This window comes from Cannabis sativa, chromosome 9 (genome assembly GCF_029168945.1).
Source record: "Cannabis sativa cultivar Pink pepper isolate KNU-18-1 chromosome 9, ASM2916894v1, whole genome shotgun sequence".
NCBI classification, from domain to species: Eukaryota; Viridiplantae; Streptophyta; class Magnoliopsida; order Rosales; family Cannabaceae; genus Cannabis; species Cannabis sativa.
In genome coordinates, this window is record NC_083609.1 from 4,827,504 (window position 1) to 4,966,968 (window position 139,465).

Sequence of the window (139,465 nt, forward strand, 5' to 3'; positions counted from 1 at the left end):
TGTTAAACAAATAATAATAATAAGAAATAAGAAATTAATTCAGCAGCAATATTAAGACTTTTATTATAGTGTTTTTCTTATTTGTTTTTCTTTTTACATGCATGATGCATTTCATAAATAATAATCAATATTACAAGGGAAGTGGGAAATATTTGACTTTTATTTTATTTTATTTATTTATTATTTTTTTTTGACAAAAAGACAATTTTGCATAGACATTTTACTCTTACCTTGTTATCATAAATTAATTGCCTAGTTAAAACACGTGCCCTTACTCCTACACTCACAATTTATTAGTTTGGTAGTCTAATGAATTTTTGTATTATTAATTATTATTGCACTTAATACTACTAAAAAATGATTTTTTTTTTTTGTTATTAAGTTGGTTTATCTATGGTTAATAGAAATATGCCATTTGGGATTGGAATTACAGCTAAATCATGTGCTTTAATTTTGTAATGATGTGTATATTTTAGCATTTAATTTATTTATTTATTTATTTTTGAAAAATAATTTCAAAGAACACGACCAAAGAACATGAAACTCAAATGGATTGAGAGCTTGGGAGATTCATTAATAAATGACATTAGCTAGGATATAGTTTTTGATACAAATTGAATATAATTTACACCACAGACTGTGCTAGCAACAACTATAAAACAAATTTAGTAAGAGAATAACCAGTTACTACATTAACAATTTTGGAGCAATGACTAAAACACACAACATTGAAATTAATGTTTACATAAAGCTTTAATGTAATCTAGAATTATCCAAAAATAAATCTAACACTAAAGAATTATTAAGTTTATGAAGCAAGCTTTTGCAATCAGATTCGAACTGAATATTATGTATGCCAAAAGTGAGACATTGCATGCCCATTTCGAATAGCAAGGGCTTCAGCCTACTCTGATGGGAGAACACTGTCGACCTTCCAAGCTGCCAACGCGACTGCCTCCCCATCTGAGCCACGAACCACCATTCCTAGACCACAAGAACCTCCAACGGAGTCAATGGTTGCGTCTGAGTTGACTTTGAGCACATTGTGAGCAGGGGAAGCAAATGAGGAGGAGAACCAACATTGAGAGGAGCAGGTAGCTCAGGATTATGAAAATAATTTCACTGGTTATCATATTAGGCCTTGAGGAAATCAGTCGCTCATGGACCAACTAACTCCCGTAGGATGATGATTTTATCATGTACTTGCTTGTTTCTTCGATACTAAATACGCCACTAAGTGATTAAAACCGATTCAATTTCATGTTGAGGAAGTTGTTGTACGTACAATACTGTAAATGAAACCATGAATATCACTAACAATGACAGACGAGTCACCAAGCTTAAAAGTGCACAATTTTCAAATTGAAACAAGATTGTTACAATCCCAAAGAGCATAGTGGGTAGTTTCCAAATCACTAAAGCAGAGGCCATGATTATGAAGATTAATCATGGTAAGAATCCACTTAGATGATAATCTTCAAATAAAATTTTTTACTTTCAAGGGCATTTTAAAAAATATTGAATATTGGATTTGGATTATTTAGTTTTATATTTTAGTTAACTCAATCAATTATTAGAAAAAAAATGAATTGAGCATAATAGTGTTTGGTGTATTAAATTGAGCATTATAGTGTTGATGATCTCTTAATTTAAATGGCTAATGGCATGGTCCCCAATCCATGGTTGTTGTCGAGTCAATATTTATAGGATCTGTTTGGCATGTAGAAATTGGATTAAATTAAATTAAATAATTTTACTAGTTCAGTGTTTGGCAATAATAAAGAACTGGATAATTAATCTAGCTAATTCTATATATGTGAGATTATTTATCTCAAGTACTGTGGGATAAATAATCACTCCTGGTAGGATTTTTTTTTTTAATTTTGTAAATAAATTTTATATTTAAAAAGAATTTAAAGTGAAGAATAAAAAATTTATTTACAGATTTACCATCAAAATTTTATTTATCAAAATTAGTGTAAACATATAATATTGAGTTATCATAGATAGTCTATTAAAATTTTAAAATGATATTAATTAAAAAATAAATATTTGCATCTAAGAAATATATTATAGTACTTTATAGGACATTTCTTTAATAATACTCCTCAAAATATAAATTTTAACGTAGTTCTTCCATCTTATTTTATTTAATTTTATCGTGAAAGGAGTAACGCGGTAGATAGTAGTTGATAAATAAATATAAATTAAGTACATTTTATCATTTTTATTACTTTAATAATTAAGACTAAAAATACAAATTTAAATTATTATAAAAAAGAAAAACTCTTTTATTCTATTATTTATTTACGTAAAAAGTATTTAATTTGTAATTATATATCAATTATCATCCACCTTTCACTCATTTCACAATAAAATTGAATAAAATGTGATGAAAGGACTATGTTATTGTAAAGAAAATATTTTGAAGGGCATTATTAACGAGTTATATACTGTAGGGGGCACAACTTAGTAGTGTAAAAAGTTTAAAGGGTAAAAATATTAATTATTCTTGGAGTTAATAACATTTTGGACTATGTATTTTGCAAACATTACCAATTGGACAATCTGTTGTATAAAATGAGAAATTAAACCCTATATTTTCTAAACTGATACATTTCGATAATTTTATTTTTTAAGTATAATTTTTTATTTTTCTAGCACAAATAAATAGAGAAAATGTACTTAATTTTATCATAACAACTCTAGATCGGGTTATTAACTTTTATTTTGACAAAAAATCGGTTCAATGTATTTTTTTGAACTATTTTTAAAAAATACAGAATTCAATTTTTTATTAAATAAAATAAAAAGTTCAATTAATAACTTTTACAAAAATATACAATTTAAAATATTATTTACAATTATTTTTTATTATTTTAGTGTAAGTATATATTATTTTTAAAGACAGCACAAATATACAAATGCTGACCAAAATGTATTTATATTTTATACTATAGCACGAGCTAATTAGTCTAAACTCAGTTGCAAAGTCAATTCAATAAGGCTAGGAGAGTAAGAGATTCACTCAATTTTTTTTAAGAAAAAAATAAAGGGATATTAGACTATATTTTTTTAGTAAAAATCTGGTATTTTGAAAAATACAAATCATTAAAGAAAACGATCAACTTGTCTGATTACTAGATATTACAATTAAATATTTAATAATTAAATTTACTAATCATTTATAAAGCTTAATAATAATGTTAAGATACCTAATAAAAATGTTAATAAAATATAGTTGGAGGAATTGGCAAAGCATTGCCTTCAAATTATAATAATACTTTTCATTACGAAAATTTGACTAGTTAATGGTATGAAATGAAATCTTAAATTTCATTAAAGACCAATCCAAAAGTAACACATCCTTAGTCAATTATAATAATAATTAGAGCATTGCTATTAGACACCAGTAGTGCATAGCACCTTCTCGACATGTCGTGTTGTGATTGGCTAGCGATACTCTCTAAAAGCTATTGTATTAAATTATATAGGACTCGATACTTAGTTAAACTAATAATAATATTGACACATAGAAGGGTATTAGACACAACTAGTGCTCTATAGCATTTCTCTAATAATTAATTAGAAAAAGTTTGGCTGGTTAAACTAAAAACTGCTTTGGAAAACTGGTCAATCTACAATAAGAAGAAATTTCAGTCACTAAAAGTAGGAGACCTTTTTGAAAGAAAAGTATTTGGTTTGGTTGGTACCATTCAGTACATATTTGCTAATTTTACTGAAACCCATTTTTGAAAAGCTAAAGAAGAAAACAAAAGAAGAAGAAGAAGAAGAATATTATTATTATTGTATTGTGTTTTTGTTCTCACTCAACTCAAGTAGTTTACTAGTCAGTTAGGGTGAGCTCTAATTAGTCATATTTGGACACCCAAAAAATTTCCAGATGCCGTACTAAAACAATCTCTGAATAAACAATAGCATAAGTATCATGATTATGATTAGTCAACCATATCTACTAAGATAACATTAAAATTTAAACAATAATAATAATGATGAGAAAAAATAGATGTAATAAGCCTTGTATTTTGTACATAAATTTATAGGATTGAATTGAAGCCATCTTTTCATGTTTGTTGAGTGAAGTTTGGTCATGTGGGGGGTAGACTTTAACATTACGCCATCTTTTGTTATTGTTCTAATTTATTGAGCCTTTTTTATTTATTTTTTTGAATCCACTTTATTGGAAAATTAAGAGAGACCAACACAAAAGGGAATAGATCTCTTCAAAACAATATATATATATATTTTTTTTTCAAAGTGAGCAAACTTAACGATTTAAGATACCGATTCAAAGGGATATTATTGACCAATTTGATACAATTATGTTGTAAGAAAAAATAATTGTAACTTAGGTGTACTAGTGTATTGTGAAGAAAAATAGTTCTAGTTGAACTATAAATTGTTGAGATTCTAATTATAGTAATGATAATATTATAATTTAGTTTATTATAATCATAAATATATATAAATTTATAATTTAGAGATGCACATAGACTCCATTAGAGGTATTTTAATATGCTAAACCAATAATTGCAGTTTGGAAAAGTTATAAACTATTCACATTTTTTAGTGTACAACGCAATCCTACTTAATGTAACAATATAGGAAATGGGTTGGGTCAGATTGAATGGGTTGAGATGAATATTTTAGGCTTTAATATTTAGGGATTTTTCATAAATATATGGTCTCTTTCGAGGTGTTCCATTATTTGAAAAGGAAGAGAATATGTAAGAGGATTTATGACTCTTAAGCTTAATATGAGCAAGGCTTATGATAGAATCGAATGACCATTTTTGGAGGCCATGCTCTGTAAGATGGGTTTCTTGAAACACTGGATCCGTTTAATCATGGTGCCAAGTATAAGATTATTGTCTAGTTTTCTTAAATTATCTTGGCATGTTTTTAGGATACACAAAAAAAAAAAATATTAATTGAAAGATATACATCTTCCTTCTTGTGTTGGTATCTCTTAATTTTCCAATAAAGTAGATCCTAAAAAAATAAATAAAAAAGGATCAATAAAAGGGAATGACGTCGAGCTACTATGCAAGACTTTGCAAGTGGAGCATAAGCTATTCTACTTTGATCTAAAAGAGAATCCTTGAGGTCGATATCTCAAGAATCCTAAGAAAACTTTCGTCACTTGTTCCACCATCATTGTTCTTTTCTCTCTGATATCTTCTGGTTTCTAAATCTCTTCAATTACTATGTCAATTTTGACGATTAGATGTCTTCAACAAGGACTTGGTTCTGATCGTGTTCCCATAGAAAAAGACGACGACAGAGGAAATAGAGCAACTAACGATTTCAAAATTGTCGAATGTACGGACAAAAAGGAAAAAAGGTATAAATATAATTGGACAAAAAAAAATATGGGAATATAAAAATATAAAATATATTATTTTAAATGAGTTTTTACACCACATACTGAAATTTATAATTTTTTTTACATTTTTTACTGTGGGGCAATTTTTTTTTTCGTGTAAGTTTAATACTGTATACTGTATTAAGTTTTTATAGTTGTTCTATGGTTATTTTTTAGTTGTTTCACTGTTGTTTTAATTGTTCTGTTTTCTTGTTTTATGATTGTTTTATAAAAGACAGTATTTTTGCAAAAAAAAATTCATGTGACAATAAAATTATAAACTTTTACTCAAAATTCAATATTTTATAAAATTCCCTATTTTAAACCATAAAAATATAAATATTTGTAAAAGCTCACAACCTAAATGGATTAAAAAAATACCATAAAAAAGTAAAGTCTTTAAATCTTCTCATACTTCGTGTAATTTCTTTTTAATACTTATGTTACAAATATGATCAAATGATTTAACCTAGTGCATAAAAAACATACATAATCCATAATTAGTATAAATATTCCAAATAGTGTTGTAAATACGGGTTGGGTTTTTTGACACGGCACGAGCCCGAAAGACACGAGCACGACTACGCACGAAAAAATACAGGCTTGGACACAACACGATACGATACTACAAATTATCACGACATGACACGAAAAATATATCCTTAAGCATGATACGCATGAGAAGCACGAAAGGCACAACACGTAAGCACGAATAGACTAGCCTGAAAAGTATGACACGCGAAAAGCTCAAAAAGCACGATACGGCATACAAAAAATCTTATAATTTATTAATAATAATTATAAGATATGTATTTATCGATTATAAATAAGTTAAAATAATAATAAAACTTAAATGTAATACTAAATATTATAATTCTATAATTAAAATTATTAAAATATAAAATATTAAAATTTAATTTATTTATAGAATGTGATACAAAAATTAAGTATTTATAAGTAAATATTCAAATTCTAATCACAATTTTTTTATATGATTATCACTATTTACATTGTTAAAAAGTTATAAAATATACATATATATATATACTTTAGTAATTGTTAAAAAAAAAATATGAAAAGTAAAGCACGAATTTAAGTTCGAATATGAAAATAGGTGGGCCTGTTTAAGAAAACAGGCTGATACAAGCAAAGCACAACACAAATCCGAGCATGGCATGAAAATACTGGACCTACGAGTCGTGTCGGGCCTACCCTTTAAAAATGTTGGCACGACACAACACGCCCCATATTTTTTATGACACAGCACAACACAATCTGTTTTTTGAAAAGCACGAATAAATATAAATCGAGCCATTACAACATACACGATTTTACAATACTAATCCCAAACATGCCCAATTTGCTCCAAGAAAGGGATATAATGTGTTTTTGGAGGTATGAAGAAACATAAAGTTCACGGTGGTATTCGGTAGAAATTTGCTTTCAATTAGATCCTCTCTTGCTTTTGCAATTGTCGTAGTGTTTGAACATTGAACAGATTTGTATCAAGAATAGATCAAGATCATTGAAGGAGGTAGAATGCCCAATCATGGATATATGTGTATTTATTGTGTAATTAATATTTAAAGGTTTTTTCATTATTACACTTTAAAACAGTTTTTTTTACATTTTTACAAAATTCTACATAGAAATCCATATTGCAACGCAACCTAAATCGCAACAAAAAATCGTATAGAAATCCATATTGCAACGCAACCTAAATCGCAACAAAAAATCGTATAACAACTCACATAAAAACCACTAGAGAAACCACTTTAAAAGTCCAAGGATGTCAATAGGAGCTTGATTGTGATATTGATTATGTGATGCTAATAATGTAATAAATCTAACATGTACTTCATCCACTCATATTAATTTTGAGATTGATAATGCAATTACAAAGTCATAGCAGATCTAAAATTTTGCTGAAACTAGCTATGCACATGCATTAAGTTCCAATTATTTCTTGTTGATATTAAAAAAAAAAACAAGGGCCAAAGTTTGCATATTGTAACTACACTAGCAAATCTAAAATAAAAAAATTTCTTGAAGTTTTTGAAGGAAACATCTATTTCTCTATTCACATTCATCTAGTTCTACAGTCTAAACTGATGCAGCCAACCCCAAATCATTGGTCTCATCTCTAAATAAATTAGCCACAATATGATTTACATCCTCCAAACCAACTCCAATACAGAGAGGATTGGCTACACTTCTAACAGATTCATCAGCAGCCCTGTTAACAACTCTAACATTAGGACCAGATTTGCATTTGCCCATGCATTTGCACCCCACAACAGCTCCCTCAGCGCCCATCACTCTCTCGAATTCTTCGACTAAAGCTGCACTTCCTGACTTCTTGCACTTATTCCCCATGCAAACCTCCACCACCTTCCCAATACTGCCACAGCTACTAGTGCTTGGCCTGCCAAGTTCGCTTACGCCTTTGCGAATCAAAGCATCGGTTGAATTTGTAGTTACTGAACTCGAAAGGGATAACAGCAGTTTCAGTGAGTCTTCAGGCATTGGTGGCAAGTCATTATCTTGGACTAGCTGAGAAATAGGTTCATTCCTCAGTTGGTTCATGTCAACCACCTCATCACATTCGCTGTCACTTGATGATGATGATGATGATGATTCACTATCCATCATGCTTGCCATTCGTTCAGCTTTTAGCTTGGCTTTCACTTCTTTCCTCTTTCTCTTCAATTCCTTCTCCTCTGCTTTTAGCTGTTCAAGTTGGGTAAGCAATCCATTTGCAGCTTCCTGCAAATTGAGCATAAAACTCATCATCAGCCTCTAACCAATTTACTTCAATCTAAACCCAATAAAGTGTTGAATTGCTAATCTGAAGTAGTATAATCAAACATACATTATTCTATATCTGAATTATATGAATCACCAATAAATTGTCTTAATTAACTAAGCAATTTACTTCAATCTAAACCCAAATAAAGTGTTCAATTCCTAATTAAGTCAATAATATATACAATAAATCAATAAAACAGGACAATTTCAAGAGAAGATTAAAAATCAATAACATAGATAGTCATACCGAAATCAAGTTGTTCTGAACTTGATGATCCATATCAGAAGAAGCGTTGAAGTTGTTGGAGATGGACAACGCCTCAAGCAAGTTCAATTTCTTCTCAATGGTTCGTACACCATAGCCCTTTTCCTTAACCTTGTCCTTCTTATCCTTCTTCTTCTTCTTCTTCTCACCACCACCACACCTAATTGTAGCTTTGGAATAATACTCCAAATGACCCAAATCGCAAAACCCACTCTTTAAAACCGAGGGAGTGCTTCTGAGTCCGAACGAAACTCCAGAAACTCGATGATCCGGAACCCTAACCGACGGATTGGAGGATTGAACGGCGGTAGTAGCAACGCCGGAAAAGCAAGACACGCGTCGAGGAAGGAACCCGGAAACCTCCATTGAAATTGCTGATTCTGCTTGAAACCCTAGAAAACGGAAAGAATTTGATGGAGTTTTGTGGAGAAGACAATGAATTCTACTCCGTTTCAAATTAGGAAAGTCGAAGAAGAAAAGAATTCCTTGGAAGCAATCATATTTTAAACACTTATCTTTCATTTCATGTCAAAAAAAAAATATATATATTTTAAACACTTATGACACGTGGCTTATTTTGGTTGGTTGATTAGTGGCGCGTGATGACGTGGACCTCGCTTTTGTTGATATCTGGAGGGAACGTGACCGTTATCAGTTTCCCACACTTTTTCTTTAGATTCCACACGAATTCGCTCGATCTGCGTCGTCGGATCATATCTACGGTGATGTTGCAAATCCAAGTGGCGCCATGTGTACATCCACGTGGGCAACATTAGTTAATTATTTTCTTCTACTTTTTTTTTAAAGGAAATGGAGATAATTCATTAACATGCACAAAGCTTAATAAGTTTTTCAACATATAAAAAGAGAGGCACACAAAATTAAGCAACAAAATTTATAAGAAGCCCCTCCCACCAAATACGAAACTCATTTAAAATAAGTGTCTTCTTTGCAAGAGAATAGGCAATGGTATTCGGTTGGTCTGTAATTTTGAGGTTTTAGTTTGTAAATTTGGATTTCCAGTAAGGGAATTCTAAGGTTTTTCGATTTACGTATTTTGATATTTTTAAGTTATTTTCATCGTGTTTATCGATAGGAAAAGTTTAGATTTTAAATTTAATTACCAATTAATGTGTTTAGGTAATGTTTACTGAGATTTTTAAAAACTAAATTTAATAAATATTAAGCTAAAAAAAGTATGATTAAGAAGAAAATAAGACACATTTTTACGAGGTTGAGCATTAATGCGTTTTAGTCCACAAGTTACTGTTATTAAGCTCTTGGCTATGGTGTATACATGATATTTCTCGTTTTTGGACACTAGAAATTCTAATCCTTTGCATGAGGGATAATATCATATTTATAGTCAAATTGTTGATGGGCTGGACTAATCCAAACACACTAGGGTACTTTTTGGTACAAAAGACCCACTAACAGAGTAAAATACAATGTAATTTGAGTTATTGGATCGAGTAGGTGAGACCCAATTTGGATTGAGCTGCCTTTTGTACATGGTCGTACCGTTGACAATGACAAGTTGGTGAGCCATCGTGGGGAATAATGAATGTCAGAATAGTGGGTGTTCGTCCAAAAAGGTGATTTCCTTTTTGCTGTGAGTCTTTCCAAGGTCTAACACAAGGGGACAAACCACCTGATTTCTCAGGATCCTGTCAGAGGAGTGCCATGTGGGTCGACTTTTGGGACAGTAAGTGATTCGGATGCCCCTTTGTATTCTGTTTTCCCGATGGCCCCTGAGGTTATTCTTCTTGAGTTAACACCGTTTTTTCTGTTAAGTGTTGATTGTTGATATGAGACTCGATGTCTTAATTTGTTATTGAAAAGTGATCATGAAACCGGACCCATCCTTGACGGATAGGCCGGGCAGTTGACCTATGGACTTAGTAAATGGGCCTTTGTAATGGCCGGTGTGCTAGCTATCTAGAAACACATAGTAGGTAACATTTATCTTTGTTATTGCTAATGTGAGTTAGGCTATCGACCACCGAATTTTATTCCACTCGGATCGGCTACCACAGTCATTTGAATATACAGGTAAGAAAACTGAATGATGTACCATGTCCTATGATATGAAATTACCATATAAGTGATATAATTTTTATTTTATAAATTCGTTGTAGGATATATTTATATATAGTTGTCTAATTAGACAACAATGGATAACTGGTTATCTTAATAGGTAACAAACGATAATTGGTTATCTTAATATTGCCTCATTAAGCAACAATTACATGATTTAATGTTAATATATTATTTGGTGAATATAGTGAATTGTTTAACATATGTGAATATTAATTTGTAAATTGATAATGAGTTTATTGCTATCTTATGATTATATCGAATTATTTAGATTGCTTCTATATGCATTGTTTGAGTATTCTAATGCTTTTTTTGCTGAGTTTTTGTGACTCACGTGTGCTCTATAGTGCATGTATGAGTGAGAGTAATTCTGTTTAACCATGAGTTGAAGAGCAAGGCAACTGGTGTCTATGGGTTTGAGTTAGTAGTTGGGAATCGATTTTCAAGCCTCTGCTGTGTCCAAATCAATATTTTATTAAAACATTTTTTATGTAAATAAAAGTATTTGATTTTAAATGGGGATCCTCAGTAATAGAGTTATAAAGTTAATGTTTTAAATAAATGTATAATTTATTTGCATTAACTATCAAATTTTAAATTAAACACATTTTAATAATCTAAAGTTGGGCTTAGTATTATACATTTGTTTATGAAAGCACATGTGACGTTCCTAGAAGTTAGGCCTTTACAATTTGGTATCATAGTCTTGACTTAGGCAGAAGTGTGGTTGACAAGGACATCGGACCCCCAAAGAGGGGTGATTACGACAGTCAAAGTCCCACATCGTCTGAAGAAAGGTCAAATGTAATAATTATGTGACTGTATAAGTATGAGACTGCATAGTTGAAGAGAACTTAAATGGGTTAATAAGTACACTTATATCAACAAGGTACATCTTGTTTATGGTATCCCATCACTTGAGAACTTTAAAATTAAGTGTGTTTCACTTTGAGTAATTTTAGAAAGGGTAATCTCTTGTGAAGTTTTCTTGAAGAGCGTGCGAGTGAGAACAAAGAAAAACACTCATATTAGTTTGTAGGCAAATCGTCATTCTAAAAAGTAACTAAAGTGACACGATATTTAATTGTATCAATGACATTATAACATTTCGTAGTGTTATTTAAGATGATGCCTATCACTAATTTTTTCAAACGAAAGGGTTTTTCTTGCTAGGGATATTAGAAATTTATTATATGTCGTTTCAAGTGTATTTCTAGCACATATACAATGTTTTTGCAACAATAGTACTAATCTTTGACTAATGAAACATGTATTTATGATTGATAATGAGCTTACATAGTTGGTGGATATTCCAGCGCATGTATCTTGACCATTGTAGTTGATGACTATATTAATAGAAGAAATAAAACCTATCTTGTAAGTTGTTGGGAGGAATCATAATATTTGACAGTTCCAACTAAAGAAAGGGCTTCTTTAAGTGCTTGAAGTAGATGGTCTGGATGTTCCTCTATATGAGCACCACCTTGTTGAGATTGCATTCTACTTAAGATTCTCCCAACAATCTGAACAAAGCTGTGGACATTGTAACTCAAATCTAAGCATATTAATAGGAAAATGAAAGCAATAAGATCAAACCGACCTTTCGTGCATAGCCGCCATAAGCAACACCAGCAACAACTGAAGGTTGCATAGAGTTAGGTGGTCCAGCCTCATTCATGTTTTCATCACTTGAGTTATCTTGAAAGAAAACAAGATAAGATAGTCAGATAAACAGTAATCTTCAATGTGAAAGAAGTAAAGGAAAATCAGAAGGATAATCTAATCATACCAAAAAGAGACGACGGTTTTTGAAAAAGTCCAGCTTTTTTTAATCCATCAACTGTGTGAGCATTAGTGCCCCCTGCCAACTGAAGGAAACCTGCAAAATGCCAAGGAAACGATGCAATAGCTGCGAGCAGGACTAGAGTTAAATCTCGAGAAAACATAGGAGAATTTCACTCAAACCGCTAGGCCTTTCTGAGGTAGCAGCCATGCGAAGAGCAAATGCAATTGTTTCCCTTGTGGCGCCTCGACCAATATCTCCACTCATTGGGCGGCCATCCAACTGCAATTCACATCACCATATAGCTAAATAGATAGATTTTCAAATAAGCTATTTTTGGTTGCGTTTCGAGTAATAGTACTATGTTCCAAGCAGTTGAGGACGCACTTGCCACAGATTCGGGCAATGTAGATGTGGCTCCATAATAGAATACATTGTATTCATTGAAGCTATGGTTGTCTCCCCAATATCAGGCAAGCTAACCTGAAAAAAGAAGAAGAATAACCAAACTTGATGAGTGTTAAAGTCCCTATGAACAATTACATTTAACCAAACAAGGATAGTTTTACACTCACCGCAACTAGTTTGAGAAATCTGATTGAATCTTCCAAACCATCCCAGAGTTCTTTAAATGGAGAGGTCTGCCTACAGAGAGGTAAGCACAAAAGTTTTCATAATAAACCCAACAAAAGTACATAAATAACATCATACATACACACCCTCAATAAATCATACCTTCCACTGGTATGTATCTCCAAAGCATCAACATCATCTCTTTTAATTAGTTCAGCAGTTGCAGCAACATCCCTTATATATGTAACAGCACCTTATACAGAATGTGTAAACTCATTACAATTTCATGCATTATATTATGCTAGAATTCTATGTATTGTAGGGAACTATGGCAAAGTAATATAACAATTACTTATTTTATCATATGGACAAACTGGAATGCAACGGCCACATCCATAACATCTTTCGGTTAGAACTCCACCCTGTATGTTTGATCATAAATCTTAAAAGGGGCATTCAAGATGAGTATTTTCTATAATGAAAACAATTATTTAGGTGCAGAAAACCTTGAATCCGACATGAGCATTCGTGCCTTGGGATTGTTGTGATGTTTTTCTATCTTCCAATGATATTGCATTAGCAGGACAAACCTTCTCACAAGGTTTGGAACAGTCAACAGGGCAATCCTCCGGATCAAATTCTGTTAACATGGCAGATTGCAAATAACTTGAGCTCTAAATAAAATCAATCAACTACTTTATTCAAAACCTGGCTCTTTCATAGGTAACATCCAAAAATTCATGCTGGAAAATACCAATATGAACACAGCTAAATATTATTACACTCTTACCAGCCTTACGAAAATGAAGATCTTCATCATCATTAACACTAATCATCACCCAAGGTTTTCTAAGAGGAACAATCTTTCTAGCTACTTCAATTCCTTCATTCACAGCACTCACAACTGATGCATCAGCAGCACAATCTATACAATCAACTGCAACAACAGAATGATTTATATCATTTCTTCACTATCCAAAAAAAAAACACACACACACACATATATGATGTTCATATTATGTACTCACCTCCAGCAAGAGTGTAAACAAGAGAAAGATTTCTGATATCAACCACATCCTAGAGAAAGATACAGAAAAAGTTAGAAACTTTAAAGCAATAGAAAACATAATTGGAGCTTTTTGTCAAATGGGTTGTAGGCATTATAGTTATATAGTTAGTACCTCAAAGCTTGCACCACAAATGAGCTTGACCCAGTTTCCATTTTGGAGGGATTCATGTGGAGAAGACGTAATTGAAGGAATTCCAATAGTCTTGACCAGGTGTTGTACATTTTTTAGAGCTAAGTACTTGCTCTTGAGGCCTAGTCTCACTGAATCAAAAAAAAAAAAAAAAGATTAGGAAAAGGTTGAACAAAAGAGAGTAAAAATAAGAAGAAAAAGTATAGAATAGTAATATAGCTTAAGTATACGTTGTTGTTGAGCTAAGATTGAGGTATTGCAGATAAAGTTTAACGCCATAACTGGCTGGGGATATGAAATACAGATATTAATATTTTTTTTTTCTTTGTGAGTAGATAAATCATACAATTTATTATATTTTGTCAAAATATATATTTGGTACCACTTTTTTTTTTTTTTTTGAATAATGATTAATTGCAAAAATTTTGAGTGTATAATACTATAATTATATAAGGTATTATTTTTTTTTTAAGAAAATTATATTTTTACGTTTAATAATTTTTTTTTTATGTTTTTACGGTTTCTCGTAAAAATAACACAAAAACAACAAAAAAAATTACATAAAGATAACATAAAAATAACATCTAAATAACATCAAAACAACAACAAAAAATAACATACAGATAACAAAAAATTAACATGAATACAACATAAAAAAATCGTATTTGGTGTAAATAAAATTAAAAAATGCGTAAAAAATATTTAAAATTTCTTAAAACCGTATTTTTGTAATTTTTTTTATTATTTTTATGTATTTATAAAATTATCCCAATTTTGAGCATGTTTCACATTGCTTTCTGTTTTTTATTTTTAAAATTATGTTTTAAAAAACTGAATAAAAAAATAATATTTAAAAATTTTAAAATACAAGTCACTTTTAATTAATATTTTTTGAAAATAGTTTCATTTTTATTTTATTTTTTAAAAAATACTACAATATTTTGAGACCCTAATATAAACAAGACTCAATTCAAACTTGAATCCCGGCCCTAGACCCAGAAGTGGACCCCAGCCTTCGGCTCTCGGCTCTCTACCCAGACCGGACCCCTGACCCACTCACAAACCTGAACATGGTCCTCAGCCCCGGTTTCAGAATAAGACTCCGGACTCGCACCCGAACACCGAACGTAAACTCAAACCCAAATCTCGATCCCGATCACGAAACTTGGACCCCAATCCCCGTTCCAGACTCAGACCTAACCTTGATGAGAGAGAAAGTGATGAAAGAAAAAGTGGTGAGATAGAAAATAAGGAGAGAGAGAGTAATGAGAGAGAAAATAATTTGAGAAATGATGAGAGAGAGAGATGATAGAGAAAATAATGTGAAGTAATGATGAGAAAAATATTATGAGATAAAGGGAAGAAAAAATATTAAAAAAGTGAATTGTTTTTTAAAATAAAAAATAATATTTTTTTGTTCTTAAAATTCTTATTTATTGTAACATTATTTTTTGAATCTATTTTAAAAAAAACATGGTAAAATGCACTTAATCAATTAAAGATCGATAATTAATTAAAAAATTTAATCGTAATAATTAATACAATACATTGCTTAATCCAAACATAGTGTTATTTATTATTTAATACAATACGACATTAATACAGCGTACCAAACGAGCCCTAGCAATATTTACCTTATTCCAATTACTTCATTTATTTATGACTCAATTTATGTTTTCCTTCACTACAAATATTTGACTCAATTTCAATCGAGAGATATTTTTTTTTTAAAAAAAAAAAAAAACCCTTTTAACTCTAGTTTATATCTGGATAACATTGATAAACCTGTGATGGTCCCTCTCATAAAACCCTTGAACTTGAAGGAGTCCCCTAAATAAACGGTAATAATGGATGGTAGAACTATCTATCTATATCCTCTCCCATTTTTACTTCTTTACTTATATTATATAAATAAACTAAATAAAATAAGGATATTTTAGATTTTAGTCTCTACAAAACCGTTGGTCTCTAACTACCTCGTATCCTAACGTCCTTTAGATTCTTAAAACAACAAACTTAGATTGACTCACATTTCTCAAAAAAAATAAAATAAATAAATAATAATAATATACCCAACAAACACAAACATGTCATCTTCATCCTCTGCAATCCTACCTTCTGTTACAGATAATTATTCAAAATGTACCCAATATTCTTAATTCAATTATTATTCTACATGGAAAAATCTTTGTTTTCCTTCCTTTTCTTCTCTGTTTTCCTCTGCTTTTTTTCTTTAGATATGAAACCATTATTATCCCTTGTGATTATTGTTCTGTCTTCTGTTTCAGATGATTCCAAATGGATTCAATATCTCTAACTGAGACCTTGGATGGAAAATCCATTTCCATTGTTCATTTTTTAGTTAATAAAAGAAATAGAGAAACATTTTCCCTTCTTCTTTCTCTGTTTTTCTCTGTTTTCCTCTGTTTTCTTCCCTTTTAGATATGAACTCCAATACCAATACCATATATTGTGTTGTGTTCTTCCTCTTCTTCTTATCTTTGGCATTTGTTGAAACCAAAAACTTGGAATCAGAATCGTCTGTGGTGTCCGAATCTTATGTCCTTTCGTGTGGAGCTCAGATCGAAAGCACAGATATTAATGGTAGAAAATGGATACCGGATTCAAAATTGGTAACACCTTCGGGTGTTTCAATAAACGGTACAGCAATGCACCAAGACCCTTCTCTACCATCTCAAGTTCCTTACATGACAGCAAGAATTTTCACCTCAGAAGCCGCGTACAACTTCAACGTTCAACCGAAGAAACGCCTCTGGATAAGGCTTCATTTCTATCCATCTTCTTACAATGATCTCAATCCAAATGATGCATTTTTCTCTGTCATTGCAAATGGTTTTACTCTCCTCAACAATTTCAGTGCCTCAATTACAGCTGAAGCTTTAACACAAGCCTATATAATCAAAGAGTTCTCATTTCTTCCTGTCCTTAATGGCAACCTCTCAATCAGCTTCAAACCCTCTCCACAGAAAAATGGCTCATTTGCTTTTGTCAATGGAATTGAGGTAATTCCCATGCCAGACATATTTGAGCCTGCAAACCTGGTTGGATCCGAACAAGGCCAAACAATCGATGTTCGGTCTTCGTTGGTTCAAACTATGTATAGGCTTAATGTTGGTGGACAGTACATTCCAACAACAAGTGACTCAGGTCTTAGCCGTACATGGTATGATGATTCACCTTACATGTTTGGATCAGCCTATGGAATAACCTCAGAAGCTGGTAAGAGCCTTAGTATTGATTATCCACCTAATATGCCTGAGTACATTGCTCCAAGGAGTGTGTATAGATCAGCTAGAACAATGGGAAATAGTTCAGAAACAAATCAAAACTACAATCTCACTTGGACTTTTGAAGTTGATGCATATTTCACCTATGTTGTTAGGTTCCATTTCTGTGAGATTGAGCAAACAAAGATCAATGAGAGAGTATTTGATATATTTCTCAACAACCAAACAGCTCAACCTTCTGTGGATGTGATTGCTTGGGCTGGATCAAGAGGAGTTCCTGTGTATAGAGATTATGCTATTTATGTCAATGACAGCAGAATTGGTTGTGCAAAATTATGGGTTGCCCTGCATCCAACTGTGTCATCAAAACCCGAAAATCTGGATGCAATTCTTAATGGCTTAGAGATTTTCAAGGTAAATGACACACATGGGAACTTAGCAGGGCCTAATCCAGTGCCTTCTGAGATGCGCCAAGAGGATGAGGTAGAGGTTGACACCAATTCACCTCCATTGGGATTACGCTACGAGGCTATTGGCGGTATTGCTGGTGGTGTTGCTGGTGCTGCTGCTGGTTTCGCCGTTGTTTCATCTGTATGCTTTCTTGTGTACCACCATAAGAGAACAAAAGATAAAAGAATGGATTCTGGACCTGCTAATTGGCTGCCAATCTATGGAAGTTCGTACTCATCAACTTTCACCAGTAAGAGTACTAATAATAGCAGCCCTCTTTCTAATCTAGCAAGTCTTTGTAGACACTTTTCGCTTGCTGAGATTAGACAAGGTTCAAAGAATTTTGATGAGTCACGAGTTATTGGGGTTGGAGGATTTGGAAAAGTTTATAAAGGGACTATAGATGGAGTGATCAAAGTTGCAATTAAAAGATCAAATCCAACTTCTTCACAAGGATTCATGGAGTTCCAAACCGAAATCGAATTGCTTTCAAAGCTGAGGCACAAGCATTTAGTTTCCTTGATTGGTTTTTGTGCTGAAGCAGGTGAGATGATTCTTGTTTATGATTACATGTCTAATGGGACTCTAAGGGAACACTTGTTTAAGAGTGAAAATCCTCCATTACCATGGCAAAAGAGGTTGGAGATTTGTATTGGTGCAGCAAAAGGATTGCATTACCTTCATACTGGTGTCAATTACACTATCATTCATAGAGATGTAAAGACTACAAACATTTTGTTGGATGAAAATTGGGAAGCAAAAGTTTCTGATTTTGGGTTATCAAAACAAGGTCTTAGTATCAATAATACTCACATTAGTACAGTGGTCAAAGGTAGCTTTGGATATTTGGATCCTGAATACTTTCGCAGGCAAAAAATAACCGAAAAATCAGATGTTTACTCCTTTGGTGTTGTTCTTTTTGAAGTGTTATGTGCCAGGCCAGCTCTTGATGATAGTTTGCCAAAGGAACAAGTCAATCTTGCAGATTGGGTTATGTACTGCCAAAAGAGAGGAACTTTAGAAGAAATCGTCGATCCAAATCTTAAAGGCTCGATGAACATCGAGTGTTTCAAGAAGTTTGCTGAGACAGCTGAGAAGTGTTTGAGTGATCATAGTGTGGATCGTCCTTCAATGGGTGATGTTCTATGGAACCTTGAGTATGCACTTCAATTGAATATAAATCCTGAGGCTGCAAGAGCTTTTGTAGAAAGAAATGTGAGTAATAGTGATTCTTCTATAATAAACATTGAGGAAGAGGTGAATAAAGAGAGCCCAGCTGCCCAGATAACTAATGATTTACACACTATTCCAGTTTTTTCACAGCTTGTCAATCCAAGAGGAAGATAATGCTTGAATTTTTGTTAGTTTTTTCTTTTTGATTTCTGTTTATAGGAACTTTTGTATAGTTGGTTGTAAAATATGATACCTTTTTCAATGTCCTCACATTGAAAGGAAAATCAGAAACTTGCTGCATATAATTGTCAATTGTAAATAAATGGTTAATAAATAAAACCAAAATTCAAAAGGTGTCATTGAAAGTTATGGATCTTTCTTATCAAAAAAAATTTAAAATCATCAATTTTGCATGTGCATGGTCATAACATGACATTTTCCAAATCTAATGTTACTGACAATTTTGTTCACCACAGTTTCTAACTCAAGACAAAATAAAGAAAATGGAACTTATATCTCTTTGACCTATAGAGTCAAAGGTCAAAGAGAAAATTTACAACATAATCACAGAAAATAGGTAGATGAAAATATATCACACCATTGGCAAAGGAAGAAGATGACAATGATTCTCAAAACTTGGGATTTTATTCACTCATCTGTTGAATTTGTGGGAAATTTTAACTCAGCAAAGCTTGACAGACCTTAATGAAAGAGGGTACATGAAAGAGTTAGAGTAAGTGAATCTGATAATCTGGCTGTTTTTCAAAGGCTTTCCACCATTAACTAAGCAATCATCATAGGAGAGCCTCTTGAACATCATTGGGCTAATTATTCTTGCTGAGGCAAACCAACCACAATGGAGATGAATATTTGAAGGAGCACATCCACAAACACAAGTGTTGACTATTTGTACTATGAATTGTGGGATTCCAGGTGTTGTATCTCTGCTCTGAGATATGCTTATGTCTCTGCTTGTACAACTACCTGATTTAAGATCATAGAACAAAAAGTTAAAACACAATTATGAAAATGGCCAAAACAAAAAGAACTTGTCATGATGTGTTTTACCCTGAACCAAAAGCTTTCTATGGTTTGAGTGGGCCTGCTCAAATTTCTTTGCTGTTGTCTGGTTGTTATCATCAAGAAATGAATGCAAAGAACTTTCTGTAAAAAGAAGACAAAAGGAAATTAAGATTATCAGAGAAGAAGTGAAAAGGAAAGGAAAGGTTAAGAAAGAAAGAAAGAAACCTTCTAGTAATGACATTGTACTGCCAGAATGTGTCCCATGATTGCAGAATATAATCATAAGCATAATGAAGTAGAGAAAACACAGAAGAAGAGAATAGCTCATGATGGGATTCTTTTTTTTTTGGTCAAGTTAGAAGGAGAAATTGTAAGGCATGGGGGATCTTTTGGTTTCTTATGTATAACTTGTTTGGCTCTTTCCTAGTTACTTGGTGGATTTTTTCTTCTTTTTTTTTTTTTGGTAGGGTTGGGTGAACTCCCAACTGATTGTTTTATACAAGAATGGTTAATGTTCCCTCCACAAGACTAAGTAAGTACAAAATAAGACAGTTCAAAGAAAAGGTTTAGAAAAGAGGACCACATCAGCTAGGTAAGTTTCAATCTTGACAGTCTTCTTTTTTTATCTTGTTTCACTGTTTTGTTCCTTATTACTTATCAAAAAATTTGAATTGACAAAAAATCAAACAGTTGGCATTCAATATCAACACCCCAAATGTCTCAAAAGCTTTTCTTTTTCCATGACTAAATAAACAAATGGGTAAATTGGTAATTCAATTCAAGTCTATATATCTTTCCTCCTCTACCATTTTTACTATAAAAACATACAACTCTACACTTGACAATGAATCACATACATGAAAATGGAAACCAAACAAGAAAATTGTATGTACCCTTTTTAGCAGTATTGTTGAAAGTGGAAAATAATAAGATGTTGGTCAAAAAAGCATATACCTTTCACTTCATTTTCTTTTTCCACACGCTCAACAGGTCAACTTCACCTCATTCTCTCATCTTAAACTCAATTTCCCATCTCTCTCTTACTACCCCATTGGTCAGAAAACCTTTTAGAACTCAACTTAGCCAATAAAAGAAACACCTTGTAGAGTATGAACAATATAAACTTCTATTTTGGCCCAAGCCTAATAGTAATAGTCTGTAATCTATACATACTCATCAATTTCATTCTCATACATGATGCACACCACATATCATATCTATACATATATATTATGTACATCATGTATCATCATCACCATAATAAATAAGATTGAATTTTCTTCACACTAGCTAGTAGCTATGTGGGTTCACACGTGTGATAAGATAGCTAGTACTGAAATTTTGAAAGGTGTCTCAAAAACACTTTCTTTTTTTTTTTCTTTGTTTCATAAATTTGGAGGGAACAATGTCCAAGACAACAGAATAAAAGGTACCCACCCCAACCCAACATCTCTATTTCTCTCTCTTTTCTTTTCTTTGGTCTATTATTATTGATGGTCTTTAAGGAGCACCAGAAACGAAAAACAAAAGCTTAATTACACATAAATTGAAGCACCCACCACCACTAGACTAGAGTACAACCAACCAAAGCAGGCTTCAACTTAACTTATTAATTATTATCTTTTAATTCAGAAAATATACAAACATTATTACTATTATTTATTAGTTATATTGTCTGCAATTAAATTAAGCATACATATATAGTACCAGTAGTGTCTAGCATCTTCTTATATGTTAATATCGCAATTGGTCCAATTAAGTATCTAATCTCGTATAATTTAATATAATAATTTTTAAAGAATATCGCTAGCCAGTGACGGACCCAGAAATTTTTCTTTGTGGGGGCTTTTTATTATTAAAAAATATTTATACATATATTATAATTATTTTTACTAGATTTATTTAATTTTGTGGGAACTTTTCTACTATTTTAGTCTATAATTATCAAATTAAAAAAAAAATTAACTTTTTAAAATGTAATATTTTTGTTAGTGCATTAAAACAATTGGGTCTGTCCCTATCGTTAGCCAATCGCAACACATATCGAGAAAGTGCTAAGTACCACCGATACCTAATAGCAATGTTCTACTCTATATATCTAAGCTAAAAATGGCTGCAATGAATGCATTTAATGTTGTGCAATTTATAGCAATCTAAGAGTGTTTAGGGTTCTCAGCTAGTCTTTGTAGATAGGAGAGAGTCATGTGATGGAGTTTAAGTGTGCTGCAGAGACACATGTCATACATGGGATTCTTCTTAGTTTCTTGGAATGTTTTAAAACTAGTGGTCTTCAAGATGGGAGTAGTTCTCTAAGGGCCCTCACCTCAAGAGGTCTCTTGGTCTTTTATTGTTTAAAGATTTTCTTTAAAAAAATATATTAATCCATAAGGCTTCCAAGAAAATTTTACTAGAAAAACCATTCAAAAAAATTATTTCAATATGATTTTATTTCTCAAATAAAATACTAATTTAAAATTACGCATATAATTTTATAACTTTAATTTAAAATTATTACATTTAATTATTTAATTTTTTTTAATTTAAATATTTAAAAAGTAAAAAGTGAAATAGGTTGAATGTATTTCTTTAAAAAAAAAAAAAGGCTAAACTCTTTTATTTTTTTTTATAAGAAGTTATTTACTCAAAAAAAATCAAACCAGAATCAAAAAACAAAGTCAAGCTCCCCCAAAAAATAAACAATCTCAAACTTGAATAGAAAAACTCATACTTAATTCTTTTAGTTATAAAAAAATAATTTAATATCATTTAAAAATAATTAATTATTTAAAAATTTATTATACAAAAAGAAAATTCTAATTTATGTAAAAAGAAGTGTAATTTTTATAAAAAAGAAAAATCATTGTAAATATTATAATTAAATGGCTTAACTGTTAAAATAATTATAGTATGGATTTATATAAAAATTATTTATAATTATTAATTGTTAAAAGATGTCTTGTTAAATATTTAATTAATTATTTAAAAACAATAATTAATTATAATTAATTAATTAAAAAAAGAAATTTTACCTATTGATAACATATTATTATAGATAAAAAAAATATAATTATAGTTACAATATAAATATAACTATAATCACTCATATAATATATCCATTCTATATAAAGTGTGCCTATATAACAGAATTCTTGGTTTATGAGAAATTCATGGGTGACGTTTTATTTATATTAAAAATAAAATAGTTTATGAGAAATCATGGGTCACTTTTTATTTATATATGATAAAATAAAAATAAAATAAATCCCATTAAATAAAAAAAATAGGGTTCTAGATTTTCTTTAATTACCGTATTTCTAACCCTATTTGATTATTTATGTCTCTTTTATAAATGATATTTGATTAAAGTTAAGATTATAAGATTAATTCAAATTATTGTTCATATATTGATTAATCTCATTAATCAAAAATAATTTAATATATGAACCCTATTTGATTAAATCACTTTAATCAATATATGAACAATAATTTGAATTAATCTTATAATTTTAACTTGTTAATTCAATTAATAATTATTTGTCACGTAATTATTAAGTCTTTTTCTTTTAAATTTCTTTTTATTGATAATGCTAATTTATTCATATTTTGATTTTTATAATTTTTGTGTTCAGGCCATTAAGGTAGTGTTTTACTTGGGGATCTAACGAGTTTCACCCCTTCGCTAATGGCCTCTAAGAGTTCAAATTCCAGTAGTGTATAAATCTTCAATTTGTTCTATTTCTTATATTAACTGAAATTTTGCTACTTTTTTTTTTTTAATTTACAACTTTATTGTTTATATCTTATTATGAAATTTCATGAAAATTTGAGTTTCTTTGAAATATACAATTAATGAGCATTATTTTTTTTTTTTATCATAGTGTGTTTCCATGGCTGAATACCTCAATAATCTCTATCATTTGATATCAAATATAATAAAATTATCATGATGTATACATTATGGTTATTTAATGAGTAATTAGTGTGTTGAAATTATCAAGTTGATATTTAGAATTGTTTATAATTGAATTGTTTCTTTGTCAAAATTAATATTAAGTATATTTATATGTTTATAGGTTTATCTATTTTGTCTTAGATCAATCATGCTCATATAGTAAAAAAATCATACTCATATAGACATGTTATTTTCATTTTCTAATTTAGATCTTCTTAGTCATTATTTAGTTCACTTAAACATTTTCCAATTATGGTAACTGAAGTTTTGTTTCTTTTAGGTATTCTATTACAAAGATCTGTATTACATGTATTATTTATTTTTGACTATGAGGAGGTACGTGGATTTCTTTATTGGGAAACATATAGCGTGATAAATTATTGTTCATGTATTGAATAATCATTTTTGATTAATGGGATTCATATATATAACTGTGTATATTAGATTCTTTATTCAAATAATTATTTTTTATTTTTACGTGATTATTTATTGTTCATATATCTAGAACCCTATTTGATTAAAGTTAAGATTATAAGGTTAATTAATTTGTGAATTCTTACTATACACATAATAATTATAATCTCACTTAATAATTAATAATATTTTTTCTTTAATTTTTAATTGTATCATTTTCAAATAACATAGAGAAAAACTAACATAAAATTTAATATACGTGCCTCGCACGTAGTTTTTTGTTAGTATTTATACATACTCGTATCAAAAGTAATTATTGAAGAGCTTTATGAATAATTAGGATAGATTGGTTGATAATTATAATTGTTGTAAAATGTACGTATGCAAGATGCAACAAGCATGACGTATTGGGTATATCTTTAATTATACAAATAATACACTAATTAATAAATATATAAATTATTTATTATATGTTAGCTTTATAACCACACAAGTTGAAGTCTTTAATTATTATTGATCTTTATCTTTTCTTTTCTTTTCTATTTTTTTGGCCATTGCGCCATAATATCCATTGCAATCCACTTATACTCTCACTATATATATACATAAAATATGATATGACCATAATATTAATGGTTCTATTTACGGTTTACCCAATAATAAACTTATTTAGTTTGAGGGGCTAATTTACCTAAAGTAAATATAAACCAACGTGCCCTTACAAATTAACAACCTCATTTAACACATGGAACGAAATGGCATAATATTAAAATAATGTGCATGATCAAGAATTACAATTGAAATATAAGTAATTAAAATTAGGAAAATTTAACTTAACATGCTTAAATGTAAAATATAATCTTTTAATATACCACTCAAATAGAAATAAAGTATGTATACTTTTAATGTATTTTTCTCTCAACAATACTTTTATAATTTAAAAAAACCTCTCTCTTTAACTCTCTCAACATATATTTTTCTCTCAACAATACTTTTATACTTTTACAAACCCCGCTATCGTTTTCTTTTACTCTCTCTCTCTCTCTCTCTCTCTCTCTCTCTCTCTCTCTCTCTCTCTCTCTCTCTCTCTCTCTCTCTCTCTCTCTCTCTCTCTCTCTCTCTCTCTCTCTCTCTCTCCATTCCAAAAGCTCCGAAATTCACAAGGAAGAGGAGATAAATCAAAAGCTTATCCCTTTTCAATGGAAGAGGAGATAAATCAAGATTGTGAGAACACAAGGATAAGAGATTTTATGTGAAAACCATTCATGGGTGAGCATGGTGGTGTATATTATGTGATTTACTATATTTTATATGATAGTAATATATATGATATATATGAGTTATATATATGTGACATATATGGGATTATGTGTTTGTATCATATTAATATATATAGTAGTATATAATATGATATTTAAATTTATATCATGTTATTATATGTATATATGAGATATATAATATATAGCATGAATATGAGTTATGTGTATTATATATATGATGAGATATAATATAATATACATATATATTACGAGATTAAATATGTAAAAACTACTTATTTTCTATGTATTTATATGAGATATTATATATATTATATATTATGTGTATATAATATATATCATGCATGTATATTAAAGTGTATATATGTTATATATGTGTGAGGTATGTAACATATATAGTTGTGTAATTAATATATATATTATGTGTATATGATATGTATATTATAGTATATATGTTATATATATGAGATATGTAACATATATATTTGTAAATTTAATATTGACATTATGTGTATGTTACATATAAGATGTTGATTAGTAACATACATATTATATTAATGTATGAGTTATATAGTATGATAATAATGTTGATAGTAATATAATAGTGTTTATTACTATTGATGTGAAAATTATTATCATCTATTTTGTGAATAAAGAATAGATTTGAATTCTTATTCAATTTGGTGGTGAACATCTCACTTTATGAGATAATAAAAGATGGATTTTGAGAAGTTACATCTTTTATTGGATTATAAGAGATAATCATCTCATATTATGAGATAAGGAAAAGTGGACTATGAGAGTTACACTTTTATTGGACTTGCATTGTGATCATAAGCAAGAACAAATGGATCAAAAGTGGATCCAAACTTATGAAATGAGCCATAAATTGGAAGAGCAATTTTGGACTCAAAATAAAATGAATCAATGTGGATTCAAAAATAGTGAAAAGATAACAAAATTGGAGAAGCAATTTTGAATCTTAAATAATCAAAGTGGTGAACAAAATTGATGAGAATTTTGTTAACCTTGGTATAATTTTGGGATAATCTCAATGAGGAGATAACCTTAAAATTATGAGTAAAAATAATCACATTATTTTGTAAGTGGTGATGTGAGTTTGATATTTTAGTTTTGTTAAGAAAACTAAAAATGTCAAATGGTATCTTTAAAGTGGCCTTTAAGAGTCATTTGAAGAGGAAAATACACAAAAGTGATATTTTATATACACTTTATGGTAAAAATGTGGGGGTGAGCCACAAATTTAATCAAAATGTGTTGAGACATTATTGATTAATTTATTTGATTTTGAATTCAAATTCTAAATCAAATTTGGCTATGTGCATATGTAAAATTTTGACATATTTTGGTGTCAAAATTTAGTGAAAATAATTTCAAGAAGGAAATTAATTAAAAGAGTTATAGAGACAAAGTGGTCTTCTATATTTTAAAATCAAGATATTATCTTGATAATTCAAATGTGAAAGTGTGGGGGTGCACACTCCAATATGAGAATTTGAGACATGCTTGATGTCTTAAAATAAAGTGCAATTTAGACATGTTTGGTGTCTAAATTAGTGTTTAATATTGATATGTTTGGTATCAAAATTATTGAGAATTTGAGTTGTGTGAAAATTAATCTTTTATGATTGAATTTTCAAAGCTTAAGTACTTAAGGAGAAAAGTGGTCACAAAGTGAACACTATATTTTTTGGCATGCATGATTCACATGGAATCAATAGTGAGAGGTTATAACAAATCGCTTAATCTCCGTACAAGATTAAAGCATGAATTTTCGAGGGATGGGACCTAAACTCCCTTAGCGTTTTGCTCATTGATGGTAACCTATCTTAACACTAGTAAAAATCTAGTCTTAAGTTCAATAGGTAATAACAAGTCAATAGAGTGAATGTGGTACTCAATTGTCCCATCTATGGATGAGTACATGTTGTAAAATTGAGGGTTAAAACCAAAAGGTTTTTTAATGGAGCTTAAGCTTAAGAAAACTCACTTAAGCTTAAGAAGTGTCTAACGAGTGGTGAGATACTAAAACTCCACCTATATGGACTAGAGGTGGTGCCGCCTCTTATGAGAATCGGGAGTATTCTCTAGAGAGTCTATGAATTGGAATTTTGCACATGGCCATTAACGGTGCAAGAGCGAGACACGCGGTCTCAAGTGAGCATTAGCGAGGGTGTGTGTGTTATCACCGGTTTGTACTAAAGAAATAGTGGTTCAATGCTACGGCAACCAAAATTTCATCAAACTTTGTGGTAACTACACTAAGGTAAAATTCAAGTCGAAAGACATTTTACCTAATTCACCTAAGCAAGACTTCTTTAAAAGTGTGTATTTATTCAATCAAAGTGGGAGAATGTTATATTTTGATATAATATTTTGATTGATTAAATAAATGTTACAAGTGTGTTACAAGTGTGTCACACATTTTAATCTAGTGGGGGATTGTTATATTATTTTTAATATAATAATATGTAGATTAAAATGTAGTAATATATATTATTATGTGAATAATATGTATTAGGTGTTTGGTAAATAAATTGTGTAACATATAATTTATTTAACCTAAAATTGTAACCTACACTTTATAACATGGAGAAGAGTTACAAAGTTAATTGCTTTTGTAACTTCTTTTGGTTGATCATAATATTGTGTAATAAAAGAGATGTTACACAATTTGATGATAGGATTCAAATGGTTTGAAATATAGTTGTTACAAACTATATTAATGCTCATTATATGAGAGAAATGAGATGGTGAGTTTGAATTCTAAGTGTGATCACCTAAACACTATATAAAGGAGTCTAATGTGCTCATTTGAGGGAGATGAAGTTTTCTATCAAAAAAAGCACATTGCTAGAAAACCCTAAGGCTTGATAATTCCCAAAGCTATTTCCTAGAGAGTTCCCTTAAGTGCTTAGAGATAGGGGGAAATAAGCTTTTGGACAAAGGTGTAATACCTTGTTCAAGTCATGGTGATCCTCACTAATCTACACTCAAGGTTGTGAGTGAGTGTTTATACATATATATTATTCTCTTATTATATACACATATTTTATATTACATGTGTTCTTATCTTCTTCTATATTTCTTATATATAATATATATAGTGTATATATATTGTATATTATGTTGTTGTAACATTTATTTAATCTCTTTGTTGGTCCTTGTATTGTATTACAATAGAGTTGTAATATTTTGATTTTCTTCCATTGTTATAAAATCTCTAACATCAACCACTCCAAAACCCCTAAAATTCACGAGCTCAACAACTCTGAAACCCCCAAAATCCACAAGCTCAACCATCCTGAAACCCCCAAAATCGCTAAAGCTCTCAACCCATAACTTGTTTTATGTATTTTTTTTTTCTGGTTTTCACGATGTCGCTAAACATCGTTAAATGTCGTTAAATCGCTAAATTACATCGCTAAAATGTCGCTAAAACACATAAAGTTTTAGCAATGTGATTTGCATTTTTTAGTTTCATATCACTATACATCGCTAGAATCAACTAAACATCACTAAACTTCATCCCTAACCTCAGACTTGGTCTATCATTATAAATACACCACTAAATATAGCAAAATATTGCAAAAAACTGGAAAAAAAAATGCAGAAAATAAGTGATGGGTTGAGAACTCCAACTATGGGTGGGAATTTCGGGAGGTTTCGGGGTGGTTGAGCTCGTGGATTTTGGATATTTCTCGCCCCATCCCTACTTATTCCTCATCGGGGATGGGGCGGGGAATCCCCTAATGGGGGCGGGGACAGGCCGGGGAATCCCCTAATAGAAAAATAGTTTATAATAAAAAAATTAATATACAAAAATATTAAACTACATAAAAATTAAAATATTACACATTAATTATTATTCAATAAACTAATTACTATCCAAAACACAACTTAAAAATACTAATATACTAAAAAAACTACAAACATAAATTATAAATTATAAAATATTACTAGAAATATAAAATAAAATACTAAACGGGTCCCTGTCGGTGCGGGGAGTGTGATCCCCGTCCTCGTCCTGTTTAATATTAGGGGACAAAAAATTATCCCCATCTCCACCTCGTTCCTCATTTAGGCGGAGAATTCCCACCCCATAAGGAGCAGGTCCCCGTGAAGCTCCATTCCCATGGAGAAAATATGCATCCCTAGTTTTTAAGTAAACTTAATATTTTTATTAAGTTTTTTAATAATTTTAATATAATTTTGAAAATTAATTTTTCAATTAAAATTTTGTATTGATCAAAATTCAAGAAATAAAAATATTAATTTAAACGGTAAAAAAAAAAACAAAACTCAATAGTAAGAATATAATTATAATTATATAATTGTTATATTTCAAGAAAAATTTCTAACAAGGCTTATATTTTAAGGGAAAAATTAAGTACCGTCGAAAATTCAGGGTACTAATTATTCTTATTATTATGAAAAGGGAATGCATGATAATTTGAATCTTAAAATTTCAAAAGAGAATTACAAAAAATAATAAATAACACAACACAAGACAAGAGAGGATGAGGAAGCAAAGCAAGAGAAGTAGACAAGACAAGAGTATTGAGATGAGCTCATGCCAAATTTGTAGCAACATGTGACAGTGCCCAGCAGAGCGCATGCATATACAAATTTATATGTTGTTGTACTATCATGCACCTCCATACACTGCTTTCTTCTTATCCCGACCACAACAGTATTCACCATACCAAAATTGTCTCCCCTGCAACAAACCCACTTTAGTCAATATTCACTCTATTATTTACTTTAATTTAATTTTCATTTATTAGTTGATAATGCTTCTGGTCAGCTCAAAATAATGAATGTTTAACAGTTAAGCATGCTTTTTCTGTCACATCCCCTTATTATGCTTTCCTTATTTCATTGAAGAGATAATAATAATAATAAGATTGAAGAATGTGTCTCTCGACTTTAATAAACTTGTAAATATACATTACTTGAATTACTAATGTCTGTCCTTATATTGTTTATGCTTTTACAGATTGTAAGGAAAGATAATAATATATTCAGACTTACAAAGGTTTCAACTTTCTGGGTTTGAGGCTCAATGGGATCAAAGCTTTCATAATCTTCTTCTTGGATATTTTTGCTATAGAAATTATTTTTTGTTTCCAACAGAAAGTCCACCTTGCTAGGGTCTAAAAAGCATATCCAATTGAAACCACTGTCATTTTGTTCATCATCCATGTAATCACAGCCATTCTTCTCAAGGATTCTTAGGGTGTGCTACATTGGTCTTTAGTCTAACAACTTTAATTTCTTCTTTAAAATGTCAAGTATGGATTGCTTGGTCTTTGGCATAAACATTAGAATACTTAATTGTGGTTGCTCACTTGCTGGAAATAGAGGTTGCGAATTTCCTCGGCTCGAACTGAATTTTCTTGATCTTCCTCTTCAAATGCTGCCCATGTCATCCATGTGATGAAACTCTGAGAATTTATATTTAGAGAGGATCTAAATAATATACGAGCTGCAGATAGGTTACCAATTCTTTGTTCTAGGACTCCCCAAGCCTACAGCAGAGTAAATAGACAATGAGAACATAGAATCATACCTATCATCTATTCCTACATTTCGTGAGAATGGAGGAGATCAAAGTTTCACTCAATAATATAGTAGGTACCTGTAGGCATCGAGCAGCAGTATCGCTAGACGAGTTAATCGACAGGGCCTTTTGGTATAACTCCCTTGCTGTGGCAATGTTTCCTTCTTTCCATTCCATCCATCCCCATGCCTAAAAGATATCATATCTTCTCAGAGATACAGTTTCTTCCAAATTCAAATGTTATGATATATATGATTAGTAAGCCTTTGCAATATGAAAATCTTACCATCCATACTGGTTGGTGACTTGGATCTATTTCAGATGCTCTCCTGAACAAAACTCGAGCAAAATTGGCAGTTGAGTGTTTATATTCTAATAAAGCAAGAGACTGAAGTAGAACAGGATCCCTTGGATTAAGTTCATGACCTATCTTTAAAAGCTTTCTTCCCTTATCAACATTTCCAACATTGGCTTCAAAAACTCCCCATACATGCCATGCAAACCTGTTCTTGGGACTTGACTGAATAGCTTTCTACATTACGAAAGAAACAATTTAATCAATTATAACATTCCAGATCAAAGTTCCAACACAATCCTTGAGCTGTTTACTAGATGCAAATGAAATAGTCACCTCAAAGAGTTGTCTAGCAGCTCGGTTATTTTTCTGCTGCATCTCCATTTGTGCCCATGCCTGTTTCATAGGCAAATGAGAAAAATATCAATCATTAAGATTCACTCATAAAGTTACTTTGGCTAAGAGAAGAATCCACCAAGACTCACCAGCCAACTGCCACAGCTTCTGGGATTACACTTGGTGGCCTGCCCGAACAAATACCGAGCCTGCTCGATACGATTAGCCTTAACTTCTAGCAATGCAAGAGTTTGGTAAACATACTCATTCCCTCCACAAAATTTAAGAGCTCTAGCTAGAATACACCTTGCTTTCCTGATATTCCCTTGCTTCAGCTCAAGATCTGCCCAACCATGCCAAGCAGCAATGTGTCTCTTGTCCACAACAGTTGCAGCCTCAAACAATTCTCTTGCTCTCCTTATATTTCCCAAGGTTTTCTCCAAAACAGCCCAGCACTGTTGGAGATGATCATATCATTGTCAAAATTGAACCAAAGAACTAAATTTTTAGCTAAAAATAACTCAAACATGACAACACTGATTATGCTTGTCAAAAATGAGCAAACAATGCTAGATTTTCATTATAATCAATTTGATCAAATAACATAATAACAAGATTTTTTGATTGTGAAACCATGAAGATACGGTCAAACTAACCCGCCAGATAAAGGGATTCTTTCCATGAGTAGCTTGAGAACCTTTCTCATAAACAAGTCGAGCTTCCATAGTCTTTGATTGTTTGATTAAAGTCTTCCCCAAAACCACATAAGCTCTCCCATCTTCTGGCCAATAAAATATACACTGTTTTCTCATTCTCAATCATAATCAAACCCCAAAACTACTTAATGTACAGAGCAAAACAACATAGCAAAAGATCAAACCTTTTGAAGAATCTCCTCAGCTTCTGCAAATCTGTTACTCCTGATCAAAACCTTAGCCTTATACAAAGCTTGGGAGGATGACCCAGATTTAACTGTGATTTTCGGAGTTCCCGCGTTAATCATTGCCCTCAAGTTCAAACTATCTTCGTCTCCGGCCGAGACCGCCGATTCCGGCCGGCGAGCCACCAGAACACTTTCCGGAGAAGATACGTGGTGCTGCCTCTTCGGAGCCCTCTCGTTAGTGAAAAAAACGGTGGTGGTGGAATGTGCGGAAGAGCAATGCGGGATAAGGTGGAGAGTGGATTTGGAGAGGTGGATAGGGTTTTGAGAACTGGAAAAGAGAATAGGATTAGGGTTTGAAGAAGAAGAAGGAAGAAGCTGCATGCTTGTGGTGTGTCTGTTAATGGAGCTGAGCTTGAATTGAACTGTTTCAAAGAGAGAACATGAACACTGCAAAAAAAATGAAAGAAGAAGAAGATAGGTATGTTATTTTACTATCGTGCCCTTCTCGGATTTTATTTCTACTGACGTGGAGATATATTATTGGTTGAATATATAAATGTGAGACACTTTATCCATACGATTATGATGTATAAATTATTTTTATTTTATGATAATGTAAGATTTATCCCAAGAATTATTACCAATTTTATGCCTTCTGGTTTTTTTGGGGATAATTTCATAAATGCACAAAAACAACAAAAATACAGTTTCACGGAATTTTAAACATTTTTACGATTTTTTTGATTTTATTTACATAAAATACGGTCTTTTATGTTGAAATTTTGTTCATTTGTTGTTAATTTTTTGTTATTTGTATGTTATTTTTTGTTGTTTTTTTGTTGTTATTTTCATGTTACTTTTATGTTGTTTTTTTGTTGATTTTTTGTTGTTTTCGTGTTATTTTTTAGAAAACCGTAAAAATGTAAAAAAACATTCTTTGAACGTAAATATATAAATATTTTACAAAAAATTGTGTCTTATGTAATTATTCCATTTTTTTTTATGGTTAAAAAATCACTTGAACTATTCCTAAAATTGAATTATGCTCTTTTTGTGTTACACTCCTAGAATTAGACCACTCATATCAATTTTTCTACTCTATTAATTATTATATTTTTATTAAAATTTTATTTTTTTTTATTTTACCTTACATATTTACATTACATCATATATCAATTTCTCTACATTTTATCTATATCATTTAAAAACTATTTATTTTAATATATTTTAGTTATTTCAAAAATAAATATAATAATATTACACACACATACATTCTAACAAAATTTGAAAAACATAATATAATATTTATACCTCAATAATATAAATAGTACTTCTTTATATGTAGCTAACCACTATTCATAAACTACATATTTGAGATATAATAGTTGGAGCACAATTCTTTACCATTTCTTACCTCTTAGCTAAAATTTATAAGGCTAATTAGGATTTTTGTCTCCTGAACTTTGACATGTACCAAATCATGTTCCTTGAACTTTTAAGGTCATTGAAAATGCCCCCTGAACTATTGAGATTGTTGGATTTAAGGACTTTTTTCTAATTTTAGTAAAAAAGTCTAACATGGATGAAAGTTCAGGGGGCATAATTTAGTGCATGTCAAAGTTCGAAGGGCATGATTTGGTAGATATCAAAGTCTGGGGAACATGGTTTAGTACATAAACAATCATTGAAATAGTAAAATTGAATAAAATTAGACAAAAGTCCTTAAATCCAACAGTCTCAATAGTTCAGGGGGCATTTTCAATGGCCTTAAAAGTTCAGGGGGCATGATTTGATACATGTCAAAATTCAGGGAAAAAAATCCTAATTAGTCAATTTATAACTATTAACTATATTGCCTCTTCTATTATGAGTGATATAGCTATAAAAATCATATTAAGCGATGATGTTGCATTACATGTATGAATAAAATTAAACATTAATTTTAAGTTTCAAATTAAATTATTAAAATCAAAATAATTTAAAATTAGCAAACCAATCAATAAATTATTTAATTAAATTATAACGTTAATTTTGCATGCTAGCATAATTCAGTAAAAGAAATAGTAAATTTTTAACACGCACAAAAACTTAAAGGATATGATTTAGAAATTTTAATAGTTCAAGCCTTCAGGAGTATAAATCTTATGAGGATAAATCTTATTTATTCTATTTTTATTACTAAGACTATTATAATAAATTATAAGATGTTGGTTTATGTAGTATAATATACATTTTTTGATTTTTTTCTTCCTGTTATATTATTTATAATAATATAATATATAGATTAAATATGTGTAATAAACTAATAATATGTAACATATGACTATATTAGTTGTCATCTTTTTGTAACATTTGGGGAGTTGTTACTATGAGTAACCTCCACCATTATCACCAACATTAAGAGTGTAAAAGATGTTACACACCTTTATTTGAAATTCTTAATGCTATAGGAGTTATGGTGTGTGTAAGAGTTACATTTGAGTCCATAACATCTATAGGGTTTATGAGTTTGAATTTCAAATGGTGATATCCTAAACACTATATAAAGAGGTCTAAGGTGCTCATTTTAGAGATGAAGAAGTTTTCTATCAAGAAAGCACTTTGCTAGAAAACCCTAAGGCTTGATAATTCCCAAAGTTATTTCCTAGAGAGTTCCCTTAGTGCTTAGAGATAGGGGGAAATAAGCTTTTGGACAAAGGTGTAATACCTTGTTCAAGTCATGGTGATCCCCACTAATCTACACTCAAGGTTGTGAGTGAGTGTATATATATTATTCTCTTGTTATATATATACATATTTTATATTACATGTGTTCTTATCTTCTTCTACATTTTTTATATATAATATATATAGTGTATATATATTGTATATTATCTTGTTGTAACATTTATTTAATCTCTTTGTTGGTCCTTGTATTGTATTACAATGAGTTGTAATATCTTGATTTTCTTCCATTGTTATAAAATCTCTAACAATCAAAAGCTTATTTCTTTTCAATGGAAGAGGAGATAAATCAAGATTGTGAGAATACAAGGATAAGAGTTTTGATGTGAAAACCATTCATGGGTAAGCATGGTGGTATATAATGTGATTTACTATTTTATATGATAGTAATATATATGATATATATGTGACATATATGTGATCATGTGATTATATCATATTAATATATATAGTAGTATATAATATGATATTTGAATTTATATCATGTTATTTTATGTATATATGTGAGATATATACTATATAACATGTATATATATGAGTAATATATATTATATATATGTAGAGCATGTGATATAATATATATTAGTGAGATTAAATATGTAGAAATAATTATTTTTATGTATTTATATGAGACATGCATACATAATATATGTTATATATGTGTATATAATATATATCATGTATATTAATGTGTATATATATGTTATATATGTGTGAGATATGTAACATATATAGTTGTGTAATTAATGTATATATTATGTGTAAATGATATATATGTATATTATAGTATATATGTTATATATATGAGATATGTAATATATATATTGTGAATTTAATATTGATCTCATGTGTATGTTACACATAAGATGTTGATTAGTAACATACATTTTATATTAATATATGAGTTACATAACATGATAATAATGTTGATATAATAAAATAGTGTTTATTATTATTGTGATAATTATTATCATTTATTTTGTGAATGAAGAATATTTTGAATTTTTATTCAATTTGGTGGTGAACATCTCACTTTATGAGATAATAAAAGATGGCTTTTGAGAAGTTACATCTTTTATTGGATTATAAGAGATGATCATCTCATATTATGAAAAGTGAACTATATGAGAGTTACACTTATGAGAATTGTCTTGTCATAGCAAGAACAAATGGATTAAAAGTGGATCCAAACTTGTGAAATGAGCTATAAATTGGAAGAGCAATTTTGGACTCAAAATAAAGTGAATCAATGTGGATTCAAAAATAGTGAAAAGATAACAAAATTGGAGAAGCAATTTTGAATCTTAAATGATCAAAGTTGTGAACAAAATTGATGAGAATTTTGTTAACTTTGGTATAATTTTGGGCTAATCTCAATAAGGAGATAACCTTAAAATTATGAGTAAAAATAATCACATTATTTTATGAGTAGTAATGTGAGTTTAATATTTTAGTTTTGTTGAGAAAACTAAAAATGTCAAATGGTATTTTTAAAGTGACCTTAAAAAGTCATTTCAAGGAAATACACAAAACTGATATTTTATATACACTTTATGCTAGAAATGTGGGGGTGAGTCACAAATTTAATCAAAATGTGTTGAGACATTGTTGATTAATTTATTTGATTTTGAATTCAAATTCTAAATCAAGTTTGGCTATGTGCATAAGTAAAAATATTGACATATTTGGTGTCAAAGTCTTGGTAAAAATAATTTCAAGAAGGAAATTAATTTTTTTTTTAAAAAAAATTATAGAGACAAAGTGGTCTTTTATATTTTAAAATCAAGATATTGTCTTGATAATGAAATGTGAAAATGTGGGGGTGCATACTCCAATATGAGAAAGGTTAGACATATTTGGTGTCTAAATTAGTGTATTTTTGATATGCTTGGTATCAAAATTATTGAGAATTTGAGTTGTGTGAAAATTAATCTTTTATGATTGAATTTTCAAAGCTTAAGTACTTAAGGAGAAAAGTGGTCACAAAGTGAACACTATATTTTGGCATGCATGATTCACATGGAATCAATAGTGAGAGGTTATAACAAATCGCTTAATCTCCGTACAAGATTAAAGCAAGAATTTTCGAGGGATGGGACCTAAACTCCCTTAGCGTTTTGCTCATTGATGGTAACCTATCTTAACACTAGTAAAAATCTAGTCTTAAGTTCAATAGGTAATAACAAGTCAATAGAGTGAATGTGGTACTCAATTGTCCCATCTATGGATGAGTACATGTTGTAAAATTGAGGGTTAAAACCAAAAGGTTTTTTAATGGAGCTTAAGCTTAAGAAAACTCACTTAAGCTTAAGAAGTGTCTAACGAGTGGTGAGACACTAAAACTCCACCTATATGGGCTAGAGGTGGTGCCGCCTCTTATGAGAATTGGGAGTTATTCTCTAGAGAGTCCATGAATTGGAATTTTGCACATGGCCATTAACGGTGCAAGAGCGAGACATGCGGTCTCAAGTGAGCATTAGCGAGGGTGTGTGTGTTATCACCGGTCTGTATTAAAGGAATAATGGTTCAATGCTACGGCAACCAAAATTTCATCAAACTTTGTGATAACTACACTAAGGTAAAATTCAAGTCGAAAGACATTTTACCTAATGCACCTAAGCAAGATTTCTTTAGAAGTGTGTATTTAGTCAATCAGAGTGGGGGAATGTTATATTTTGATATAATATTTTTGATTGATTAAATAAATGTTACAAGTTTTTGTTACTAAAGATATAATATTTAATCTAGTGGGGGATTGTTATATTATTTATAATAATATAATATATAGATTAAATATGTGTAATAAACTAATAATATGTAACATATGACTATATTAGTTGTCATCTTTTTGTAACATTTGGGGAGTTGTTACTATGAGTAACCTCCACCATTATCACCAACATTAAGAGTGTAAAAGATGTTACACACCTTTATTTGAAATTCTTAATGCTATAGGAGTTATGGTGTGTGTAAGAGTTACATTTGAGTCCATAACATCTATAGGGTTTATGAGTTTGAATTTCAAATGGTGATATCCTAAACACTATATAAAGAGGTCTAAGGTGCTCATTTTAGAGATGAAGAAGTTTTCTATCAAGAAAGCACTTTGCTAGAAAACCCTAAGGCTTGATAATTCCCAAAGTTATTTCCTAGAGAGTTCCCTTAGTGCTTAGAGATAGGGGGAAATAAGCTTTTGGACAAAGGTGTAATACCTTGTTCAAGTCATGGTGATCCCCACTAATCTACACTCAAGGTTGTGAGTGAGTGTATATATATTATTCTCTTGTTATATATATACATATTTTATATTACATGTGTTCTTATCTTCTTCTACATTTTTTATATATAATATATATAGTGTATATATATTGTATATTATCTTGTTGTAACATTTATTTAATCTCTTTGTTGGTCCTTGTATTGTATTACAATGAGTTGTAATATCTTGATTTTCTTCCATTGTTATAAAATCTACTACTAAATAATGTTTGGGAAATTTTATTTACACCCCAAAATTTTCTAAAGGCACCCCATTTTAATAATTTTTATTTTATATAAAATTTATATCTTTAATTGTACTAGATTTTTTTAACTTTTTTTTTCCAATTCATATTCTTAAAAAATATACTTATCAAACAAAAATAAATTATATTTTAAATATTATGAGGAAAAAATTAAAATAAAAAATTATATGAAATTTTCTTAGAAAAAATTAAAAAGAAATATACATGAGTTAGAAAAAATTATGAAAATAAAATCAAAATAAGTATTGAAATTAACATGAAATAATGTGAGAAATTTTTTTTAAAAAAATATTAAGAGTAATTTTTAAAAATTATTTAAGTTTATATTTTTTTTAATAATGGGGTGTACTTATCATTTTGTGGGGTGTAAATAGAACTCCCCATAATGTTTTTCTTAATTTATTAAAAATAATTTTACACTTTATTTCTTCTTCTCTCCCTATTTCTTTCATAATAAATTTATGTTTTGGTGAAAGAAAGTAGTTGATAATGAAAGGCTTCAAAAAGCTCATACTAAAAAATCCACTGTTTTGTATGAAAAGAATGAGAGAAAGGAGGGAGATGCAAAATAGGACAACTTCTTCATCCAAATGTACATTACAAACCAATGAAGGAACAAAAAAAGTCACAAAATAAAGTATATTAAATATCCTAATTATCCTTTATAAAAAAATATATATTAATTTTAATATATTTCTTTTCATTCTTTAAATTTATTTTTATTATCAAATATGAAGAAGAATTGTTATTGTCTTCATCGTGATAGATTATCCTTCATTCTTATAAATAAAAATTTTACTCTCAAACTATGACATTTATAGGATTTTATCTTCTGAATTATTTATTTTTGCAAAAATTTCTCCTTCAACTTTGGTTATAAATTATAATTATAAATTTGCACCTTCAGTTACACTTTATTCATTTTTGTAAAAAAATTATTGTTGTAAGAATGATTAAGGGTTAGTCTACTATAATTCAAGAGTCCACACAAAAAATAATTACATAAATATCACTCTAATAATGAGATTGGATATCTATAATTTTAGAGTTAATTTTTGAATATTTAAACTTAGTATTTCCAATTAGGGATGGAGACAACCATCAATTAGGTGGGGGTCAAAATGCAATTTTATTTTTTTTGTAAAAAAAAAAAATAAGTATAACAATATGAAATTGTATATAATTATATGAAATTATATATAATTTTATCAAAAAAAAAAAATTTTAAAAAAATGGGACGGGACAAGACCCCCTTTCAGTTGCACTTGGCTCTGTCCCTAGTTCCAACAAGCTTAAATTAGTTAAATAGACTCTCTTATTATAATTAATAATTATACGTGTAATTTGTAGCTACATCAATAAATTATCTCAAAATAAATAAGTGAAATAAAAAAAAAAAATTGGTAATTATTTCCATGATTTTTGAGGGTAATTTTTATTAAAAAGGTAATAATAATTTAGTAGACAAAACTCTACATATGTCATAGTTTAAGTTTAAGAGTTAAAAATGGTTGTATTTTCTCTACTTCTCACCAAATAGTGTAAGGCTTCTTACCACCTCCGACCACTTATATAGAAAGGTTAAAATAAATTCTTAATCTACTTTTTCTTATAAAGAATGGAACAATGTATTATTTTAGTACAATTATCCATTATTCAAAAAATAAAAATAAACTAAAATATTAAACAATAAATGTTTAGCTAATTTCCTATTTTATTCATTGCTTGTCAATATCTCCACTAGAATTAATGGGTCATATTTGTCCACTCAATAATTGTTGATATTTAAAGTGTATTAAACACTTGGACTAGTCATTTCTTTCTGTACTCGAATAAGTATTTGTTCTTTCATATTACCATGTTCATTCTAAGAGCAAACAATTTGTCATAATGGGTGTTATAATAGAATCAAAATACTTTCTATAATGTTTGGTTTGCTTTAGAATAATACAATGAGATCACAATGTAATATAATGACTACTTGATTCAACAAAAGAGATATTAAGATATCATATGATATGACCATTAAACAACAAAAGATAGCATGTGAATCCCAATGAGTAGATGAATGAATATATATATTTTGGCACAATAATGTTTTCATGTCATCACGTGTAATAATCAAAGGAAGAGAATATTTGTACGTGATGACATTACATTAGCCACCCAACCGAAGCTTCTTCATTATTAAAGGTCAATTATAGGACTTTGATAAGTATGTATGTACAATTGTACATGTAATGCTCAAATTCCTAAAGTTTCTAATATAATAACAGTGAAGAGTTCATTACTCTGCAAAAGATCAAAAAAGAATACAAGAGAATAAAAAACAAATTATGGCCACAGAACAGTAAAAGATTTAAGTGAAATTTAACCCAATGTTGTATTATATCAAAAACCAAGATGTGGAACCTTTTAACTAAAACATCCATATCAAACCTACTCAAAATATATCCTACCCCCATTGCCCCCACTGGAAAATACAAAACAAAATTAGCAGTAAAATTAGAAAAAATAAAGAGAGAATGAGATGCATGATCACATGGGAGATCAAAGATCAAGAAGTAAAAACAATGCATTGTGACACACAGGAAACAACAGAGTGGCACTGGGAAAACTTTACACTAGCTCGGTTCGGATTTTAGATCTCACGTTTAAGAGTGACATCAATGATTCCTACATTAGATTTAGGCTGATAATGCTCGTCAGTATCCACCTCTTCGATTTCCTGGGATGGCAGTAAAAATAGAAAATTTGTTATACCTTAGATGCAAGCCTATAATGTCGGCGACTAACATAGAAATAATCCGCAATCAATAATTCCGTACCTGGACCACATCCTCACCCTTGATGACTCGTCCAAACACAAGTATCTTATCGTTTAAATCTGGTATTGGTGCAGTTGTGATAAAAAGCTCAAATCCCTTGCCATCGTGCTTATTCTTTGAAGTTCCAAGCATAAATGCTTCATGCTTTGGGCTGTGTATTAATTATTAACCATAAGTTATTGGAGAAATATTAAAAGGGGCTTGATAACTTCCCATGTAAAAGAAGTTTCGAGAAGAGAACCTTGTAGTGAGTTCACTGTGCACCTTCCCCCTGGATATCCAGTCTTCAGCTATTCCAATCCCTTGGGAATTTCCACCATGAATCACGTAGTTTTTAATCACATGTCTGAATGCCATCCCTTTAAAGAATCCTTTTTGACTGAAAAACCAGTTGATTAAATATTCTTCCAGAGTATAACACAAGCAACTATCATAAAGAATGTAATAGGTAGGACACATCAATATTTGGACCAGTCTCAATAACTGACTGAAGAATAAATAAGCCATACTAATGGTGAACAGAGCCTTCAGCAAATATCGTCCCCACAGCAGATCTCCGTTACCCTCCAACAGAAAAGAAAAAGGGGTTTGATTGTGCATTTACTTGCAAGTATTATAAGTTTCCTGATTCTATCTCTCCGTTCTTCCTTTCTATCACTAGCTCTCTTATCAAAAATGGATTTGAAGAATGACAAGACACAAAATTACACACACAGAAAACAGATGCAAGTGCAAAAATCATATGCAAGAGTATAAGATACTCACCACAAGTCGAGGAATCTGTCAACAATTTCTGGAGAACCGTCCTTAAAGAGTTCTACTGCTATATGACCTTTTGGTGTCTTAATCACCTATTGAAAAGACAGAAGGGTGAGAACATAGTCTGAAAGGTTAATAGATCAGTTACTGCATCAAATGCGACAACCAATAAAATACCAACAGGCACTCAAAAGAACAGATTGTAATATTTTTCATTGAGAGACCATCTCCATACTGATAAATAATTACTCAACAAAAGGGCAGAATGATGTCAAAGGCGAAGTTTCCAGCAGTAAAGGAAGTTCATTGTCGTAGAATTGCACACTCATTTAAAATTCCCATTCAACAAATTTAAAACTATACTGTGATTAGGACTTTGGCGGAATTGTCTTTCATACAGTTTATCCCGTTGTTATGTCAAATTCATAAAACAAGCAAGGATAATTCCATGAACCTATCACTCAAGAATCTAGACAGCCATCTAACCTGCTACCACACATACATAACTATCATGTACCAACTAGCAAGTAAAATTCACACTTTCATTCAACATAACAAAGACAGAATCAATATAGATAAAAGTTCAAGCCTTTAATAAACTAGGCAGCCAAAGAAGCTAAACAAGGCATTCTTTTCTAGCATCAGAAACGGCAAAGCTAATCTTTCACTCAATACAAATCAAAAGCAGGTAAACAGAAAAGAAATATACATAAGCATAACGAGAGACTTACAGCAAAACCAGGTAGATCATACTTCTTTGGTTCTGAAAAGCTATCACTCTCATACTTCTTAGAAGAAGCAAAGGCATCATTGTCCTACACCAAAAAAGGTAACAAGCTCTAAACACCTCCAAAGAACCAACTCCTTTTACCAAAATAAGACCAATCAAGATTCAAAATATTATACCTCCAAATTTGGCAATCCAGACCCGCCTTGCTCCAATGCCCTGTCAAATAAAAAAAACAAATTTATGAACAAAAAAAAAAACAATTTTGCAGAAATGGAAATACCCAATATTTAAATAAAATTCAAAAAGAAGAAGAGTAAAAAGAACAAACACCTTCTAGACCAGTGGCGATATGAGCCAAATAAGCACAAAACAATCAATACAACTAATAAATTGCACAAAATTATGGTAGTGATGCTGATTCGAGTTGGGCCCTTCTTCTTTTTGCTTTGAAGTAATAAAGCCTGAGGTTTTATCCTAGCCATGATGAGCTTCAAACTTCAACTACCTGCAAAAATCAATTCATCCAAGTATAAATAACATAATCAAACCAAAACCTCCCTTCCCTCTACATCTAAATCGAATCGTAAACCCTTAATCTCAATTTCAAATCAATAAAAGAAAAATATAAACCCTAGAGATTGAAGCAGAAGAGCGAGGCTTTTGAATCATAGAAAAAACTGAAAAATGGAAATTGGAAAAGAGAGTAAAAAAAGATCTAACCGTTAAATTTGAAGAAGAAGAGGTTTAAAGTGATTGAAATCGATGAAATTAAGACCGTTGGATGGGAGAGATTGTTTTTGATGTTGGAAATGGAGATGGACCAGATGGTGATGACTATGGAGATTGCCTGCTTCGGTTGCTTTGTTTTCGTTTATGTTTTTTTTTTTTTGGTATTTAATTAATATTTTGTTATGTGTTTTAAAAGTTGTTTCTGTTTTTTTTTTTTAAATAAGTAAAGTTTTTGTTCTTTGTTTGTCGTTCTTCTTCTTTTTATGTTTCTTTCAAGTACAATTTCATTCTACATCTACAGTTGTGTTAGATTGAATTGGACCCATAATTTCAAAAGAAGGGTGGACCCCATATGAGGATTTTTATTTTTTTGGATAGAACTTAGAAGAACCCGTATGAGATTAGTCGATCCTATTCTAAGGTAATTGATGGGGTTATCAATTTACAATGTAATTCAATGAGACATTCAAGATTTCAACTAAAGTAATTAATTCACTTTAAATTATAAGTAAATATAAATTTTGTTTTATGAAAATTATTGAATAACTAGAGAAATTAAATGTTTCTAAAAGAAATTATTTAAAATAATTCACTTTAAATTATAACTAAATATAATTTTTGATCTTATATTTTGTAAAAATTGTTGATTCAATATTTTTAGACTTATCCAGATCAACTCTAATTATATGTTAGATGTTAAATTTTAACATCTAGTCTAATCCAATTCATTTCAGTCATCCAATCAATCCAACATTCATTGTATTTCATATACATTTATTGATTAATTTAGTTTAATCTAATATTTTAGACTGGATCCATCCAACCTAAGAAAAATTTTATAAAATTTTAATGTTAATTTATAACAATATAAAATTTAATTACTCATCCAAAATAAATGAAAATATTAATTAGTTCGATTAGATGTTGGATATATTGAATTTTCGGACACCACATTTACCATCTCTTCCGATCCAAATGTAGATTTTCCAATCGATCGATCACAGTTAGATATCCAATGTTTGGCGGTCGATTGTAATTGAATCGATCAATTCTCATTGGATTTGATCAATTTATGCACACCCCTACTCGCGACGATAATGGTGATACTTTTACTTCAAGCTTTTATTTCTCACAAGATTACAAAACAATGAGCTAAGGGAGAATTCTCACTTACAAGTCTAGAGAAAGACTCTACCTTATGGAAAGTATTCAAAATGTAAAAACAATACGAAAACAACAAAAAAACAAGTAAGGTCTAAAAAGAGACTCTGACTTTTACATTCAAATAAATATTTTTATATATTTTTACAGTATTCAATAAAAATAATACGAAAACAACAAAAAAATTATATGAAATCAATATATAAATATTATACAAATAATAAAAAACCAACAATAAAATAACATAAGTATACCATACAAATAACATGATAACATAAAAAAGCTGTATTTAAAAAATATTTAAGATTTATACAACCATATTATTATAATTTTTTTTTTTTGGTAATTTTTTAGTATTTTTGAAATAATCCTTTTTAAATGAGCTTTTCTTCCATTAACGACTTTGACTTTATATAAAAGAAAAATGTCAACAACCACTATGAATTATGACACAGCTGATTTCCTCCTGTCAATTCGGATTTGTGGCGTTTGATTGAAGCAATCGTTTCCTCATAAAATAGAACATGGAATTTTAAGAGACCGTGTATATGTATACCAACTGAAAATTTACCAAAACAGGCATAGAAGCAAAACAAAAGAAAACCACATTAGGATGATGATGATGATGATGATGATGATGTGAGTTGATTTGATTTCTTAACCTCAACATACATTTTGATGTGAGATCTATCTAAAGCAAAGCCAAAACCAAAATTCCCAAATGTGCTCAAATATGGGTTAGATTTGCTGCTGGTACTTGTTGACAATAGTGGCCAAGGTTTAACTTTTGGACCATATTGCTTCCTCAGTCATTTCTTCTTCTGCTATTGTTGTTGTTGTTGGTGGTGGTGGTGTTATTAGGAGGGTTTTGTTGCTCCGAAACAATCTTTAAAACATTCATCAATGCTCTCAATCGGTCCCATATGTTCATTCCATAGAGTGCTTCTACGAGCGACTCTTGGAACTCGAAAGCATTCTCTGAAATGGGATACTGTTGTTGGAAAGAAAAAAGAACAATGTAATGAGTTTCTGAGTCTTTTTGGATGATAAAGTTTAGTAGTTTTCAATTCTGACCTGAATAGGCTTAGGTATCTTTGTTTTGATGTACGGCCAGAATCTATCCTCGGCAACTGCTTTCACAAGACAGCAAGCACGCAATCCTTCTACGCCAGCAAATCTTCCAAATCCACTGTCTTTCACACCACCAAATGGCAAGGACTAGAAAAGCATTGAATATTTTAAAGTTTAATTATCTCATTAATGACAGCCTAAAACGAAAGAATCCACGGGCAGATGCATTTGTGGCGGGGAGAGTGCATTTAAAGAAACACCGACAATAGAAAAGACTAAATTGGTTTCAAATAGAGAAAAAAGGTCAGTTATTCTTCCATTCTTAGTGGGAAATGTAGCCACTTTGTTTATGGCTGACTTTTTTAAGTAACCAAACTCAAGAATAATGTAGTAAATTCCAAAAAAGAAAGGAAAAAAAAAACTACCTGGCACATGTAAGTTGATGCAAAATCATTAATTGCAACTACTCCGCAGCGTATCTGGGATGATATCTCTCTGGCACGTCGCTGGCTGCCAGAGAAAACGGCACAGCCAAGACCATATTTTGAGTCATTAGCAAGCTTGACAGCCTCTTCATCGGTGCTAAATTTCATTATTGGCATAATTGGTCCAAATGCCTACAAAAATTTAAAAAAAAATATATTGCTTTATGTGAGTAGATGTAAGATACCGTTCATTTTTAGCTACATTCTATATTCTATCAGTAAGAGTCATCTTTTATTTTCAGCATATACATAATTTTATAGAAACAGCCTAAAAATGGAAAACCAAACAGGGAGTAAAACCATCAGCCAAGAAGTCGGGAGGTATTAAAAGAAAATTCTTGCGCTACTATACTGATAACGATCATTAATAAAATTGACAGGAAGTGTAAATTAAAGAGCACTGGAGAAATTTATAATCCAAATGAAAGAAAACCATTTGCAGTACCTCTTCCTGCATCAACTTCATCGAGTGATTTACATTTACAAGTACGGTAGGAGGGAAAAACTGATCCACTGCACCCTCACCAATATGACCGAAGCTTCCACGAGCAATAATTTCTGCACCTTTGTCTAAGGCGTCATTTACAAGGTTTTGAAGCCTTTCAGAATGCTCTTGCAAACATATGGCTCCCATATCATACCTTCCAGCAAGAGGTGGGCCCTGAAACATAAGACAGATCATGTGTATAAAGAGCGAAAATGTTTAGGTACTCGCCACTCCTATATTGGAAATTAACTTCATCTTTTATGTTCAGCAATCATGAGCATGCTCTTCTTGACTAAAGAAATTCATTAAAAGGTATAATCCGCTACAAAGACACAATCCAAATTCATTTACACTAATTCCATGTTGCAATGAATACAAGCTAAAGAACAAAGTGAAAAGAAAAAAACAAAATACAAGCTAAAGAACAAAGTCAGTCTTATTCCTCACAAGACAAAAAGGAAAACATAATAACGAACTATCCTATTTCAAACTTGTAAAAATTTATTGTTCTCTTTTTCTTTTTCAAATTAATATAACTGAACCTGAAATACTAGTCCATGTATTAAAACAAAGTTTACAGCCAACAATAAAATTCATCTACAGAAGTTTCAGAGGGAACAACTTACAGCTGCAACGGATTTTACAATTTTGGCTACTTGACTAACAAAGGAAGAATAAATGTCCTTATGAACGTAAAATCTCTCTGCTCCAGCACAATTCTGTCCACTTGATTGAAGAACACCTCTAACAGCAATTTGTGCAACCTGGATTGAATGCATAAATCTACTATTAAAACTGAAAAACAATGGAGAATATACTTACTGCACATTTGACCCAATGGATTACATCACAAAACATTAGTATGGTTCGGAAGAATCCATACATGATCCACATCTGCATCTTCGCATACAATAAATGAATCTTTTCCACCAAGTTCAAGTGTAACTGGTATAAGTGTCTCAGAAGCATTTCTCATTATCTGCATAGATAGCCAAGGAATAATCAAGAGTAGCATGATTAGCCTGGAAAAAACTAATTCACAACCTCGAAAACAAGTATTAACTGAAAAGGGTATTAGTTTGAAATGAAAGCAATGCACAAAAAGATGAAATGAACAAGACATCATATAGTGTTCTGTCTAGAGGCACATCTTTAGTAATGATGGTTACTATAATAGAGCTTTACGATTAATGGTTGCAGTCTTAAAAATACCAAAACTAGAGTGTTGTGCTCTACAAAACACAAATTAACTAATACGCTCATGTTGGGAGGTAATACTAATAGGGTTAAAATGAGGACAGTTAAGGGAGCTGTAGATTAAGATGAGTAATCAGAACCATGGAAATTCTTAAAAAGCAAGGATAAAATTTAAAATCAACCATAAGAAGATCATACCATCTTACCCACGCCAGGTGACCCCACGAAAATAATTTTGTCAACTGAAGACACCAAAGCTTCTCCTGTTTCACCAAACCTGACAAAAGATGTTTGTTAGCAAAATAAAAGACAAAGTCAAGGACCAAACAAACTACACAAGGATACTATTTCGAAAAATTACCCAGTGATAATTTCAACCAAATTTTCTGGGGCTCCTACAGCAGCAAGGGCTGATTGGATTATTCTAAAGTAGAAACATCCAGACCAACTTGCATGTTCTGAAACCTACAAGTACGACAGTATGGTCTCTGTCAAGCGTCAAATCAAGGATCAAAGCTCAATACCACTCGAGAAAATAGGAACTTGAAAAATAAGGATTTCTAAGTTGAAGTTCTACCAAATTTCATTATATATGTCTATATGACCAAGTTATCCACATCGATGAAGAAAGATAGGAGCAACTACATGTACCAGTGGCAAGATACAAGAGGCAATAGAAGAACTAGACAGATGTGCCATTGTAAATTTCCATTAAAGCTACAACATATACATAAAAAGAAATACAAATTACATATTTGCATAACAATAAGCACCTTAATCACAATACTATTTCCAGAAAAGACAGCTGCTAACATCGGATTAAAAATGTTATGGAAAGGGTAGTTCCATGAAACAATAGCACCGATAACACCAAGTGGGTGAAATTCCACTCTGGATCTCTTGTGAAGCATGGCTCTTCCAGAAGATCTGTAATCAGGGAGAAACAACACAAACTGTGCTTACATAGAGTTTCATATCATGTAAAACCAAGCAGAGCCCAGAAAGTGATCGAAACTATCAATTATTTTGCCGAGTACAAAAAGAAAATTAAATGGCCTAGAGGGGGCTCACTACATGATGAAATGTATTTTGTCTCCAAGATATTTCATTAATAGGAATAGCATCAAGCAAAAAATAGTCATTAACATAATTGAATATTATTGAAACTGATTCCTGAGATAACCCAAATAAGACCAAAATAAAAATAAATAAATAAAAAGTAGCTTGATGATAGGTATAAATACAGGCTTTCTAATGGAGAAAATACCGGTATTCGGGCTTCAGCCACCGCTCACCCTCTGAGAGAAGCCAAGTGATCTTCTCACAAGTTGTCATTATTTCTCCTAAAGACGCATCAATCATTGTCTTTCCAGTATCACGTGAAGAAATTCTAGCAAATTACAAACAAATAATTATACTGTATACACGATAATCTTTACTTCCATCTTCTAGGTCCAATCAAAGAAAAAAGAGTGGAGAAGAAGTAGAAGAAGTTTCTTCTATATCCAGTATCCAAACTTACTCGCATATAAGCTCTTGGTGTTCAATGATATACTTCAAAAGTATACGGAGAAATTGGCGTCTTTGCTTAAAGCTACTCTTTTCCCATGTTTTCTGAGCTTTCCTTGCCTGTGCTACACGGTCCCTTACCTGAGAAACAAAATTACATGGTGATTTTAGTTCATAATAATGATGTTGTCATATCCCATATCACTTTTTCCTTAGTCAAACTGTGCAATCCAACAGAGAATAGTATATGATAAAAACTAATTAGCAGAACAAGTTGAGCAAACTTATCCAAGTCACAAAATACACACAACATTTTCACTAACCTCGTCAGGTGTTAATGCAGGGAAATACCCCAGGTACTTCATTGTCGCAGGTTCATAGCACTGAACCTTGGTATCAGATTGCTGGGCCCTTCCCCTTGGAGGTATCTGCACGAAGAGAAAGTATTATATGGAGAAACAAAAGCTTCATCCAACTAAAAATACTGTACTAAAACCCTCATCTAAGCATCAATTTCGATACCAGCATCATAAATTAGACTGAAATAAGTCTCAATTTATCCTTCTGGAATATTTTTATTATTAGCTTGATTACTTTGCTAGATTGAGAGAGCTAACTGTACTATAAATGGACTAAAACAGAAACAAAAAAGTCATTCGTTAGCCAATCTAACTCAGATCAATCAAAGAAAATCAAGTCAATTTGCCTCTTAGTATTCACACGGATCAAACAAAAACACCAATCCAATTATTTCTCATTAAGTGGAATTTTCAAAGATTTCACACCCAATTTGTACTCATTACATGGTAAATTCCACAAAAAGAGAAACCAAATCAAGAATGATTAGTATGGAAGAACTTACATAAATGAAACTGTTCTCCTGGATCTGATTTCGATCATCCATAACTGTATTGAATCAATGAAAGTAAATTACCAGTCACTCTTATAACTAATAGAATCATTAAATAAGTTCATTCATAGTGTCAAGGTTACATATGAAAGTAGATACAAAGAGAAAAGCGTACCATCAGAAGCGTCGACCTCGATGGAGGGGACATTGGGGGGAATAAGCATGAAGAGGAACCTACAAATAGCGTAAGCGAAGGCCAGAACGATGAGAGGCCACCAAAATGCCATGTTTGCGGAGCTCAGAAGCAAACCCTTGGTTAGAGATTTTTGGAGGATCGTAGTAATGGTAGCACATGAGAAGAGGATGAAGACGAAAGGTAGTGAAGCAACTCGGTAACTCAGTGACTCAGTGAGTCATCATTGGTATCTGAGAGAGAGAGAGAGAGAGGAATCTTAGGTCGTTGTTAGAGAGAAGAAAACTAATAAATGAAACAAAAACGAAAAAAAAAAAAAACAGATTCTTGGAAATGGAACTTAAAACGCTTTCGACCGCATTTTTTTCTTTTTTTTTTTGTTCACACCAGTTTTATTTTATAAAAGGTTATTTATGATTTTCGTTCACTAATTATTATTTTTCAGTCTATTAAAAATACTCTTTAAAATATTTACAGTGTTATAAATTATTATTCTGTTAAATTTTATTAAACAAAATAATAACATGACTGTTTAATTTTATTATTATCATTGTTCTGTTTGTTGTTTTTGTTCAACTGGGTTTGTTTGTGTTTTTATTATTTGAGCTATTAATTTAAGGCTAATTAGTAATTTTTTTTCCTAAACTTTACATATACTAAATCATGCCCCCCTCAATTTTTTTGGCTATTAAAAATTCTCCCCGAACTATTGAGATTGTTAAAGGGAAATTTGATTTTTTATGTTTACATTTGGTTAAAAAAAAATTTCTAAACAAATAATAACTAATATTTGTAAAATATGACAATTTTTATGATATCCTTAAAATACACTCATTTACATCACCCCATTTACACCATCGGACCACCCATCAGGCTACCCATCAGACCATCCATCGGGCCACCCCATCGGGCTACCATCGGACCACCCATCGGGCCACCCATCGGACTACCATCGGACCAAATCTGCTACCAATTTTTTTTTTATGTTTTTGTACATACAAAAGTAGCATCAGGTGACCATCGGACCACCATCGGACTACCATCGGACCCCATCGGACTACCAATTTTTTTTTTTTTATTTTTATGTTTTTGCACTAAAAAAAAGTATGGAAATTTTGAGAGGGGTATTTTTGGGTTTTAGATAAAGTGGTCATATAATTTCAATGATGATATGTATTAGTTTAGAAATAAAATATTAGGTATATGTAAGTATAGAAAATCAAATTTCCCTTGTTAAATTTAAGGACTTTTGTCTAATTTTTGTAAGAAAATTCTAACATAGATAAAAGTTCAAGGGGCATGATTTAGTACATATCAAAGTTTGAGGGGCGTGATTTGGTAGATATCAAAGTCTAGGGAGCATGGTTTAGTACAAAAACAATCACTAAAACAGTAAAATTGAATGAAATTAGACAAAAGTCCTTAAATTTAACAATCTCAATAGTTCAGGGGGAATTTTTATCGGCCAAAAAAGTTCAAGAGGTACGATTTGATACATATCAAAGTTCAGGAAAAAAAATTACTAAGTAGCCTTAATTTAAAGATGGTCATAATTTTTAAGATATTGTAGAAATGGATAAGGTTTAAGGTCTAAATACCCCTTTATCATATGCATATTCACAATATTTTATGTATACTATTCTTGCCTAGTCAAATTGTAGTATTAAACTCTATGTTCACTTCATACGAGGTTATATGTTTTTCTAGTTTTTGTGGTTTTATCACCTAATTTTTATTAGACTTTATATTCTTTCTATATTATTCTTTTCTATTTTTATTGTTTTTTTAAAGTCTATTATTTTTATCTTTTTTTTTAAACATGATATTAATTTTACTCCTGTCACTTCAAAATAATCTCCATGTGACTCTCTTATGTTAAAGTACTTTGAGTACAATATATATAAAAAGAGATATATTTCAATTAAATAAAAATTAAAGGTAAATTTAATTAATTGATTAATAAAAAAAGCATTTTTCAACTTATCCCAAGGTAAGCCCAATACTGAAAAATGTGCCCATAAAGTCCAGGCCCAAGAATGCAAAATAAAGTAAAATTGACCTACTTAAGTAAGATTCACCTCACTAGCCAATTAAGGGAATTTTACAAAAATACTGCTTTTTGACCAAAAGTTTACATTTATACTGGGACACGGCAAAAACAACTTTTGTACTGCCCAAGCCCAATTTCATTACTTTTGTACTGCCCAAGCCCAAGATCATTTCATTTGTACTGTGAACAGTACAACACACGGAAATTGACCTTGTTCGTGTGTGAGGAGACGCCGGAGACGGAAATCACCAAGAAAAAACCATTAAATCCGGCGAAGAGTTTTTTGAAAAGGAATCAGAATTGAAGAACAACACGAACAGAAAACCGTCCCAACAAAATAACAGAGGTAAACACAACAAACCCAAAAAATAATTTAATTCTTAAGAAACCAAAAAAAATTAAAAATAAAAAAAAAAGGATTTAGATCTGAAGTTTTAAACAAAAAAACTAAAACACAACTGTGATATTCTTTAATTTATGATGCAAAAACATAAATGAGGGTTGTTCTATTGTTAATTTGATGTTTGCAACACAAAATGATTTCGAAAAAAAAAAATCGATAAATTGGAACAATTATTCAAACACAACATCAGGGTTGTTCAAATGTTGTTTTGCGGTCAGTACTACAACAACATTCATACATATATGTATCAGACAAATATAATAATAAAAACTTTAAAAAAAATAATGGGTATTTCTGTTTGGTTGTTTTTGTGTTGTTTTATTGTTGTTGTTTTTTTTTGTTGATTTTTTTTTTGTTGTTTTGCTATTGTTTTATTGTTGTTATACAATTGTTTTAACATTAAGTAAGACCCTGGAATGACAGGTAATGGAACGTGTACCAGTACTCATCAAGAGCAATGGACAATGGAATGAAGATCACAATTATGAGAACTATGTGGCTAGTGGAGAATTCATACCAACAAAATGCAAGTACGAAGAGCTACTGCAAATACTGGTTACTTCATTGGGGTGCGAAAACACCAGCACAACACTACAAATACAGTACCAAGCTAAAGAAGGAATACCACCGATCAAAATATGCAACGATCGAAGCCTCTACTTTTACTTGGAATTGAAAATGAAGGAAACAGATTTCACAACATATCCACTATGTGTGAACCAGGAAAACAACAACAAAACACGTGCTGCAACACCAAATTCGATATCCACAACAACACCGAATGAATATAATGTCGCAATGATCGAAAACAACACAACAACGCTTGAAAACAACATAACAACAACAGAATCGTACACAACAGGACAGCAAACGGTAGAAGGGGAAAAGTCAGAAACAATAGAAGATGAGGAGGACAAATTCGACATAATTGACTATGCAAATCTGGTTGCTGAAGAAATGGTAGAACAACTTGAAAACACCAGTAAAAAACTGGATCCAGAAATTGACATCAACAATGCAAAGTTAATAACAGACAAGCAACACCCCGAAGTGGAAAAAGGACAGGCATACAAAGACAAAGAAACACTAAAAAATGTCCTCAGCTACTACGCAATCAAAAACAACTTTCAGTACAAAGTGTGGAAGTCCCGCTCTCAAGAATACGAATGCGAAATGTGTTTATGAAAGCTGCAATTGGTCACTAAGAGCATCGAGAAATGGGCCAACAAACACATTCATAATCAGGAGGTTTGTTTTTTAATAGTTTTGTAATGTTGTTTTTTTTGGCATCCTTAACAAATGACCTGTTTTCACAATTTGTACTGAAATACACATGATTGGTATCTGCAATGATTTGTTTTAATATTTTTTTAATGTTGTTTTTGTTGTTTTTTTTTTTTCAATAGGTTCTCAAATATGCACACATGCCCCATAAATATAAGGCATGAAGACCAAAGGCAAGCAACATCGAAACTGATAGGGGAATGCATAAAACCGAAGTTCTTGAACATAAAGACCAAGGCAACGGCCGATGGACATAAAAGGGGAGTTGAAATACGGATTTGGCATCAAAATGAACTATATGAAAGCTTGGAGAAGTAAGGAACATGCAAGAAACGACTTGAGAGGAAATGCTAGTGACTCGTACAACTTAATACCGAGTTTCTTACACATGGTGGAAAAAACAAACCCCGGATCATTTGTGGATCCGAAAACGGCGAAGACAACGGCTTGCTCTTTGTTTTCATGGCGTTGGATGCATCCCTAAAAGGGTGGGGAGCATGCGGACCGATAGTTGTTGTGGACGGAACGTTCCTCAAAGCGGCTTATGGGGGAACTTTGTTGTGCGCATGCCCACAAGATGCAAGCAGTCATATTTTTCCACTAGCGTTTTGTGTTGCAGATTCTGAGAATGACCAATCTTGGAAATGGTTCTTCAAAAAATTTAAAGAAGCGTATGGTGTACGGGAACACCAATGCCTAATTTCAGACAGAAATGAAAGCCTCATCAAAGCAGCGAGAGAAATCTATCCAGAAATTGCACACAGTTACTGCGGTTACCACATTTTGAGCAACCTTAAAACAAGCTTCAAACAACATGCTGCCAAATACACCGCCATTCTTTGGAGCAGTGAAAGCCTACACAGAAAAGCAATTCGAGTTCCACATGGCTGAATTGGATGGATTGGACAAACGCATAAGACCTTACCTCAAAAAAATCGGGTATGAAAAGTGGTCAAGAATTCATAGCCAAAACAAGAGGTATTCCACAATGACATCAAACATATCAGAATCACTGAACGCTGCAAATTTGGCAGCAAGGGAGCTACCCATTACAACGCTGCTAGAATGCTTGAGAGCATTGGTGCAACAATGGACGCATACTAATAGGACAAAAGCACAAAACACCTTCACTAAGCTATCACCAACTGGAGAAGACATACTGTTGAAGAATTACACATACTCATTGAATCTGGAGGTAAAATATTAATTATGTTTTTTTTTTTGTAGTGTTGTAGTGTTGTTGTAGTGCTGTTTCAATAGTTTTGTATTGTTGTTGTATGAATTACAGCTAGGTTTGATTTTTTTTTTTTCAATAAAATTTAAAACAGGTTAAAGCAACAACAGATTACTTGTTTGAGGTAACAAGAATGAAAGAATCGTGGGAAGTAGACCTAGAAAAAAGAACATGCACGTGCAACAGGTTCCAAATAGATGAAATGCCATGCGGGCACGCAAAGGGCCGTGATGAGGAGATGAACATGGACCCGTACACCTACCGTTCGCATTACTACACAAAAAAAAATTGGCTGGCAACTTATTCAGGGACAGTTTACCCAATAGGACACCAAAGTGAATGGGAGGTACCGGAAGAAGTGAAAAATATTACAGTCTTGCCTCCACATGAAAGAGTAAAATCAGGAAGACCAAAAACATTAAGAAGGAAGGCTGGATGGGAAAGGGATCAACACAACAAGTGCAGCAAATGTGGAGAACTGGGGCATAACAAAAGAACATGCAGCAGAAGACGTAGAAGGGAATGAAAACAACAACAGAACAACAGTGAAACAACAAAAGAAAACTACACTTACGTTATGAGAATTAGATATTGAGGAATTTAAATTTCTGAAATACACAGGGAATACAGTTTTTTATTTGAAAAACATTGATTACATTGGGAATTGTTGATACTCTAGATTGGATATTAAAAGATGTTGGATACTAAATTGAATATATATATGAAGTTTGTTATTGAAACAGTTTGTGCTTTTAATAGTGAAATGAATATTTGGATTCAAAAAAACAGAGAAACTATAAGAAAAAAAAAACAAAAAAAGAAAGGATCTGAAATGAAAAAACAAACAACTTTAACATACCAACTTGTTTGTACATAAAAATAATAAGAAAAAACATACAAAAATAAAAGATTACATATTGTCCACACAAAGCGTAAGGAAAAACAACAGAACACCAATGTTTGTTTACGAAAAACAACAAGAAAAACATTAAAACAACATTAAAAAACTATAAGAACAATAACAGTCTGATTGAAAAAGCAAATCACTTCTTGGGAAGGCTGGGAGGGGCCTCGGATTCACTTTCAATGTTCTCAGTTTGCTTCTTCATCCCATACTGATAAAATAACGCAGCCAAACGATCGCGGTGAATTTCCACATCAAAATCAGAGGATGGGATGGGTTTGCCATCAATGAAATACTCAGCAAATGATGCAACAAAAACACCACAATCACTGGAAAAAAAAACAATAAAACACAAAAATAGACACTATGATAACACTGATAAAAAACAAAGTCAACAACAAAAAAATAAAAATACAAACAACCAGTGAAAAAACATTGAACACTAAACATAAAACTTACGCTGTGACCTGCTCGGGTAAACCATCAACGAACAATAGGGAACGGTTCCATAGTGCTAAACTTAGTTTCGTTGCGAAGGCCTTTGAAGTCTAACATAGAGAAGTAATATGGTAAAATAACGAGAGAAAGGCTTGCAAGCCTCTTTGGCGACGATCATATACCTCCGTAACGCAATGAATTGTACAGATATATGCGCCTGTCAACTATGTTAAGACGACCACAAATCCAATGATCCTGTAATTTTACATTGATAGGCATAACAACATGATCAACCAAATGCCAAGGAGTGGCACATAATATCTTACCACCTTGAATGTACTGGGCCACATTGTGAGAAAGAGACAACACCGATATATCGTTGTTTTTCTCAACAAACCTCTCATACAAAGTTGTTATGCTAGAACAAAAGAGGCAATCAGTTGTGGTGACTTTGATTTTCGGCTACGAGTACATTATTTTCTTACGAAGATAATAGAAAATGATGTCAATGTGCTGAACAAACAGATAAAAAAAAGTAAGTGAAAAAACATTCAAACTTATGAAAAACTAACAGAACAACACTTAAAAACATTAAAAAAAATAGATAAAAAAAATAATATGTAAAATAATAATAATAATAAAATAAAAACTTACAGAATTGGTAAGGAAACAATTAGGGTAGGCAAGGTTGTGAAACCACATCTTGTTGCTGATGTCCTCAACACCAAAACGAAATGGCAGAAATATAGTGTCCTTACCCTTACAATACACATTCGTTGTTGTGCTAAAAAAAAAAAAATTAAAAAAATATCAAAACAGAAATGAAAAAATAAAAAAAAAAATAGAAAACAATAACAGATATACAACTGAAAACACATACAAAAATACTTACTTAGATTTATGCTTTCTAAGACCTGAATCAACCCACTTGACAAAATCAGCTTCCAATTGCGGATCAACAGGTTCACCAATCTTGTTGTCCAACGGGCACAAACCACGCACATATTTAACGACCTTATACACAGAATCATCAGGAGAAACCGAGGATGAACCTGATTTAGATGCACCAGAAGCAAGCTCAATGAATGGGGATTTCAAAACAGCTCCTTTCTTCCGATCCCTCTTTTGAGGACGTAAAATAGGAGTCTCTTGAAAAACAACCATTTCAAGATCAGTCTTCTCAGAAGTCTCAACAGGAGCAGGGGCATGAGTTGATGAACCAATCTAAAAAAGAGAAAGGATAAATAAAAAGACTTATGTTTAAATTTCAAACAGTACAATTAAAACACCATAAAAACAACAATATAATACCAAATAAATACAAATATTAAAAAAAAAAACATAAACACAAACCAAAATCTCCACAGCTTTAACAGCAGATGCAATTGTTGCATCAACATCAATGTTCTCCTCCCCACCTTGAGACTGGTCAGGCTGATAACAAAAAAAAACAGTAAAACACTATTAAAACAAACACAAAACACAGAAACACACAAAAAAAAGCACAAACCAAAAATGATGTCCAAACAAGAAACACACCTGTTTGATCTCTGCAATAGGTTCCACAGTTTCAGAATTCTTGGCATCATCGACCTTGCCGGTATCATCATCCCTCGAAACAACCGCTGGGACAACAACACCCTCATCGTTACGAACATCGCCCGTGTGAGCCTCATCCTGACCAGCACCAACACCATCTCCACCCAGATCATCATCATCATCATCAGTTTCATCGTCATGATGATCATCTCCTTTGTCATCGTCGAATTTATCATCCTCGTCTTCCTCCAAAGTGGAATCTTCATCATCCTCATTTTCTGAAGTACGAAGAGCATCTTCAGACTGAGATCCATTGTGAGTGGGACCACCTTGGGATGACTGAGAAAAAAAAAGAATAAACATAAGTAACTGTATAAAACAACATAAAAACACTATTAAAAAAATAACAGAAAAAGTAATGACAATTTAAAAAAAAAAAACCTCAATAAGAATGTCCAGCTTCTTGTTCATCTCAGCAACAGATTTCATAAGAATCCCTTGCTGGCTGACAACAACAGATAAACACTTTTTAAATTCCTCAAACTCAACTCGGGAGACATTCTCATGAGCAGTTGATGAAGAAGAACCCATCAAGCCAGGTTGACCAGCAGGCTTGGAACCACCTTTAATTTTGAATTTCACAGCCTCGGGAGTAGTCTCACCAGAGAAAAAATCAGTGAGGCTCAAACTCAATCTCTCAACGGAAGTTGGAGTGAGGTTTCTTAATTTTAACTGAAACAACAAAAACCAACAAAAAACAATATGCACATGAAACTGAAATTATAAAATAACAACAACAATAAAAACATAAAGTGTAAATAATGTATACAAAAACAACATTAAAACAACAGTGAAAAAATAATAAAAAACAACAGGATTACCTCTTTCAAAGACCGATCGAAAATGAGGGTGTTCATGACATCCATTTTCACCATACCCTCCTTGTCCTTGGGTAATTTAGGCCAATTCAAGATCCTTGGAATGCCAACATTTGAGTACAAGGATAGTTTCCCAATAACATACGGGCAACACTCGAAAAACCAGAATTGAATAGCCAAAGGAAAACCCAATAACCTGTAATACCCACCATCCTCGTCACTACGAACTACCCTCTTATAACCAGAATCTATCTTACCCTTCAAAGAATGCATAGTGATATCAAAACAATGCTTGCCCCACCCAAATTCATTATATCGACCACTATCCACAACATCTATTTCCTCAGACGAAACAACTTTACCCGGGGGACCACCTAACAAATAACACTGCACAAAATACAATACAGCCAACTTGACTGCAAGATCGTCGTTATCCTTAAGATTGTCAGCAATAAAAGCAGTCTGAATAGCACCCTTGGTAATTTTTTTGTACCCCTTAAAACAAGATTTGACCAATTCATTATCATCTTGCTTAAACTGATAAAAATCAGAATCAAGATGACAATCTAACCCCGTGACCAACGCAAACTCTTCGATACTAAACCTAAGGTATTTCCCTTGGACACAAACCCAAAACTCCAACCCATTAGGCTGCTGAACCTCCCTCAACAGCAAACAATGCAGCAATTGGTAATGAATTATGTACTCAGGAATTCGAAGAAAATAACCAAACACAGATTTTGAAAAAATTTCCAATTGGCTTTCAGTTAAAATTCTCTTAATGTCACCAAGAACAGAGTAATAACCAGATGTTACTACTCTAGAATGATAAAATTGAGATCGAGTGTACTTGCATTCCCAATCCTAAAAAACAGAACAATGAAAACACTGATAAAACACCAAAAAAACAATACGAAAATAACAACAACAAAAAAACAACCAAAAAACATAGAACCGAATGCATAACATCACAAACCTCAACAATCCTATTAACAGGAATTTCTTCAGAAACACCTGATGATGGCAACACCTTCACAGGGGATTTACCCTTGCCCTAAAATAAAAAATAACAACACCAACAAAACAACAAATAAAAAATTAACAAAAACACAAAAATAAATCGAACAATATATATAAAACAATTACAAATACATAAACAAAAACAAACAAATACCCAGATATATGAACCTCAAATATCGAATTTAACCAAAAAACAAAAAACCCCAAAAACAACAACAGATAAATAGTAAAATACCTTAACAGAAACAGGCGACTTAAGAAATTCAGAATCCAACTCAAAATCTGAGTCTGAATTTTCAACAACAGTTCGAGGTCTTTTTCCTCGAGTGTTCTTCGAAGGTCCAGCAATGGTTTTTCTCTTAACAGAAGGGGAAGTGGGGCTAGGAGGGTTCTCTTTCAGATTTTTTTTACCCATTTTTGATTTGGGTCTGGTTTTCTGGGATTGTTTTCTGGGTTTTGTAACTTTGGCCGGAGATGGTGATGAACGAGTAACGGCCATTATGAAGAACTATGAAGGTATTTATAGACAAAAATAATAAAAATGGGAGGGAAAATGAGAGGGAAGTTTAAGATAGTGGGATGGGATTTGAAATTTTTTAAAATGAAAAAACTACCCACTATTACAACCGTCTAAGCAAACTGAAAAACGGGGAAGAAGATGAACAGTTGAAATGAGAGAGAATACCAATTACAAAATTTAGATTCGAAAATAATATGAAAAAAATAAAAGAAAAATACATAAATACAACACTTTTTCATCATAACACATAACCGTCAAAATCAAAACAATTACTTTTTTTTTATAAAAAAGAAAAAAAAACGTGGCAAAACCCTATCGTGACAAGTGGCAATGAAAACAAACACCACTCACATCAAGCGGCTAAAGTTTTAAAGGCAAGAACCGCCAAAAAAAAAAAAAAAAAACAGTATAAATGTTGAAATTTCCGTGCAACAGTAAAAAAGTTATAAATTGGGAAAAAACAGTATAGGGTGTAAATTTCCCCACTAGTATGCCCATTAGTCCAAGCCGGTCTAGGCCCAAAATAATAGAGTAAGTTAGATATAATAGTGGAAATTAGATTTTAAAAGTTATTTAATTAAATATGGTATTTTTATGTTTGACTAATTTATATGATATTTTTTTTTATTTTTAAGTATTTTTATTGTATTTAATATGACATATATATATGTGTAATTTAAGTTTTCAAAGTCCATATTTAATGTTTTTATTTGTTTTTAAGCAATTTTATTTGTCACTGGGGCTGGAAAAATCGTCGGAGTTTACTGTCAGTGCTAGAAAAGTTGTCTGCGTAGCTGCCAGTGTCAGAAAAGTCGTCGGGGTTGCTATCGGCGCCGAAAAAGTCATTGAAATTGGTATTATCGCTGGAAAAATCACAAATTAAAACACTAAAAATTTGGTTTTTTTCTTTATGAAAAAACATGTTTCTTGATGAAAAAACCAGTTTTTTGATGAAGAAACTAATTTTTTGATGAAGGATCTTTGGTGATTGATTTTGATTGCATGAGAAACTAAGCAATTTGAATCGCATGAGAGAGAAAAAAAATATTGTATGGCTGGAGAGAGTGATGGGGTTTGTGCCCTAAATAAAACTCATTTCACTATAATAAAATTTACTAATTAATAAAGATTAGAAATCATTCTATGTTGATTCTATTAAGTACAGAACATATATAAATATGTATATATTTGTTCATGATTATAGTGTTGTCAGCATAGTAGAATATAATCATGATTATATGTTCAAAAGTTTAATTCCCATGATTTGTTAGTTCACTGGATTTAGCTGACATGATAATCGGCGATAAGGTATACTTACACCTTGGATAAGTGTTATGTCATTTTCAGGACATTAGCAAAGTTTACCAGTATCGAATGTATGGAGTATACATTGGAAGGGACCGATATTGATCTTAATAAGATATCATAAACTTACCGTTATATCTTTTAAGTCAATAGCAATAGTTGATCTTGGGCCTATGGATCTTAATCCTGATATAGTTAGGTTCAACTTAGTTGTATTATTTATGTTCTTCAAGTTGTTCGTGGATGCCAACTAAAAGTTATGGCGGATATTTACATCTTGGGAACATGGTAGTGCAATTGAGTGGGAGCGCTGATCATAGACATGGAAACTATAGCTTCTATAAGTATTTGAAAGTGAAACTATGATTTCCTTTGAGCTTGGCTTGATGGAGATAAATGATTGAGATCTCATTTCAGTAATTATATTAGTTTACTGAAATATCATTTATAGGTAGCTAAGTGTTTTAAGGATAAAATACATTGAAGGGTAGAACGGTAAATTTGTCCCTCTTCAGTGTAGATCATCTATAGAGGAACCTTGACTATTAGGATTGTAACAATAGATAATCATAACGTATTTATATCGTGGTACATATAGAGCGTTCTATATATATAACTGAGAGTTTATTCAATTCTAAATATGTAGTGGCGCAAGGCGGAATTAATAAGTTAGGGAATTTACTTGGTGAATTCTAGTTCTACTTATTCAAAGCTCAGTATTTGGAGTTAGAGGATTGGTTCGTGTTGAGGTGTGTAATATTAATAATTTTTAAAAAACAAAACGTGTCTTCTATTCTAAAAACTAAAAAAAAATATTTCCTATTCTCATTTCACACAAATTTGAAAACTAAAAACAATATCAAACACCCCTAATATTTTCTAATAAACTTAATTTCAGAGTTTTCATAAATGGTATCAAATAATGTTTCCATAATTATATTTGTAATTGAATTTTATTTTTATGCATTTTTTTTACATTTACAAAGTTTATGTTTAATTTCTGTCCTTGACCACTTTCAAAGTTTTCTGCTTTGAAAATTGGTCTTCTCTTATATTTATCTATTTATTTATTTTTTAAAAAGAAAGTTTATGTTTAATGCATTAACTTGATGAATTAAACCAAAATAATTAACAATTAAAGAATCCCTTAAGTATATTTAAATAATTAATGTTGTTGTATCTTTGGTTAAGAAGAAAATAACAGTAGACCGACAATGTTGATTGGTTGAAGAGTGTTGAAACCAAAAAGGGGTGCCTGATTTTTTTGTTATAAATTAATTAATTAATACTTGAACTCACTTTTAAGTCATCACATTTAACTTTACTTCGAATAAAGCATTACTCTTTGTCTGTCTCTGCCAGTTTTACTGAAAATTCTTTTCAGATGATTATTTATGGTATTTGATACTCAATATATATCATATCTATAATACCTTCTTCTCCATTACTATATATTTTGATTATTTTATCATTATTTATTATCAAACTTGTCAAGTTATCTCAGATTCCCATATACTCTACACTTGTTCAAGTTTTAGTTACAGAAACTGGCTTTATAATGGTCACAATGTTATGTTTATTTTATTACCTTATTGAAAAGCTTATAATATTATTGCTTCACCAATTCTGTCTTTTTCAGTCAACAAATTAAAACTCAGTTCAAGAACACCCACTCCACTTAAAAATGGTAAATTATCTCTTCATCAACTCATTCTTCATATTTATATTTATTATTATTATTTTAATAAAATCACTATCTATATTGCTTGCTATATAGATTCATGATTGAAAAAAAGGGATAATTTTTTATGCATTATCATAATCATTGGTAGTCATGTTGTCAAGCTATATGTATTTATTGGATATGAATTAAGAATTTATGTATATTATTTTTCTTGTGATTATTATTTTTTATTTGATAGATAGAAGAGCATGTGGTTGATATCAAAACAGCAAGAGATGACACACTAGTATCTTCCATCAAGGAAAGGATGGAAGATATTTCTTCACTAAAAGTAATCTTTAGAGTCATCAACAACCAAAACGACATGTCGTATGAGCCAGCCAAGCTTTCTATTGGTCCATTCCACAATGGGAAACCAAAATTGAAACAAATGGAAGATCACAAGTGGAAATACTTGGCTGCTCTTCTCAATAGAAAGCCCAACTTAGAAGAAAGCTTAGATAGTTGTGTTAAGGCACTAAGAGAATCCGAACATAGAGCTAGAAATTGCTATGGTGAACCTATAAACCTAAGTAGCAATGATTTTGTCCAAATCATGCTCCTCGATTCTTGCTTTCTCATAGAGCTTTTTCTTAAGTTTTCCATTAAGGGTCTTAGACGTCGAAACGACGCCTTATTCACAACTCGTGGATACCTCTTTAATTTGAGGCGTGACATGGTTTTGTTAGAGAACCAAATCCCGTTGTTTGTTATTCAACAAATGTTCCACATTGTACCAATCCCTCCACAATGTACTATGTCCTTTAATGAATTAGCTTCGAGGTATTTCAAAAATATGGTCCCGGGAGACTTTAATTTTCTCAAAGAGAAATTTAACCAAGAAGGGTATCATTTACTTGATCTTGTAAGACGTTGTATCATCCCAATACATCCAAAAGTGATACCAAAAGATCACGGTTATGATGATCATCAATATTCTAACTCCAACCAGAACTCAAACCCTAATTTAGACTATGCTCGAAAGCTTAAAAGAGCGGGTATCAAATTCAAGAAAGGGAAATATCATAGTTTGTTGCTTGATGTTAAGTTCGAACACGGTGCCATTCTAATCCCACATCTAAAAATCCATGAGTGTATTGAAGAGCTATTAAAGAACCTCATTGCTCTTGAGTCTCACCTTGATGACACACAACAAACAACGTCGTATGCCTTCCTCATGCGATGTCTTATTCGTTCGGAGAAAGATGTGACATATTTGAGGAAAAGGGGTATTTTGAGTTACTATGAGGATAAGGAAAAAGAGATTGTTGACATGTTTCAAAAACTTGGGGATGAAATCACTGCAAAAGATTTTTATTACTTGAGGCTTATTGAACAAGTGAATGAGTACAAAACGACAAGTTTACATGCAAAGTTTGAGAAATTCAAGAGAAGCTACACTAAATCTCCATTGTCGTTGACCGTTTGTGTCGTAGGCATTTTGCTCCTTGTTCTCACTTTTGTGGGTGTCTTTTTTTCTGTGCTTGCCTTCTTTCTTCATCGTCGTTCTTAAAAAAAATTAATTTTCTTTTTTGAGATGTCAATTTGTTACAATTTATGATCATTAATAATGATGTGTGTTTTCAAATTTTTTCTTTCAAAGTTTTTGGTGGGTATGATTCATGAATCGTGATCAAATATGTAATAATGAGAATTCATAAAAGGCACCATTGGTGACTCATACGCTCTTTATTCTTAGTGTATTATATTATTATTGGTGTAATTAAGTATGAAGTCTCATATACTTTAAGAAAATAGGTTTTACAGAATATCGATAACCAATTGTAGGACGTCACCTATAAAATGTGTTGGACACTACTAACTTTGTTAATAATTTATTAATTAATAATGTAATCCCCGTTGGTAAAACTATATCTTCTTTATTATTTATCAATTAATAATTAATAATGTAACCCTTGAATTATTCATTGTTTGACAATCTTTGAGATTCTTTTTTGCCAAACAAGTATTTGAATTTTAGAAACAGCAACAATTAATTAAGTTTTGTATATTACTTAATTTTTAACAAAATCCTAAATATTTTTTATGAATAATTTTTTTATTTTCTAAATATTATACAGTTTCATTACTTTTACACATGATATATATCCCATTTGACTTAGTTGTTATGATAAGCTTTTTTTTTTTTTTTTTTAACTTTTATAATTATAAAAGTCTTTTTAGGGTATTTGAATATTTTAATTTAAGAATCATTTGGGGTGAAACTAGTTAGGATTTGTAGTTTTTTTTTTTTAACAAAAAAAATTATTTTGAGAATTTATTTTTAAAAACAAAATAATTTACATAATTCTAAATTTACTCAAAAAAATTTATTTTTCTTTAATGATATCTAAACATTTTGAAAATTATTTTTCATTATAAAAGATTTCCATATAATAATTATCCAAACGACAACAAATAAATAAATCAAAACTTATACTTAACTTATACTTTTAGCTATAAATAAAAATAACCTCAGCAAAATAGTTCTCTAGTCTGAACAAAAAATCATTCCAAAATTAATTAAAGAATAATTAGCTTTTTTAGTCCCTGTACTTATGACATTATACTATGATGCCCCTTAATTTATAAGTGTAGTTAAAAATACCCCCTAAAATATATCAGTTGGAATAGTATAATCCTTCTATCTAATTCTGTTAAAATTGACTAAAGTTGACTGTTAAATTAATAATGTGGGATTATACATAGATAGTAGTTGAAAAATTATATACCATTAGGAAAATAAGTTACAAGTCATAAAAATTACAATCACAGGAAAAAAAATGAAAAATAACATCCCAAAAAATAGAATATCATTACCTTAATTTTCCAAAAATCCCATGTTCTTTCTAGTGATATCCATCTCTTCAAATACTGTAGAATCCTAATTTTACACCTTTTTCTAATTTGAACCGCTAAAAAACGATTTGAATTATTTTAATAAAATTACTTTTATTAATTTTTTTTAAAAGGTTATGAAATTATTTTTTAATCATCTTTCATTGTCAGTTATTATGCCACCTCATAGTCAATTTTCCCTCTAAAAAGAGATGAAATTACTACTCTATCCTTTGTTATAATACCACATCATCAATACAAACGGTATTTTTAAACAAAATAAACAGAAGGACTAAATGTATGCATATAAAATTATACAAGGACTATTTGTAACAAGCTGAATAGATTAAGGGGCATAATAGTATAGTGTCATAAGTACAGGGGGTAAAAAAGATAATTATTCTTAATTAAAAGGTCTCTCAAGGACTTGATTGCAAAATATTTTTTTCTCAAGGGCTATATTGCCAAACAGAAACAAATTTTATGGGATATTTATGCTAAAAACTCTTATGTTTAATTAGATAATCAACCTTGTAATTAATGTTTTCTTTTTTTTTTTTTTGAAATATCAACTTTATTGAAACATTAGCTGAATATAAAAGGACCTTTAAATCAGTCCATATATTTTATTCATAAATGTTACGAGTAGAAAAAAATCGAGAGTGTCTAGCAACAACATGAGCTACTCGATTTGTTGATCGCCTAATAAAGTATAAACTCACATCATGTAGAAAAGACAATAAAGATTGACAATCCTGAATAATCAAACCAAAAGTAAAAGACATTGTTTGATTACTTCGAATAGCCTGAACAAAAGTAAATTATCAATTTCAAGCTCTATATTATACCAGTTCTTAATTCAACAAAGTATTTTTGATCTCATCAACCTTGTACATGCCCCCCCAATACCTTCTTCTCTATAGTGTTAATATTACTAAGTCATCTTTTCTTTGATCCCATCAACTTTGTAATGTTACTCTAATTGGCATTTATAATAATTAGATGCCCCAATACCTTCTTCTCTATAATGTTACTATTACTAAGTCATCTTTCTTTAATACCCATTTGGCCATTTGATGAATTGAATATTAATTTCATACATTGTTTCATAATTTTCAAAGGAGAAATAACAATTACAAATAAGGCTTAATTAAATAAATTTTATTTATTATACAGAGCAGTTGAACTCTAGCTGCTCAACTAAGATTTTTCTTTTAATACTATATGTAATAAATTAGACGTCAAACCCAAGATTTTAGTATAATATCTAGAAATATTTTTTTTTTATCAAAATAAAATTTAAATACTATTACAAAATAAATTTGCTAATGTTTTAGATTAAGTATGTAGTTATGTAAGTAAACTAATCTGGTTCCTTATGAAAATAGTCATTTCCCTCTCAAGTATCTCAGTGTGATAATGAGACTAATAAAATGGAAAGTTGTGGATTGTAATTGTTTTTTTAAGAGATTTAATTGAAGCTTCACAAATGAGCTAGCAGCATTTCTTGTTTGTAGGTAGAGTGCACTTGATTCAATTAATATTATTGGGCATTCGTTGTTATTGAATGAGTATTTTTATGCTTCCGTAGAAAGTAATCAAGAATGTTGATAGATTATGCATAGATTTTTTGTAAAGTATGAAAAGTAATACTAGTAAGATGCATCTAGCTTCTTGGGATCTTGCCTGTAAACGTAAGAACTATAAAGGTTTGAGTTTAATAAGAAATCCGCATTAATGAGTATGTAAACAGTTGCATTAATATATATACCCATAAATATATAAATATGTAAATAGTTGTATACCACTTGTATAAAAAAAAATACTAACGAGTACCATAAAATATCGGAGGTTTTATCTTTCTTCTCTGACCAAGCCCGTTGGCTTTCCTTGGACTTAGGTGCGACTTGGTCGGGGTTGTGTTTTACTACTGCGATTAGTCTTCTCTTTATAATATGGTTTTGAGTGTTTTAGTCTTGTCTCTGTGACATGATTTTGAGTGTTTTAGTCTTATTTGTGTGAATTTTTTTTTCCTGTTGTTGGTTCTTCTTTGTTCTTCGATGGTTCACCATCAAATCATTATTAGTTGTTAGTAATAACAAGTTCTCTACGACTGAACGAGCTATTAATATTGTAGTTACATACCTTACACAATAATTGAGTGCTCAAGCTACGAAATTGAATGAACTTGATGCAACTGTTGTTACTGTTGTATTTTCGAAATAGTAAATGAAACATAATATAGGCATTCTTAATGGTTAATTATGATGTTTCAATTTTTTTTATCCGATATTATTTTAATTTTTTTGTCAAAACGATATGAGAATTAGACAGTTGATTATTTGATCTATTTTTTTAATTCTTATTATAGTCGTATCTCCAATAAAAAAAAAAATCTTAATTAAGGGTGCGTTTGGAAAGTCATAATGTAATTGGATTTGTGTGTAATTGGAGGTAATTACACAATTTGGTATGTTTGTCTGATCATGTAATTACACTGTAACGGTATAATTGGAAGTAATTGAGGGTACCAATTACACTCTCTAATTCTCATGGCCCCCATGAAAATTGAATGTAATTACACTGTGTAATTACTAAAAACTTTACATATTAAACATTAACTATTAAAAAATATTATTTTCCCATGTAATTACTAACTATTTTGTCAAACAAGATATTAGGAATTCATATGTAATTACCACCTCATATCCAAACACACTTTGCATTTTAAAATATAGTGTAATTACTAAACTGTGTAATTACCTAATAATTACACAATTACTTCTAAATACACCCTAAATTATAAATTATTATTTTAATTAATTACCATTAATAAAATTTCATAATTTATTAAAAAAAATGTTATTATTATCAAAAAAAACTAAAGATATTTTATAGAAATTTTTACACTAAAATACAAAAGGCTAACTTTATTACATATATACTACAATACAGTGAAAGCAACTTTTATACACTTTTGCTTAAAATTTTTACATTTTTACCACATGCACACACAGTGACGAAGCTAGAAATTTAGTTGAGTGAGGGTTTGAATAAATATTAAGTCAAAACTAATAAAAATAATGATAAATGTATCTTTCAAATTTTCATCTTCAACAAAATAAAATAATACTATTGACAAAAATAAAATAAAATATTGTCAATGGTATTAATTTATTTTTTAATAAAGTATTATTTTTTTTATTATTTGTATTGGACTACTTTTAAAATGGGCTTGATTAGAATAAGAGTAGGCTCATGAATCATGATTAAGATATGGGCTATTTTCAAAAATATGGGAAAAATTATTAAGGTTATGATAAATATGGCATAAAAAGTAAATACCACTAAATATGGCATTATCTAACCAATCAAACTAAAAATATGGTTTTTTTCTAAAAAAAACCATACAAAACATTAAAAAGAAATCTGAATTTAAAATTCATAAAAAATAAAAACTTAATTAAATTACCATAAAAAATATTAAAATTCCCTTCATATTTATTTTTTTAAAAAAAAATAAAACAAATAAAACTATAGTGATTGCCGAAGTTTTCACTCGTGCCGGAAAAGTCACCGGAGTTTACTGTCGGCACCGGAAAAGTCGTCGGAGTAGTCGCCGGTGCCGAAAAAGTCGCCGGAGTTGCTGCCGGCGCCGAAAAAGTCGTCAGAATTAGCATTGTCGCTGGAAAAATCACCAAGAAACCGGTTTCTTGATGTTAGAAACCGGTTTCTTGGTGATTTTTCGGTAATTTTACCAGTGACAATGCCAAGTCCGACGACTATTCTGGAGTTTGATGTCGGTGCCGAAAAAGTTGCCGGAGTAGTTCCTCGTGTTGGAAAAATCGCCAGAGTTATTGTCGGCGTAAAAAAAGTCGTCAGAACTGGCATTGTCGCCAGCAAAATCATTAGAAAAATCACCAAGAAAGTGGTTTTTTCATCAAGAAACTGGTTTCTTCACCAAGAAAGTGGTTTCTTCATCAAGGAACTAATTTTGTTACACAACAATAATAAAGATTATGAAAACAAAACAAAAATGATATACACTGAAAATAATTGAAACCAGTTTCATCAATCAACCAAATAGAGAAAAAAAAATATAAAAAAATTACCAAGAAACCGAAAAAAAACCAGTTTCTTGGTGATTAGCCCGATAATTTTTCCGGTGACAATGACAATTTTGACGAATTTCCTAGAGTTTACTGTTGGTACTGAAAAAGTCACCGGAGTAGCTGTCGGTGTATTAGTCGTCAGAGTTGCTACCAACGCTAGAAAATTCGTCAGGCCATTGTCGTCAGAAAAATTACCGGAAAAATTACCAAAAAACTGGTTTCTTCATCAAGAAACCAGAAACCAGTTTCTTGGTAATTTTTCTGGCGACTATGCCAATTCTAATGACTTTTTTGAAGTTCTTGTCGGTGCCGGAAAAGTCGCCGGAGTAGCTGCTAGCGTCAGAAAAGTCGTCAGAATTGGCATTGTCAACGGAAAAATCACCAAGAAACCGGTTTCTTAGACTTTAAGAAACCGGTTTCTTGGTGATTTTTCAGTGATTTTTCCGGCGAAAATGCCAATTCCGATGAATTTTCCGGCGCCGACAGCAACTCCGACGACTTTCCCCGGCACCGACCGCTACTCCGATGACTTTTCCGGCACCGGCAGCAAACTCCGGTGACTTTTCCAGCATCAATGACAAATAAAACTTCCTAAACAAATAAAAACAGTAAATATGGGATTTAGAAATCTAATTACATATATATGGCATATCAAATACCATACAAAAACCTAAAAACAAAAAAATACCATATAAATTGGCCAAACTTAAATGTGCCATATTTATCATAAGAACTTTTAAAATCTCATACTAAGTGTAATTTCCTCTTAAGATATTGAGTGAGGGCTTTTGTGAATTGGACTTTAATAAATTGAGCAAAGTGAATTAATATATGTATATATCTATATATAAAAAATTTGATGTTTATATTTGAGTGAGGGCTTTAGCCCACATATGGGCTAAAGTCCCTTCGTCCCTGTGCACACACATATCATGCATTTTGACACGTGAGTGACACATATCATCACATCAATCACTCTATACATCATTTCCCTCTTTTTTCTCTTCTTTTTCCTATTATTTTATATTTCTTTTCAATTTTTTTTTTTAAATATCAACCTCCATAGTTGAACACTTCCCCCTCCACAATCCCAACTCCATTTTCCATTTTTTTTTGTTCTTCAAATTTTTTTTTAACTCCCATTAACCGAATTCCATAACCGTTTTCTCTCTTTTTATTTTTCTCTTAATCCATATATAAATATGGCTGTAACTTGTTCTTCATTAACTTCTTCCCCTGTTCAAAAGAAAAGCTCTAAAATTGGGTTGAAATCTTTAGCTAATAGAAACAAGGGTAAACGTCCTGTTGTTGATCAGGAGGATGACTCTGATTTTACTCCTCCATTGTCGAAACATGGGCGAGCTCCTCCAAAGAAGAAATCGAAGGTGGCTGCCCAGAAAAAAATTCGTCAAGATGATGCTCAAAAAAATAATCAAGTTGATGGTGGTCTTCTATCTCAGGTTTGTTTTCGGTTTCTTTTTGGTTTTCCCCCATTTTTGAAATTTTTTCATATTCAACTTTTGTGGGTTTTGTGTTTATTGATTTCTCATTTTGTAATAGTTTTTCATAATTTTTTAATAGTGTAAACACCTTCTGTATGTATTTTTTTTTTTAATATGTTTTTTATCTAGTTGTTTCCTGTCCATTTTTATATCATCAATGGGTAACAATGAGATTTATCATGGATGTTGATGTTCAAAGAGTTTTTCCTGTATTTTAGTTTGTATACAGTTGTTTTGTAGTTTTATTATAGTTTTGCTACTTGCATATGTTATTTCATTATAAAACTAATATGCAACTATTTTGCACAAAATTTACTATGTATAACTACTATTTCTTAGTCCCCGTCAAATTAAATTCCTGCATAATATATAAACTATCATAAAACGATAATGCAACTATAAGGCAACCAAAACAAAAAATAAACAGACTTATACGTAATTGGTTGTACCTTAATTCAAATTTACTCTTCTTATCGTGTTTCTAAAAAAATATATTTATATTGGAAACCAGTAATCAATCAAAATGCAACTGTATACAATGTAAATGTATTATTCATGAGGTTTTTTTTTTTAATTTTTCACATCATACATTGTTTTGGATTTGGTGGGAGCTCCAGATCTATTTGTTACAAATCTACATTTCATGAACATAGATTTCGATATTAGGGGGAGTTATTTTGATGGAATAAAACAAAAAATAAATGTGTAATTTCAGTTTCTTCACAGTTTTTTTGATTTTTTTTTCGTCATTTTCTGTTTAGATCATTCCAGGTCTTCTTTTCCAGTTGATTTCGCCAGAATTAATAGTTGTATTTTTATCGTTTTGGTTTCATTTTGGTTGTTTTGCGGTTTTGAAACGATCGCGGTATTTTCACCCTCATGGTTTGCTCTGTACAATTGAAGGCTTAGTGCATGTGGTATTTTTGTAAATATTTGTATGTGGACTGTATAAATATTTAATGGGCCGGTCCAAAGTATTCTTGTAATTTTTTTTTCTTTTTTTTGTATTTTTCTTTTTTTTTTCGATTTTTATATGTAATTTATTTATTTATTAGTAAGTAGACTCTCACATAATATTAAAATCAATCAAGTTGTCAAAAAATACTATACTAAACCATAAAGAATTAGTTAGGAATGCCAAAATTTTGAGTTAAACTTAAACAAATGATAAAACAATAAAGTCTGAAACTTTTTGAATCCAACAACTACAACATTAATGCCCACATTCATTGTTCAATTTCAAAGGCTCTATCTTTTACTTATTAATCACAAACCACATGATCATACACAAACCGACTATCATCACAGTGATCCAACGGTCCAGAAAAATGTCACCAGGCATCTTCTGCCACGTAAGCACACTTCGTCTTCTGCCACTATATATATATGGACAACTGGGTCTTCCATTTCAGTGTCTTTCTCTTTCTCTCTCTCTCTCTCTTGTGCGATCATTGTCAGCAGCTCTGAGCACGGGTCTTCGTTGTTTTTTTTAGTCTTCTTTGGTGCTTACAGACGATTTAGATCAAAACCCAGAAAGGAAAAGGGGAAGAAGAACAAGCTATGGAAGGAGACAGAAGAGTTGGGGTGGCTGTGGATTTCTCTGAGTGTAGCCGAGAAGCCCTGAAATGGACTATCAATAACGTTATCCGAGATGGGGATCACCTTATTCTGATCAGTGTTCGTCCAGAGGGTAATTATGAAGATGGAGAGATGCAGCTTTGGGCAACCACTGGTTCACGTATGTATAATCTATATAATCTGTATATGATGGTTTAATTCAGATCGGGACTATATGGTTTGATTTGGGGAATTATGTTTAATGGGTATTTAAAATTTTGAGTGTTTTGTTGTAGCTTTAATTCCTTTGAGTGAGTTCTGTGATGCTCACACCATGAAAAAGTATGGAGTAACTCCTGACCCTGCAACACTTGACATTGTTAGCACCATTGCTAGGCAGAAAGAGGTAACGAAAATCCCTTTAATTATTGGAATATGTTGAATGTGTGATGTTGAGAGTTTTGAGTTGGATTTGGAGCAGGTTGTGGTGTTAATGAAGATCTATTGGGGTGATGCCCGTGAGAAGATTTGTGAAGCTATTGATAATATCCCTTTGAGCTGCCTTGTTATTGGTAACAGAGGCCTTGGCAAACTCAAAAGGTATAATAATTTGGAAAAGTTTACACTAATCACTCCGTATTTTAAACAAAGAAATGCTAAAAAATACCAGCTTAATACTTTTTCTTTGTTAATATATTTATGAAGAGCGTTAATTACACTTTCTATTACAATCTTTTAATTTCTATGTCTAAAATTACATGTAAAAATTAAATTTTTGAAAAATTTTGTATATAACAATTGAGTTTTTGATATTCCAATTTACCGTGTGTTTAGAAAATTTCAAAAGTATTTTTTGTACTGTAAATTATTTGAAATTTTTCGAAATTTTGGAAGAATGATGTTGTAAGCATAACGAGCACTGTTATAAAAAAAAATATTTTGGCATGTATTTTTGGATACGGAGACTGACGGTGGGTGGCACTCTTCTATTGTTATCGGTCCATCTAAGTATCGGGTTTTATATAATTTAATGTAATAACTTTTAAAGAGTATAACCACCTAATCATAAATTAACTTTAGAGGTATTAGGAACAACTAAAACTCAATTCTCCTCCAAACTCTGTATTGTATTCTCTTTGTACTTTTGTGCCCTTTCTTTTTATTAGCCTGTGGTTTTAGTTGACTTGACTATAATATACGTAATCAAGTGCTAATTTGCTTTTATTTGAACAATGATGTGATACCTTTTTAGACTTTCTTAACTATAGTTCTGTTCACCTATATATATTCCTACTTTTTTCATCATATAAGTAGTCTAGTAGGTGCTCTCTTTTTCAGATTAATTGAATTTGGTGGTGTTTGTTTTGAACAGGGTTGTCCTTGGGAGTGTTAGTAACTATGTGGTGAACAATGGCTCATGCCCAGTTACTGTGGTCAAGCATGGACACCATTAAAACTCATTATGCTTCAGACTTATAAAACCATGCTAGTGGTAATGCCTTTGAATAAAATTTCTTTATCATTTTAGTGTGGTAAAGCTGTGTTAATACTTTTTGAAAAAAGTATTTGTAAATGAGAGTCTGTTGATGCTTTGTTTCTATGTTATGATGTGGATTGGAGGTACTTGAAGAATAAATGATTGTATTGGGTTTTTAGAAACTGAATGTGGGGAAATGAAGTATATTCGTTTCTTTTTTCTTTTTGAATCTAATTAAGTATTAAATGGTGTTAGAAGCCATTAATGAAGCTTTTGAGTTTTGGTTCCTAAGAATGAAAATGAACCATGAATGAAGATAGGACAGACACTCTTTAGCTCCATTACTATGACATTTATGTGTTTGGATGCATTAACAACAGAAAATTCTAGAAATTTATGCTCAACAGCACATTTGTATAGTGGGAGTGTGGGGCTAGTCGACTCAGTAGATGCGTGCTCTCTAGTAGTAGTGGCAAATGACACAATTACACAGCTTTTCTAGCAAAGTATAGGGGTTGAGGGGTAAGAGGTGTTGACAGATTGGTTTGGTTCGGTTTTTTATATTTTTTTGAATTAAATTAGTATAACGGTTTTTTAAATATTAGTTCGAAACTACTATTTAATCAGAGTTTATAATTATTTTTTTTTTAATAAATTGTACTATTTTTATTAAGTTTTTTTTAATTTTATTTTTCGGTAATTGGTTTATACATATAAAAATATAAAAACATTTTCTAAAGTTGAAACATAACATAAAATTTTTAAATTTATCCAATAAAAAACCTCACACGCAATTGTAAATTTCTTTTATTAAATATATAGTCATATATAATATATATCAATTATTTATTATAAATAGTTCTAACTATTATGTATTTATTACAATTACAATCGAACTATTAAGCGGTGAACGGTTCGAATTAGCCGAATGTTGTGAAAAATTATATACGCAAGTATACGCAGTCACACAAGTAATAAAGTGATAAGTAAGATCGTCTCCACAGGGATTGCAAACAAAGTTTGATAAAATCAACTAATTACAACTTAAAATAAAAAGAAATAATATGTAAATGGTTGAGTAATGATTCAAAATTAAAATTGACAAGAATTAAACTTGCTAAAATTAAAACTACTGCTGCTAGAAAAATTGTTTGCAAGATAAAAATATATAATATGGCAAAAATGGCTTGAATAACTAATTCCTTCTAGTCAGGTTTTTTACAGTCAGTACAGCATTGGTTCAGCATTACTTTAGCATTCTGCACAGAGATAACAACAAATTCCTCTAGGCTTGTGAGAATTTTCCAACACTCACAACTTTAGTTCTACCATTTAGCTTAATATATCCCTATATCAAACCAGCAAGCAGAACACTATTCAAGCATTAATTTGGTGAGTTATGCAAGGTAAATGAAATATTCCTATCCCACTTACAAAGAATAGCCTAAGTCTAGGTTTTCACTTGCTTCATTCAAGTTGAACTACTAGATCTAGCCCTTCCGGTACAAGATCTAGCTTAGCAAATTGTTATTCATGGCCAAAAAACAACAATCAATTAAAATGAAACTCACTTGAATGAACAAAGGCAAACAAATACTAAAGTAAGCTTAAAATTTAATCATACCCAACTTAGAAGTTCATAGTCATTCAAGCCTCAAAAGCTTAGCTCATATTCAAATAAAAAGATAAAATCCAAGCTAAAAATACTTCATCCACGGCTGCTGCCCAAATTTACAATCTCAAGAAGTTTTGAATACTAAGTACAAACAACAATAACAAAGAGAAAAATAAAGAAGACTATCAAGAAAGGGTAAAGAAAATTCAAACACTAGGCTTGGTCCCCTCTCTTTCTTCTTTGTTGTACTTCCTGCTGCAATTAAAGCTCCTCCATAGAAAAAATGGCAGCTGCCCCGTACTGTACATACAAGATGATGAAGATGACTATGTGTACTTCCTTTTTTTCTTTTCTTTTTCATGTTGGGTTTTTAGGGTACCAACCTCCTCACCCAAAATAGAAGCCCAAACTTTTCCACTTTGGCCCACTAGGGTGAGACTCCTTTCTTCCATGTCAGCTAGCTGATGCAATTTGAGTGATTGGACCGAAATTGATGAGGTGGATAAGTGAAATTCGTGATTCCACGTCACTGCCAGGATGCTGAATTCACTTCAGCATTGCTTTAGCATCGCTTCAAAGAATCAACCCAGTTCCAGCTTGTATTCTTTTTCTTCCTTGCTTCTTTCTCTTTTACCTGTCAATTTAATTCCTCCTTTTTCAACAAAATAAGCACAGTTAATTGGAAAAACACACCCAACAATATCAATATTTACAAAACTCAAAGGTTAGATTACTAAATAGAAAATAACACTAAAACTAATTAAAGTTAAGCAAAATAAACACATTTTCATTACTCTCCTCACAATACTTTAGTTTAAAAGCATAAAAATTAACTCTATACCATAGAGTTATCACACCCCAAACTTAGAGTATTGCTCGTCCTCGAGTAATGAAAAACACAAAGAACTAAACAATACGAACAGAAAATGACAGCGACACTAACACGCTTGCAGTAGAGAAAATCTTGCTCTTTCACACTTGGTCTAGGGACAAAATTTGCTCTCAGAATTAGATGAAATGGAAGTGTAATTGGCAGTAGTGAATATGCCTTGAACTTGTGTGTGTCAACAGAATTTTGCATGCTATTTATGTCTTTAAACTTATCAAGAGTAATTCAATCAATAAAGTGTGCAAATACTTCCCACCAACACTTTGAATTTCTATCACAACTACCCCTCGATCCTCAAGTTTAAAAAGTTTGCTTCCATAAGTTGAACTAGTGCAATCCTCTCCACTAATGTAGCTTAGCTTTACAACTTAGATCAAAAGGACTTGACTAGGCTTGAATGTTAGGCTTGGGTTAGGGTATGGTATAGGATGTATTTAAACTAGCTTAACACCTAACCACTTCACTTGTCAAAAACCGAGCCTCTTCCTTAAAAATTTTTCTCTTGACCCTCTTCCCTAATTCAATACTCACGAGTACTTGATATTAAAATTGACTTCTCTTGCTATGTTTACTCTCTTTTTTTTTTCTTTTTTTTTTTTGCTGATTTTTTTTTTTTTTTCATATATTAGAAAAACATTTGTTACTATATTATACTTATATAATAAATAGCAAGAGAAGGTTAATTGAAAATTCATACTCATATACTTTGTGAGCTAATTCCCCCACCCCAAACTTACAACCCAACATTGTCCCCAATGTGGCTAAAAGTATGACCTTGAATTAGCTCGCCACAAGTTACACTCACCGCACTCACCCCAAACTTAATGTGAAACTTGGCTCTTGACAAGTGAGTAATTAAGTTAGGACATATGTGGAAATGCAAATTAAGATTGGCGTTAGATGTAGGATTGGGTTGCACAACAATAATAGGCTACATGGCTCAAACTTGGGTGACTAGGGAAAAATTGAATTCATAGGAAAGGCTAGAAAGGCTCAAACGTCCAAAGATGGCCTAAATCATTTCTAAGTCATAAAGCTCGCTAGGATTTCGCCTCAAGGATTACACTAGCTAATTCTAGACGCTTAAACTCTCTCAAAGTGTTAGCTATTCTAAAAACTCAAGTTAAGGTGGGATAACACAAGCACACAATATTTGAAAGGATTCCTCATAAGCTAGCATTTAGACAAAAATAACACTTAAAATTAGCATTTTCAACACACAAACCAAGGCACTCCACAAATGGAGGAAAATGGATATGTTTCATCATCGAGCGCTACCCTAAACCAAAGCTGAAAATACAAGCAATATGTTTCTCATTTGCAAGCTAACACAAATTATAACACACATGACAAAAGAAATGATCAACACATTCAAAGCTTACTACACACACTACTAAATTGAACAACCACAGTAAACACAGAACAAACACAAACAGTAGCACACTTAACTAACACATCACAGTTAAACTAAGGTAATTAATTCAGGAGAAAAGAAATACTCCCTCAACACTCCGAATCGCCACCACCAGAGTCCCTCTCTTCGTTGTCGACGGAGCCCCAAGGTGCAAGGATTTCTTCGGGAAAGCAGAAAGGCGGCGAGTTTGTTTTGGGCCCAGGCTGCGACGAAGATGTTGCATCATCCATGCGTCTCGTTCCCTTTCATAGTTCCAGTGAGTCTGCAGCCGCTCACACATTTGTTGTTGTAAGGCCTCATGCTTGGACAGCCGCTCTTCCACTGGATCTCTTGAAGTGGAAGCTGTGGCAGTGGATGGAGTGGGGCGTCTTGGGGCACGATCAGGCCCGAAACCAATTACCCCCTTTCGTGGAACTGGATCTTCATCATTCAACATTGGTACATTGGCACATCTGCACATTTCAGTAATGAGGCACGGGAAAAACAATTTCCCTTTTACTCGGTGTGCACAGTCAAAAATCTCCTTCGCTATCACCTTGCCAATATTAATCTTTTTGCCTTTCACGATGCAATAGAGCATCCACATCCGTTCCCGACTCACGGTGGAGTCATGTGACGTAGGCAGCAAAGTAGTTTGCACGAAATTATAAAGACACTTGATATCATGCTTCAGATCCGTCCGTTTAAAACGGAATACACCACGCCCATCGATTTCCCACACTGCCTTTGGAGTGGCCAATTCAGGCACAATCTTGTGCATCAGCTCATCAGTGAGCTTACCGACATCTTTGGAGAACTCACACGTCACATTTTTAAGCAAGTAGTAATGGTTGATGTCTTTGTCAGAAAATTTCACTTTAGTTTCTCGCACTATAATCTCAGCTGGCAGTTCATGCGCCAAAAAATTTGCATAGAATTCCTTTACTACTTGGCAAACTGCAGATGCCGGGTCTTCGCAAAATTGCAGCCAATTCCTTTTCTTGATGTTCTCGATCAGCCATGGCGGCATACTGCCAAAGTCATCATCCCCTATTATCATACCTCTCTCGACATAGAATTCTTTGTGACTAACTGAATCAAGGTATTTCTTTTCAGCAGCTGGTGAAACAAATTTCTTAGCTTCCCGAGCATCTCTCTCAGGAGGCTTATGAGCACATCTCTTAATTTTCGGCATTTTGTCCTCTGTTTCAGCAAAAATCAGCCACAATAATTCTGTTTCAACAATATCAACCCACACACCAGTATCTTCACAGATAAACAGAACAAATTCAATATTCCTCCACCTCAACAATTTCCAAACAGCATAAGTCAAAATTATCTCCAAGTATCCATTTCATTCAAGGAACGGTTCAAGATACAAACCAGGAATTGGCTCGGCTTGGCCAAATTTTTCGTGCCCTGACCCTCTCTTCACTTCACCTGTGTGCTGGAACTGTCGAGTATGGTGGTGCGTAATGGACGATGGCTGGTGCGTGGTTGCTGTCGTCGGAGATGGTGATGGGTGAAGGCAGTGGTTCGGGTTGTGGGTCGATGTGGTTGGGCGGAGGATGTAGGCTTGGTGGTGCGCAGGTGGTGCGATTGTGGGAACTAGAGCTGGATGTGGTGATTCGGCTGGTGGGTTGTGAGTGAGGTTGAGTAGTGTGCGGATGGAAATGGTCTGTGCAGGGATGAACGGTGCGGCTGGGTATTGGTGGACAGAGGGAGAGGCTGAAAGTGGTGTGCGGCTAGGGTTTTCAGGAGAGGAAGCTGAAAGGGATGGGCTGATTTGGGGCTTTCTTCTTTTTTTTTTTTTTTTTTTTTTTTTAACATAGAAATGTATTTATCACTACTACATACTAAGTATAACGAAAACCTATGATAAATTTTTTTTTTTTTTTTATCAGGGACTCTGTATATATTTGTATAGCTAAATATATATATATATATATTTTTTTTCATGACTAATTTTTTTTTTTTTTTTTTTAAAGAAGAAAACCCCTCATTCGGTGAGCATGTATGTTCACTTCCGGCATTTTTGAAACCCGGACCTCCCAAGATGCGGCATCACTACGACATTTCTTCAAGAATTTCATTTTGCAACCATCCCTCGCTTCGTAAAGGCTAGCGATGCTAATCCAATGCTGTACTGGGACCTACTGCTTCATCAAGCAATTTTGCTCACACCAGATTGCAGCAACTCTTTTTCTGTCATTCCATTTTGCTTTCACCTGAAATCAAAACCACCACACCAGAGAATTAGAATTATATATATAATTATATAGGTAAGTATCTATGTATAGCTATATATATATATTTTTTCTCTTTTCTTTCTTTGTTTTTTTTTTCTTTTTGTTCTTGTTTTTTTTCTCTTTTTTTTCTGTTTTCTTTTTTTCTTTTTTTTTTTCTTTTTAAGGGGTGGCACACCCCAAACTTATTACATAGTGTATATATAACTACATATAATCTTGTTCCTCCGCACTCGGGTTGCCCAAATGTGATTAACTAAAGCCTTGACAACCCGAGGCCTTCTTCCTCAAGCCTCTTCCAATGTGATGGAGGTCTTTGCTCGATCAACCTCCCCTCCGATGTAGTGTTTAAGTCGCTGCCCATTCACTTGAAATACTATTCGGATCGTTCATTCTTGATATCCACAGCTCCAAAAGGATACACCTTGACAATGGTGAATGGTCCCGACCAACGAGACTTTAACTTTCCTGGAAACAACTTCAGCCTTGAATTGAATAACAACACTTGCTGCCCTTCTTCAAATACTCGGTGTTGAATTCTCTTATCATGCCATCTCTTAGTTTTCTCCTTGTACAACTTGGCATTTTCATAGGAGAAAAACCTCATCTCTTCAAGCTCATTTAATTGCAACAAGCGGGCTTCTCCAGCAGCTTGGAGATCAAAGTTCAGCTTCTTTATAGCCCAAAAAGCTTTGTGTTCAAGCTCTACCGGCAAGTGACACGCCTTCCCATACACCAATCGATAAGGGGACATGCCCAAAGGTGTTTTGTATGCTGTCCGGTACGCCCAAAGTGCATCATCTAGGCGTTGGGACCAATCTTTTCTGTTGGGATTTACCACCTTCTCCAATATGCCTTTGATTTCCCGATTAGATACTTCAGCTTGCCCATTAGTTTGTGGGTGATAGGCAGTGGCAATTTTGTGTTTTACACTATATTTTGCCAAGAGTGCAGCCAACACTTTGTTCACAAAGTGTGTTCCCTCATCACTTATCAAAGCTCTAGGGGTCCCAAACCTTGTGAAGACATGTCTATGAAGGAATTTCATGACCACTCGAGCATCATTCTTCGGACTAGCAATTGCCTCTACCCACTTTGATACGTAATCCACCGCCACTAGAATGTAGAGATTCCCAAAGGATTGTGGGAAAGGCCCCATAAAGTCAATACCCCAAACATCAAACAATTCCACCTCCAAAATACAATTAAGAGGCATCTCATTCCTAGCGGAGATATTTCCCACTCGCTGGCAGCGATGACATTGTTGAACGAAAGCATGAGCATCTTTAAAAATAGAGGGCCAATAATATCCTGATTGAAAGACTTTGGCGGCCGTGCGTTGTCCACCAAAATGGCCACCATAAGGAGCTGAATGACAATGCTCCAAGATGCTTCTAACTTCACTCATTGGCACACATCTCCGCATTATACGATCTGAGCCTTTGCTTGTACAAGTATGGCTCATCCCAAAAATAAAACTTGCTATCATGAAGGAACTTTTGAGCTTTGCTTGGTAAAATCAGTGGATAGGCACCTCCAACTAAGTAATTGACAATGTACGCATACCATGGTACCCGTGTTTGCTCTACCACTAGCAGTTGCTCATCTGGGAATGAGTCTTGAATTTGTATTTCTCCTTCTAAGTGGCCGCCGTGATTGTTAGTTTCCAACCTAGAGAGATGATCCGCCACTTTGTTTTCTCGTCCCTTTTCTCGTCTCGAATTTCCAAGTCAAACTCTTGTAGCAACAAAACCCAACGAATGAGCCTCGGTTTAGATTCTTTCTTGGCTATCAAATACTTGATTCTTGGGAATGGTCAAGATACACAACAACCTTGGTTCCCACAAGATAAGATGCCGAATTTCTCAAAGGCAAAAACCACCGCTAGCAACTCTTTTTCAGTAGTGGTGTAGTTAATCTGGGCATCAACAAGAGTTTTGCTTGCGTAATAAATGGAGTGAAAGGTCTTATTCTTCCGCTGTCCAAGAACAGCCCCAATGGCAAAATCACTTGCGTCACACATGAGTTCAAAGGGCAATAACCAATCGGGTGCTACAATCACGGGCCGTAACAAGAGTCGTCTTCAACTTTGAAAATGCTTCATTACATTCAGCGGTAAACTCAAATGGCCTATTTTGTTCAAGCAAGCTACACAAGGGTTTGGACACCTTAGAAAAGTCTTTAATGAAGCGCCTATAGAAACCCGCGTGTCCAAGGAAGCTTCTTATGCCTTTCACCGTGGTAGGGGCTGGTAACTTTTCAATCACTTCTAGCTTTGCCTTGTCAACTTCTATCCCCTTTCTAGACACTTTGTGACCCAACACAATACCCTCCTGAACCATGAAGTGGCATTTCTCCCAGTTAAGCACCAAGTTGGTTTCTTCACATCTTGCTAACACTCTCTCCAAATTCTCCAAACAAATCCCAAATGATTCCCCGTAGATAGAGAAATCATCCATGAATATCTCCAAAATACTCTCAGCCATATCCGAGAAAATAGCCATCATACACCTTTGGAAAGTCGCGGGAGCATTGCACAAGCCAAATGGCATCCTCCTAAAGGCAAAGGTGCCATATGGACAAGTGAAGGTGGTTTTCTCTTGATCTTCTGGTGCTATAGAAATCTGATTGTAACCCGAATAACCATCAAGAAAACAGTAAAACTCTTTTCCCGCCAAACGATCCAACATTTGGTCAATAAATGGCAGCGGGAAATGATCCTTCCGAGTAGCATTGTTGAGCTTCCGATAGTCCATACACACCCTCCAACCTGTCACAGTTCGAGTAGGAATCAACTCATTGTTCGCATTAGCCACCACCGTGATTCCTCCTTTCTTTGGCACACATTGGACAGGACTAACCCATGAACTATCTGAAATTGGGTATACAATACCATAATCCAGCCACTTTATCACTTCTTTTCGCACTACTTCCTTCATAACAGGATTCAACCTTCGTTGATGCTCAATGGAGTTACTACAACAAATTCTAGGATTATTTTGTGCGTGCAAATCGCTGGACTAATCCCTTTTATGTCTGCCATAGTCCACCCAATCGCTCTTTTATGTTTCTTCAGCACTTCTAGCAACAAACTTTCAGCTTCAGCTTCCAAACACGCTGAAATAATTATTGGCAGCGTTTCATTCTCCCCCAAATAAGCATATTTGAGGTGGCTTGGCAAAGGTTTCAGCTCTAACTGTGGTGGTTCTTGGATGGAAGGCTTTGGAGGCTTGAAATTGCTTTCTTTCAACTCTAAAGACTCAAAAGATCTCTTGAATTTAGGGAAAGGTTGCGTCGGCTCAACCCAAGCAACTTGGGTTTCTTCATCTTCACTCAAAGCTTCAAGATCTTCAAGAGAGCTTATCACCCTCTCATCCTTCCACACTTCCTTGTGAAAACTTTCAGCCACAATAGAATCAATCACACTCAAACGTGAACATTCTTCAATCTCATCCGGGAATCTCATAGCATTGAACACATTAAAAGTGACTTTTTGATCATTCACTCTCATAGTGAGTTCCCCATTTTGTACATCAATCAAGGTTCTTCCGGTAGCAAGAAATGGCCTTCCCAAAATAATCGGAACTTCTCTATCGGCCTCATAGTCTAGAATGATAAAATCAGCAGGAAAAATGAATTTATCCACTTGCACCAACACATCTTCAATTTTCCCTTCCGGATGAGCCATGGAACGATCCGCTAATTGCAAAGTGATGGTGGTTGGCCTCGCTTCTCCAATTCCCAACTTTCTAAAAGTAGACATCGGCATGAGATTAATACTAGCTCCCAAGTCACAAAGAGCTCTTCCAACATCTCTACCCCCAATAGAAATTGGAATTGTAAAGCTGCCCGGATCTTTCAATTTGGGTGGAATTTTACTTTTCAACATAGCACTACATCCCTCCGTCAAAGCGACCGTTTCAAACTCGCCAAGCCTCCTTTTCTTTGTCAAAATATCCTTCAAAAACTTCACATAAGTTGGCATTTGCTCCAAAGCTTCCACTAAAGGTATATTGATGTGGAGCTGCTTTAGAACATCAAGAAATCTCCGGAATTGCCCATCGTCTTGCTGCTTCTTGAATCGTTGAGGAAATGGTAGAGGTGGCTTTTGCAAAGGCTTTTCTGCAGCAGAATGCTGACTGGATGCTGTAACTACTGGGGGAATTTCAGCATCCGAAGTTGCTGGTTTTTTCTTCATTTCCCCCTCTTTTTGGATTGAAGAGGGCTCTTTACTGCCTTTTGCAGCCACGTTTGACTCAATTATTTTTCCACTTCTCAAGCTTACCGCTTTGCAATGTTCCTTCCCATCTCTTCTTGGATTTTCGGTGTCACTAGGCAAGGTGCCTTGTGGTCTATTCTTCAAATCATTGGCCAATTGCCCCAATTGAACTTCAAGATTCCGAAGAGATGCTGCCTGGCTTTGAATTACAGCGTCATTCTTGGCCATATAATCTCTCATTAAACTCTCCAAAGAACTAGTTTGAGAGCCTTGAGGTTGGTGAGGTTGTTGAGGTCTTGGTTGTTGAGAAAAACCCGGTGGGAATGATTGCTTTCCTTGTCCTTGTGCTCCACTTGAACTTGCCCCTTGACCTCCCCATGAAAAGTTCGGATGATGCTTCCATGCCGGATTGTAGGAGTTTGAGTATGGATTGTTGCTGCGGTTGAAGTTTTGATTACCCACATAACACACCGAAGCTGGATTTGAGGGGCAATTTTCAAAAGTATGCCCATCACCACAATACACACAAGAGATTTCTGCCCTTTGAATGGCAGCGGCTGGTTGCACACTTCCTCCCATATTCATATTCTTCAAAATGTTGGTCATTGAGGCCATTTGAGCGGTTAGAGCGGTCAAAGCATCTACTTCAAGAACACCCGCTACTTTTCGGCTTGTAGGAGCTCTATTAGTTGACCATTGATAGTTGTTGCTAGCTATCCTTTCCAAAATCTCAAAAGTTTCATTGTAAGACTTGGAAAGAATGGCTCCATTAGCGGAAGCATCCAACACCATCCTAGAGGCCGCATTGAGACCATTGTAAAATGTCTCAAGTTGAATACAATGAGGAATACCATGGTGTGGGCACTTCCTTAACAACTCCTTGAATCTTTCCCATGCATCACTAGTAGTCTCATCTTCCAACTGTTGAAAGGACATGATCTCGCTTCGAAACTTTGCATTTCTTGTTGGAGGAAAGTACTTTCTCAAGAATTTTTCAGCCAAGTCATTCCAATTAGTCACCGAATCGGGAGGAAGAGTGTTAAGCCATGCTCTAGCCCGATCCCTCAAGGAAAATGGGAACAACTTCAATCTTAAAGCCTCTTCACTTACTCCTTGTAGCTTGAAAGAATCACTCACCTCCAAAAATGAGCGAATATGGAGGTGAGGATCTTCCGTTGGCGACCCACCAAATTGACCAACCGTTTGGAGCATTTGAAACATGACGGGCTTGAGCTCAAAGTGAGGTGCTTGGATTTCGGGTCTCACAATACCCGGATTAAGCTCATTGAACATAGGGGCTGCATACTCTCTTATTGCTCGGGCTCTATCATCGGCCAAAGCAATAGGATTGGCTTCATTATGAGCACCCCCAATTTCAAACCCATCGGCCATATTGCAGTGTTTTTTAGCCTTTTGTTCCTTCCTCCTTTGTCTGAAAGTGCGTTCAATTTCGGGGTCAATAGGAGCAAGTTCAAGGTCTTCTTCTTGCTCGTTCATACACTAGTTTACACCTGAAAAATAAAAATTCAGCGCACCAAATAGGATTAAAACCTTAAACCAGAAAATAAATTGCAAAATAGTTGATAATACACAATTTTTAGTTTCAATCCCCGGCAACGGCGCCAAAAACTTGTTGTGAAAATTATATACGCAAGTATACGCAGTCACACAAGTAATAAAGTGATAAGTAAGATCGTCTCCACAGGGATTGCAAACAAAGTTTGATATAAAATCAACTAATTACAACTTAAAATAAAAAGAAATAATATGTAAATGGTTGAGTAATGATTCAAAATTAAAATTGACAAGAATTAAACTTGCTAAAATTAAAACTACTGCTGCTAGAAAAATTGTTTGCAAGATAAAAATATATAATATGGCAAAAATGGCTTGAATAACTAATTCCTTCTAGTCAGGTTTTTTACAAATAAGACAAAGATTGGTTCAGCATTACTTTAGCATTCTGCACAGAGATAACAACAAATTCCTCTAGGCTTGTGAGAATTTTCCAACACTCACAACTTTAGTTCTACCATTTAGCTTAATATATCCCTATATCAAACCAGCAAGCAGAACACTATTCAAGCATTAATTTGGTGAGTTATGCAAGGTAAATGAAATATTCCTATCCCACTTACAAAGAATAGCCTAAGTCTAGGTTTTCACTTGCTTCATTCAAGTTGAACTACTAGATCTAGCCCTTCCGGTACAAGATCTAGCTTAGCAAATTGTTATTCATGGCCAAAAAACAACAATCAATTAAAATGAAACTCACTTGAATGAACAAAGGCAAACAAATACTAAAGTAAGCTTAAAATTTAATCATACCCAACTTAGAAGTTCATAGTCATTCAAGCCTCAAAAGCTTAGCTCATATTCAAATAAAAAGATAAAATCCAAGCTAAAAATACTTCATCCATGGCTGCTGCCCAAATTTACAATCTCAAGAAGTTTTGAATACTAAGTACAAACAACAATAACAAAGAGAAAAATAAAGAAGACTATCAAGAAAGGGTAAAGAAAATTAAAACACTAGGCTTGGTCCCCTCTCTTTCTTCTTTGTTGTACTTCCTGCTGCAATTAAAGCTCCTCCATAGAAAAAATGGCAGCTGCCCCGTACTGTACATACAAGATGATGAAGATGACTATGTGTACTTCCTTTTTTTCTTTTCTTTTTCATGTTGGGTTTTTAGGGTACCAACCTCCTCACCCAAAATAGAAGCCCAAACTTTTCCACTTTGGCCCACTAGGGTGAGACTCCTTTCTTCCATGTCAGCTAGCTGATGCAATTTGAGTGATTGGACCGAAATTGATGAGGTGGATAAGTGAAATTCGTGATTCCACGTCACTGCCAGGATGCTGAATTCACTTCAGCATTGCTTTAGCATCGCTTCAGCAATCAACCCAGTTCCAGCTTGTATTCTTTTTCTTCCTTGCTTCTTTCTCTTTTACCTGTCAATTTAATTCCTCCTTTTTCAACAAAATAAGCACAGTTAATTGGAAAAACACACCCAACAATATCAATATTTACAAAACTCAAAGGTTAGATTACTAAATAGAAAATAACACTAAAACTAATTAAAGTTAAGCAAAATAAACACATTTTCATTACTCTCCTCACAATACTTTAGTTTAAAAGCATAAAAATTAACTCTATACCATAGAGTTATCACCGAATCACCAAAAACAATTTCGTTAGTTAAGGTGTACAGCAGTTCAGATTGTTGCGGTTTGAATTTAAACTGCAGTTTGATGGTTTCTATGAACAGTCCTAGTCAAGTGTATGCATATATTTATTTTTTCTTCAAAAATATATAAAACTATTTGTGACATAACTTTATATTTTTAATTTTATGCACTATATACTATATTTTTTTTCGACGAATTAAATTTTAAATATTATATTTTTTCAACTTTCGTTACTATCAGTTTGTTGACTGTATATGTTAGTATTGATATATGTTATTATATTATTAGTTATATTAATTTAAATTTTAGCATTTATAATATATTTTATTACTGATTTATGAATATGAAATATTACAATTTTAATAATTTTTTAATTGTATATATATATTTATTATTTATTTGAATTTACATTAATACGGGTAAAATTTTATGAGTTCGCCGCTCAGTATAAGTATAAGTTAAAAATAAATTTTGTAATATAATTTATTTGGTAGTTTATACAAAAATTATATTATTTTGGTTTCAAAATAATATTTTACTATATATATAAATAGATTTCATATTTTTTCTCAAAAAAAAAAAAAAATAGATTTCATATTAAGTTCTTTTATATATTTAATAAATGATCATCTTTTAATGGTAAGGAAAACAATTAGAAAAGGGAAATTTGAAATTATATGCATATTAGGGACTAAAATTGGTATCCTAATCTAAAACCATACATAATTTATAAAATGGGATAACTTTTACTTAAACCCAATTTTAGCCCCCTCATTTCTTCTCTCTCTCTCTCTCTCTCTCTCTCTCTCTCTCTCTCTCTCTCTCTCTCTCTCTCTCTCTCTCTCTCTCTCTCTCTCTCTCTCTCTCTCTCTCTCTCTCTCTCTCTCTCTCTCTCTCTCTCTCGCGTTTGAAATCGCACCACCCACGAATCCACACTCGAACGAAAAGCCCACCGAACCCACCACCCCACGGAGGGAACCCATCCACTGAGCACGCGACGAGTCTTTCTCCTTTCGGTTTTTTAATTTGTTTTTCTTATTGATTATGGTGAAAATGTTGTTAGTTGATAGATTTAGGTTGGATATGTGCATTCTTGATTCGATATAGGGTTAGATGGAGTAGATCTAGGGTCTGTGATATTTCTGGGCAAGAAAATTTGATTTTCTAGTTTGATATGAGCTTGAAGATGAAGGCCCGATGGTCTGATGCATGGCCCGATGTAGGGCCCGATGGTCTGATGCCCATTTTGGATTTTTTTTTAAAAAAATTCTATTTATAGGACTGGCCCGATGGGCCCGATGTAGGGCCCGATTGTCGGCCCGATGGTCAGATGCCCACTTTATTTTTTTTAATTTTTTTTTCATTTTATAGGATTGGCCCAATGGGCCCGATGGTCAAATGACTAGCCCGATGTAGGGCCCGACGCCCACTTTAATTTTTTCAATTTTTTTTTGTTTATAACAAAGAGAGAAGAAGAGAGAGGGGAGACGGTAATGTAAATGAGGGTATTTTAGGAATATTCTAAAATGTGTCATATCTCACAAATATTAAATGTTATGTGTTTAGAGAAAAAAATATTAGGTATATGTAAGTATAGAAAATTAAATTTCCCTTTACAAAAATATGAGGGGAAAAAAGTTAATTTACATCTTGATGGTATAAAACTTATTGTACAAAATACGATTATTTGGAGAAAAAAACAATTAAAAAATGAAACTCTAATAAAATATCATAAATTTTAACAAGATTTTTAAGAATAAATATCGTTGGAAATTTGATATATTGATTATTCGTACCTTAAAAATTCTCCTTCTTCTTCTGACATGGTTCTTTAGTTTTTTTTATTAGTCTTGTCTTTTGACGTAGTTTTTTAGTCTTTTCCTTTTAGTTTTTTATAGTTCGAGTCTTCTCTTCTGGCATGGGTTGTGTAGCTCAGAATCATCATAGTATTATGGTAGAAGCATTCAAGAAGGAGAAGATTGGATGTGTTTCAACCTGAAATTACTGAGATAATAGGCATTAAATAAGCATTGAGTTGGATTGCTACTCATTCGTGAGATAGTCATGTTGGAAACAAATAGCTTAATGTGTGTCCAAGCGATTTAGAGCGGTATTTTTATGTCTTCACAGTTTGGTCTTATTGTTCAAGATGTTCGAAATTTGCTTTTGGCTTTATCTTTTGTTGATTTGTGTTTTGTATAACAATCTGCAAATAAGTTGGCTCAGCTTGGCAAGAGACTCTTGTTTTTCTACAGGTCGTGTGCTTCAGTTGGAGGACTGTTCCTCTGAAGTACGTCCTATTGTTTTGAACGAATTTATTAATTAATAGATCTTATAATTTTTATTCAAAAAAAAAAATATTGTTGGAAATTTCATCAGTCAAATATTATCGAAATGTGTTATTGCTACTAGAAAAGTCATCAAAACTTGTCATCATTGTTGAAAAAATTAGTAGAATTTTTTAACACCGTCAAAAATGTTAACAGAGTTGTTATTACTACCGAAAAAATCATATGAAAAATCAACGGAGTTATCATCGTCATCAGAGTTAAATGTCGTAATTGGATATTAGAATTTAACACAAAGAAACTAATTACGTTTATCAACTAGTTAAAAATTTAAGACAAAAAACTAATTTTATAAAGTAACCAAAATAAAACTATTACACAAAAATCAATTATTTAAAATAACAAAATCATGCTTTGGTTATGTTAAAAAAATTAACAAAAATTGAGTTCATATTACCATTTTAAAAAATTAGTTTTTAATCGTCAGATTATTAGTTTTATTTTTCCATTTATTTAGTCTTTTAATGTGATAAAAGTCAATTTATTAAGATTATTTTGTTTTCTTATTTTTCAAATAGTAATTATATTTTCTTTATTTACGATGTTTTTCCTATGTTTGTTTTTGACTTTCTTTCAAATTAAAGAGCATAATTACTTTTTGTAATTTAATAGCTTTTATAATATATTAAGTTTTACTAGGCTAATTTTACTTGATAGGTTTTTGACTTTTTATCTTTAATGATATATTTAATTTAAGAATTTGATTACATTTTAATGGTTGAGCCAATTTTATCTCGTGATTGATTTCAATTTTATTTTCAATATCTTAATTGATCTTGATTATTATATATGATACTTTTTTAGGAAAAGATTTACGAAACTCATTAAATTACATTAAATAAAATGTATTTTTATATTATCACTTAATTTTTTCTTACCATTTATAATTCAGTGTAATATTTTAGATCTTCTTACTAGTATTTTTTACTTAAAATGTATGATTTTGTTTTTTATAAAGCTATTAATGATTTAATTTTCTTGTTTTATTGTATTTAAGGTTAGTGAATTTTTTGGTCATTAATTTATTAATTATATTTTCTTCTTTTAAGTCCTTACTTATGATCTTTATTATTTTAATTATTTACTTTCTCATTTTTTTTATTTACATTACAGTAAATTTTTTTATCATTAATTTATTAATTATTTTTATCTGTTAAGTCTTTGATTACAATTTATGTAATTGCTTGAGTGGTGGCTTTTTTGTATTGACCTTTAAATATGATTTAGATTATTTATGATTTTTTATTATCTTAGTTACATGATTTTCTATCCTTTTATTTACATTACAGAAAGTTCTCTATTGTAGTTGCTCTTTTTATGAGTCAAATTGTCTTTATTAATTTAAAGGTATTGGAATTATCAATATTGTTATTTTAATTATGACTAATATGGTTTTTTAGTTTTTATGGCACGTGTTTTTTGGTTTTGTAAGGCAATATATCTAGTTTTGTAAACGGTTTGTTTTTATTGATTTTGTAAGGCCAATGTGGCTAGTTTTTTTGTATGGCTAATGTGGCTAGTTTTCTTTGTACGGCCAATGTGGTTAGTTTTGGTTTTGTAAGGCCAGTATGACTATTTTAGTTTTGTAAGGCTAGTATGGCTAGTTTTTTGTTTTGTAAGGCCAGTATGGCTAGTTTTAATTTTGTAAGGTCAGTATGACTATTTTTAGTTTTGTAAGGCTAACATAACTAGTTTTGGTTTTGTAAAGTTATTATATGGCTAGTTTAATTTTGTAAGGTTAGTTTTTTTCTAATAATAACACATTAGATGTAGTGTAATCACCGTCAGGAATGGAGATGAAAATAGATAAGTATCACGTCAGAGAATTCTATGTGACTATTTATATAAAATTTCATATTTTATTTTATTTTATTTATAAGGGAAATTTCATTTTTTTTATTAAATATTTATTATGTATTAATTAATTTCTCTTTATTTTGCTGGTGTTTTACTAGTGGTTCGGAAGTGACAACTCTCAGTTTTGAGGTTTTCTTTTCTGATATTATGGTTTGATTGTCTAGCTCTCCTAGGGTATCTCTGCATGCTCTTAGGATAGACAATGAACTATTATAGATGGAAGAAAATCCTCTTCTTGTTGCGTAACTTTATTACTTTGTTATTTTAAACTGTATCAGTTACCCTAAAAAAAAAAATATAATATTTAATTTATCATTTAACAGAATTAAATATTTAATTAAAAATTTTACAAAAAGACAGAATTTAAAATAATATTTACCCAAAACAATATCAAGACATGTCATTTATGTAAGTAATTATTTTTTATAACAATTATTCAATTGATGTAGAATTTGATACTTAAATACAACAACAAAAATACAAATTAGGAGCAAAGCAACCGATTTGTTTTTAGCATTTCTCATATTAAACAACTGTATAAATCATAGTACTAAAATTACTCTAAAAATCTAAATAACAAAAACATGTATATATTATATTATATTATTAGCTAAACCATACATAAATTAAATATATAATTATATAATAATCAATTGATTAAAGAAGCAATGGCTAAACAATTACTAGCCATCTTCCTAAGCTTATCATCATACTTAAACAATGGCGAATCTCCATCAAAAGAGTCTTCACAATTCTCCGAATCAGTCACCACCGCACTCATCATACTATTCACCGTCCCAATATCTCGACTCCCCACCGCTTCATTAGCATTTTCAAGGTTAGAAATGGCATCATCATAGATCTCTTTACAGCTCTCCAACGACATCACATCTCCCTTCGACGCTCCCGGAGCCGCCGCCAGCTTCGACGCCATGGCCAGAGCTTTCTTGGCGTGAACAGTCGTCGCCTTAATAGCCAGACCCAGAAGAGAAATCGGCTCCGCTTTCCCTCTCCCACTCAAAAATGGGGTTAACGAAGCAACGCAGAGAGAAGGGTAATCGGTGTTGTCGCAGATTTTCTTAATCTCCGGCGGAGTTGTCGTCGGTGGCTGTGTGGGAATCGGCATTGATGATGAACGTGAGAAGATGTAGTCGTTGCTTTTGGGGTCGTCGTTGTCGGTGGTGGTGGTGGGTTGGTTAGGGTTTGGTTTAACGGCAAACGTTTGCTGAGATTTTGACGGTGACGGAAGTTTTGGATTCTGTTTTGGTGGGGTTGAAACAGAGGAAGAAGACGACGCCGTTTTGGATTTTGTTAAGTAAAGTCCGAAGAGTGTGTTGTTTCGGCTTACGCAAAATGCGGTTGGTGAGTTAAAGAGAATGAAGAATAAGAAGATGATGAATGAGTTTGAGAACAGTGGTGGTCGGACGCCATTGTTGAGCTTGAGCTTCATTTTAAGCTTTAGCTGTTCCTCCATTGTTGTTATTATGATTTTGGAAAGAGAGAATAATTAAGAAGAAAAATTAATAAAGAAGTAATATGGAAGAAGATAATGAAAGTAAGAATTTCTTTTCTTGTTTTTTGATTTTGGTTTGTACAAAATTGGTTGGTTTTGAGTTAAATTAGGAAACTTTGGAAATATTATTAGCCGTGTAAATATTTTGATGATCTTGCCTTATGTTTAGTAGTTTTTCTTTGTTTAGTGAAGATTTTTTGCTATTATTAACAATAATATTGATAATGCATGCTTATTTACTTAAAATAACAATTATAGGTGCATTAATCATTTATATTTCCTAAACTAGATTTTGGTAAGTTACTCTTTAAATTTTATTTTTTTCTAAATTGATTCTTAAATTATATAAGTTTTAGCAAATTGGTCTTTAAATTTTATTTTTTTTAGTAAATTAGTCTCTAAATTTTTCTTAGAAACATTAAATTCTTAATCTTAAATGATTGTATTTTATTTATTTATTTATTAATTTAGTTTTATATTAATTTTTAATATGCCAAAATATGATGAAAAAACAAATCAAAACATATTTTTTAAAATATATGGAAATAAGAAAAAATGTATATTATTTATTTATATTTATTTTTTTTTTTAAAATAATCATTCTCATCAAATATTTTGCGTTAACTATATAAGTTAATAAATTTTTTTAGTAAATTGCGGCATAAATACTTTCCGATTTTATACACTTAAATATTTAATGTTTATTTTTGGTGACAAAAATACCTAATGTTACAATTCTCTTACACCGTTATTACCACTTCCGTTATTAACTCATAAATATAGACACGTGGAGGGCCCAAATGCATTACATTTATTTATTTTATTTTAAAATTTAATATTACTTAATATAAAAAACTAAATATTACTTATTTTTTTAAAAAATAAGAGAGATGCAATACTAAATTAACATAGCTGAGTGAACCAGTGTAGTATATAGAATATGATTATCAAATTCAAGTGTCAATATCATATAAAAATTGTTAATGAGAACACGTTTTTTTTAAACAAGTAACATTTAGTTTCTGATATTAAGAATATTAAGTTTTAAAATAAAATAAAAATAAATGTAATGCATTTGAACCCTTCACGTGTCCATATTTATGAATTAACAAAAGTGGTAATAACGGTGTAAGAGAATTGTAACATTAGGTATTTTTGCCTCCAAAAATAAACATTAGGTATTTAAGTGTATAAAATCTGAAACATTATGTATTTATGCCGCAATTTACCCAAAACTTTTAGATTTTCTAATGGGAAATTTGAATTTCCATACTTAAAACACCTTATAATTTTTCCTTTAAATGCATAGTTATTAAAATTGGTCATATATGGCCACTTTACTAATTTTCCAAAACTACTCCTCACATTTGAAATCCTAATCTCAGCCTCTCTCTCAACTCACGGCAACCCACGAAATCCCCAACCCCCAGCAGACGTCGACCGGTCTCAACCCACGCTCAACCCACGACCGTCAACGCTCAACCCACGACCGTCGACGCTCAACCCTCGACCATCAACGCTCAGCCCGCGACCACGGTGGTGACCCGAAGCGAAAATGTCCAAGGTATGTTGTGTTTTTTTTTTGTTTTTTTAGAAAGGGTTAAAAAATTTATTTTGTTTGGGATTGTTTGTGAAACATTAATGTATTGGTTTAAGAATTTTTTTGTGAAAATAGGATTCGGATCCGTGAATGGAGAAGAGATTGGCGTTTCGGATCTGGGGAAGAAGATGGTTCGATGGTCCGATGGTCCGACTTTGTGGGTCCGATGGTGTCCGACTGTATGAGTCCGATGGGTCCGATGGGGCCAATGGAGGGGTCCGAATATGGGGTCTGACGGGTCCGATGGGGTTCGACGGGTCCGATGGGGGGTCCGATGCACGTGCGGGTTGGGAAAAAATGGGATTGAGTTATGTGAGGGTTATTTTTGAGTTTTTTTATAAAAGTGTCATATTTTTTTTAATTTAAAATGTATTGGTTTAAGAATAAAATATTAGAATTTTTAAAGTATAATTTTTCTAATTTCTCTTTGTAAATTCCCAACAAAAAAACAAAATAAATAAAGTAAAGCGGGCAGAGTCTCAGAAAGCAGGCCCATAGATCTGGGTGGGCTTTTACCATTATTTGAGGCCCATTCAAATGTCTGAATAATTCACTCCATAACAATGTGTGCTCTGCTCTCTATCTAATATCTACTCTTAAAGCTTTGAAGAAAATTTAAATAATAATAATAATAATAATAATAATAATAATAATAAAGAAAAGAAATGAAGATAAAAATGGTGAAAAATAATATGGCAGATAAAAGAGTTTGGGTCTTCTGCTTTTTCCTTCCCAAAAATGGCAAACCACACTCTCCTCCTCCACTTGTTTTCTTCTTTACTCCATTATTGACCTCTCATGCTTCCTCTCTTTCTTCTTCTTTCACGTAAGTTTTTTTTTTTCTGGCTCTTCCTCACTTTCTTTTTTATATATTCTTCTTCATGTTTGTTTGTTTCTCTTGAAAAAAATTCCTGGAATTGTTCTTTAACGGAAAATGTATTGTTGCTTATGAGTATCACTTAGCTTTCTGGGATGTTTGTTTGTGTTGAGCTTTAAGGTAGTCCATGGAATGAACTCTTGTACTAAAATGAGGGTCTGGAATTTCTGTTTTGTTGGTTAGGAAGTGAAGGAAGATAGTGAAAAAGGGTTTTGAGTTTTGTGATTTCTTTTCTATTTTTTGTTTGTAGAACGTTTTAAGCTTCTGTGTTCTGTTTTCCTCTGCACGTAAATGGAATATTGGGTGAATTTTTTATCTAAAATTTTGTTAACTTTTATTCCATTTTTGTAATCACTGACTTTTTTTTTTTGCCTAAGTAGTCTGCAATCTACATTTGTGTTTTTCTTGGTAATCATTTACTAGAAATCTTCTACTAATTTCTTGCTAGTAGTAGTAACTACTTGTGGTGTGTGTGTGTATATATATAACTCATAGATACTTTTATAGGTATTAACTCTTTGTAATTGAATACAATGTTCAGGTTAAGAGTAATGTTGTTGTTTGATTTTGATATTCAACCCTCAAATTTGTAATGATGGAAAGTTTGGATGGACCTGAGTTAGCTGTTATAAGAAAGAGAAGGAGTAACGCATCACGAAGGCCTCGGGTTGATTCACATTCACTTCTAGAAAACTTCAATCTTTTGACATTGTCAGCAGAGGTTTATAGCAATGGAGACAATATTAAAAATCAAGATATTGGGGATAATAGAGTAGCTGTTTCTGATGGATTGGGAAGAGAAAACAAGCTGAAGAAGTTGAAACTCAAAGTGGGTGGTGTTACTCATACAATCCATACCAAGTCCACAGATGACTTCTCCTATGGTGATAGCACCATTTTCAGAAACTCTTCTTGCTCTGTGACTGCCTTCACGACTCGGGAGAAGCCGCTTCCTCAGGTAACATGCTCTAATATTTTAAATCAGGCAATTACTGGCAGGTCTCATTCCACACAAAAGCTTTATTTTAGAATGTAACTGGTCAAATTATCAAGGCCTAGTGTAGTGATTTTATTTTGCAGAAGCACTTAGCTTTTCTGGTCTATGGTTGATTTTTCTGAAAGTTCACTCTAGGATATATTAATCAGTTTCTCACATTCGTGGATTGTGCATTGATTTTAATTGTGATGATAGTTTTTGGTATAAATAGCTATATAAATATTACTAATGATGCAGGATGACAAAAATGGAAATCATTCCTGTTCTTCAGATAAAAAGAGAGGTTTTGGAGTTAGATGGAAGGATATGTCAAAAAATGATTTTAGCTCGCAAAAGGGGCATGGTTCAAGGGGAATTCCTGCTCACCATGAACCTATTCGTAAGAGCAATCGGGTTCCTAAGAGACGAGCCTTGGATGCTAGATTGGATGAGGATGATGATGATGAAGATGAAGAAATTCGTTACCTTGAGAGGCTTAGGGCCTCTAAAAACTCTGGTGGCAATGAAAATGGGAAGGATTACAGAAGCCACCAAGAACACGTGGTTTTGAAGCTTCCAAAAAGTCGTTTGATGGTAGATGGGTTGTATAATGATGCTGTTGGAGATTATGTTTTGCCAAAGCTGGGAAGTAGAAAGAAGTCAAGACCGGAGAAAGAATTCGAGGATATAGACTACATGGCCGAAGAAGAAGTGATATCTGATGAGGAACCTGGATCTGCTGGGAAGAATTTAAAAAAGGAGTGTCCTAGTCCTTATGTGCAAGAATGGAAGGAATCAATCCCAACTACACGAACTAGAGCCATGCAGCAAGGCCAAGAGGTTTTAAATGGGTTGTCAGCGAGTTCTATTGACGTTTCAAATTACTTAGTTTCTTCCAAATCTAGAAGTAAGTGTTTTCTTTTCCTCTTTGTTGATTTTTCTTGTGTGTGTATAGCCCCCTGGTACGTATGCATGTGTAGTATCTAATTATCTCTTTATCACCCTATTTTTTGGCTGATTACAGGAAAAAAGGATAAGCCCTCTGAACTGGAACAACAATTAAAGAAGGCTGAGGCTGCACAGAAACGTAGAATGCAGTCAGAGAAAGCGGCTCGGGAGGCTGAGGTTTGTATACCATGCTGCATTATTATGGTTAACATCTCTTTTCATGAGGTTTCTTGTCTTATGAAGCATTTTATACTCTTAGGCTGAGGCAATAAAAAAGATACTTGGCCAAGATTCTGGAAGAAGGAAAAGGGAAGAGAAAATGAAGAAACATAGAGACGAGTGGTTACAGGTGATTGCAAATATAAGGAACATTCTTCTTTTGTGAAACCTTGCTATGATACATTGTTGACTATAAGTCTGTGTCTGTTGCTTCCTGCAGGGAAAAGCTGCCAATGCCCTCACACTTTCATCAAATACTGTTAGATGGGTTAATAATCCGAGTGGATCCATCGTTACATTCTCCGATGATATTGGCTTACCAAGTTTATTTAATCCAGTTCAGTGCAGGTAAACAAGGTTTTACTGTTCAACTGACAAGTAGTTCTAGCTTTATGTTAGAACTAGTTTAAATAAAACCTGTTATGCTTATGTGATGATTTATTTACTGGACATAATTTTCAGTTATCCTCCTCCAAGGGAAAGATGTGCAGGGCCAAATTGTACAAATACATACAAGTACCGAGATTCGAAATCTAATCTTCCTCTCTGCAGTCTCCAATGTTACAAGGCATTGCATAAGAAATTGCAGCCTCTTGTTACCTGCTGATGATCATTTGGTTCTCTAATTGTTCCCATATTAACTCTGCTAAGCATTTTTTTTGTACAATGCTCATCTCACCCCTTGAAAATTTGTAAATCCTGACACAACTCTAACATGATTAGTAGGATTTGGTTTGTATCGTACTGCCATATTTTACTGATTTTTTTTGAGATCTATTATCTGGAAATAATGTAGATATAAATTGCAAAATTTGATTTCTTACTCTGTAAGGCAATTTCATCCTCTCAAGTGAAGTTAGAGCAAGTTTGTTTGGTGGGGGAAAAGAAAAATAAAGCTAGAAAAAGAAACTATTAGAACAAGAATCTTTTTGCTAGATGTCATGTATAAATCAACATATAATTTAATTAAAAAGTATTTTGATGATTTCATAACAATCTGTGAACAAATTTGAGTAAAATTGTGGAGAAGAAAATACTATTTTAATACCTAATATTCCTTTGCTTTTTTCATTACTCACAAACCAAAACAGCGGTAACATCGCCCATGTCATATGAACAGTTGAATAATATATTATTATTATTACAATGTGTATTTTAAGATAATAATTATAATATGTTACAAATTATATAAAAAAAAAGGTTATAATAGATGTCTTTCTTTTAACTATATAGTATCAGTTCAGAATTTAAGCTTTCCACGCTTGTAACAAAAATCATCCCTATGATCTTAAGAATCGTTCATGAAAAAGGCACCATGTCCACTAGCTTTCATGAACTTCTTCAACAAAAGAGCCACAATTGCAATGGTAAGTCCAACAGCAGCCCATGTGAACATTCGATCATCGGCTGGTTTCGGGACCCTGGTTGTTTCTCGCCTATGCATCACCTGATTACTTGTGTCATTCGGTGGAGCCACAAATGATGTTCTCATCTCTGCAGGTACAGGTACAGGTCCGGCATTGGCATCTGCATGTACTTCCTGGCGTTCTTCAATGGCCGTCTCCTCTTCTGATGCATCGGGTAGCCCCTCTGCAACAGGCACGCTACTCACAACATTCTGAGAACTCGCCTGAGCATCATCCTCTTTAGAAGGTTGTTCTTCAGGTGCCTGCGATGGGCTGGGTTGAGGAACAGGAGGTGCCTTACTTTGCATATATTCATGAATCTGATAAACATTGTGTTAGTTATAGCACTATTAAGAGTCAGAGAATATGAATGAAAACTAGAAATTTTGAGCTAAATCATGCAAGTGAAACAGTCTAACTTGCCTCATCAATTAATTTTTGACGTTCAGGGGTACCGAATTTGGGTGGTGTATCCCGAGATTTAACAGCCAGAGCACGCCTCTCTTCCTTCTTGTAGTCTAGTGAGCCCAATGCACCATTTGGGCTTGTGGGCATAAATGCAATCAGTGCAACTAAGGCAGTCCGCACTGCCAACAGGAACAGCATAATTAATAAGCAATGAACACTTAACTGTATATGCCTTAGAAGTATAAAATGACTTTAATTAAAATCACACACAAAAAATATTTTGCAAATTGACTTTCACGGTCAATCATTGTTAAAACAAGTTATTATACTAATTTCACTTTCTCGGCATTATGACAAACTCCTCTCTAAAATCAAAGACAGAAAACTTCTCACCTAATAATAATATGCAAGCTAAGAAGAAACATTTTAAAAAAATAATAGGAAAGAAGTTTACCACTCCATGATGGCTGCCAGTGCTCAGGATGGTGATTTGATATGCTTAAACAAATTTTTGTCTGTGTTTCGAAACGACCGTTCGGCTGAAGCAGAAAAACAAAGAATGAACTCTTAGCATGTATCAGAGAAAAGAACAAGCAAAAGAGTGAAATGAATGTTATGCATGAGTGTTGACATGAGAAAGTAATTGATGATCACAAATGGTACCGTTAACAACATAAATGAAGGAGGCTTGAATGGATATTCTGCAGGCAACTGGATTCGTCCATGATAGATTCCGCCCTCAAACTCCGAATCACGGGGACCCCTGATTGCAAATTGCCATTCAAAAATATTTTCCTGTTGACAAAACTTTTTATCTTAGAAACTACACACAATCTGGGGATAAATGAAATCTTACATTCTTCATTAATACCAGAAGAAACTCAAATAGCAGTAATACAATGAACAAAAAAAATGAGAAGAACAAAGAAACAAAGGAAGACAATCGTAATGGTACATGATGATACAGTGTTGCCCAAACATGGAGATTTAAGCATATCATTACCATTGGAAATTTCCATATCCACACAACAAGTTTACTCCAAAAACCAATTATAATTTTCCTAACAATTCTTCGCATGGAGGATAAATAAAAACCATGAATTCAACAAAATCCGTAGCATTTCCCGTAAACCCTCAAATCAATTTTGAGTTTGAGCCCTAAATGACCCCAAATCAATTTAATTGAATACCCCAATTCTATAAAGTGCAATGTCTTCATGCCATCACCCAAAAAAAACTGTAGAATAACAAAATCTAATCCTTTCAATCCAAAGAATTGGTTAATTTATATCATTATAATTTTCTTCTAAAATAAATAAAAATCTTAAACCAAATAAAAAGCATTTTACGATATCAAAACCATAACTTTCTGACACAAATCAGCATAAAACCAATCAGAAAAAGGGGGGAAACAAGAAAGAAAGTGAAAAGGGATCGGAGAAAGAGAACCTCGATGGGTAAGCTCATGAAATCATCAGAGGGATTGGATTGCATCTCCTTAACCTCTTGTAGAATTCTCTTCACTGCTGGGTTCTTGAGATTGTACTTGTCTTCCGCCATCGCGATCTGATCTCGCCGAACGCACCACCACCACCGTCCGATGAAAAATGTGGCCGGAGAGAGAAGAGAAGAGAAGAAGAGAGAGAAGGTGGGTGTGAGTTTGGTATTTTGTTGATGAAGTTGTAATTAGACTAGAGTCAACCATGTTGCCACTCGTGGTGACACGTCATCTGACACGATTTTGCTTACGTGTTCGGTTTCTATTGGCTGTTAAATTCAATTTTGTGAAGGTGGATGAATGGAGGTGGTGTTTGCTTACTCATCATTAGTTACTCATTTATCTCACCAACAAAATTATCAATATTCTTCTTCTTTTCTTAAAAAAAAAAATGATTATATCAATAAAAATCTAAGTTATAATTTTGAGCAAGTGAGTTAATACTTAGGTGGCGTTTGGTTGGAGGTAATGAAATGAAATGAAATGGAAAGGAAATAATTTTTATTCCATTCCTTTGTTTAGTTGCATTTTAAAGTATTGGAATAGCATTCCAATGGAATGTTCTTTCCACTATTTTGGTGGAATGACTATTCCATTTTAAAAAGAAAGGAATGACCATTCCAATGTAACAAGAAAAAAAATTTAATAATTTTTTTATCAATTTTTTTTATGCATTTTAAATTTTATTCCATTCCTATTCCTATTCCCATTCCCATTCCTATTCCTATATTTTCATTCCTCCCAACCAAACGCCTCCTTAATTATTATACATATTTTTTTTAAGGTTCGGTAACAATTTTAAAAGTGAATTTTTTATTTTTTTAATCAAAATTATAAAAATATTTTTTGAAAGTTCGGTAACTGATTTTATTTTTTGTTTTTTTAAAGTAATTTTCGGGATACAAATTCTACCATATTTTTCTTCATCCTGCACCACTAATAGTATAGTTTTTTTTAAATAATTTTTTACGTAGATCAATAAAATTGTACCATGTGTACACTGTATCTATATAGATATACACATGCACAGTCCAATATGACATTTAACACTTAAAATGGATGGAAACGGTAAATTGTTAACCGTTTGTTAGTTTTGCGAATTTTACCGTCAAAATTTGAGTTTTGGGAGTTAAGTGCAAGCAAAGTGAAAGTATTAAGGATTTTGCCGCAATTAACCATTTTTATAATATTTCATGACAGTATTCGTTATAGTTACAACATCATCGTAACTGAAGTAAAGTTGTTAATATTCCAATTTATCACATGTTTAAAAAACTTTAAACATATTTTCGACACGGTAAATTATTTTAAATTTTTCAAAAATTTATAAGAATAATATTGTAACTATAACAAATACTGTTATAAAAAAAAAATTTTAAAAAGAATTCCAACATATATTTTCGGATATAAAAAGTAATTAAGAGATTGTAATAACAGCTTCACGTTGCACTCTTCTTAAAACAATTTATTGTCTGAATCCCCATTGGTGACATCGGTTGACAAGTTCAACATAATTAATCTCTTCAATATTTAAGTAAATTCAAATTTATTTACTAATTAAAAAAATATAGTTTGATACTCAATCTTAATCCAATTGGATTCACATAAATAAACTATTGAAACAACATAAAGCAGGCCATCTTTGTCTTTGATAACATCAAAAACATCATTATCATTGTCACACTAATTGCATTGATGTGTTTATTATAATTTATACATATAAAATATTATGTGTATATATAATCTGTTTTATTATCATAATAATTATTTAGTTGATTAGACAGAAGAGAACCCAGAAAGGAATGGATTTCAATTTTGAATTGCATGATTCTATGTTCTTCCCTGAGGATTTTAGTTTTGGGGGCATTCAAGATAACTTTTGTTCCACTGATAATAAAATTGTGGAAAAAGTTCAGCTTTATGGAGCTGAAGATCAATGGGGTTATGATTATGACCCAGTTGGGATTCATTCATTTTCTCCAGATTATGGTTATTACCCAGATGAGTACTTTGAACAAGGATTAATTTTATCCAAGTCTCAGGTACCAGAACAGCAGCAGCTTCAACAACAACAACAACAACAACAACAACAACAACAACAACAATCATTTTCTGTCTATGACATGTTTGATGAAATTCCTCAATATGAATCTGTCTTAAAATCCTTTGAAAAATGCATAGAGGAGGTTAGTGATGATATCCCAACTGTGATCTCAGTTGTTGGAGGCAAGAGGGATAAGAAGGAGTATCCTTTCTCTTTTGCAGCTTTTGAGCTCTTAAACAATCATGAAAAGGGGTTTAAACGATTGAATGGGGAAAGAATCATTGAGCCAAGTAATGATAATAATATTAATCAAGTGGCTGATGTTGCTGCTGCAGATCACAGAATATTATCAACTGAAGAGATTTTGAGGTTTGCTGGTGAAAGATTCATTCAGTCCTATTCCAAGCAACAGGCGGTAAGCCATCCTTTCAATTGGTCTTTCTCTGGCCTTAACTTTGAACAGACCAAGGATGTTGAGCTAGTTGGGTTGCTTCTAGCTTCTGCTGAGAAAATTGGGTGTCAACAATATGATAGTGCCTGCAGATTACTCCATTTTTGTGATGATTTGGCTTCGAATTCGGGTAATCCAGTTCAAAGGGCTGCATACTATTTCTGTGAAGCTCTTAGAGAGAAGATTGATAAAGAAAGTGGAAGAAATACATCAAAGGGTTTGGGGAGAATCCTTGAATCTTTTGATCTAGACAAGGCAATGATGGTACCAGATGAGCCTAAGCTTGCATTTCACCAAGGACTTCCTCTTTCTCAAGTGGAAAAGTTTGCAGGAATCCAAGCCATCATAGAGAAAGTTTCTGAATCAAAGAAAGTTCATGTGATTGATTTTCGAATCGCGAATGGTGTTCAATGGATAGCCTTAATGCAAGCTCTAGCAACTCGCCATGAGTACTTCCCCATTGAAAGTTTCAAAATAACAGTCATTGCAACCTCTTCAAAGCATGTTATGGAGGAGACTGGTAAGTGGTTGACCAACTTTGCTAATACTCTAAAAATACCATTCTCTTTCAATATAATTATGGTATCAAACATGTTTGAGCTCAAAGAAGATAGTTTCGAATTGGACAACGATGAAACAATCGCAGTCTACTCTTCTTTTGCATTGAGGGGAATGATAGCACAGCCAGCTGAATTGGAGTCACTCATGAGAGTGATCAAAAGCTTGAATCCATGTGTTATGGTAATCACTGAAGTTGAAGCAAACCATAACTCACCAGCCTTTGTGAACAGATTCATTGAAGCTCTTTTCTTTTATGGAACACTATTTGATTGCCTTGAATCTTTCATGAAGAGGAATGAACCGAATCGAACTGAGGTTGAAGCAACTTATTGTTTTAAGGCAATCAGAAACATTGTGGCCACTGAAGGAAAAGAAAGAAATATAAGAAATGTGAAGATTGATGTATGGAGAGCATTCTTTGCCAGGTTTGGAATGGAAGAGCTTGAACTGAGTCCATCATCTATATACCAAGCTAATCTCATTGTCAACAGATTCCCAAGTGGGACTTATTGTACTCTTGGAATGAATGGAAAATGCCTTATGATGGGTTGGAAAGGTACACCACTTCAATCTCTTTCTGTTTGGAGATTCCATTAATGATGTAGCAAATAGAAACCAGTTCAAAATGTTACAGAGCTTTCAAATTTGACATATATTTACATTTACAGTTCACATAATAAATTCAGCTCCATGTTCATTGTGTAATGATACCATTAGATAGTAGCTCTACATTTCTGATTTCATTTTCCAATATCTGCTTGATTATAATGATCATTTAATCAAAGTTTGTACAATTTGATTTTTTCAATTTATGTTCTTAAATTGCCATAATTAGACCACATCATAACAACTGAGAATACAATTATTGTATGATGTGTGTGTATATGTGTTTGTTTTCTCTTTCTTTAATTTATTTTTACATAAAAATTAGCACCTAAAAAAGATGATATGAGAGTGACAAACGATGCAAACAAAGACCATAACAAAACAAAAAGCTTACTAATGAATGAATGAGATCAAGAGCAATAAAATATTAGGAATTACAGAAATGACAAATGTCCCTAGAAAGAGCTGTTTGACCAACTGAAAATATCGCCCTGTGCCTGTGGATTTGTCATATCTTTATATATTAAAAGTGCCTATCTAACGGCAATTCTTGGTTTAACAGAATATACTTTACAAATAAAAGAATATTCTGTTAAATTTAACGCCAAAAGAACCGTCCACCATTTTTTTTAAACGTTCGTTAACTATCCCCTTCTTCACACGATTCTTTTCAAATGGCCTAAAGCTAAGCCATAATCTCACTCTCAATCCCAATCCCAATCCCAAACATCTTTTACCCATTCCACATCAATTGATATACCCTTTAAACACTCCCTACAACATAAATTCCAATCGCAGGTCCGGGTGGTGTTGGTGTTAGTGGTGCTGCTTGCTTGCTTTTGCCTTCTCAGCCCAACAACGATCTCACCAACATAAACGACTCCTCATCTTCTTCCTCCGATCACCTTCTCACCAAGCTCGAAGACGGCATCCACCGTATTATCGTGCGCCGATCCGCTCCCGATTCGCTCCCCTTCAGGCCTGGATCATCGTACTGGGTCCCTCCCCCGCGATCCCGTAAGTGTGGGCTGACCCAGCTGGTTGAGAAGCTTGCTAATCCTTTGACTGAGGAGGAATCTATGTCCACCACCACTGTTAGGGGTTGGCCTTCTTCTAATTATTTCGTTCAAGGTATGCACTCTTATCTTAATTATGACGAAAATGATAATCGTAAAAAATGAAAAATTGTTCCTTTATTGGATTGGATCATCAAATTTGGTTTGATTCCTATATGGTATGTTTAATTTGGTGACAATTTGATAAAAATATGGATTTTTTGTCATGGATTTGATTACATTTTCAATATTTATGTCTTTTTGGATTTGGGATTAGAAGAATTTTATTCATATAAATATTTATATATATATATATACATATACATATGGATTTGGGTTGAGAAATTGAAAAATGTTGTCTTGTTAGATGGCATAAACTGGTTGCTTCACATTTCAAAAATGTTCTAATTTGGCTTAAATTGAGCTTAAAATACTTGCTAATTTTGATCCATACATTAGATTTTGATGCAAATTAAGGCATTTAGTTAAGGTGACAGAGCTGTAGTAATGATGGATAAGTAGAATAAGAAGCACAAAGTGCATAGTAGCCTCTCGGGGCATTTAACTTGAACATGTATTCATGATAATGAGGGTGTTATATTTTACATGTGGAAGTAAGTAATCAATAAAATGTATTTTTTGTTTTTGAAAAATTAATAACTTTTTCGTGTCATGGGGGCATGCATGATTATTGTTGTTGTTGTTTCATTTATTTCTTAAAGAAATTTTTATATTGTTTGTATTGTGTGCTTGAATTATCTATCACCTTTTCCCTTTTATGTTTGTCCTTCTGTCATCAAGTGCTACTATCGACTTGACTAAATTTTCCTTAATATTGTAGTCTATACTTCATTTCAGCAATGCATCTTAGTACTTGAAATTTTAGCCCATCTTTGAACAACTATCAATAAACTTAATTATTTGCTTTTATTTGTTTGTTTCAGTCAATTCATCTTCGCTCCAGCATGTCAAGTTTGGAGGAGCCCCTGGGTTTTGACAAATTGCCAAGTATGAGTACTATTGATAGGATGCAGAGATTTTCATCTGGTGCTTGCAGGCCAAGAGAAGATAACATGGGTATGGGTAACTGCTGGATTGAAGGAAGAACTTGCAGCACATCCAATAGTTGCAGGTGAATGAGAATTATTCTGTCTGCTTGTTTGTTCATATGATATGCTGCTGCTTTTCATTCTACATGCACAACCATTTTTGCTATATGTTCTTTCACAGATTTGTGTTTACATAACGAGTGATCTTTTTTTTATTTGAACAATGAATACACCCCTGTGATCTTTGTTTTTGTTTTCTTTTTAATGTATGTTATTGTCTTTCTATTTAATGCACTAACCAAAGACCTTGGATTGGAATGCTTCTTATTGCATGGTTCACTTTAGCTTTTCTTGCACAAATTAATATTAATTTGATTCGCTTACTGTTATCACTTGTTTTAGGTCTTTTGTGTACCTCAATCAACCTTCAATACCAGTACAGAACAAAATTAATGCTTTTTCAACAGACAACAGAAATTGCTTTTTTAGATTAGTGGTTCTCTTTTTGGGATCCCTTCTTTCTAACTGTGTGATGGAAACTTTTGGAATGAATGCAAAGTCATAAATTGATTACATTCATTGTGCATGCGTGCACACTTCATTTTAATTTAAGTGTGATGTTTAAAGTAAAAAGTTAGTAAGAGGCTGATGAATTACTTTGAAACAGTGTTATTGCTCAAGTTGATTTTTATCTATTCATTTATTCTTTTTTTCCCTTTTTTCTGGGGTTCGTGGTACAACAAGCAAGATGAAAGGGAGATGCACCACAGTATTATTTGTTGATTCTTGTAGTTAAGCATAACAGTTCTTTATAAGAAAATATCATTGCACCTGCCTAGATTTGCTTCATGATTTTATTTAGATGATGAAATTATTTGCCAAAACTTTCTGTTTGCATTTCTAGGAAATAACCAAAATTTGTTTCTCTGAATTGTCTTACATTGTATTGTCATTGGTTCAGTTATTTCACTTCATGTTAGTATTCTTACATGTATATAACTATAATCAATTATCTAACATGAAAATATTATCTGTTATTTATGCAGTGAAGAATATGAAGGGTCTGCAAGAGAGGCATTTCCATGGGTGAGACACACAAGAGACTTCTCGCAGGGCGACACTCTAAATTGGAGAACTTCGAGCTTAGGCAGGAATCCCAAGATTTTCGAAAATGGTTGTGATTCATGGTATACTCCAGATCATCAATATAATAGCAAGTATAATGACAAAGAAAAACAGGGTCTATCAAACAAGGTAATTAGGTATTATGGTTTCAAAGTGAAGAACTGCTGTAATAGCGTGTTGACAATTAATATCTTCTTCTATCTGTTTCGATTTTTTTTTTTTTTTTACACTTCTACATAGTAGCTTCTTTAGTGGAATTATGTCTATTTTAGGACTTATTAATAAATTGAATTTTGTAATTTACTGTTATGTACAATATATGCATCTTGATATTTATTTATTTCTACATAGTAGGTTCTTTAGTGGAATCTCTTCTTATATTAGTAAACATGATCTTCACTATGGTGAGATGACAGTCCGCGAAACATTAGACTTAAAAGCTAATCTTTCTGTGTCCTACTAGATAAGACTATCGGCCCAAATCAGCAATGCTCCGATAATTCTCAACGTGGATTGTGACATGTATTCGAACTACTCAGAATCAGTGAGAGATGCAATGTGCTTCTTTTTGGATAAAGAAAAGGGTCATGAGATTGCATATATTCAGTTTCCACCGGCATTTGAGAACCTCATAGAGAATGATATTTACAGTGGTTCCTTGAGACTTATAATGGAGGTAAATTTGCCCATAGCCAGAGATTTTGAGCACCCTTTTCTTTAATTTGATTTCATAAGACCAAACCAATGCATGTATATGATGATCCCAAGGTTGATCTTCGAGGATTTGACTCTAATGGAGGGCCTTGCTATATTGGCACCGGGTGCTTTCATAAAAGGGAATCTCTTTCTGGTAAAAAATACAACGAGGCAAGTAATAAAGTATTACTCGAGTGGAAAAGAAAGAATGAAGATAAGGGAATTAGTGCAGAAGATAAGCATTTTACTATGAGTTCAAAGTACAATTAATACACCATTCAGCTGAACCAATGGAAGAGTAGGAAGAAGTTTCACTATACTTTTTTTAGTTTTTCAAATAACATTCCATTTATTAACATTTTTTTAATAATTTTTCCTTCTATTTTAAGATCGAACATTTTCTTTAATTTTAGTTACATAATGTTTGTTTTAAATTTTGCAAAACTTATATCTTGTTCCTCTAAATTCTCTATAAGTAAATAATAAGTATTATTTTGTTATGACTTAAATATACCTAATTATATTTTACTAACCAAATATGATAGCACACATATTACTTTCATAAAACAAATCATTCGCATGATCATACATTTAGATACAATCTAAATAAAACAACAAAGAACTAAACTCTAAATAAAACTAATATTTACGTGCCTTGGCACGTAACTTCAAACTAGTATATATATATATATATATATATATATATACATATACAAATAATAGAAAAAACTGTGGGGATAGTGATTGTCTTTTGTCACTATCACCTATTTTTAGTATTTTCTTAATAAATTTTCAAAAAATCCCGAATAATTTAAAATACTGAAATTATGATTCAAACAACTAATTGCAGGACACTTGTTTTAATACTTATACACGCGTAGAATAAACTGTTTGAATCATGATTTCGACATCTTAAACTAAAACTACATAAATTATAGGCGGACCTAAGGGTGTTGAGAGAGAGCTAAAGCCTACCTTGAGATTTGAAAATATATTAATATACAATTGTTACTTTCATATATACATAGTAGTTAAATAAAACAATTGGTTAAGATGCTTTAAATTCAGATAGACCATGTTTTGAATTTCCTTGCTTTTTTTTTTTTTTTTTTTTTTTTTCTTCTATGTGTATCTACATTTTATTTATTTAAAAAAACAAATGAAGTATAAGGTTCAAACTAGAATCAAACTTATGACTACTAGAATAGGAGGATGTTGCTAAACCATCATTCCACTTAAATTTAACTAGTTATTTATTGTTTTGAATTATATTAAATGTCTAACTACGTCCACCCTAAAATTCAATCCTAGGTCCACCACTGTATAATATTTCTTCCTATAAAATAATACTATAGTGGTACCCTGTATAGTATATATTTTTATATGTAAGTATATGAAAGAAAAAAGCTGTGGCTTTCTTTTCTGTCAAAACGCGTATTGTACATGAAGTTAGAGAAATTTTAGTCTTTATACCTTCTTTCTTACTAAAGAATTATACAGAGTTTATTTTATAGTTGTTGACTGAACTAAAGCTCTTGTTTTCTTTTATTGGACAAAAAATAATTCTTTGGAGAAATCGTTTGAACACTCCTCCAAAACATCAATTTCAACTTAAGGCTTTACATTATATAATATAATATAGTAATCAAACTATTGGCCACTCTTATAGTAAAAAACAAGGATTGTATCAGTTATATAACAACATGATCATATGCATTAGAGAGCCTCTCTGTCTCTGCTTACTTTCTCACCAAGTCAATCAAGGTAACAAATTTTTCTATGTGCTTTTCAATTCTTCTTTCTTATATTTTAAGTAGCTAGATTTGATGTCAATTGTTCATTTCCTTAAACACCATTTTAAGCATATAATGAAGTTTATAAAACTATTTTGCTTTTAAACAGTGTTGCTGTTGTCACTTGAGACATGTTTGGAGAAATCCCAGTTGTGGTTTCAGATGTTGAATCCAAGAAGAAGAAGAAGAAGAAGAAACAATGTTCCATTTCCTTAACTTCTTCTGAGATCTTAAGGGGCAGTAGTAGTAGTGTAGTAAAGAAGATGAAGAAGAGAGAGAGAGTTATGGAGGAACCAAGTTATGGTAATACAGCTAGCAATGTAGGGATGAAATTGTCAACAGATGACATTTTGAGAATTGCAGGAACAAAATTTATTCGATGTTTTGATTCCCAGCATGCTGCTGACAATGCTCCTTCCATGATGCTCAGGCACCCTTTTGAATCATCTTTTTATGGTCTTTCCATAGAAGAAACTAAAAACGTTGAGCTTGTGGAGTTGCTTCTTTCTTGTGCTGCGAGAGTAGACTGTAAAAAGTTTGAACTTGGGAGCAAATTGCTCGGCCAATGTGAGCTGTTATGTTCTGCAACAGGGAATCCAGTTCAAAGAGTGGTTTACTATTTATGTCAAGCTCTTAGAGAAAGGATTGACAAAGAAACCGGACGACTTATAGTGTTAAGTTTGAAGACTGTTCAGCTGACCGTTGAGCGGTTTGATATTGATAAGGCGCTCATGACTCTAAATCCCTCTCTCCATGCCTATCACCAGAATATTCCGTTCTGTCAGCTGGCTATTTTTGCAGGAATCCAAGCCATTATTGAGAATGTCAGGAAAGCGAAGAAGGTTCACATAATTGATCTAGGAATAAGGAGCGGTTCACACTGGACTGTCCTAATGCAAGCTCTTGCTTCTTCTTGTCATGAATCTCAACTCGAGCTTCTCAAGATTACTGCTGTGGGAACTTCTGCAAGATCTGCAATTGAGGAAACAGGAGAGAGGTTGTTGAGTTTCGCCAAGACAATGAATATACCTTTGTCTTTTAAGATAGTGATGGTACCAGACATGTCCCATCTTAAAGAAGACCTTTTCGAGCTAGATTGTAATGAAACAGTAGCTGTCTACTCTTCATATTCACTTAGGATCTTTCTTTCAGAGCCAGATCAATTGGAGCATTTAATGAAAGTGGTAAGGAACTTAAATCCATGTGTGATGGTTTTAATTGAAATGGAAGGTAACCATAACTCGCCAGTTTTTGTTAACCGATTTGTTGAAGCCCTTTTCTTCTATGGCACAATGTTTGATTGCTTTGAAACTTGTATGGAAAGGAATGATCCTAATCGAATGCTGTTTGAAGCAACTTATTGTTTTGAGGCTATCAGAAACATTGTGGCCACTGAGGGAGAGGAGAGGAAGATAAGAATTGTAAAGATTGATGTATGGAGAGCTTTCTTTGCCAGGTTTGGAATGGAAGAACTCGAGTTGAGTCCTTCGTCTATATACCAAGCTAATCTCATTGCTGACAGATTCCCAAGTGGGACTCACTGTAATCTTGAAATTAATGGAAAATGTCTAATGATGGGTTGGAAAGGTACACCAGTTCAATCTCTTTCTGTTTGGAGATTCCATCGATGTAACAATATAAACTAGTTTAAAAGGTTATAGAGCTTTCGAATTGATAGATTCTGCTCCAAGGTTATTGTGTAATGATCGTAGTTACCAACAGATATTAGCTCTAGATTCCTAATTTCATGTTACAATGTCTGCTTGATCATCATTTAATCAGTTTTGTAATGATCATAGTTACCAATAGATACTGCTCTTGAAAGTTTGTTATATGATGGGGTTTTTTCCTTTTATTTATTCATCATTTTTATATAATAATTAGCACTTAAAAATGATGATGAAACAGTTAGAGAATGAGAAACCAAGAAGACAAAAAAACTGTGTACTATGTAGAATAATGACACACCTTGGCCTGTTGTTAGAAACTAAAAAGTTTGCTCTCACCTAAAGAGTAGTTTGTTTTTGTTTTTAAGGTGTACAAAGCCGAACACTGTAAAAGGTGTAGTGAGTGAGTAGGACACTGCAAAGTACAAAAAATGTGGTGATAGTAACTAAGACTAAGTGACAAAGCTGTTGAATGTACCTAAAATACTGTTATGGAATGTAATATTATAATCAAACTATTGGTCACCTTCATGGTAAAAAACCAAGGATTATAATTGGTTATAACAGCATAAATGTGCATCAGATGAGAAATCATCTTGAATTACTTTCTGACCAAGTCAATAAGGTAAGGAATTTTCCTATGTGCTTTTCATTTCTTTATTCTTATATAGTTTAAGAAGTTAGCTTTGGTGTTGATTTTCAATTCACTCAAACATCATTTGATAAAACTATTTTCAAACAGATTGCTGTCACTATAGACATGTTTGGAGGAGATAGCAGGATTACTGAAATCCCAGATGTGGATTCAGATGTTGAATCCAAGAAGGAGAAAGAGTGTCCGATTTCATTAGCAGCTTTTGAGATCCTAAGGAAGTATAGCAGTGGAGTAAAGAAGATGAAGCGAGATAGTGTTATGGAAGAACCGAGTTGTGATACAACAAGCAATGAAGGGATGAAATTGTCAACAGATGACATTTTGAGAATTGCTGGAACAAGATTCATTCAATGTTTCGATTCTCATCATGCTGCTGATCAAGCTCCTTTCATGATGCTCAGACACCCTTTTGAATCATCCTTCTATGGCCTTTCCATTGAAGATACTAAAGATGTTGAGCTTGTGGAGTTTCTTCTTTCATCTGCTCAGAAAGTAGAATGTCAACAGTTCGAACGAGGGAGCAAATTGCTTAGCCATTGTGAGCTGTTATGTTCTGCAACAGGAAATCCAGTTCAAAGAGTGGTTTACTATTTCTGTCAAGCTCTTAGAGAAAGGATTGATAGAGAAACCGGACGACACATAGTGTTGAGTTTGCAGTCAATTCAGCAGACATTTCAGCAGTTTAATCTGGATGAAGCGATGGTGACTATAACCGCCACTTACCATGCAATTCACCAGGACATTCCATTTTGTCAGCTTTCTATCTTTGCAGGAATTCAAGCCATTATCGAGAATGTCAAGGAAGCGAAGAAGATTCACATAATCGACCTTGGAATAAGGAGCGGTTCACAATGGACTATCCTGATGCAAGCTCTTGCTTCATCTTGTCATGAATCTCAACTTGAGCTTCTCAAGATTACTGCTATTGGAACTACTTCAAAACCTGCAATTGAGGAAACAGGAGAGAGATTGTTGAGTTTTGCCAAGACCATTAATATACCTTTGTCTTTTAAGATAGTGATGGTATCAGACATGTCAGATCTTAAACAAGACCTTTTCGAGCTAGATTCTGATGAGGCAGTAGCTGTTTACTCTTCACATGTACTTAGGAGCTTGCTTCCAGAGCCTGATAAAATGGAATCTTTAATGAAAGTGGTAAGGAACTTAGATCCATGTGTGATGGTTGTAACCGAAATGGAAGCAAACCACAACTCGCCTTTTTTTGTTAACCGTTTCATTGAAGCCCTTTTCTTCTATGGCACACTATTTGATTGCATTGACTTTTTCATGGAAAGAACTGAGCCAAATCGGATGGTGATTGAAGCAACTTATTGTTGTCAGGCAATCAGAAACATTGTGGCTGCAGAAGGAGAAGAGAGAAAGATAAGAAATGTTAAGATTGATGTGTGGAGAGCTTTCTTTGGGAGGTTTGGAATGGAAGAGCTTGAATTGAGTTCATCATCTATATACCAAGCTAATCTCATTGTTGACAGATTCTCATGTAGGACTTACTGTACTCTTGAGATGAATGGAAAATGCCTTGTGTTGTGTTGGAAGGGTACACCAGTTCTATCTCTTTCTGTTTGGAGATTCCATTGATATTGTAACAATATGAACTTGTTCAAAAAGTTATAAGAGCATTCAAAGTTGACATATTACCTTACCAACATATATTTTATCTTTGATTATCTGATTCAAGTTACAATAATAGTAATTATCACCTAGAATAGATAAGATGAGAGAGTTGGTAAAAGTCAAAAAACACAAACAAACCATTACAAGACAAAAAGCTTATTCATATATTTTATATATGTATATATAAATCATATTGTCTATCCCATTGTCCTTGTTACTTATTGAACAAGAACTTTTGTCTTCAATTATGGAACTAAACATTCTTTGAAGATATCGTTTAATAAGTTACAATAAAATCATTTCAACTTAAGGCATTGCATTATTATTATATGATATTCTAGTATAAACTATTGGTTACACTCATATAATAAAAAACTATGCTTGTATTGTATTGTTTGTATCAACATCCCAATCAAAATTATTGCACTTGAGGCAATATTTTAAAGACTTGGCTAAATTTGTACATTTTCTTGTAATTGCCTAATTGGATGTATATTTAAGACATGTACATATAATTATACATCTTTAACAAAATCAAGTTCTTGTTTTTTAAGATAAAAAGTGTGAGAGAGTATGGAAGAACTCAATAATAATAAGTACCAAGTTGATTTTTATGAAGGAGAAACTTGGGAAGACAGAGATAATGAAAATTACCTTTCTTCTTCTGATTTCAGATATGTTCAAGATGATCATTTTTTAGATGAAGGAATTCTTTTCTCCAAGAATCAACATAAGGAACTGCAGGAAGAACAAATTTCAGATTATGAGTTACTTAATGATACTGGAGTAACTGTAGATTCGCCTTCGCTTGAGACATGTTTGGAGGAGATTGCAAGGTTTAATGAAATCCCAACTTTGGTTTCAAATGTTGAATCCAAGAAGGAGAAAGATTATCCAATTTCATTAGCTTCTTTTGAGATATTAAGGAACTATAGTAGTGGAGTAAAGAAGATGAATGGAGAAAGAGTTATGGAGGAACCGAGTTATGATAAAACAAGCAATGAAGAGAAGAAATTGTCAACAGATGACATTTTGAGGATTGGTGGAACAAGATTTATTCAGTGTTTCAATTCTCAACAGGCTGCTGCTGATCATGTTCCTTCTATGATGCTCAACCACCCTTTTGAATCTTCTTTCTATGGCCTTTCCATTGAAGAAATTAGAGATGTAGAGCTTGTTGAGTTGCTCCTTTCTTGTGCTGAGAGAGTAGAATCTCAGCAGTTCGAATGGGGAAGCAAACTACTCAACCAGTGTGAGATGTTATGTTCTGTTTCAGGAAATCCAATTGAAAGAGTAGTTTACTATTTCTGTAGAGCTCTCAGAGCAAGGATTGACAAAGAAACCGAACGCCACATGGTGTTGAGTTTGCAGACATTTCAGCAGTTTAATCCAGATAAAGCGATGATGAGCTTAAATGCGACACACCATGCTATGCATGAAGAGATTCCATTCTCTCAGCTGTGTATTTTTGCAGGAATTCAAGCCATTATTGAGAATGTCATTGAAGCAAAGAAGATTCACATAATTGATCTTGGAATAAGGAGTGGTTCACAATGGACTGTCCTAATGCAAGCTCTTGCTTCTTCTAATCATGAATCTCCTCCACTTGAGCTTCTAAGGATCACTTCTATAGGGACTACTTCGAAAGATCTCATCGAGGAAACAGGTGAAAGGTTGTTGAGTTTTGCCAAGACCATTAACATACCTTTGTCTTTCAAGATAGTTATGGTATCAGATATGTCTCATCTAAAAGAAGACCTTTTCGAGTTAGAGTCTGATGAAACAGTAGCTGTCTACTCTTCATATTTACTTAGGAGCTTTCTTTCAGAGCCAGATCAACTGGAGTCTTTAGTCAAAGTAGTAAGGAACTTAAATCCATGTGTGATGGTTGTTACTGAGATTGAAGCAAACCACAACTCACCAGTTTTTGTGAACCGTTTCATTGAAGCTCTTTTCTTTTATGGGGCCTATTTCGATTGCCTTGAGAATTTCATGAAAAGAGAAGATGAAAATAGGATGGTTTGTGAGTCATTATACTTTGGAACAGGAATAAAAAACATGGTGGCATCTGAGGGAAAACAAAGGAAGATCAGACATGTCACAATTGATGTATGGAAGGCGTTTTTTACTCGGTATGGATTCAAAGATGTTGAACTCAGCTCTTCATCATTATACCAAGCCAAGCTCATACTCAAAAAGTTTTCTTGTGAAAATTCTTGCACTCTTGATGTGAATGGAAAATGCTTAATTGTAAGATGGAAGGGTACACCAATTCTATCTCTTTCTGTTTGGAAAATCATCTAATTTTAGTACTATTTATCTTAAAAGATTCTGTTATGTTTCTAAAATTTCTGAATGTAATTTGCTAGTCTAGTGGTGATTATAGTAAGCTGAAAATTAGTAATAAGAAAAATAACTACAAATGATAAAATATTCATAACTTTAAACATGCTCATAATATATGGTAACAAGGAACTACATCCTCTTGAGTATTGAAACTCAACACAAGAAAAGGAAAGAAAAGAAAAAGTACTATGAGTTGCCCAAGAGAGTGGCTCAATTATTATGCTTTAAATATAAGGTTTGACATTAGGCCTTCTTAAACTAGCCAATGGATTAGTATCACTTCTCATCAATGGTAAGTTCTTCAATCAAATTTCCATGGTTTAGAGTATTCAAACCATGAATCTCATAGCATTTGCTAGAGCAAAGCCCTTGATTCAGTGAGATTAAAGGCATGGATTTTTTACGAGCAACAATAATCGAATTGATAACATCATCTGTGGGATGAAAAACTGAGAGAACTTCAAATTCTTGAAGATCACAAGGATCAATGACAGGATACAGGAACACTCTAGCTCCATGTGCACTCCTTAGAAGGAGAATAGCTCCCGGTGCCATGTTCTTAGCTAAATGATCGATAACTCGAGTTTTTTCCTCCTTGTTCATTCCCACTAGAGCTGCCAAGAAAACTACTTGATATTCCTTTAACACATCTGAGACATTCATGATATCTGATGTGTGGAAGAACATTCTTTTGGACAAGTCAGAATCTGATGAGACCAAGTCACAAGCTTGGGAATTTGCCATTGAGTCAATGTCATAGTTATGAAATGTTGTTGTTTTCATGTGATATGAAGCTAAGACAATAGAGGTAAGAGGAAGGGGACCAGATCCCACAAAGGCCACTTTGTTAGGGAGTTGAGAACAGTTTTGGCTTAGCATAGTGAACTCTAATTGGCTGAGTTTAAGGTAATTGGAATAGTAAGGAAAAAGACTAATATGCTTAAGTGGATTCTCATATGATCCTATAAGACTAGAATAATGACTCTCTAGAAGTCCCTCAGCTTTCCCACAAAGGGTAATTAGTTTAGACCTCATTTCCTTTACCCTATTGGAAAATTTGGTAACATCAATGGGACAAGTGGGAATACATGATAGAACAAGTTGAGTGAAGAGAAAATTCACTTGGTTAGATGGGTTGAGACTTTCTAATTTTGAAATCTTTTCATAGATTTCACTCACTTTTACCACTAAAGACTCTTGTTCATATTCCATGACCAAAAAATATTGCTTAAAGAGAACACACACCTCTAAGACACTTCACTTCTATATGAAACAACCCCATGTGGGCAATTTATACTTGCTCTTAAAATGACCCTTTGGCCTTAAAAACAGGTAAGATAAAAACACAGCTTATTACATTATCTTAATAGGACAAGAAAAGAGTTGATCTTTTTGGTTCAAGTTGCAGTTATATATTAGTTATAAAAAAAAGAAGAAAGTTAATAGCAAAATTATGAGTGGTGACAAAGCAAGGCAACCAATTATGAAGTTCTTAGTCAGTAGGCACTTGAGTCAAATCAAGAACACTATAAAAGAAAAACAGTGTCTGTTTCTAACACAAATTATAATGAAACAGAAAGCACTGAAAAGGGTCATATGGGTGTGTGAAACTTATGAGCTTATAATGTCGACATTTATGAACTCATAATAGAAACTAACAAGTACTCTTATAACTTTTACTAAAAAATGTACTATCCATGCAACATTCTTATTCTTTTTTCCATTATTATAATCTTACTTGTTACAAAATCAGACCCCAAAGTTTTATATACATGTAAAACTTTTCTTCTTCTGCTTCAATTGGTTTTTTTCACAAGTCTTTTGTTGATTTGCTCTTTTGTTTCCATTTGCTATAAGAGCAAGTGAATATATGTGCACATTTTGTGTGAACATATACCATTACTCTTTGCTATAATTATATTGACAAGTGAATCCACTACAGTTTTAAAGATTAAAGCATAAGCATAATGGGATAACAAGTGCTGATATAATATAAATAATACAACATGTTTTTTTTGAAGAACCTTTTGATAGTGTAGACATGACAAGTGGTCATAAATTTTGTTGCCCATTCTTTCAAATTTGAGGTTTAAAGTTCTATTGTGTGCTCCTTAACCACCTATTATTTATGTTAGTGTCCTTAGCAATAGGCAGAAGCCTAGAGTAGTAATCAAAATAACAATAGAAATTTACATCCATCATGGTTTTTCTTTTTCTTCACCATTGACATAAAAGTAAAATTGATTGATGTCACTCTAGGTTAAATTATGTCCAATAATGCTAATGGGAATGGTGTTGGATACTAGGGCGGTTCTATTTGGATTATTTCAAACTACTTTAGCCTTTTGAATTAAATAAAGGATAAATAGTATTTTCACTTTCTAAACTATGATACTTATAGGGTTTTGTCTCTTGAATTATTTTTTTAAATAAAAAAATTATAGAAATAATTACAAATTTGTTCCTTCGGTTGCATTTCGTTCATTTTGCCAAATAATTTTATGTTGTAAGACTAATCCATGGCTAATTTAATGTGATTTGAGAGTTCAGAAGAAAAATTATTGCATAGATAATATTTCTAATTTAAAAATTTGGGATTGTATCTGTAATTTTAGAATTAATGTTCGAATGATTAAGTTTATTATACTTGGTTCCAACTAGCTTAAGTTAGTTAAATATGACATCTGTTGAGATTTTATGCCCTAAATAAAATTCATTTCAATATAATCAGATTTACTAATTAATAAAAGATCAGAAATCATTTTATGTTGCATAGTTCACATGATTTTTTTTTTATGATTATAAGTTTAATGTATAAATTTTATTAAATCCAGAATATATAGTTATTCATGATTATAGTGTTGTCAACACAGTGGAATATAATCATAATTTTATGTTTCAAAGTTTAAGTCTCATGATTTGTCAGTACACTGACATGATAATCAACGATAAAGTTTACTTACACATTGGATAAGTATTATGTCATTTTCACGGTATTGGCAAAGTATGCTAATATCGAATGTATGGAGTATACATCGGACTAGACCGATAATGACATTGAATAAGATATCATAAACTTATTGTTATATCTTTTGAAGTCAAAATCACTTAGTTGATCTTAGGTCAATAGATCTTAATATTGAGATGGTTAGGTTCTGGCTTAAATGTATTATTTGTGTTCTTTAACTTGTTCATTAATGCTGAGCAATTGGATTGACTCACTACTTACATCTTGGGAATATGATAGTATAATTGAGTGAGAGCGCTAATCATAGATATGAAATCTATAGCTTCTATAACTTCTAGAAGTGAAACGATGATTTCTTTCGAACTTGACTTAACGCGATAAATGATTGAGATCTCATTTCAGTAATTATATTAGTTTACTGAAATATCATTTACAATGGGCTAAGTGTTTTAAGGATAAAATACATTGAAGAGTAGAACAGTAAATTTGTCCTTACTCGATGTAAATCATCTATAGATGATCTTTGACTATTTGAATTGAAATAATGGGTAATTCAAATCGCATTTATTTTTTTGGTAATAGAACGTTCTTTGTAATTAAGAGTTCAATTCTAAATTTATAGTGGAGTCAAGAGAAATTAATAAGTTAGAAAATTTACTTGGTAAATTTCAGATCTACTTTTTGGAAGATTGATTACACAGGGTCATGGTCCCCACACTAACTGGGATAATATTATTTTTTTAGTCTCAATTAATTGGTTTAATTAATCAATTAGAATTTGAAATAAGACTACGTCTTGTTTGTGAATTTTCACCAGGAAAGGGCTTAATTAAGAAGAAAAAAAGAATTCAACGTTTATTTATTAATTAAGAGACTTTGTAAGGTCTAATTAATAAATATACTAAAATAGTAATTTTATTTGATAATTATTTATAATTATTAAATAGATAAAATCAGTATTTAAATAACTAAAGCAGAAAAAAGATATTACTCAAGAAAGATAAGTTTGTGTCATTAAGGAAACAAAATAATGGCAAAATTCTAATTCATGGGCTTCACTAAGAGATTCGACCATGAGATGAATTATAAGCCCTGGGATCTTTCTAATCAGTCCATTAAGCTTTAATCCTAAAATTATTAAGTTTACTTAAAAAGTCTACATTATTCCTAAAATTGATAAAAAAAATATTAAATTAATAAAAAAAATAATTAAGTTCACTTAAAAAGTCTACATTGTTCCTATAAAAAAAAAGTTATTTTCAAAATTTAATTTATTATGAACACATATCTTAAGAAAATTATCAAACAAAAATTATTGAAATCCAATAAATAATTTAAACAAACTAAATTTTTGTGAAAAAAATAAACTTATTTATTTTTACAAACTCATATCTTAAAAAAATAATTAGAAATTTAATAAAAATACAAAATTATTTTTATATAAAAAAATTAAACTAAACAAATATTATGTTCACTTAAGCAAATTTAAATTTTAAGAGAAAAAATAGACTTAAATTTGTTCCGTAAAATTTAATTTTAATATACTTTTTATATTTAATTGGATATTTTTTTAAGAAAAAAATATTTAGTTTTTTTAAATCACTTAATTACTGTTAAAATTTTGATCTCAATTTTAAATTTCTTAATCATTTAAAATATATATTTTATTAAAGATTTAAATTAACCTTTTAAGATGTATCAAAAGAAAAAAATAAATGTCGAATTTTTTTTATTTTTATTTTATGTATGTACGATTTGATAGTTATTAAAAATATAAAAAGTGAAATTGTTAAGTTACAAAAATACGTCAATATTTAAATAGAATAATGAAACAGAACTTAATAGAATAATTAAATTTAATAAAAATTTAAAGAAAATTTATAACTAACTATATATTTTAAGGGGTAAAATTAGATATCGTCGAAATAAAAGCAAAATTCTTAATAATTCTTAAAAAAAAAAAAAAGAAAGTATGGATTCCGTAATATTTTTGTAAATTTTAAATATTTATGAAAAAACACCTATTGAATGTGTACGTGTCATTACGTGGACACAAAACCTTGTGTGCGTGGAAGTAGGCCTTGGACTCAGTTTGGGGCCCAATCAATCATAACCACCTAAGATTGAGAACGGCCCATTAGTCTTGTGCCATGTATCGCTACGTGTAGTTCTAGAACAGAAAGGAGTCCAATGGGCCTCTTTCTTGAACAATCTACTAACAACAAGTCAACTCAATTGGTCAAACTCAAAAGCAGAACTCTCTCCTCTCTCTATAATCTATATATGATTCATTCGTGAACGTTTAATCTAATTCTGGTGATCAATGGAGAAGAAGGGAAAGACTGGAATGGAAAATGAAGGTGTGATCGACACGTGGCTTAGAAAACACCGTTTGCTATACGTTGGTGCCACTAAACACCCTTTCATTCTCAGCATTAGTGATGGCACCATTGATATCTCCTCTTTCAAAACATGGCTGGTAACTAAAGTTTTCTCCTTTCTCATTTTCCCAACTTGGGTATCTCTCAAATTTTGTTTTTTGAACAAGTATTAGGGTATGGATGTTAAAGATTGAACCTTTTTGGTCTTATTGAGTAAATAAATGCATGCAGGGACAGGATTACATCTTTGTTAGAGCTTTTGTTCCTTTTGTAGCGAGTTTGATTGTGAAAGCTTGGAAGGAGAGTGATGATAGGAGTGATATGGAGGTCATATTGGGTGGTATGGCTGCTTTGAATGATGAACTTGAATGGTTTAAGAAAGAGGCCTTTAAGTGGGGTGTTCAACTCTCTCACCCACTTCTTCCCCACAAACCAAATCAGGAATATTGCAGGTACATGTTCATATCATTTCATACTTTTGTGCCTAATAAGTTTCTTCTAGTCTTATTAATGAGAGAATTATATATTGTTCTGTTGTTTTCCACTGACATTAATAAGTTTCTTCTAGTCTTATTTATTAGGGAGATCCTTTAGTCAAATTAATTAGATTGTGAACAATAGAAACAATTGTTAGAGGGTGAATTTGGAATTAAGGTGGTGTTTGGTCGGAGGTAATAAAATAGAATGGAAACAATCTCAAAGTATTGAAATGTGATTTTAATGGAATTTTAATATTTATGATTGAGATAAAAAAACTTTTTTTGTATGCATTTTAAATTTTATTCAATTTTTATTTTTATATTTTCATTCCTCATAACCAAATACCAGTATGATTTTTTTTTCTTATAGAACACATAAAAACAATGCTCATCATTTATATGATCTTTTAAATTTTAATATATAGAGTTATGATGATTGATGAGTTAAGTTTCTATAAATGTGGGGAAATGCAGTAGCAAAATAGTAAAAAGAAAAGGTTCTCTTTCACTCAACATAAGAATCTTGCAGATTTTTGGAGAGTTTAATGAGCGTGGAGGCCAATTATACAGTGGCAATAACTGCATTTTGGGCCATTGAAGCTGTGTACCAAGAGAGCTTTGCGTTGTGTTTGGGAGATGAGTCAAGAACCCCACCTGAACTGAAAGAGACTTGCCAAAGGTGGGGCAGTGAAGCCTTTGGTAAGTACTGTTCTTCTCTCAAACACATCGCCAACCGGCGTTTGAAACAGGCTTCGGATGATGAGCTCAAGAAAGCTGAAGTAGCACTCTTGACTGTTCTTGAGCATGAAGTTGAATTCTGGAACATGAGCCGTAGTGGTTCTTGAACACAGAAGAGAAGAGAAGAGAAGAGAACACCCCATCTTTTTGATCTTAAACAACAATGGAACTGAACTTAGTTGTGTTAGAGTTGAATTGGTTTGAACAGTATGAGCATCTTATTATGTGTAATGTAATGTAGTAGTGTTGTTTGTTTCTGTTATAGTTAAGCCTCTGTGTCTCTGAATACAGTAACCGATGGAATGTCGTTTTGGTTACCAATTGTGAGTAAAACGACTTGTCGTGTGTATTTTGAACCGTACAGTATTATATATGTCTCCCTGGGCTCGTTTGGTACGCCGTATTAGGTCGTATTGTATTGTATTGTATTATATTGAATTGTATTTTATGCAATATTTTTATGTAAAACTATATATGGTATTAACTTTTATGTACACCTAAATATATAATATTTTAGTATAAATTAAAGTTTAACATAGTTTTATATAAAAATATGATATATAATCCAATTCAATATAATACAATACAATACAATACGACCTAATACGGCGTTCCAAACGAGCCCCCTATGTATAAAAGAACATCTCGAGAGTGAGGGAGTGAAAAAAATAACAGAGTAAGAATAATAAAAATAATTTTCTATTTTAATTTCTCTTTTAATATTTTTAGCTAGAAGAGTCAAGTGAGAAAGAAAAAAAAACAGTAGAATAATGGGTTTTCAACATACATATTGAAGATAAAAACATAACACAAACTAAAGTTTTGTAGAGTACGATGTAGTCTAATACTAATGAATATAAATCTAAATCTCCACAGAAAAAAAAAAAGAAAGAATCTAAATCTAAAAAGGGTAAAATTGAAAAGAAAAAGTGGGCTAAGTAACTAGTAATGAAGTGATCTCAATGATTAGCTTGGATGATTATCGTTGACTCCTTACTAAATCTTTGACTTCTTTGGCCTTCATCTTCAAATACTCTCCAACCTTGGAAGGTAAGCTAGATACACTGTAAAAAAGAATCCAATAGCTAATATAAGTTCATATCAAAAACTAATTAATCACTGCATATACTTACATGTTTCCACAACTTTTTTGTACAATGACTTTATTACAAATAGGAACGAATATAGGATTTAGATTGAGAGAGATCAAAAAGTAAAAAAAATATCCACTCTATTTTACATATTTTAATTTTTATTTTTATAATCTTTAAGATATATCTATTTTTATAAATGATGTTCTAGTTAACTCCTTAAGTTAATATAAATTATGTTCTAGACTTAATAAAGAATGATGGTATGAGCAACCTACTTACAAAAATAAATAAATTTTAATATGAAAGTATCATTTTTTTAGATAAATATGAAAACATTTTTGATTAATGAATAAAAAAATATTTCTCAAATTAAAATAAGCGAGACCCACCCAACTAAAAGTTAAAACCTTTTCTTATATGAACAAAAATCTAATATATTTTTTTAAAAAGTACAATATTATAGACTTTTACCATTATTTACTATAACAAATACAATTATTTACTTAAAAATTACCTAATTTGTTTTTATTTTTTGAAAGACTATATTAAAAAAAGGAGCACTTTTTATTTTTAACATAATTCTACATAGAAATTCCTATTGAAACTAGCAAAGCAACTTAAATTGCAACAAAAAATCGTATAGCAACCCAATAGAAACTACCTTAGAAACTCAAACCGTAAATTTATAAAAAAAATTAAAAGAAAATAATATATGGAGTAATTTATTTTTTTTGTTGAAGATTCTTAATTAGGTATGTTAAAGTAGTTAGTTAAGATTATGAACACATGCACATACCGTATTCTATCGAGATAAGTTCCTTCGATTGATGTCCAATAAATTATATGATTACGTTGATTGAATCTAATCTCAGAATTGCCTAAAAAGCTTACGGATGATATAACTTGCCACTCTAGATTTATATCTTCCCTGAAAACAGTTACCATTACCCCATAATCACAAGCATCCTCGTACGACAAGTCTGCATAAGTACTAGGTTTGATTTCAACAACGTCATAACCTCCTGTTTTTCTTCCAATTTTTACTTCAAGTCTATACTGAGAGCAATCATTGTAACACCTCACCACCTCTCCTATCTTATTCCCAATTAACATGTTCATGGCTTTATTCACAAAATACCAAATAATAATAATTATTATTATGAGACAATACAGAAGAGATGTATATTTTCTTTGCTATACGTACGTATATATATTAATAATCTATATAACCAATATCCTTATCCTAATTGGAAAAGGAATGATACTTTTAATTTGTTAAATTTGAAAAAAAGATAATGATCTTTTAAATGTAGATTACCTGTTATATATTAGATTTTATTTTTTAAAATAAAAACAAATTTAAATATGATATTATTCCATTAAAAAAAAAAAACACCCCATCTTTTTGATCTTCAAGAGCAATGCTACTCAACTTAGTTGAGTAGTTGAATTGGTTATAACTTTTTTTAAAATATATATAAATATGCTTAAATTAGACATATAAATTAATTTCCAATTCCTATAAATTTTAAATTTTCCAATTGAATCTTATCAATTAGATTAAATTAAATATTTTATGAACACAACATGTAAAACTTTAAAATTTATAGTTTACAAAATATTTAGTTCAGTTTTTTTCTACAATTCTACTACAGTTATTTTTTCTTTTTACTAAACAGTTATAACAATTTTTTTTCATGGCACAATTGTGCCAAACTGAGCATAAAGATCCTCAGCTATGGAAAAGAGAAGCACATGATCTATGACAATTCTTGAAAATTAATTTTAAAATAAAATATTGTATCTAATTTTATAATTTAAAATGTAAAAATCCACGTAAAATATAAATTTCTTTAATTGTATTTTCTTCATGTGAATTGGAATATAATATTTTTGTTACCTAGAGCAATATTAATATGGAATATGTCTACGTTTTTTATCTTATAATAAACAATCATAAACATATCACCAAAGTGGCTGTAGTTTAGTGGTAAGAATTCCACGTTGTGGCCGTGGAGACCTGGGCTCGAATCCCAGCAGCCACAATTCTCTTGTACTTTTCTTTTTTCATTTTATTTTAACTATCTAATATATTTTTTTCCACCCAAATTATTATTGAGATTATTTACTGAAAATACAGTTTTTTTTTTATGTTGTATTAACATAACTATTAAATTAAAATACCAATACTTAATTATACAAATAATAATAATAAATATTACTCTATTGCCTTTTAACATTTTTTTTTTTATATATGTAAGCATTTTATGATTGAAGAATACAATAAACATTAGTAATTAGAAAGATGACACTACTATTGGCCTCAAACTTTCTTCTTATTATTGAATAGAAAGCACTCTAATTACAAGGAATGAACTTGAAGAAAGCCTTATTATAATATATATATATTTATATACAAGTATATATATACTAGCAAAAATTACGTGCGAGGCACGTATACTAAATTTTATGTTAGTTTTTTTCTATGTTATTTGAAAGTGATACAATTAAAAATTAAAGAAAAAATATTATTAGTTATTAGGTGAGATTATTATTATTATGTGTATTTAAATATTATAGTTTATAATGTTGTCAATTAAAAGTGAATACCGAATGTAATATATTAGTGTTTAAGAAAGCTTGATGATTTAAATATGTTCTTAAGTTAATCCAAAAATAAATTAAAAGGTGATGTTCTAATACTTAAAGAAACATTACTTAAATGGGTGTAAGATAAAAAATAAAATAAAAATCAATCTCTAAATTGTTGATAATTGAAGATAGCATTTGTCTAAAAATTGTAGATAAGAAAACTAATGATAGTCATTGGTGGATTTCAATCTTCATGTGCTTCGATAGAGACAATAGTGTAATTTTTGTATTTTGCACTTTTTATTCTAGCTGGGTCCGCATATATGTGGATTGTCTATTTTTTTCGTTGATAAATTGAATATAGGAGTGTCGACAAAAAATGAAAACCATGTTTAATAAAAAGTGATAGTATTTAATAACAAAATACTATTAAATTATTTGAATTTAAATTATTTTAAAATATTATATTTTATTAAAATAAAACTCTATCCGATTAAAATTTCATATTTATCTTTATTCAAAAAGAAAAAAAAATGATAAAAAAAAGAAAAAAAAAATAAAAAGCTTCTATTATTATCTCTACTGCATTTCTAGATGTGAATAATGGTCTCTTCTTTCTTTTATATTCTTCTTTATTTTTTGTATATTGTGTTTGCAGCATACATGTAAATTATTACGTAACTTTAAAAAACTTTGCTCCTGTAAACTAATGCATATAGGATTTATTATGTAACTCAATCGTAGATGTACAACAGCAAAAACCCAATTGTATGTTTTTTGGATTTAATAGGATTTATTTTATTATATAGAATAGAAATACATATATAAAGGAATTATTAAAATATTTCGTAATAAAAATGGAATACTACAAAAAGCAATTCAAACTTGAATTTTTTCCTTACATAAACAAGGGCAAGGATTTATTTGTAGTTTTTCAATGTGTTCTCAATTAAAACTATGACATATCTGATTTGTGCAGTAGTCTTTAAGTTTAACGTCGTGTGTTACCCACCCAATTTATGTATATTAGTGATTTGTTGAAATAAACTAATATATTATGGGTTTTCCCTTAATTATATTTGTGAAGGCAGTCCTAGACAGTACGCTTTCTCTATTGTAAGCACTTCGACTTGTGTGCCTAAAAGGCTCTGCTTTTCTTTCTCGATTGTTTTAGAAAAATTTTGTGCGTAGTAAGAGGTTGTAACAATGGTGGCTTTTAACCCTGATTTAATTGAGGGCAGAGGTGATTCAAGTGACGTTTTCTTTTTAAATGTGTGTGATTGTAGAATATTTAATATCAGTTCAAATATTAGTAGAATTTGTTTTATTATTATTTTATTATATATAAATAATATTTTATTATTTTATTGGTGCCGTTTGGTAACACTTTTGTTTTTTAATTTTTTAATCACAAAATGAAAGTAAAATTTTTGTTTTTAAAAAATTTATTTTTTAAAAACAAAAATGCGTTCTATAACCACTTTTGTTTTTCATTTTTAAAAATAGAAAACAAAAGTGTGTTCTGTAAAGTTCATTTTTATTTTTATTTTTTGATTTTATTTAAGTCGGGTCTAGGTCCGGGGTCGGATTCGGGTTCAAGTCAAAAGTCGGGTTTAGCGCCAGGGCCGTAGGGAGGGGATTTGGGTCCGGGTCTGGTCGTAATCTAAAAGATTGATTAAGAAAAAAAACTGTTTAAAAAAATATTGAAAGTGATTTTTTTTGTTTTTAAAATTTTGATTTCTAATTATAAAATTGAAAAGTAAAAACAGTTTTATAGAACATGTTTTTTAAAAATATTTTCACTTTTTTACTTTTAAAAACAAAAAACTAATTAAAAAAGTGTTACCAAACGCTACCATTATATATAAATAATATTTTATTATTTTATTAAATAAAAATTAAAATTTACCCATAAATTTTTCAAAAACCAAGAATTTCAGTTATATAGACACACTTTATATAGAATAGATATATGCTTACATATCAGTTGCTAGAGGGATTGAAGTAGAATTGAATTCATCATCTAAAACACTATCCCAAATTCTTCTTCCACCAAAATTGAGATTGTATTTTGACCTCTTATCAGGAAAAAACAAGCCAAAATTCTTCTCCAATTCAGGCTCCTTAAGATTCTCATTAAACATAGCAAACAAGTAAGTCTCAATAGGTCTATTAGGCCTCTTAGGAGTACCTCCCTTAACATGTCTTATAAGATTAGAAAGGTAAGTCTTTGCATTGTCGAAACTAGTCCCGAATGCACCGGCGGATGGCCAACCACTCTCGGACACAACCACATCTAGAGAACCTCCCCAAGCCCCTTCAAGAGCAGAGTAAAAAGAATCCAACATAGCATCAAACAAGTTTTGGTAACCAAGTCCTTTGTCCCATATAACAACAGATGGTGAAGTGAATAAAGCATAAGAAAGAGAAATATCTCTTGGGTTTCCAGAGTATGCAAAATAAGGATAGATATTAGCAAGTATAGGTGTTTTTGCCCAAACTAAATGCCCAATAATTGGGTCAATATATGATCTAACATCACTTCTAAAAGCCCCTGCTGATGGTGGAAATGAGTTTCCTATCAAAGTCATATCAATGGCTGTGGATACTTTGATTTGGTTTTCAAGACCAGCTGATCTAATTGCATTGAATATGTTAACTAGAGCTGGCAGAACATATTGTGAGAATCTAACTGTGTCTCCATTCACTGGATTCACTTCATTCCCAACTGCAATGTACCTAAATCTTACATTTGGCCAAAAATTGAGCACATTTCTTTGTACCCATGAGGCTGCATTTGAAGGGTTTGCTAGGCTTTGAAGATCTGAGTTTGGAACACCGAGCATAAGCTCGATGTTTGAGCCTCTGAGCGCATTTAATGCAGCCTGGTTCGGATCATAGATTCTCATTCTTCCAATGTTGTTTGATCTGTAAAGAGCTACAACTTCTGATGCCTGCGGTAGATTGTTGCCTAACATTCCATAACAAACGCCTATTGATTGTGCGTCTGTATGTTACATACAATAATGTGTAATTAATTTCAATCGCGTAATTTAAATAAATTAATTTTAAAATAAATATACATACTCAGTTGTCTTTAGGATTCTTAATTAATTTCTATAATCCAATTTATAATGATATTTTGAGTTTGTTTTTAATCAAAAACAAAAACAAACAAACAAACAACTTATTTTTATTATTTATTTATTTATTTTGGAAAACATAATGTTTTCCATAATTTGAAGACTCCTAATATAGTTCAAGTCTATTATTTATTATAATATATATATGATTTGATAAAAATTAAAGCTAATTAATCTAGACTTAAACTAGCACACTCTAACATTAGTTTTGGCACATAAATTGTATAATTAAGAATGTAATTAATTGTATTCATATATTATATATGATTAGATTTAGAGAGAGAGACCTGAAAGAAGGGCCAGATTTGAGAGTATGAATCCCAAAAAAGCCAATATAGTGTTAGGCTTGAGAGAAAGAAAGGGTAAGGGAGCCATAGAGAAACAAAATAACTAAACCAAAGCTTTGAATTAATTACATTTCATCACTACTTGAGCTGTTTATATAGAAAAAAATATATATATGAAGATGTATTATAATCAATTAGTCTAATTACACATAATTAATATTTCCCACCAAAAAAAAAAGTAGACTTTGAGTAAAATATATGTATATATAATGTCAATTTATGCTTATCATTTTCAATTGTTTATTTTTAATATGCAGAAAATGCAAAGATTAATTAGTCCAATCACTTGTGATATGATTCAAGGAAAACATTACTAGTTATCTTAACAAATATTCAATTTATCCTTATCTCTTTGCTCTTCTATATATCTTATATATGATATTTAATTTCTACATATTATTAATATAGAATTTTTTAATACGTTCAAATTTATTGTATTTTATTTATAATTTTCGAGCCATAAAAATTAAATAGAGAAAATATATTGGGAAAATATGTTAAGAAAAAAAAGATATAATTAATATATCTACTTTGGTATGAATTAATATGCATTAATTAATCATATTATTTAATTCTATACTTGCACACAAAAAATTCCTTAGAATATATCTACACACGCTAACTTCAAAGCAATGGCACGTACGTAGTTATATTGTTATTTTTATTTCCATTGTCAAAATAAAATAATAACATTAATGAATTTTAATAACACAAAAGCCATCGAACTGAATTAAACAAATCAACGTGTATTTTTTTTCAAAAAAAAAAAATATCTATTCATACACTAACACCCCATGTATATACAAAAGACAATTTTATTTGCACCTTATAAAATAATAGATACACCTTAATATTATTTTGTGTTAATTTTATTACTTATTTTAATTTTATTTTCATAATTTTTTTAAATCATATATAATTTTTTTAAATAAAATTTTATACAATTTTGTTTGTTATAATATTTAAAATATAATTTATTTTTATTTTATAAATATATTTTTTTTTTTTTGAATGGAAAATGCATCTTTATTAACCATTAAAATCTGCTACCAAAGAAGGTAGCAAATCGATTGGAACAGACTCCAAATCAAAAGTACAACCAGGAAAAAATATATTTTTTAAGAATATGAGTTAAGAAGAAAAAAAATTAAAACAAAATTAATATAATTATAATTAAACTGAATAAGATATCATATAATTCAATCTTGGAATTAATCAATTCCAATTGCGACCTTAAACTAAATTTGCATTCATCTCGTATCATAAATTTGACCACATAATTTTAATATTTTAATTACAATTTAGTTGTCGTACAATTGCCTTTTATTTTTATTGATGCTCAAAGAACTGATGTAGCAATACTTATACATTAATTAGTCTACAGTGTTTTAGTATTATTTGAGGGTATTTCATATAGACAACCTAACACAAAGCTCTCATAAAAGCAATTCTAATATAGTTAGTTTGTTCATATCTAAACGAAGGTTGAGTTGATGTTAATTTGCAATGTTCCTACAGTTGATTCTTCACAAAATAACCTCAAACTACAAGTCTTTGTTCATCAGTCTAATAAAAGTTGGTTAAAATTGTCCTTAAAAATACCCCAACACATATTTTATACATAATTGCCAGTTTGTTGTTTAGGGTTGTCAAATAGTTGTCTTACTAATATCTTATAATAAAAAAATCAGGAATTATAATTGGCAATGCAAGAGTCATATACAAGAAACTATATTGTGGTAAGTTCGTTTATAATAACAAGGACATTCATTTTTTTAGTTGTATAACAGTTGCCTTACAATAAATGTATTATATAAAATATTGGTTGTCGTGCCTGTATTATCAACATACTATTGCATTTCAATTTCTTTATAAATTTCTAATAATGGACTGTCTATAATCAAAATTTCAAAATTTCAAGAAACGGAACCAATTCCATTTCTAAAACAGTTCAACGAACAATTTGATCAAATAATGAAGACAATTTGGTCAATGGACATTTTGGTGAACAATACAATAATATTCCAAAGCAAAGCAATAAAAATCTCAAGATACAAAATTACAATAACAGTTTTTAAATGTAATATTGTTTAATGCGATTAAAATATCATATTTGATATATTAATACAAGGTTGCAAAATGCTATTGTTTAATCTTATTCTTTAATCAAATTGCACTAGTTGATAACTAGTTGTTTAATTTAATAGAAAATGATATTTTGTATCTTATTTTTTTTAATTGCTTCCATGTTGTGTTAACGTTTGTTTATAGTTACTAACAAATATTAGAGTATTAAAAACAATGGTTTCTAACAAAAATAACCTCAAACTACAATTTGTTATTTATCAGTAGTAGTTGTTTAAATATTTTCTTAACAATATCTAAATACATGGTCCATACATAATGGTTCTCAATGATATTGTAAGTATAAGTACATGCGACCTTCGATTTATAGTGATCGGATTTTCAACATACTTGTATTCCCATTCCTTGAAAAAAAAAGCCAAAATAAAAGTTGATGATTAAACACATTGTAACACAACTACAATACAACTATTAAAAATCTATTAAAAACAACTACCATACCAAACATACAAAATGCTAAATAATCATAAAAAAAAACGACTAACATAAAAGAACAACCTAAATCTAACAAAATTCAAATTCAAAATTCAAATTCAAAAGTTTAGGATGATTCTACAATGCACCCTCTATGGATGTATTGATACACCCTCTACTTGTTTCGGCATCCAGAAAAGTTTTGTACTCTAATTTTTTTCATATTCATGTATGTTAGCTATTTAAAATATCCTACAAAATTTTAAAAAAATTAGAATAATTTACAATATAAAAAACAATGTTCAAACAGTCTATTTTACACGCGTATAAAATAAAATAGTCACGCGTGCAACACACTACTTGAACACAATTTTCGGTGTGTTAAACTTTTTCAAATTTCTTAAAATTTTGCAAAATGACTTAAATAAGTATAATTTACATGACCATGAGAAAAAATTTGACTAAAAAATTATTTCAGATACTAAAACAGATAGAGATGTATCGGTGTATCCCTTTTAAGAGGTGATTATAGAATTTCCCAAAAGTTTATATTACTTTGTAAAAGTATTTATGTAAATAAATTGTGTTTTTGTATTATGTAAAAATTTCAAAAAAAAAAATAACAATATACATTTTATTTTTATTTTTGAAAGGGGTAAACTAAAAGGACACGTGCACTGTGGCACACGTGCCTAGCAGGTGACAATTTGATAGTATCGTTTATCAACACTAAAGGGACTTTTTATTTTTGACAGATAACTACATCGGTAAATACTATTTTGGACCCTGTGTTTTGCAAAAGTTACAGATTGGATCCTGTGTTTTGTTAAATGACAAAATGGACCTTGTATTTTCTAAAATAGTAAAAATAGAACCCTAGCTGAATTTTTGACAACTTTTTTTTTAATACAACCAACTTGAAGACAATGCTTAATACGAACAAATACAAAAAATGTAAACAGTTTTGTTATAGCACTTTTAGATCGGATTATAATTAAACTTTATTTTGACAAAAAATTAATTCAGGGTCCTATTTGTATTATTTTAGAAAATACAAGGTCCATTTTGTCATTTAACAAAACACAGGGTCCAATTGGTAACTTTTGCAAAACAGAGGATCCAAAATGGTATTTACCCTTAAAAAATAAAAATAAAATGATGAAAAGTTAAGGACCCCAATCGATATGAATCAGCAAGCTTTGCAATATGTAATTGTAAAAATACACACGAAACTGTCAATCATAACACAATTTAGTTTTCAAATATATTAACTTACAATAATTATGGGTTGATGTTTATGTCATTGCTTCCTGGTAGCCCATAATTTAAACTCCCTCTTCTCAACTGCAGAATTTGCACATTATTTGAAATTGAAACAATGTCTGTTAATATTTTTATTAGCCTGCATGTTTCAACTTTCAAAATTTGAGGCAAGTGAACCAGGAATACAAAAAGAATTAAACCATACCTTCTGAACAGCATCAGCCATGACTGAGACATCTGCCTCTTTTTCCTTTAAATCTTCAATTTGAGCTCGAATGAGGCAATTTTGTTCTTCCGCCTGTAGTAAAAATCGTCAACAACTCTCTAAGCAAGCTATAACAATCCAAGAGTCCACTTAGGAGTTGCTACACACAGACGCAGCTACATGAATACATGTCGTGAGAACTGAAATATGTGTTTATTAGCACTGATGTTCCACAAATTAAGTATCGAAAAAGATAGACTCTGCTGACCATCTTTTATGTTTCATACATCATAATGAAACCCTTTAACTCTCAAATGGAGTACCATCATTTGCATAGTTCAAACTCTTGCCTCACCAAAGGCATAGAATAGTGACCATATATTTTACCTATCTTCTCAACAAGTCAGACCCTCAAAATCTGAATGCTAGTGTGCCATGAAATTCTAATGTCTGAGATAATTGAGCAGACACATTTAACAATCAAAGGAAAATAAAATTCCTAATGTGCTTGCACTCTAAGTAATATCATAAAATAGGATAATGCGATCTCCAAATAATCTTACTTTTTCTTTGTTTTTTTATATTTTGAGTAAAACAACATAAATTCAAATATAACCTTTTGTAGCATGTTCTCCAAGTGCTGGATTTCGTTCTTTTTCAATGTCAATACATTCTGAGCAACATCGAATACATTAGTCCTGCACTCAAGACAGTTTTAATTTAAGTTAAAGACCACAATACCACAAATCCTAACTTTGAGCAACAGACATATCGTAGTAAAATGAAACAATGTATAGTCTTTGGACAAAAGTCATTAATAAGGGGAAGCAAGAATAGAAAAGAACCCCTTGCAGTAGAAAAATGATAAGAGAATATGTTGTGATTAATTCTCCAAATCCTAACTAACTTTCCTTTTAAAGAATGCAAGAACCATCTTAACAGTTCTTGCAGTCTTGCTTACTATTATTAGGGAAGTTCTTACAGTCTTGCTTAGTTAATTATAAATAGGCTTTTTTTTTAATGAAAGTTATAAATAGGCTAAGTCCTTATGTGCTTTAGTATGTTTTTGTAAGAGCGAATACACGAGAAGAAGCTGTGTTTGTGAGTTTGAAAGGTTTCAAGACTGTTGTGAGTATTGAGAGCTCAGGTGTATTGGGGTACTTGGTGAGAGTTTGTCCTGTGAATGTGAGTGAGTGTTGCAGAACGATACTCAAATGTTGAGGGTGTAATCTCAGACTGAACATAGTGGACTTTTATGATGATGGTGCTCAAAACACAATCTGAATCTAGGCTTTATGGCCGAACCCATATAAATCTTTGGTGTTCATTGTATTGTTTCAATTACTGTGGTATTTATTGTTCATGCTATTCCTGGTTTACTACTTTGATTATATCTAGTTTCTGGTACTTGGCTGCAGATTTTATGATGATGGTGCTCAAAACACAATCTGAATCTAGGCTTTATGGCCGAACCCATATAAATCTTTGGTGTTCATTGTATTGTTTCAATTACTGTGGTATTTATTGTTCATGCTATTCCTGGTTTACTACTTTGATTATATCTAGTTTCTGGTACTTGGCTGCAGATTTTAGAGTCTTGGGAAAATAATTTACAACAGAATTGTTATTTTCATGCACTTCTTGTCTCTTGATCTGCACTATCTAAACAATAGGCCACTGAAAAGCCATAACTGACACTGGTAAGTTTGAATTGATTACTTTGTCTTCAATTTTCGTAGGGTCAAAGAGGTTTATTATTCAAAACATTGCCATTAACCGAGAAACAATAAGAATGAAAAGGAAATGACCTAAAATTTCCGTGCTTTCTTTTTCTTTTTTTTCTTTCTTGCAACTTATTTATTTGATCCATTTTATGTTGCGTGAGCAATCAGAAAACAAAAACCTACTTATCTGAATGCAAAGGGTTGAGAGCTTGTTCTTCCAAAAATTGCTCCACCGTATCAAGGGTAGTTCCCACCTGCATTTGGAAAGTCCACATGATAAATAAGACAGTGGCAATAAATAAAAACCATGAGAGGGTAACCGAAGGATTACATTGACGATAGAATGATGCTTTGGTGTCAAATTAAAGCATTAATATATGAGGAAGTTTGATACTAGTTCAATATTACATTTCATTCCTTTTAAACCAATCACTTCAACTTGAATTGTAAATTTATGTGGCAAATGTCTAAATAGTTCTAGCGAACCAATAATACAGTAGTCAAACAGTAGCAAAACAAACCCAGCAACAAGAATACCAGTTGAATAGCAAATTAATAGAAAAACAGTAGGAATTGTATATAGAATATATATGAGAAAACCAATTACAAACTATGGGAAGGCTCTTTTGATGCAAAGAGATTTACTCAATGAATTGCATACCTTCTCTATTCTCTTACTCACCTATATATAGTAATTTCTCACTCAAAATTATCCTTCCAAACAAAAACTCACATATCCTTTTGATTTACTATATGCTAGCACATCCTATTTATCCTAGGGCCTAACATCATCACACTAAAGCAACATTATTAATAAATTTTGGGGAAGGATACCTGACTTTCAAGACACAGTGATTCAAATTCCTCCTGTAAAATTCAGAAGAAACAAATGAGATACAGCGAATTAGATTTTCTGATTTTTCTTATAATAAACGATAGTATTATATAATAATACATTAAAAAATGCTTTCTCAAACAGCCAAATTAATCTTGTGCCAACAAATTTTGCAATTCTTTGAGCAGCATAATTCCAAAAAAAAAAACAAAATTATGCAACCTTTATTGAGAGTAAAAACATGTACTGAAATACGGATTGGCACCAGAAAAGCTACCTGTATATTTCCATGCAAAGAAGCCACGACCTGAAAATTTTGAAACCAATAGCATAGAGCAAAAGCTAAAGCAATTAACTCAAAGATAACAAACATAATAAAACTTTGCAGTAAAATAAACTATGGAAAGGAATATATAATTTAAATATGATGTCTGATCTCTGATGCATGAGGACACCATGTGATCATACATATATTT

At 31.7% G+C, this 139,465-nt stretch overlaps 24 protein-coding genes and 2 non-coding genes across 33 annotated transcripts in view; 14 read left to right on the top strand and 12 right to left on the bottom strand.

The window, feature by feature from the left end:
• Positions 1–7,438: 7,438 nt before the first annotated feature.
• LOC115722532 (diacylglycerol O-acyltransferase 3-1) lies at positions 7,439–9,041 on the bottom strand. Its single transcript, XM_030651766.2, has 2 exons — positions 8,442–9,041; positions 7,439–8,152 (listed from the first exon to the last, which is right to left on the bottom strand). Exons 1-2 carry the CDS (start codon positions 8,979–8,981, stop codon positions 7,490–7,492), a joined length of 1,203 nt encoding a protein of 400 aa, XP_030507626.2. The 5' UTR covers positions 8,982–9,041; the 3' UTR covers positions 7,439–7,489.
• Positions 9,042–11,716: 2,675 nt separating this feature from the next.
• On the bottom strand, positions 11,717–14,484 carry LOC115722531 (uncharacterized). Of its 2 annotated transcripts, none has more exons than XM_030651765.2 (13): positions 14,342–14,484; positions 14,094–14,242; positions 13,941–13,989; positions 13,703–13,849; positions 13,419–13,552; positions 13,265–13,334; positions 13,075–13,165; positions 12,915–12,984; positions 12,727–12,822; positions 12,522–12,621; positions 12,346–12,435; positions 12,157–12,254; positions 11,717–12,089 (listed from the first exon to the last, which is right to left on the bottom strand). In XM_030651765.2, exons 1-13 carry the CDS (start codon positions 14,388–14,390, stop codon positions 12,057–12,059), a joined length of 1,176 nt encoding a protein of 391 aa, XP_030507625.2. In that variant the 5' UTR covers positions 14,391–14,484; the 3' UTR covers positions 11,717–12,056. The 2 variants fall into 2 exon arrangements, with proteins under 2 accessions (XP_030507625.2, XP_030507624.2); XM_030651764.2 differs by having other exon boundaries at positions 11,717–12,079; positions 14,342–14,483.
• Positions 14,485–16,203: 1,719 nt separating this feature from the next.
• On the bottom strand, positions 16,204–20,943 carry LOC115723075 (protein TAPETUM DETERMINANT 1). The gene is made up of 3 exons (XM_030652484.2): positions 20,231–20,943; positions 20,051–20,146; positions 16,204–19,966 (listed from the first exon to the last, which is right to left on the bottom strand). The coding sequence occupies exons 1-3, from the start codon at positions 20,331–20,333 to the stop codon at positions 19,665–19,667; spliced, it is 501 nt and encodes a 166-aa protein (XP_030508344.2). The 5' UTR covers positions 20,334–20,943; the 3' UTR covers positions 16,204–19,664.
• Positions 16,556–19,347, top strand: LOC115723498 (receptor-like protein kinase ANXUR1). Its single transcript, XM_030652995.2, has one exon. It carries the CDS (start codon positions 16,556–16,558, stop codon positions 19,154–19,156), a length of 2,601 nt encoding a protein of 866 aa, XP_030508855.2. The 3' UTR covers positions 19,157–19,347.
• Positions 20,944–30,041: 9,098 nt separating the features above from the next.
• Positions 30,042–33,264, bottom strand: LOC115723336 (protein high chlorophyll fluorescent 107). Of its 3 annotated transcripts, none has more exons than XR_009684301.1 (8): positions 32,744–33,258; positions 32,520–32,663; positions 32,013–32,318; positions 31,864–31,923; positions 31,519–31,764; positions 31,311–31,421; positions 30,704–31,200; positions 30,042–30,389 (listed from the first exon to the last, which is right to left on the bottom strand). XR_009684301.1 is itself a non-coding variant. In XM_061103621.1 (8 exons), the coding sequence occupies exons 1-8, from the start codon at positions 33,125–33,127 to the stop codon at positions 31,003–31,005; spliced, it is 1,365 nt and encodes a 454-aa protein (XP_060959604.1). In that variant the 5' UTR covers positions 33,128–33,258; the 3' UTR covers positions 30,577–31,002. The 3 variants fall into 3 exon arrangements, 2 of the variants coding, with proteins under 2 accessions (XP_060959604.1, XP_030508636.2); XM_061103621.1 differs by lacking the exon at positions 30,042–30,389 and having other exon boundaries at positions 30,577–31,088; positions 31,173–31,200; XM_030652776.2 differs by lacking the exon at positions 30,042–30,389 and having other exon boundaries at positions 30,577–31,200; positions 32,744–33,264.
• An 8,064-nt stretch (positions 33,265–41,328) lies between these two features.
• Positions 41,329–44,418, bottom strand: LOC115722925 (peptidyl-prolyl cis-trans isomerase CYP21-4). 2 transcript variants are annotated; one of them, XM_030652303.2, is made up of 8 exons: positions 44,032–44,418; positions 43,642–43,816; positions 43,488–43,527; positions 43,313–43,396; positions 42,588–42,673; positions 42,064–42,201; positions 41,823–41,973; positions 41,329–41,722 (listed from the first exon to the last, which is right to left on the bottom strand). In XM_030652303.2, exons 2-8 carry the CDS (start codon positions 43,791–43,793, stop codon positions 41,636–41,638), a joined length of 738 nt encoding a protein of 245 aa, XP_030508163.1. In that variant the 5' UTR covers positions 43,794–43,816; positions 44,032–44,418; the 3' UTR covers positions 41,329–41,635. The 2 variants fall into 2 exon arrangements, with proteins under 2 accessions (XP_030508163.1, XP_030508164.1); XM_030652304.2 differs by having other exon boundaries at positions 43,942–44,032.
• A 1,242-nt stretch (positions 44,419–45,660) lies between these two features.
• On the bottom strand, positions 45,661–51,377 carry LOC115722723 (aldehyde dehydrogenase 22A1). Its single transcript, XM_030652008.2, has 14 exons — positions 50,976–51,377; positions 50,813–50,856; positions 50,274–50,378; positions 49,964–50,091; positions 49,709–49,831; positions 49,215–49,368; positions 48,803–48,906; positions 48,640–48,718; positions 48,128–48,223; positions 47,871–48,008; positions 47,203–47,418; positions 46,698–46,889; positions 46,276–46,419; positions 45,661–46,192 (listed from the first exon to the last, which is right to left on the bottom strand). Exons 1-14 carry the CDS (start codon positions 51,085–51,087, stop codon positions 46,007–46,009), a joined length of 1,821 nt encoding a protein of 606 aa, XP_030507868.1. The 5' UTR covers positions 51,088–51,377; the 3' UTR covers positions 45,661–46,006.
• A 2,443-nt stretch (positions 51,378–53,820) lies between these two features.
• On the top strand, positions 53,821–54,966 carry LOC133031160 (uncharacterized). The gene is made up of 2 exons (XM_061104580.1): positions 53,821–54,694; positions 54,853–54,966. Exon 1 carries the CDS (start codon positions 53,873–53,875, stop codon positions 54,629–54,631), a length of 759 nt encoding a protein of 252 aa, XP_060960563.1. The 5' UTR covers positions 53,821–53,872; the 3' UTR covers positions 54,632–54,694; positions 54,853–54,966.
• Positions 54,967–55,544: 578 nt separating this feature from the next.
• Positions 55,545–56,490, top strand: LOC133031180 (uncharacterized). The gene is made up of 2 exons (XM_061104620.1): positions 55,545–55,925; positions 56,059–56,490. The coding sequence occupies exons 1-2, from the start codon at positions 55,545–55,547 to the stop codon at positions 56,488–56,490; spliced, it is 813 nt and encodes a 270-aa protein (XP_060960603.1).
• A 1,290-nt stretch (positions 56,491–57,780) lies between these two features.
• On the bottom strand, positions 57,781–61,626 carry LOC133031161 (nonsense-mediated mRNA decay protein 2-like). 2 transcript variants are annotated; one of them, XM_061104582.1, is made up of 5 exons: positions 60,979–61,626; positions 59,727–60,777; positions 59,287–59,577; positions 58,846–59,184; positions 57,781–58,740 (listed from the first exon to the last, which is right to left on the bottom strand). In XM_061104582.1, the coding sequence occupies exons 2-5, from the start codon at positions 59,994–59,996 to the stop codon at positions 58,567–58,569; spliced, it is 1,074 nt and encodes a 357-aa protein (XP_060960565.1). In that variant the 5' UTR covers positions 59,997–60,777; positions 60,979–61,626; the 3' UTR covers positions 57,781–58,566. The 2 variants fall into 2 exon arrangements, with proteins under 2 accessions (XP_060960565.1, XP_060960564.1); XM_061104581.1 differs by having other exon boundaries at positions 59,727–61,626.
• A 140-nt stretch (positions 61,627–61,766) lies between these two features.
• On the top strand, positions 61,767–65,970 carry LOC115722072 (UPF0481 protein At3g47200). Its single transcript, XM_030651188.2, has 2 exons — positions 61,767–64,255; positions 64,491–65,970. Exons 1-2 carry the CDS (start codon positions 64,253–64,255, stop codon positions 65,802–65,804), a joined length of 1,317 nt encoding a protein of 438 aa, XP_030507048.2. The 5' UTR covers positions 61,767–64,252; the 3' UTR covers positions 65,805–65,970.
• Positions 65,971–74,144: 8,174 nt separating this feature from the next.
• On the top strand, positions 74,145–76,045 carry LOC115722867 (universal stress protein PHOS32). Its single transcript, XM_030652207.2, has 4 exons — positions 74,145–74,481; positions 74,597–74,706; positions 74,782–74,900; positions 75,673–76,045. The coding sequence occupies exons 1-4, from the start codon at positions 74,304–74,306 to the stop codon at positions 75,752–75,754; spliced, it is 489 nt and encodes a 162-aa protein (XP_030508067.1). The 5' UTR covers positions 74,145–74,303; the 3' UTR covers positions 75,755–76,045.
• A 10,941-nt stretch (positions 76,046–86,986) lies between these two features.
• On the top strand, positions 86,987–87,093 carry LOC115708412 (small nucleolar RNA R71). Its single transcript, XR_004009914.2, has one exon. It is a non-coding gene; the product is annotated as a small nucleolar RNA R71 (small nucleolar RNA).
• A 6,398-nt stretch (positions 87,094–93,491) lies between these two features.
• Positions 93,492–95,167, bottom strand: LOC115723063 (pectinesterase inhibitor 4). Its single transcript, XM_030652471.2, has one exon. The coding sequence runs from the start codon at positions 95,005–95,007 to the stop codon at positions 94,183–94,185; it is 825 nt and encodes a 274-aa protein (XP_030508331.2). The 5' UTR covers positions 95,008–95,167; the 3' UTR covers positions 93,492–94,182.
• A 2,115-nt stretch (positions 95,168–97,282) lies between these two features.
• Positions 97,283–100,489, top strand: LOC115722495 (uncharacterized). Its single transcript, XM_030651715.2, has 7 exons — positions 97,283–97,472; positions 98,065–98,481; positions 98,758–99,406; positions 99,524–99,624; positions 99,707–99,796; positions 99,887–100,014; positions 100,129–100,489. The coding sequence occupies exons 2-7, from the start codon at positions 98,116–98,118 to the stop codon at positions 100,271–100,273; spliced, it is 1,479 nt and encodes a 492-aa protein (XP_030507575.2). The 5' UTR covers positions 97,283–97,472; positions 98,065–98,115; the 3' UTR covers positions 100,274–100,489.
• A 290-nt stretch (positions 100,490–100,779) lies between these two features.
• LOC115722496 (ubiquitin-conjugating enzyme E2 32) lies at positions 100,780–103,155 on the bottom strand. The gene is made up of 5 exons (XM_030651716.2): positions 102,930–103,155; positions 102,144–102,275; positions 101,935–102,019; positions 101,496–101,659; positions 100,780–101,392 (listed from the first exon to the last, which is right to left on the bottom strand). Exons 1-5 carry the CDS (start codon positions 103,038–103,040, stop codon positions 100,955–100,957), a joined length of 930 nt encoding a protein of 309 aa, XP_030507576.2. The 5' UTR covers positions 103,041–103,155; the 3' UTR covers positions 100,780–100,954.
• A 1,445-nt stretch (positions 103,156–104,600) lies between these two features.
• On the top strand, positions 104,601–114,213 carry LOC115724160 (DELLA protein RGL1). Its single transcript, XM_030653624.2, has 2 exons — positions 104,601–106,590; positions 112,468–114,213. Exons 1-2 carry the CDS (start codon positions 104,781–104,783, stop codon positions 112,572–112,574), a joined length of 1,917 nt encoding a protein of 638 aa, XP_030509484.2. The 5' UTR covers positions 104,601–104,780; the 3' UTR covers positions 112,575–114,213.
• LOC133031110 (cellulose synthase-like protein E6) lies at positions 108,689–110,840 on the top strand. The gene is made up of 4 exons (XM_061104433.1): positions 108,689–108,827; positions 109,791–109,998; positions 110,333–110,545; positions 110,638–110,840. Exons 1-4 carry the CDS (start codon positions 108,706–108,708, stop codon positions 110,833–110,835), a joined length of 741 nt encoding a protein of 246 aa, XP_060960416.1. The 5' UTR covers positions 108,689–108,705; the 3' UTR covers positions 110,836–110,840.
• On the top strand, positions 112,643–114,004 carry LOC115723500 (DELLA protein RGL1). Its single transcript, XM_030652996.2, has one exon. It carries the CDS (start codon positions 112,643–112,645, stop codon positions 114,002–114,004), a length of 1,362 nt encoding a protein of 453 aa, XP_030508856.2.
• Positions 114,214–114,339: 126 nt separating the features above from the next.
• On the top strand, positions 114,340–116,373 carry LOC115723133 (DELLA protein RGL1-like). Its single transcript, XM_061104432.1, has one exon. It carries the CDS (start codon positions 114,786–114,788, stop codon positions 116,277–116,279), a length of 1,494 nt encoding a protein of 497 aa, XP_060960415.1. The 5' UTR covers positions 114,340–114,785; the 3' UTR covers positions 116,280–116,373.
• Positions 116,374–116,888: 515 nt separating this feature from the next.
• Positions 116,889–118,709, top strand: LOC115722004 (DELLA protein RGL1-like). Its single transcript, XM_030651120.2, has one exon. It carries the CDS (start codon positions 116,889–116,891, stop codon positions 118,617–118,619), a length of 1,731 nt encoding a protein of 576 aa, XP_030506980.2. The 3' UTR covers positions 118,620–118,709.
• Positions 118,710–118,730: 21 nt separating this feature from the next.
• LOC115722005 (nicotianamine synthase) lies at positions 118,731–120,026 on the bottom strand. The gene has a single exon (XM_030651121.2). It carries the CDS (start codon positions 119,871–119,873, stop codon positions 118,938–118,940), a length of 936 nt encoding a protein of 311 aa, XP_030506981.1. The 5' UTR covers positions 119,874–120,026; the 3' UTR covers positions 118,731–118,937.
• Positions 120,027–123,879: 3,853 nt separating this feature from the next.
• Positions 123,880–125,695, top strand: LOC115721934 (probable bifunctional TENA-E protein). The gene is made up of 3 exons (XM_030651039.2): positions 123,880–124,108; positions 124,242–124,462; positions 125,019–125,695. Exons 1-3 carry the CDS (start codon positions 123,953–123,955, stop codon positions 125,332–125,334), a joined length of 693 nt encoding a protein of 230 aa, XP_030506899.2. The 5' UTR covers positions 123,880–123,952; the 3' UTR covers positions 125,335–125,695.
• Positions 125,696–128,294: 2,599 nt separating this feature from the next.
• On the top strand, positions 128,295–128,366 carry TRNAH-GUG (transfer RNA histidin (anticodon GUG)). Its single transcript has one exon. It is a non-coding gene; the product is annotated as a tRNA-His (tRNA).
• A 2,445-nt stretch (positions 128,367–130,811) lies between these two features.
• On the bottom strand, positions 130,812–132,547 carry LOC115722784 (glucan endo-1,3-beta-glucosidase, basic vacuolar isoform-like). The gene is made up of 2 exons (XM_030652099.2): positions 132,344–132,547; positions 130,812–131,920 (listed from the first exon to the last, which is right to left on the bottom strand). Exons 1-2 carry the CDS (start codon positions 132,429–132,431, stop codon positions 130,890–130,892), a joined length of 1,119 nt encoding a protein of 372 aa, XP_030507959.2. The 5' UTR covers positions 132,432–132,547; the 3' UTR covers positions 130,812–130,889.
• Positions 132,548–134,708: 2,161 nt separating this feature from the next.
• Positions 134,709–139,465, bottom strand: part of LOC115722785 (uncharacterized) — a 6,788-nt gene continuing 2,031 nt past the window's right edge. For all 3 annotated transcript variants that reach the window (XM_030652106.2, XM_030652102.2, XM_030652109.2), the window contains 7 exons: positions 139,267–139,296; positions 138,989–139,021; positions 138,338–138,408; positions 137,047–137,128; positions 136,431–136,523; positions 136,239–136,306; positions 134,709–134,892 (listed from right to left, as the gene is read on the bottom strand). In XM_030652106.2, the coding sequence (XP_030507966.2) occupies positions 136,244–136,306; positions 136,431–136,523; positions 137,047–137,128; positions 138,338–138,408; positions 138,989–139,021; positions 139,267–139,296 (372 nt within the window). In that variant the 3' untranslated portion in view covers positions 134,709–134,892; positions 136,239–136,243. The remainder of the gene's footprint in view (positions 134,893–136,238; positions 136,307–136,430; positions 136,524–137,046; positions 137,129–138,337; positions 138,409–138,988; positions 139,022–139,266; positions 139,297–139,465) is intronic.

Coding starts and splice junctions, on each gene's coding strand:
- LOC115722532 (XM_030651766.2), bottom strand. CDS start 8,981: ATGAAAGATAAGTGTTTAAAATATGATTGCTTCCAAGGAATTCTTTTC. Junction 8,153..8,441: donor TTCAGAACAACTTGATTTCG/GTATGACTATCT, acceptor CTCAATTTGCAG/GAAGCTGCAAATGGATTGCT.
- LOC115722531 (XM_030651764.2), bottom strand. CDS start 14,390: ATGGCGTTAAACTTTATCTGCAATACCTCAATCTTAGCTCAACAACAA. Junction 12,985..13,074: donor GAGATACATACCAGTGGAAG/GTATGATTTATT, acceptor ACCTCTCTGTAG/GCAGACCTCTCCATTTAAAG. Junction 12,080..12,156: donor ATGGCGGCTATGCACGAAAG/GTCGGTTTGATC, acceptor AGCTTTGTTCAG/ATTGTTGGGAGAATCTTAAG.
- LOC115723498 (XM_030652995.2), top strand. CDS start 16,556: ATGAACTCCAATACCAATACCATATATTGTGTTGTGTTCTTCCTCTTC.
- LOC115723075 (XM_030652484.2), bottom strand. CDS start 20,333: ATGAGCTATTCTCTTCTTCTGTGTTTTCTCTACTTCATTATGCTTATG. Junction 20,147..20,230: donor TACAATGTCATTACTAGAAG/GTTTCTTTCTTT, acceptor TTCTTTTTACAG/AAAGTTCTTTGCATTCATTT. Junction 19,967..20,050: donor TAGAAAGCTTTTGGTTCAGG/GTAAAACACATC, acceptor ATCTTAAATCAG/GTAGTTGTACAAGCAGAGAC.
- LOC115723336 (XM_030652776.2), bottom strand. CDS start 33,127: ATGCAGCTTCTTCCTTCTTCTTCTTCAAACCCTAATCCTATTCTCTTT. Junction 32,664..32,743: donor CTGAGGAGATTCTTCAAAAG/GTTTGATCTTTT, acceptor ATGAGAAAACAG/TGTATATTTTATTGGCCAGA. Junction 31,765..31,863: donor CTGCTAGACAACTCTTTGAG/GTGACTATTTCA, acceptor TTCGTAATGTAG/AAAGCTATTCAGTCAAGTCC.
- LOC115722925 (XM_030652303.2), bottom strand. CDS start 43,793: ATGGCTAGGATAAAACCTCAGGCTTTATTACTTCAAAGCAAAAAGAAG. Junction 42,674..43,312: donor ATGATCTACCTGGTTTTGCT/GTAAGTCTCTCG, acceptor TCTTTTCAATAG/GTGATTAAGACACCAAAAGG. Junction 41,723..41,822: donor AGGGTGAGGATGTGGTCCAG/GTACGGAATTAT, acceptor CTGCCATCCCAG/GAAATCGAAGAGGTGGATAC.
- LOC115722723 (XM_030652008.2), bottom strand. CDS start 51,087: ATGGCATTTTGGTGGCCTCTCATCGTTCTGGCCTTCGCTTACGCTATT. Junction 48,719..48,802: donor TTGGTTGAAATTATCACTGG/GTAATTTTTCGA, acceptor ATCTTTTGTCAG/GTTTGGTGAAACAGGAGAAG. Junction 46,890..47,202: donor TGAAGTTGATGCAGGAAGAG/GTACTGCAAATG, acceptor AAATTTTTGTAG/GCATTTGGACCAATTATGCC.
- LOC133031160 (XM_061104580.1), top strand. CDS start 53,873: ATGGAACGTGTACCAGTACTCATCAAGAGCAATGGACAATGGAATGAA.
- LOC133031180 (XM_061104620.1), top strand. CDS start 55,545: ATGCTGCCAAATACACCGCCATTCTTTGGAGCAGTGAAAGCCTACACA. Junction 55,926..56,058: donor CATACTCATTGAATCTGGAG/GTAAAATATTAA, acceptor AATTTAAAACAG/GTTAAAGCAACAACAGATTA.
- LOC133031161 (XM_061104582.1), bottom strand. CDS start 59,996: ATGCATTCTTTGAAGGGTAAGATAGATTCTGGTTATAAGAGGGTAGTT. Junction 59,578..59,726: donor TCGATCGGTCTTTGAAAGAG/GTAATCCTGTTG, acceptor TTGTTGTTTCAG/TTAAAATTAAGAAACCTCAC. Junction 59,185..59,286: donor AGCTGGACATTCTTATTGAG/GTTTTTTTTTTT, acceptor TTTTTTTCTCAG/TCATCCCAAGGTGGTCCCAC.
- LOC115722867 (XM_030652207.2), top strand. CDS start 74,304: ATGGAAGGAGACAGAAGAGTTGGGGTGGCTGTGGATTTCTCTGAGTGT. Junction 74,482..74,596: donor TTGGGCAACCACTGGTTCAC/GTATGTATAATC, acceptor GTTTTGTTGTAG/CTTTAATTCCTTTGAGTGAG. Junction 74,707..74,781: donor CCATTGCTAGGCAGAAAGAG/GTAACGAAAATC, acceptor GATTTGGAGCAG/GTTGTGGTGTTAATGAAGAT.
- LOC115723063 (XM_030652471.2), bottom strand. CDS start 95,007: ATGGAGGAACAGCTAAAGCTTAAAATGAAGCTCAAGCTCAACAATGGC.
- LOC115722495 (XM_030651715.2), top strand. CDS start 98,116: ATGATGGAAAGTTTGGATGGACCTGAGTTAGCTGTTATAAGAAAGAGA. Junction 99,625..99,706: donor AAGCGGCTCGGGAGGCTGAG/GTTTGTATACCA, acceptor TTATACTCTTAG/GCTGAGGCAATAAAAAAGAT. Junction 100,015..100,128: donor TTTAATCCAGTTCAGTGCAG/GTAAACAAGGTT, acceptor CATAATTTTCAG/TTATCCTCCTCCAAGGGAAA.
- LOC115722496 (XM_030651716.2), bottom strand. CDS start 103,040: ATGGCGGAAGACAAGTACAATCTCAAGAACCCAGCAGTGAAGAGAATT. Junction 102,276..102,929: donor TCATGAGCTTACCCATCGAG/GTTCTCTTTCTC, acceptor TTTTGTCAACAG/GAAAATATTTTTGAATGGCA. Junction 102,020..102,143: donor CTTCATTTATGTTGTTAACG/GTACCATTTGTG, acceptor TTTCTGCTTCAG/CCGAACGGTCGTTTCGAAAC.
- LOC115724160 (XM_030653624.2), top strand. CDS start 104,781: ATGGATTTCAATTTTGAATTGCATGATTCTATGTTCTTCCCTGAGGAT. Junction 106,591..112,467: donor CCTTATGATGGGTTGGAAAG/GTACACCACTTC, acceptor GCTTTTAAACAG/TGTTGCTGTTGTCACTTGAG.
- LOC133031110 (XM_061104433.1), top strand. CDS start 108,706: ATGAGTACTATTGATAGGATGCAGAGATTTTCATCTGGTGCTTGCAGG. Junction 108,828..109,790: donor AGCACATCCAATAGTTGCAG/GTGAATGAGAAT, acceptor TTATTTATGCAG/TGAAGAATATGAAGGGTCTG. Junction 109,999..110,332: donor AACAGGGTCTATCAAACAAG/GTAATTAGGTAT, acceptor GTGTCCTACTAG/ATAAGACTATCGGCCCAAAT.
- LOC115723500 (XM_030652996.2), top strand. CDS start 112,643: ATGGAGGAACCAAGTTATGGTAATACAGCTAGCAATGTAGGGATGAAA.
- LOC115723133 (XM_061104432.1), top strand. CDS start 114,786: ATGTTTGGAGGAGATAGCAGGATTACTGAAATCCCAGATGTGGATTCA.
- LOC115722004 (XM_030651120.2), top strand. CDS start 116,889: ATGGAAGAACTCAATAATAATAAGTACCAAGTTGATTTTTATGAAGGA.
- LOC115722005 (XM_030651121.2), bottom strand. CDS start 119,873: ATGGAATATGAACAAGAGTCTTTAGTGGTAAAAGTGAGTGAAATCTAT.
- LOC115721934 (XM_030651039.2), top strand. CDS start 123,953: ATGGAGAAGAAGGGAAAGACTGGAATGGAAAATGAAGGTGTGATCGAC. Junction 124,109..124,241: donor CCTCTTTCAAAACATGGCTG/GTAACTAAAGTT, acceptor AAATGCATGCAG/GGACAGGATTACATCTTTGT. Junction 124,463..125,018: donor CCAAATCAGGAATATTGCAG/GTACATGTTCAT, acceptor AGAATCTTGCAG/ATTTTTGGAGAGTTTAATGA.
- LOC115722784 (XM_030652099.2), bottom strand. CDS start 132,431: ATGGCTCCCTTACCCTTTCTTTCTCTCAAGCCTAACACTATATTGGCT. Junction 131,921..132,343: donor AAATCTGGCCCTTCTTTCAG/GTCTCTCTCTCT, acceptor TGTAACATACAG/ACGCACAATCAATAGGCGTT.